Raw genomic sequence first — 144,179 nt, forward strand, 5'->3', positions numbered from 1 at the left:
AAATTCAATTTCTTGACCGGTTTCGGCCACCTGGTGACCTTCTTCACAAGAATGTACAGGAAAATACACCACAAATAAGTATATATCAGATAAGAATATTAAAATTAAGGACAAAAGTTTAAAAAATTGTTAAAAAATTGATGATAAAAATTTTACACACTTACGTCTGTCGCATTAATTGCGAGTGCATGTAGCACAATCCCATGATCCTAAAAATATATGCAGAAGCAGTAAGTGATACAGTACTAAGGCCATTAATTCTCTCTTAGACACCAATATGTATTCATGGTGTCTGCCTGAAACTAGCACAAACAAGCGAAACAAACTTTTTGCCCCTAATTTTATCTGACTTATACTTATTCGTGGTGTGTTTTCCTGTACAGGCTTCTGACGAAGGACACCAAGTGCCCGAAACCGATCAAGAAATAAAACTTCTCATATGCATCTGGCTGCTTTTTATTTCATCATACACATAAATTTTCCATCCTGAGAATCGAGCTTGTCAACGATTTTTGCCTGTTACCGGTGAGATAGTGGAATAACAAGAGCGTATCAAAATTTCTGCAGTAGTTCCTCAGACTAGGCCGGACGTATAAAAAGAAGCGAGCATGGGATTTCAGTTTATATACGTGGAGAGAGGATATTAAGTAAAACGTTTGTTACTTACTTACTAAAACATGACTGAAACTTACATATTATGTTTACATGGAGTAACGTTCGTCTGTTATGCTTTTGACGGAAGACAAATGCAATGTACGAAGGTGGTTTGAAAAGTTCTCGGGACGGAATACAAAAAAGGTACTTCCATCAATGATTTTTTTTTAATTTTTCAATATTGTCTCCTTGTAGAATAATGCACTTGGTCCATCGATGTTCCAGTGTCTTGACCCTATCTCGAAAATGAGTCTCCTCAAGACCTGCAAAATAGTTGTCAACTTCGGCTATCAATTCTTCTTTTGAAGTGAATCTTCGTCCGCCAAGAAAAATTTTCAGTTTTGGGAAGAGATGGAAGTCTGACGGAGCCATATCAGGTGAATAAGGCGGGTGCGGCAATAATTCATACCTTACTTCGTGTAATTTGTCATGCGGACCTCACGTGTGTGCGGGCGCGCTTTGTCTTGATCGATGATGACTTTCTTCCTTCCTAAACCTGCCCCTTTTTCGAGTAACTTTTGTTGCAATTTGTCCAGAAGGTTAGCATAGTGTTCTCCAGTAATTGCTTGGCCAGTAGGGCGATAATCTACAAACAGGATCCCCTTCGCATCCCTGAAAACTGATGCCATAAACTTTCCCGCCGAAGGAGTTGTCTTTGCTTTCTTTGGTAGCAGAGAATCAGCATTTACCCACGGCTTTGACTGTTGTTTTGTCTCTGGCGTATAGTAGTGCACCCAAGTTTCATCAGTGGTCACAAACCGGTGCAAAAAATTTTGTTCGATTCTCCTAAAACGGGCCAAACAGTGTCCATTCTCATGCGTTTTTGATCCAGCGTCATGAATAATAGCACCAATTTTGCAGATAATTTTTTCATTTCTAATTCTGGACTTAAAATATGATATACCCCTTCAGATGACATTTGGCAAGCGTCAGAAATTTCACGCACTTATGTAAGCAGGCTGTTTAGGTTTTTATATTGGTAACGCCACGTAGCGCTCTGTATGAAAATCACTGGCTGTGCTGTGTGCAGTCTGTCGCTGGATGGCATTGTTGTAATATTCGCTATTGTAGTGTTGGGCAGCTGGATGTTAACAGCATGTAGCGTTGCGCAGTTGGAGGAGAGTCGCCAACAGTGCTGGATGTGGGGAGAGAGATGGCGGAATTTTAAGAGCGGACGATCTGGACGTATCTCATTAAGAAAGAGTAAATTTGTAACACTGGATGTCATGAACTGCTATATAAAATATGACTTTTGAACAATATTAAGGTAAATACATTGGGTGTTCTCTATCAAAATCTTTCTTTTGCTAACTGTGCCTATCACTAGTTAGTGCCTTCAGTAGTTTGAATCCTTTATTTAGCTGGCAGTAGTGGCACTCGCTGTATTGCAGTAGTTCGAGTAATGAAGATTTTTGTGAGGTAAGTGATTTGTGAAATGTATAGGTTAATGTTAGTCAGGGCCATTCTTTTATAGGGATATTTGAAAGTCAGATTGCGTTGCACTACAAATATTGTGTGTCAGTTTAAGCTCAGTCTTGTATAATTCACTAATATTTCCAAGGGGACGTTTCATATGGCGACCCTGCCAGGATACCTCACTGGAATCTTCTGATTCTTTATTGTAGTTTGTGTAAGTAGTGTAGCTCTTGTTTATTGCTAGCACGTAATTGTAGAGAGAATCTCCTTTGTAGTTGCAGTCTTTCATTGTTGTACAGTAAAACAGTTGTGGCATGCATGTAGATTTGCACCAAGTATTTCGCAGCTGCGCTTGTGATTAACTAGATATTACTTTCAGTGCTATGTTAATGTGTTTTCTTATTTTTGCTGTTCAAATTGTGCTTTTCTGTGTTATTGTGTGAAATATTGTGACAATAATGGCGTGTGAAAAACGTAATACTAGGCTCCAAAGTAAACTGAGAAATGACAGTGAAGACGAAAGCAGTGTGTTAGTGCCACCGTGTAATGAATTAACTAATGTTTGACATAGTAATTTGGTAATTGTGCACAGGGAATTGGAGTGGGTGGCAAACAATGGTGTAGACAGTGAAACAATTAGTGAACAGGGAAGCATTATCGATCGATCGGTCGGCAACAGCCCGCCTCAGGAATCGGGAATGACAGGACACAATCTTGCAAATACTACAGATTCAGGTTTTGGGTCCTCACCGTTTTCTCAAATAAGTCAAGACACATTTTCTGCTTGTCAAAATGTGAATGTTGCCGGTTCAACTTCACTGCCGAATAGCACTGAGGAACATGTTTCAGATACCAGTGCATTGTTATTACAGTTAATGCAACAAATGGGACAAAGGCTACAAAAATTAGACACAATGGAACAAAATCTTCAAAAGTTAGACACCATGGAACAACACGAGAGACAAGCACAGCAACTGTTAGACGCAATGGAACAAAAGCTTCAAAAGTTAGACTCAGTGGAACATAGGCTTGAACAAACACGTGAAGATTTAACTACTGAATTACATAAAATCGAATCGAAATTTCAAAAAGTCTGTAATGACGTAAAAACACAAATTTGTGAGCATTTCCAACCTATTTTTTGCGGCATGACAATACATTACAGAATCACGAAGCAGCCATAAAAGAACTGCAAACTATTGTTCATGAAAATCATGAGAACTTGCAAGCTAAAATTGACTCAGTTGCATCTACCGATTCGGTTACGCAACTTGCAAAAACTCAGGAAAACTTGAAGGACACAATAGATACGATTTCAACACAAATGGACACTCTGAAACTTGGTTCAGAAAAACACACTGAGGAAATAAGTACACTATCGGAAAAAGTAGCCGAACTTTCGGTTCAGTTCACTAACTTATCTGCAAAGGTAGATGATGACCTGAATGACACAAGACCTGTAGCCATCACTGACACAGAAGAGTATGAACAAATTAAGAAATTCAAACAAAATCAGAATCAAATTAATACGCAACACAAAAGAGAAATCTGGGAAGTACAAGACCAGTTGGCACAAGTAATACAAAAATTACATATTTCAGAGGACACTCGCGCTCCAACATGGGAAGAGGGACTTAGAAATACGGAAAAGCCACAAAATAATAACACAGGGCATTTTTGAAATTATGAAAGAAATTGACAAGGTGCACCAAATTTTGAGATGGAACCGCCGACACGACGTAACAATGACTGATATGCTACTCGCCGACACGATGATTTTGAGTATAAGCTGTTCATTACTAAACGTAAATTCAAAACATTTAAGAATTCTGGCAACGACATTCATCCATAAGCGTGGCTCCATCAATTCTCTCATTGTTTACCTCCCAAATGGTCATTAGAGCACAGATTAGAATTTGTGTATGGCTACTTAGAGAATGAACCAGCTGTAAGAATGCGATCGGTCATTCACGATTGCCACAGTGAAGGAGAGTTTTATCATGCCTTCCTCTCAGCATATGGGTCTCAAACTACACAAGACCGAGTAAAACATAGCATCATAATGATGAAACATTTCGAACAATCTGAATTTTCCAGTCTTGTGAAATATTTTTAAGACATATTGCACAAGAATCAGTACCTGTCAAACCCATACAGCCCCTCAGAACTCATCCGCATTTGCTTAATCAAATTACATGAACATATACGACATATTATTTTGGCTGGACGCTGCAAAGACGACATTGAAGCTTTTCAGGGACTCTTACAAGAATTGTAAATTGACACTGACAATAGCGGAACGCGAAAATAGGAGCACAACAATTACAGGTCACATCCGTCACAATTCCATGATGACAGAAATAATAAGTGGACACAGCAAGGCTATTCTTACAACTTAAATCGTGACCAAAACAGACACCACCGGTATGACAACCGTTGGCAGAGTAGTAAGAATTACAGAGAAAGATCACATCTCCGCGGTAATGACTATCACAGAGATAATCAGAGATACAGACAATATGGAAACCAAAATAATTACTATCACGGGAGACAGAATAACTTCAGACGCAACGGTCCACAGTGCAGTGATAATTCAGGGAGAAATTCTCCACCACGTGTCCGACAAGAAATTAATTACGGAAATTACCGACATGACGACAGACGATATAATCGTAAAGACAGACCAGAATTGCATCAGAACTGGCGGGATTCACACAGGGCAGGACCGTTTCGGCAAGGTGAATTTGTAGAAGTTAGGTCTCCTAATCCCAATAACGACGCGCGCCAACAAAGAGACAGACAACAACTCGCACCGCAGGAAGCCACGTACGCCGGCTGGCTCAGCGAAAAATAACATAGACGCTAAGCTTGAGAAAAATTTTAGCATTCTTTATCGATGTACCATATACCACATGATAATTCCGTTGAAGCTGGAGCTCTGCATAGTAGCAAGAGTAAAGACTTGCACCACATTTCACATGTAAAACCGTTTATTGAAAGATAATCTGTTTTTTAACTTAGTCTTTGCCATAAAATTTTTCACTTCACACTACTAGTACAATTTGTCACACTGCGAAACTGTTAACATGCAACAATGTTTTGTAGTTAACTATCCAGTCTAGAACCTAGGGAACAATTTTAAATAGAAATTACGAATGCATTGTAATAGTGAACAGACGACACAGTGTTGTTATTTGTATATTCCTGCTTGTTAGTTGCACGATTACGTAACGACTATCAGGCTTACATACTTAGAACATATACTGGTACTGCTAATGAGATTTTAGTGCTACATTTTGGTTTACTTGAAAATACATTCTGGATTTAAAGTACTTTCTGTGAGATACCAGATGACACAGTGGTTAGCTTATGTGACAGCCACACGATTTTATCACGACGCTATTAAAGATTGACAATTTACAATGTTGCTTTTGCGGTGTTTCTGTTTCATATCTGCACAGTTTTTCTGAATTCTTCTGGAAGGGAAAACATGTTTTAGTAGTAACTTTTGTGGTATGGCTACAATGAGGCACAACAATACGTTACAGCACAGTACTTTCTTCATGATGGCAAGAAGCGTAATAAGTAAGATATCTATACCCAAAGCATTTCACTTTTGTTTATCATGAGGTAAGTACATTGGCTTCGGCAGAACTTAGTTTTCGGAGGACGATAACTACGACACTTCCACAGAGATTATCTTACAACAAGACGCACAGTTTAGCGCTACAGTACACGTATTTGAGTGATTAATTTTTGTACTTAAAACATTTATTTTTAAAGATTTTTGAATTACAATAATAGAAAGGTTTTCCATGATACATTTCATTCCATTGCTGTAATCTGTAACACCTGAGGGTATAATTACATGAATCCTCAGGGGGTACACGCCTACTTTGTGTACCATGTGTTTGGCAAGCACAAGGAGCCGTAGCTAATATGGTATTTGCTTATACAACTTTACGCACCGGTACCATATTTCTTTAACACATAAATTACACAGCTATCTGATCATTTTACTGGGAGAGACAAACATTTATTTTACTACATCAGTGACAGATGATTACGTAATTGCACAGTTGGATAACTTCACACTTATGAAATTGTATTTTCTCTGTACTTTGTGAACTGTTCATATTTTTTCGGAAACCATTGTGATAATATGAGAGCTTTGAATGATGTATTTGGTAAGGGATCATGATGTTTGAAGTACATTTGAGGTAGATGACTTTATTGAAAGTCTTGCAATTATTGAAAGAAGCTGCGACGATTTTGAGATGTAATTGATCTGCTATGATGTTATTATTACGATTATGCTGTTAAGGTATGTTTATGATCAATAAGCTGATGCTATATGAGGAATCTGATTATGCTACATACTTGTTATGATCAAATATTGATGTGTCGATGCAAGATTGACGTGTCGACAAATATGTATATGTGTAATAAGGTAAGGAATAATGAGTAATGGTTAGGGACTCTGATTTGTGAAAAAGGATGTTGGAAACCAAGAATCGTACTTTAAGAGTTACAAAATGTGTGTAAATGGGTGAATGTATTACAATGTCGACGAAAATTTTTTGGTCACTGTTATATTTGTAGGATTTTGTTTCTACGCATTTGTAACGCAAATTCTCAACCTGTGAAATTTTTGTATATAAGACTGTCACTGCTGCCCAGCTGTGCCACCTGCCTGGAGAAAAAGCCATTAGGTGGAGAAAAAAAAGAGATCATTAACCTCGCTATTGACATTCCTTTGTAGAAAGCATCGCAAACATGACACGCTCGAACTTGAAAACATATGATTACACTGTGGAGCTCTTAATTTATGATATTTAATAAAATGCCTAATGAAATGATGAGAAACATTTTACATCTATTGTCTTTCTAGTTCAGAGATTGCTCATTTTGTTTAATATCTGGTTTCCAGGTGTGTTGCAGCATCGGTTTTATAAAATAAAATTAAATGCATTTTCTAATGTGAACACATTCTGTCAACAGATCTGTTAAATAATACTTTTATGATCCACATTCTTCGAAAAAGGAGCACTTGGAAAGGAAAAAACAATAAGAAGGGACTAATAACAGTAACTGCATACATAATTTTCTTTTCAAGTAGTTGGTAATTTTTTAGAATAAGTTTTTGTGGTGCACCACTTTAATTACATAGACATTAAGATGTGAATAGACATTTCCATTATCTGCATTGTTGTCCTTAGTATAATATTTTTTCTGCTTGAGCTTTGACATGTTTAGGTATAAGTTATAGCATTTGCTGCTGCTGTTTGCCAGGCATAGTTCTACTGAATTTTACCTTGTGTTCAGCCAGTTTTACTACTGATTTATTTTTCTTGTTTGCTGCACATTGCCTTATATTAATTGCAATATTGCAATTGCTTTGCTAATTTATATATACTGCTGCTTGCTTTGCCAATTTGAATTTTTTGTCATTGCTGTTTGTGTTAATTGTTTTGTGCTGCTGCATTGCCTCGTCCCTTAGTTTAATATCTGAGCTCAGTAGATTTAAGTTACCTTGAGAGGGGGTAGGCTATATAAGAAACCAACTATGATGAATTGGAAGACATGCATTGAGAAGCTACAAGAAAATGGTTTGACCAAAAAAGTAGTGTACAGTGGAGAAAAACTATTTTTGAAAGAGGATGTGAACAAAATACAGAAAGCATGCTTGGATAGGATTTTTTTGGTGGAAACAAATGTTGAAATGAGACGAAAGATCTATGGAATGAAGTTTTGGGTTAGTTTGCAGTAACAAATGTTACACTGAAAACAAACTCTGTCCTTTCCTCCTGTGTTATTCTGCTATGTGTGTGTGTACTCTTGTGTATTTGTGTTTCTCCTGTCTTTATGTGTTTAGCTAATAAGATTTATGTTGTAGAATTTTTCTAGTACTAAGCTACATTCACTATGATGAGGAATACTGTTATCCTCAAATATAATTTGCATTTATAATATGTTATTTTCTTTGTAAAGATGTTTAGACGTTATTTATTCTGTTCTGTTTTAATGCTCATGTGTGAAATTAATATTTCGAAAACTATTCTCATTATTTTATATATTTACTTATGTCATAATTCCTGTAACACTGATGTACATGTTTATTTCTATTCCTTTGTAAAGCCTGTTTTACTACAAATGTTATCTGTATTGTTATGTTCCTTAATGATGTATTTTGTACCTTTGTTATTGTATTCTCATGTTATAAAATTGTAATTGTCACCAGTTCATCAGATTAAGTAACTTCATTTCACCGCATATATTTCTGTTGGTCATAGTATATGCACAATATGTGAAAAAACGAGGACTGTTAATGTTTAGACATGTGTTAATAATTCAGCAAGGGACTGATTAACAGCATTGCTGGTTCTAAGGATAATACCAAAAACATTGTGAGTGCACAAGTGGTGGTTTATGGACTTGCTATATCCTCCGCAAGACTCTTCGATGGTGATTGTGCATCTGCACAGACGCAACAGATGGCTGCTGGCCATCTCTACAAGGACTACAGTGGGTCTACACCTTTGATGACTCACCAATACCATTATTTCTACAAGGACTGCAGTGGGTCTGCACCTCTGGGGGCCCAACAATACTTAACCCCAGGACTACAGTGGGTCTGCTCTGTGATGACCTACCTACCAATATTCTTCAAAACTTCGACTGACTCTGCTGTAGGTTTGCTCTGTTGTGGACCATTACCTGTCTGCATGTCAAGAGTCAGCACTGTCTTTCCGTTGGAAGGACAACACTACTTCTCCAAGATTGCATGGAAATCCACTACTTCCATGTGCATTTTCTTTTACTGCTCAGACTTTGAGAAAAAAAAACTGCAATTATACTGTGATGAATGATCAGGACTGTCTTTATGGACTGTGAGAAAATTTTAGCTTTTGACCAACATTGTATCAATAAGTGTTTGCATTTGATATCTTTGTTATTGTAACAATGAAAAATTTTTTCTAATCTGTATTGGCCACTGCCCAAAACAATTTGTAAAATTTTCTGTGGGGAGCATGGGGGCTATGTAAGTAGGCTGTTTAGGTTTTTATATTGGTAGCGCCACGTAGCGCTCTGTATGAAAATCACTGGCTGTGCTGTGTGCAGTCTGTGGCTGGGTGGCATTGTTGTAATATTCGCTATTGTTGTGTTGGGCAGCTGGATGTTAACAGCATGTAGCGTTGCGCAGTTGGAGGTGAGCCGCCAGCAGTGGTGGATGTGCGGAGAGAGATGGCGGAATTTTGAGAGCGGACGATCTGGACGTATCTCATTAAGAAAGAGTAAATTTGTAACACTGGATGTCATGAACTGATATATAAAATATGACTTTTGAACAATATTAAGGTAAATACATTCGTTGTTCTCTATCAAAATCTTTTTTTTTGCTAACTGTGCCTATTAGTAGTTAGTTCCTTCAGTAGTTTGAATCTTTTATTTAGCTGGCAGTAGTGGCGCTCGCTGTGTTGCAGTAGTTCGAGTAACGAAGATTTTTGTGAGGTAAGTGATTTGTGAAACGTATAGGTTAATGTTAGTCAGGGCCATTCTTTTGTAGGGATTTTTGAAAGTCAGATTGCGTTGCGCTAAAAATATTGTGTGACAGTTTAAGCTCAGTCATTTATAATTCACTAATATTTCTAAGGGGACGTTTCAACTTTCAATCGACGATACTCCATGGTAATTTTGTTAACTTTCGCAATGACTTCTGGAGTAGTGACACATCATGGCCGACCACTGCGCGGATTATCATCTAAGCTCTCCCGACCTAATTGAAATTCTTTTGTCCACTTGACATCAACTGAATGTGAAGGAGCAGAGTCCGCTAGTGTAATCTGGAAATCGGCATGAATGTCCTTTGCTTTCATATCTTTCTTTACGAAGTACTTAATCACTGCCCGAATGGCAAATTTTTTCCATCTTCGCAAATCACTACGTGGGAAAAACCACAGAGCCATGTCAATGCCACAGCTTTCTTCCAAGAGCACTGATGTGGCACGTATTTACAGGCAAGAGTCTAATTAATAAATACCAGGTGAATAAATCGTTGCGCTAGCGCTGACTCTCGTGGTGATTCCGAGAACTTCGCTAACCACCTTTCTGCGTTAAAATGGCAAAAGATAATTTTTACGTGATATAAATGCAATTTAACGAGTTTCGTACTTTTTTATTTTAATTGCACTGTGAAACCTTGATTCTTGGTGAATTTCATGATTCTATACTTCTGGCCATTAAAATTTCTATGCTGTGTTATGTAAATGATTAGCTTTTCAGAGCATTCACAAAAGGTTGGCTCTGGTGGCGACACCTACAACGTGCTGACATGAGGAAAGTTTCCAACCAATTGCTCATACACAAACAGCAGTTGACCGACGTTGCCTGGTGAAACGTTGTTGTGATGCCTCGTGTAAGGAGGAAAAATGCGTACCATCATGTTTCCGACTTTGATAAGGGTCGGATTGTACCCTATCGCGATTGCAGTGTGCCGTATCGCGACATTGCTGCTCCCATTGGTCGAGATCCAATGACTGTTAGCAGGATATGGAATCGGTGAGTTCAGGAGGGTAATACGGAACGCCGCCCTGGATCCCAACGGCCACAAATCACTACCAGTCGAGATGACAGGCATCTTATCAGCATGGCTGTAACGGATCGTGCAGCCAGGTCTCGATCCATGAGCCAACAGATGGGGACATTTACAAGACAAAAGCCAGATGCACTAACAGTTCGACGACGTTTGCAGCAGCATGGACTATCAGCTCGGAGACCATGGCTGCGTCTACCCATGACGCTGCACCACAGACAGGTGCGCCTGGGAAGGTGTACTCAACGACGAACCTGGGTGCACGAATGGCAAAACGTCATTTTTTCGGATGAATCCCGGTTCTGTTTACAACATTATGATGGTCGCATCCGTGTTAAGGGACATCGCGGTGAACGCACATTGAAAGCGTGTATTCGTCATCGCCATACTGGCGTATCACCCGCCGTGATGGTATGGGGTGCCATTGGTTACACGTCTCGGGCACCTCTTGTCGCATTGACGGCACTTTGAACAGTGGACGTTACATTTCAGATGTGTTATGACCTGTGGCTCTACCCTTCATTCGATCCCTGCAGAACCCTACATTTCAGCAGGATAATGCATGACCGCATGTTGCAGGTCCTGTACTGGCCTTTCTGTGTACAGAAAATGTTCGAGTGCTGCCCTGACCAGCACATTCTCCAGATCTCTCACCAATTGAAAACGTCTGGCCAATGGTGGCCGAGCAACTGGCTCGTCGCAATACGCCAGTCACTACTCTTGATGAACTGTGGTATCGTGTTGAAGCTGCATGGGCAGCTGTACCTGCACACGCCATCCAAGCTCGGTTGCCGCGCGGGATTAGCCGAGTGGTCTCAGGCGCTGCAGTCATGTACTGTGCGGCTGGTCCCGGCGGTGGTTCGTGTCCTCCCTCGGGCATGGGTGTGTGTGTTTGTCCTTAGGATAATTTGGGTTAAGTAGTGTGTAAGGTTAGGGACTGATGACCTTAGCATTTAAGTCCCATAAGATTTCACACACATTTGAACATTTTTTTGAACAAGCTCTGTTTGACTCAATGCCCTGGCATATCAAGGCCATTATTACGGCCAGAGGTGGTTGTTCTGGGTACTGATTTCTCAGTATCTATGCGCCCAAATCCCGTGAAAATGTAATCACATGTCAGTTCTAGTATAATATATTTGTTCAAATGGTTCAAATGGCTCTGTGCACTATGGGACTTAACTTTCATGGTCATCTGTCCCCTAGAACCTAGAACTACTTAAACCTAACTAACCTAAGGACATCACACAACACCCAGTCATCACGAGGCAGAGAAAATCCCTGTCCCCGCCGGGAATCGAACCCGGGCGTGGGAAGCGAGAACGCTACCGCACGACCACGAACTGCGGACAATATATTTGTTCAATGAATATCCATTTATCATCTGCATTTCTCCTTGGTATTGCAGTTTTAATGGCCTGTAGTTGCGATCAAGGGGAAGTACCCCACGATGAGGGAGTTTTCGAATGTCAAAATATGTGACGTAAATGGCCATATCTTTTGACTGAACTGACAGAAGCTTACAGTCTTTCCGCTGCCTAGAGCCCAAAGATCTCAAAATGTGACATAAATTTCAAATTGATATGTCTACTTTTTTCTGAGGTAGAGGGTTCTTTACACTCGGACAGACGGACAGACGGACAGACAGACAGACTGACGGACAACAGGGCAATACGTATAAGGGATCCGATTTTACAGGTTGAGGGACGGAACCCTAAAAATGTGCCGACAGCGATAATGTATCCAGTAAGCGTTTACTCGTTCGGCGCGGCCTCACTTGAATTCTAGCGATAATACAAAATATACGGTGTGTTCGAAAGTTTCTGTTACATACTTTTAGGACTTATAGAGTGGAGTGAGTACATAACATTTTGAATGGGTACCCATGTCCTGAAACGCATCGTTTCCGTTGTGCAACGGTTTCAACTAAGATGTGTAACGCATCAACAGCTGCTTTGGAAAAAAGAAAAGTCCCGGAGCTGCTTGTCCTGAAATACAACAGGGTAGACAGCATGACGTGTACTAACTGCTATGGACTACTTCTTGTTGGGGTCGTAGAGTTAGAGGAAGATCTGCTGGCACGAGTTCTGGCCACTGCACTAGAAACTGAAGAGACACCAGGTGGGGTGGAGAGTGTGTACCGGAACATGCTTCGCAGGTCAAAGTCTGTGACAACGTTGGTGGTAGCCACGCCGAGCCGCTGTTGCAACACATCAGTACTGTTCTGGACGTACAGTATGCTGGGTTCTTTTTTGTTCCCTTTCCAGTTGTTACATAACAGTTGTACTGCGTCACGTCAAATTTAATTCCTCGAGCAGGAGCGGAAGAGTTAAACACCTGAACTGAAATCGTCATAGAACTAAAATGGTACGTTTCCTCACGTGAGTTCCTATGTAAAATACACTCCTGGAAATTGAAATAAGAACACCGTGAATTCATTGTCCCAGGAAGGGGAAACTTTATTGACACATTCCTGGGGTCAGATACATCACATGATCACACTGACAGAACCACAGGCACATAGACACAGGCAACAGAGCATGCACAATGTCGGCACTAGTACAGTGTATATCCACCTTTCGCAGCAATGCAGGCTGCTATTCTCCCATGGAGGCGATCGTAGAGATGCTGGATGTAGTCCTGTGGAACGGCTTGCCATGCCATTTCCACCTGGCGCCTCAGTTGGACCAGCGTTCGTGCTGGACGTGCAGACCGCGTGAGACGACGCTTCATCCAGTCCCAAACATGCTCAATGGGGGACAGATCCGGAGATCTTGCTGGCCAGGGTAATTGACTTACACCTTCTAGAGCACGTTGGGTGGCACGGGATACATGCGGACGTGCATTGTCCTGTTGGAACAGCAAGTTCCCTTGCCGGTCTAGGAATGGTAGAACGATGGGTTCGATGACGCTTTGGATGTACCGTGCACTATTCAGTGTCCCCTCGACGATCACCAGTGGTGTACGGCCAGTGTAGGAGATCGCTCCCCACACCATGATGCCGGGTGTTAGCCCTGTGTGCCTCGGTCGTATGCAGTCCTGATTGTGGCGCTCACCTGCACGGCGCCAAACACGCATACGACCATCATTGGCACCAAGGCAGAAGCGACTCTCATCGCTGAAGACGACACGTCTCCATTCGTCCCTCCATTCACGCCTGTCGCGACACCACTGGAGGCGGGCTGCACGATGTTGGGGCGTGAGCGGAAGACGGCCTAACGGTGTGCGGGACCGTAGCCCAGCTTCATGGAGACGGTTGCGAATGGTCCTCTCCTATACCCCAGGAGCAACAGTGTCCCTAATTTGCTGGGAAGTGGCGGTGCGGTCCCCTACGGCACTGCGTAGGATCCTACGGTCTTGGCGTGCATCCATGCGTCGCTGCGGTCCGGTCCCAGGTCGACGGGCACGTGCACCTTCCGCCGACCACTGGCGACAACATCGATGTACTGTGGAGACCTCACGCCCCACGTGTTGAGCAATTCGGCGGTACGTCCACCCGGCCTCCCGCATGCCCACTATACGCCCTCGCTCAAAGTCCGTCAACTGCACATACGGTTCACGTCCACGCTGTCGCGGCATGCTACCAGTGTTAAAGACTGCGATGGAGCTCCGTATGCCACCACGGCAAACTGGCTGACACTGACGGCGGCGGTGCACAAATGCTGCGCAGCTAGCGCCATTCGACGGCCAACACCGCGGTTCCTGGTGTGTCCGCTGTGCCGTGCGTGTGATCATTGCTTGTACAGCCCTCTCGCAGTGTCCGGAGCAAGTATGGTGGGTCTGACACACCGGTGTCAATGTGTTCTTTTTTCCATTTCCAGGAGTGTATTATGAACTCACTCCACTCTAAAAATCCTAGATGTCTGTAACGGGAATTTCCGAATGCTCTTTACAAGGACGGGAAAAAATTTTTAAACATGGTATTCTCGGAAAACGGAAACGTATGGCAAATTCAGAGAGGTGCCCAATATGTTTTGTCAATATGAATTAAATTGGTAAGGAGAAGTTACCACGGTTCCCTTGTTAGAAGACAACGGGTGACAATGAAAAACACAGTGTGAAAAGTATTTAAACCGACAAATCTGTGAGGTTGTAGGGGACATCAAAACAAATATTTTTCCCTAATGGCGGGCCGCGGTGGTCTCGCGGTTAAGGCGCTCAGTCCGGAACCGCCCGACTGCTACGGTCGCAGGTTCGAATCCTGCCTCGGGCATGGATGTGCGTGATGTCCTTAGGTTAGTTAGGTTTAAGTAGTTCTAAGTTCTAGGGGACTGATGACCACAGAAGTTAAGTCCCATAGTGCTCAGAGCCATTTGAACCATTTTTTTCCCTAATGTAATTTTTTTCTATGAGGAGTATTTAAACCGGTAGAGGAAGATTTCTCTGGCGGCAAATTAATTAAACCAACAAATACTTTTCCATTTTTTATAACCAGGAGACAACACGTTAACACAACCCAATTTCAGTTACAGTAGATTTTCAAAAATGCCTCCATTGACACGTAAACAAAGGTTACACCGTCGGATCGTGTTCTGTCTGACACGGGCAAAAACCCCAGGAGTACCCTGAATTGTTACTGCTGCTGCTACTATCCGGACAACCAGATCCTCTTCTGATGCAATAGGAGTTGCGTAAGCAAGGTTGCGCATCTCTCCCCACACAAAAAAGTCCAGAAGGGACATATCTGGGGATCGAGCAGGCAATGGTACAGGACCACCTCTGCCAATCCACGTTTCTGGGAACCGTCGGTCCAGGAATCGACGCACATGTCCTCTGAAATGTGCCGGCACCCCTTCGTGTTGGAACCACATGCGTTGTCTTGTAGGGAGCGGGACGTCTTCCAGCAATTCTGGCAATGCTCTGGCGAGAAAATTGTAATGGTGCCTGCCATTTAATGGCCTAGGTAGCAGATACGGCCCAGTTAAACAGTCCTCAACAACACCGACCCATACATTAACGAAGAACCGCACATGATGAGCGCTACTAACTGTGGCATGTGGGTTATCCTCACTCCAAACATGCGAAATGTGCATGTTGAAGACTCCATCAGGCCTGAACGTTGCTTCATCGGTAAACAGCACAGAGAATGGAAATGTAGGATGCATTTCACACTGTTCCAGGTACCACTGCGAAAACTGTGCTCTGGATGGATAATCAACTGGTTCCAGGTTGTGGACACGCTGTAAGTGAAATGGAAGTAAGAATTGCTCTCGAAGGACTGTTCTTACATTCGAGTGATTCGTCCCCATGATGATTGAAGGACCCCGCTCCACATGATGCAAGCCAGCTTCCTCAAATTGCAGCGTTCTTACCCTGCGACGGTGGCCCTGTCCAGGTAATCTGCTAAATGACCTGGTCTCACGCAGACGTTGGTGCACAGCAGCAAAGGTCGTATGATGTGGGATACGGCGAGTAGGATATTGTTGTTGATAAACCCGCTGTGCAGCTCGTCCATTGTGGTGCGCTACGTAGTGCGCTCCAACCGTATCAGTGTACTCACTCCAGGTGTATCGCTCCATTAGCAGACAGAGACAATGCACTTCTACACTGGTGGACAGCACTTGCCTACAACTGAAGAGCGTAATACGGCATCCACCTGGTTTAAATAATCCTCACGGGAAAAAAATGACATTAGGTAAAATATTTGTTTTTATGTCCCCTACAACCTCCCAGAGTTTGTCGGTTTAAATACTTTTCACAGTAGTGGTTGGAGAAGGTTGAAGAGCGGGGTGGGGGGGGGGGGGGAGAAGAGGATGAAGGACGAAGCGAAACATGGTTCGAGTCCTTTTTAGCTGAGAGTACCTCATCCGTTCGCTATTGCTTTCTTTAGAAGGCAATAATCGCTTTCTCTCGTGTGATAACGCATCAGCGCCGAGTAGAAATCCAATGCCACAGCTGAGGCCAATTATGAGCCGGTTGCTTTGTGACAGGCGCGCCCTCCCTCCCCCAGCGCTGACGCTGCTGGGGTGGCTGGGTAAGTGCGGGGGTTAGCGCCGGGTGATGGGCGCCGGCGGGGTGCGCGCCGCAGCGTTAATCCGCCGGTATCTCCTTCCTCCCGGCGCCCTATTAATAGCCTCATAATGGCCGTCGTCGGGGCGAAATTGCGTTTGATTGCCGGGAGATGGCATCTAGCTGAGGGACGGCCGCTGTCGGCATACGTCAGCCGATCACGTCAGGCGCCACACGCAAAGTCCCGATCTGCGCTCACTCAAAGGCCGCCGAATCCGTCGTTAAGCGCCCTAGGCTCGGCGCGGAAACACCTCCGTGAAACATCTCATTTCGGCGTGATGAATTACTGCTCGCTTTACCACTCAATTAAGAGCGGCAGAAAGTATAACGGCAGGGAACAGAACGTTTCTTGTGCGGTAGACGAAACAGAGGTGCCCAACCCCTGGAAATTGTAGGTTAGCAATACGGATAACCGTTTCTTGATGATAGAAACTAATAATTTTTATAATTTGAATAACAGAGTTTGTTTCACAGAACACTTGTGACACATTACGAGGATTTTCAGATCCTCATGTCACTTACAACAAATAGGTATACATCAACTGGAATACTCCTGCTAACGTTCCTTAGTCGTGCAATGACATCATTCAGAAACCATGATTGTACCAATAAATGAATATTTAATCACGATTTGAAAGGTGTGTGCTAAGGTCTAATCAGCGTAGCTCCAGAAAATTGTCGGTAGTTGCCAACCGCAAGGTGGAACGAGTATAATATCTTTCAGTAGGAGGATCTTTGATGGTTAAGAGAGCCGGGCGCGTGCAGTAAAAAAAAAAAAAAAGAAACAACCCGGAGAGTCGCAGGTAGATGCCCGGAGGAAGCAGACGCGTGGTGACAGCGTTAAGCTAGGTCGCTGCCCCTGACCAAAATTTAGCACGTAAATGAGAGAAGATGTATAATCATTTCATATTGGTTTTTGTTAGATAATGTTCAGAGTTAGTATTTGTATGTCCAAGGTTTGACACAGTAAGCGTTTTTCAAAATTTTTTGTAAGAATGATTCGTGCTACGAAAATGTTTGAAATGGTAGGTTTTGTGTATGACTTAAAATTTCAACAAAACAATATTGAGATCAACATTGTGTTTAAATCTAACAGCCTGAACCATAATCCACATCCTTTGCTCGTATTGAATATGAAAATAAGTAGTAAACTAAAGTTACCCACCAATGAAAGAACCAAGTAAGCATCAGGGCCAAAAGTTAATTTTCCAGCATCATCTTAACGCCATTGCTGAAACGGCATTATTTTTTAAACTAGATTGCTAAGTCAAATACATGTTGCATTTATGGAAAAATAGAGGAGTGCAAGAAACAAGTTCACAGACGCAGCCAGATGCAGGTTTGCTGAATAATTAATTTAGGACAATCTTATCACTGATACTTTCACAGAATAAAAGGATACAATTTTGGTTAGATACTTTCGGATATCTTATTACACTTTGACAGTAACTCGCTACTAACGTACCACAATTTATGCTATTGTTCCTTTTCGAAGAAGCATGATTTAATATTTGTTACAAAAAGCTGCCACGAATGGATCACGAACAGGCTTCTAGTCGAGCACCTTATCTGGTTGTGCAAACGCTTCTGATTGACAGCTGATCCTCTCGTATAGTACAAGGGCTATTTGGGAAGTAAGGTCGGATAGGTATCGAAATCGAAACCGCAGTGAAAATCAAAAATATATTTTGTTTGCGACAGTTAACTCTCCTTCCAATTAGTTCTCTTCCTAGTCGCCGCTCCGACTGAAACATTTCCCGTAGCGTTGTACCAACTTTCAAATAAGAAACTTCCTGGCAGATTAAAACTGTGTGCCAAACCGAGACTCGAACTCGTGACCTCTGCCTTTCGCGGGCAAGTGCTCTATCAACTTTTTTTTTTTTTCAATCTCATTTTGTTCGTATTCGTTCGTTGCATCTGCTCGGAGCGGACGTGGCAAGACACCCGTTTTAGTTCGTTGTTAATACGTTAACTCAGCTCCGGCATCTGAGCTACCTAAGCATGGCTCACGCCCCGTCCTCACAGCTTTACTTCCGCCACTACCTCGTCTCCTACGTTCCAAACTTTACAGAAGCTCTCCTGCGAACCTTGCAGGACTTGCACTCCTGAAAGAAAGGATATTGCGGAGACATGGCTTAGCCACAGCCTAGGAGATGTTTCCAGAATGAGAGTTTCACTCTGCAGCGGGGTCTGCACTGGTATGAAACTTCCTGGGTGCTTAAAACTGTGTGCCCGCGAAAGGCAAAGGTCCCGAGTACGAGTCTCGGTCCGGCACACAGTTTTAACCTGCCAGGAAGTTTCATACCAGCGCGCACCCCGCTGCAGAGTGAAAATCTCATTCTAGAAACTTTCAAATACTCTCGTCGTAGAAGGCAGCCTCCAGAGTTTCAAGCATTTTTTTACGCTGGTCTGCAGTTCGTTGTCTAAGCCAGCATGTTGTCTTCATAGGCATCGATTCATGTGAGCATAGGTGAACATCAGATGAAGCCAAATCCGGGCTGTGATCAAAGGTTTTCCATCGAAAACGCTGCATCGGCGTCCTCGTTTCCCTTGCACTATGTGGCCGAGAATTGTCATTAAGAAGGAAACGCATGACAGTCATGTTGTGTGGGCTGCATGACATCATGCGGAACCTCGCAGCTGGTATTCATACTTGGCGGAAGACACTATTGTTCTAGGCGTCTTTACGCGCCCACTGTAGGCTCAGAAGTGAAAAGAGCGACGTCACGCAATAGACGTGCATGCAAGAGATACTGCCCAACGCATCTGTGGAAAACATCATCCAATTTTCACAGTCGTTTCCATTTTGCGACCTTTCGGTCTTTATTTTCCGAATAGCCCTCGTTTGAACGAGAGCAGTATAATTTTGAACCTGATGTTTAGAAGATGATGGAGATACGTATCGTACTGCAGCAGCATCTGTTATATCTGCGAATGTACTGAATGTACCACAACCACGCGGAAGACGATCAAAATTGGTAAGCCGTTCGGTGCATGCTTCCTTTGTGTGTTGCAACAGCGTGTTCTTTCTGCATGACTAGTTTGATTCCTCTTATAAAACTAAAGTTGAAAACTGAAAAGTCGCAGATAATAAGTAAAAAAAGGTTGTCTGAGAGTAAGAATCATCATTGCTGTGCGGAAACAGTATTAAAATTTAGAAGAAGAGTATTTTAGAATAAAACTATAATTTGCTCTGTCGGACGTAGTGAACAGGGAAACAGGAGGAGGGTGTTCCTACCACGTCTTTGGCTATCGAATAATGCGCGTCGGAGGCCACCAAAAACCATAAAATTCATTACTGTCACAAATTTTTGACTTCATATCTAACCTTTAAATAAATATACGGTGGCATATTGTAGGAGGCAGTTGCTTCAGGTACGTTACCTTTAGTAGAAAGAACGCTAACACTTTCGCACACAGGCTCCAACAGTAAGCACTTCCGTCTCTCTGTTCTACATTCTCAGAGAAAATATAGGCCATGCAGTCCACAAAGCCGTGATTCTTCCACTAGAAATCTTCTGCGAAAGACGTCTTGCCTCGAATGAGAAATGAGACCATAAATTCTTAAGAAACGTGCGTGCAGCGCCCGTGGGCGGCTAAAAGCTGGCCTCTGGAGAGACTCCTTCCGCCCGCAGCTGTGGGTGAAGTGACACAGCTTTGCGGCCAGCGAGCACTGCATAGCAGAGAGGCGATTCTTTGCGTTTCTGAGCAGCCACTTCGGCCGAAACTCCAAAGCGTTAAGAGTTATGAATATGTTTGCCGGTTTCACACAACGTGTTAAGAAATGACAAGTTGGTTCCTCACTTTAACCTCGGAAACACAAATAAATGAAACAATAAAATACACAGTGCAGAGTTATATGAGTCATAGTATACAACACTGTTGCCATAAATTAAGATATTCCCGGGATACGAGAAAAAAAAATCCGTCAAGGCCTCACCGCACTGGTTGAATTGTGATGGAAAAACAAGAAAACAGGTAAGAAATGGGCTCAGAACGCTTACCTCACAGTGATCGAACGTCAATACAACCTTCGTCAGAGAAAACAAGTCTGGATAAATGGGAATCACAGTAGCGGATTTGAGGGTAGCTATTGTTATGGGATGCAGAAGCGCTGTACGTTCTAGGTAACTGATAACTCTGACCCACATAATACAGTATTAAGCTGGTATCTGTATAGATACCATTGGTGATCTTGCAGCTCTCGAAGAAAGAAATAATGAAATCCAGACCTTCAGCTGCTTACAGGCGGTGGCTCAGTCGGATAGGTGTCTACCATGTAATCAGGAGGTCCCGGGTTTGATTCCCAGTCGGGGCACACATTTTTCAACTGTCCCCGTTGATATTTATCAACGCCTGTAAGCAGCTAAAAGTCTGGATTTCATTATAATTTCACATATGCAGTGGTGATTTCTGTCTGGTCGACAATGCAGAGCGTAAAGTATCAAGAATGAGTAACCTCCTGGGGGTAGCCAGGGTAGGTGTCCCACTCTAGAAAGAAAGATTCATATATAAAATTCGTGTACTACCTCGCCAGACGGAGAGATGCAGCAATTCAGTATTAACCTGAAGAAAGCCAGAATATGTACTGATGTAATCGATGCAGTATAAAACCAACTGCACCCAGGCTTATTGCGCCTTAATTTTCATTCATTGCGGAACTAACAAGAGCTGCCACAACCCCCTTTACGTCATGTATTGGACGAGCTCTTGTAAATTAACCATTTTTAAGTGTGCATAAATGGTTAAGCTGTATAGAGGCATCGATACACACACATGGCGTTGGTCAAAACTACATGTGTCCAAATCGACGCATCGTATGAGAACAATGAAAACAGTGTTACACGTGAAAAGTTAATATTAGTATAGCGGACATCATCTGTGCTATAGCTGGCTATCTCCCAACCACTCCTCCTGCGTATTTGGGACCAACTTTGTATTTTCAAATAGGAAACCCCCCTTCCATTTTATAGCGTTGTCGAACTTTACGCCAAAAAATACATACGGTTTACTCTAATCATTGTTTTCCATTCGTGGTAGATGACGCTGCAATCGACAAAAAGTATGAATGTTTTTGCAATTAAGAATCGACGATTTCGATTCTGCACTGATAAGCCAAATCATTATGACCACCACCCACCGTGACGATAGATGCAGCCTGCTGGCGTTCCGGGCGGGTGACACGGTGACCAAAATATGTTAGCGAAGTAGACACGGACGGGGGGATCACACTACAAAAGACATGTGCTGCATATGGGGAAATCCACTGAGATAAGCGACTTTGACTAAGGGCAGACTCTGGGTTCGGTGTGTGGCGGCGGTGGGGTGGGTGGACTGCTGTGCCCTGTTAAGTGGTTGTGAACCACTGAGGGCTACGGCAGGGCGAAGCCTCTCCGTCGTTTCTAGGTCCCCAGGTTAATGCCCAATACACAAGGGCAGACTACTATTAAGCAAGGCCTGTGAACACGAGTCTCGATAACGGCAAAGCTGGTCGAATGTTCATGTACTACCGTCGTGAGCATCTACGGTAAGAGATAGATGGACAGTCGAATTACCACTAGGCGATAAGTGCTTCGACGTCCACGACCCTCTATAGAACGTGAGGTTCAGAGGCCTTTCTGCTCTGTAAATTGGGGTAGATGGCAATCTGTAGCATCTTTGCCAAAAGAGCACAATGCTGGTTCATACAGAATTGTTTCGGAACAGACCGTTATTGTGCATTGTTGAATATGGAGTGAATTTGGAGACCACCACCACGTGTTCACATGTTTCCCAGACGACATCGCCAGTTACTATTGTAGTGGGCATGGGACCATTGGAATTCGACCATCGATCAATGGAATTGTGTCGGCTCTTCGGGTGAATCACATTTTTGCTAGACTGGATCGATGGTCGTCTCTACAAACATCGTCATCGAGGTGAACGGCAGCTCGGAATGTGCAGCGCGCCATGGTGACGTTCTATTGTTCTGGCATGGGACCTGTGGTAGTAATCGAAGACACGTTGACAGCTGTCAACCACATACATATCTGCATGCTTGATATTTTCGCCCACTCCGATGTCATTTGTCAGCAGTACAATTGTCCATGTCTCGGAGCCAGAACCGTGCTACAGTGGTTTGAGCAGCATTGTAGTGAACTCAGGTTGATGTCTCGCCTCAAGTACATCCTATGGAACACATCTGGGTCACTATCGGGCACTACCACAGCGTACGCAAATCAGCGGCCCGTTATTTACGCAAATTACATGACCTGTGTGCAGATATCTAACGTCACATACCTCCACAAACGTACCAATAAACTTTCGGATCCATGATACGCAGAATCAGTGATGTATTTCATTCCAAAGTGGACAAATAAGTTATTAAGCACGTGGTCATTTCATTGATGATGTATTTGTAATTCTTTGTGTTTTAACGGTTGGTATTTAGGTCTGAAATTTACTTTGGTGCTCCAAATGTTATTGCACAGCACCAATAATAGGGCTAGACACTGACATTTCTGGAAAATAAGCTACCCGTATGGCACAGTAGTTTTCTGTTCTCTACGGGGTTGACTGCGGTGAGTGCCGAAACCATTATACAGATTGTTTTCTCTGGATGCTCTAGAACACAGCCATCATGTTGACAGATTTCAGTGTGTGGTGCATTCCAACAACCGTAACTCTCGCGCTGGCCGTTACGTGGCTACCAGAGGAATACGAACAACAGCCATTATAATAAGGTAAAACGTCTCTGAAGTTTTAGTGACAGGCGCACCTGCCAAATCAAGCACCCCAATGGTGAGAGAAAAGGAAACCCATCGATAGCGGAACAAACACTGGTAGCAGTTACTTCTGTAAAATATCTGGGAGTATGCGTGCGGAACGATTTGAAGTGGAATGATCATATAAAATTAATTGTTGGTAAGGCGGGTACCAGGTTGAGATTCATTGGGAGAGTGCTTAGAAAATGTAGTCCATCAACAAAGGAGGTAGCTTACAAAACACTCGTTCGACCTATGCTTGAGTATTGCTCATCAGTGTGGGATCCGTACCAGATCGGTTTGACGGAGGAGATAGAGAAGATCCGAAGAAGAGCGGCCGGTTTCGTCACAGGGTTATTTGGTAAGCGTGATAGCGTTACGGAGATGTTTAATAAACTCAAGTGGCAGACTCTGCAAGAGAGGCGCTCTGCACCGCGGTGTAGATTGCTCGCCAGGTTTCGAGAGGGTGCGTTTCTGGATGAGGTATCGAATATATTGCTTCCCCCTACTTATAGCTCCCGAGGAGATCACGAATGTAAAATTAGAAAGATTAAAGCGCGCACGGAGGCTTTCAGACAGTCGTTCTTCATGCGAACCATACGCGACTGGAACAGGAAAGGGAGGTAATGACAGTGGCACGTAAAGTGCCCTCCGCCACACACCGTTGGGCGGCTTGCGGAGTATAAATGTAGATGTAGAAATCAAGCTTCCCAATGGTGAGAGACAACAGGACTTACCGAAATCGAACACCACAAAAACGTAATTTCTAATGAGAGATTGAACCGGATAGCGGTATTGTACTGTACAGTCAAGTTTGCGACTCTAAAGTAAAACGTATTATCAACTGTCAGAACACAAAGGTTTACGTTTAATTTAATGAAACGTAGAATCAAATTCGTCGGTTCTTAGTTGCAAAAACATTTGTCAGTTACAATGGCATCTACTAGTACCACGACGTACTTTTTGACGCAGAGTCCGACTGTGCAGTAAAAGTGGAGTTTCCCAGTTGAAAATGCGAAGCTCACCCCTTCCAAGCAGGAGGGATGGCCAGCAAGTGGCCAGGTGTGGCACAGACATACGTTGGCTTCACTTATACTGACTTTTCACCCACAACACTGTCGTAACACGACGTGTCATTTCCTAGATATTTAGTCAAGTTAAATAAACATCTTGCATTTGAAAGTGACCTAAACTGGACTGCTCTCCCCCTCCCCCTTTAAAAGCCGACCGCCTTGGTACTTGGCTCTACATTCTCCTGACCACTAGTGGAACTGTGTGTAAGTGTAAATAGTAGTTTAAGTTTCTACTATTCTGTAGCGCAATGGACAAGTCACTCTCTTCACTTGCACTTATGAGTTCGCCATTACATATTTGACCAATGGAAAATATTTCTGCACTGGGCTACATTTTCTTTATTTCTCCGTGATATTAGACGGTAAGCCTTTCAACCTACTTGCATCGTTTAACAATATAGGATTTAAAGTTAGTTTTCATGACCAAACCATTTGAATGACACTATGTCGGAAAAAATTTGTGCACTTGGACAGATGAAGTCGATTTTGACCCGATGATGACGTAGCACCGACGTGCACAGCTAGACTGGTGCTGTCGGAGGGTCACTTAGAAGATGGTATGGCGCGCCGTAGTCTTCAGTGATGAAAGCAGATCCTGCCTGCTCGTAAGTGACGGCCTTTTGCGTGTACGACGTAGATATACTATATGTTGAGCGCTGTGTCGTACGGTGCAATCGTCCAAGACACACTGGCCACAACACAGGTCGTCTCGTCTGGGATGCGACAAGCTACGGCTCTTGTTCACCTTTGATGTGTCAGCGAATGATGTACCAGAACGTTGTTAGACCGTTTCTTTCGTTGTTTTTGCAACAGGAGGGTGATTTGTTGTTCGAACAGGATAAAGCTTGCCCAAAAACTGCCCGTGAAACTCAAAGTGCTCCTCAAGAGTTGCACCTACTTCTCTGGCCCGTACGAACACCGGAATTGTCTGTAAATGTAATCATTTCAAGTACTCCACTGGTACTACTGCATCTTGAGTGAATTGAAAACATCTAAAAGATTTTATTAATTTCTTTTCTTCTTCCGACATTTAGTCAAAAAAATTAGGCTGTAGTCGCATAAAGTGGATCTCCCCCTTCAAATGCTTCAACAGAACATCTTACTTATTCATGTTTAAAGTCTGCCTATGTCACTTTTTATTCTCTTAAAATTCTATTGTAGATGATGGGCAACATTGTTGAAAGATAATGGAATCCGACTAAAATGACTGAAGCTATTGGTGCAGTTCAGAAAAAGGAGCTGGGGTGGAAGAAGTCAAGTAAACAGTTTAATTATTCAAAAATAGAACTTATAGATTGTGCAGCATGAAGTCGGCACACCTGAGGAAGTAGAAGAAAAAGGGGCTCTATAACAGTTTTGGGTAAGCAACTTGCAGAAAAGCTGGTTTAGTATTGTCTCGCTGTGAAGGCTTCTTTCTTTGAGTTTAGTTGCAATGATTAGTTAATAAAGGCCGTACCAGTGGTAGAAACAAATCACACTGAGCACCCTTTCAAAGACTAAATTGCTGGGAAAAAGTGGATTAGTCGTTTTCTTAAAATCCACCGAACTGAACAGTCGTAAAGAAAGCCTTGAGGAACATGCTATAGCTGGCCTCTTGCGTACAGCAAAGACAACACCGAAAAATTCTAACAGTTTCTGTAAAATGTTATATTACACTTTCATCATAACTAGATTATCTCTCCTCTAATTTAGTATCTTTTCTAATTTTGTTTAGTGCTATTTTGATTAGTTTTAGTACTTGTCGGATTTTGAGAATTATTTTTCAAGCTCATGAAATGTAAGGCTTCTGAAAATAATTTCTAATCGCAATAGCATTTAGTTATATCTTCTAATAGCACGAGAGACATTGAAAGAAAGTGTCAAATATTGGACCTCCATTTTGTTAAAAGTAGGTAATATTTAACTTATGTTGTTAAGCAACATTATAAGTTTAATATAACATGCTATTAACAAAATGGGGGTCCGGTGCAGGTCACTTTCTTGCACTGCCTCTCTCTCTCTCTCTCTCTCTCTCTCTCTCTCTCTCTCTCTCTCTCTCTCTCCCTCACTCTCTCCCTCTCTCTTTCTCTCTCTCCATTTCTCTGTCTGTCACCAAACTGGGCATTAGAGGTAGACGTACGTATACTGTGATCAGTAATACCTTAATACCTACGCACATCAGTGCTTCGCTTACTTGTGCCTTGTGTCCTTCTACTCAGAAGTATTTACCGACATAATGTGCAGATATGACCCTTAGCCATAAGTAATTTTTTCCTCTTTTTTCTCTCTCATTTCTTTTACTTTCCTGGACTAAGAACTCAGATATCTGTTAGTGCAGCAGAGCTGTGTCTGGTAAGAATGTTAAAATGTAACTGCAAATTATTTTCTTTTCTCTAATGGATAAATACGTTATCTTACAATTACTTGATGGAGAATGACTTCAAATTCTTTTGTTTACTAATAGTAATGGCAAAGTGAATACGTGCTATGTAAATCGTAGACATGAAAGCACAGAGAGCGACATCGAAAGCGCAGCTGAATAGCGATATACGGTGAGGGGGTGTTAGTGAGTGTGTGCGCGACAGAATGGGGGGACGCAGGTTGTTGATTTGAGATGAAAAAACCTCCAGAAACAGTGAATAGTGGAAGTTAACGAGCGACGATTGAGATTAACGTCGTAGTGAACAATGAAAATCGAGTGATCATTACGAACAGAAAGATCGTACTGTTTCAGTAATATTAAACGGACTGTGTCTCTGTCGATGCTAACAAAGTTCACGCAAGTAGGCATTATAGTTATTGCTACCGTGTGAGTGAAACAATTTTTACACTTAACCTCATCGCGAGAACCAAGGCTTTATAAATCTGTGTACTATATTTGTCTTCTTATTGAACAGCTGAGTGTTGGAAGCCGTAACTGATGCGGTTAACGTAATTACAGTTGAGGATCTGGTGCAAAAACTGTTTCACTCTCTGTGAATTTGGTATTGCGGTAGACATTTGCGAACATCACGAACAGTCATATCACGGTCGGAAATTATCACGAACATTTTATAAAGTACTGAAAATAGAATTTCAGGTTAGTGTAACGAGTAATAAACGTGTACATGATAAACTGTGGATTATGACCACCAATTATGTCTATACTGTCAGCGGCCTGTTAAATACCACTATGGATAACTTTGCAGCCTAACTGAGGAGGGACTTCACTAGCATACGTCGCCGCGGAAATACGACAAACTGAGTTGTCACTGAACGTTAATCTGCATCATCAAAAGCCGCTGCCGTCATCTCAACACGCTGCCACGCCTATCCAAGAACGAACAGATAGATAAACTGCATTGATGTTCGCTCTCCCCCTGCTAATGACTACCAGAAATGAGAAGTTCATATTGTAAATCGTTTGTTTCGTTACAAAAATATTTTCTTCCATTTTTTCTTAACTTTTTGTACATAAATAAAATGCTGGAATTGAACTATTAACTTTCAATATAGCTTTGTGACCCGACATTAGTTACAAATATTTTTCTTTTACTCAAACAGTCTCTTTCTTTGAAATTAATACTGGTGCATTTTCGTGAGTGAAGTGTGCCTTTTGGAGGGAACTGTTAGAAACGCTCGTGCTGTTATTTTCAAAGTGAGTTGGCAGACACTACAGCTTGAAAGGTCGTGCGTGTAAATCGCGCGTCCGCCATTAGATTCGGGCACTGACCATTAGAATTCAACTTGCTTGTCCACTAGTGGTCTAAGCTTCGCGGCGAGGGCAAAACGGAATCTGACATCTTTCAAACCACGCGGGCTATGTTTATGTCGTATTTAGAGTCATGCCACTCTTACGATAATTACCTTGTCGTTGATGATTACAGGGATAAGTGAACAGATATATAGCATAACCCTCCAATGTTCGCGGGATCAGGGTAAAAACTGTGTGTGATTTACAAAATTTAGTGACCAGAGGGAATTACAAATCCAATGGTTCAAATGGCTCTGAGCACTATGGGACTTAACATCTGAGGTCATCAGTCCCCTAGAACTTAGAACTACTTAAACCTAACCAACCTAAGGACATCACACACATCCATGCCCGAGGCAGGATTCGAACCTGCGACCGTAGCAGTCGCGCGGTTCCGGACTGACGCGCCCAGAACCGCTCGACCACCACGGCCGGCAGGGAATTACATTCTCCACATCTACGCTGTTCGGAAGCACAGCAGGTTCTTCTAGGCGACAAACAATCGAACATCAACCCAGTTATGTTATTTCTAACAAGACGTCGTGTAAATACCCGGTCTGTAATTTAACGAGATACACGTTTTAGAACAGTTTCCTCTACACTAGAAACATACAACACATAATAGTTCTAATTAGTAGTCTGTAAATGAAGTAAACACTGATGTAATGTTGTTCATCAGGCGGTCATCAGTTGTCGACAACATTATCTGCACTCATACTCCATTACATACGATGGGCGTTCAGTAAGTTCTTGTGACTATGAAACCCTGTTCTTCAACATAAATTCTGTTCAACGCCACGGCCCTACACCACCTTGCAGGGATGGCCTGTACGCACACGTGGTACCACTCAACTGGTGTATGTCGGAGCCAACACCTTGTTGCACCAATAAGGTACCCAACATCTATGTACAGTTTCCGTGGATCGTACATTGGACCAAACAGGTGGCCGACCGGGGTGGCCGAGCGGTTCTACACGCTTCAGTCTGGAACCGCGCGACCGCTACGGCCGCAGGTTCGCATCCTGCCTCGGGCATGGATGTGTGTGATGTCCTTAGGTTAGTTAGGTTTAAGTAGTTCTAAGTTATAGGGAACTGATGACCTCACACGTTAAGTCCCATAGTGCTCAGAGCCATTTGAACCAAACAGATGGAAGTCGGAATGTGCGAGATCTAGGCTATAGAGTGGATAAGAAAGAACAGCTCAATGAAGTTTTAGTGAACTTCTCACTGGGGTCGAAGAACTGTGTGAGGCCTTGCGTTGTCACAGAAAAGGAGAAGTTCCTTTGAATTTTTTTGGCAACGAACACGCTGAAGTTCATTCTTCAATAGGATAGCACAATACCCTTCAGAGTTAATCGCTGCACGATGAGGGAGTACTCAGACAGAATATCCCCTTCAGAGTCCCAGAAGACCGTCGACGTGAATTTGCCAGCTGACGATGCGACTTGGTTTTCTTCTTCTAAGGAGAGGTGGCGTGGCGCCACTCCACTGATTGTCGTTTTGTTTCCGGTTCGAAGTGGTGAACCCATGTTTCATCGCCTGTGACGATGTTCGACCGAAAATTGACACGATCAGCCTCGTACCGCAAAAAACAACTCCACATAGAATATCCATCTGTGATCCCAGAATGAGATTTTCACTCTGCAACGGAGTGTGCGCTGATATGAAACTTCCTGGCAGAATAAAACTGTGTGCCCGACCGAGACTCGAACTCGGGACCGAGTTCGAGTCCCCGTCGGGCACACAGTTTTAATCTGCCAGGAAGATTCATCCTTCTTTGATGTTTATAGTTTTTCGTTAGGCGGCGAAGAATCCAGCGAGCAAACACCTTTGAGTCCCCAGTTACTGGACGTGCACATCAGCACTCTCAACTGAGACGTTTAGTTGTGCAGCGAGGTGTTTGATTGTGATCCATCGATCACTTCAAATGAGAGTGTCCACACGTTTCAACATCGGAGAAGGCGCAGCTATGTGCGACCAACCCTCATCCAGGAGATCAGACTGGTCTGCGAGACCTCGTTGCGATGATGACAGACACCTGGCCCAACGACTCACCGTGCTTTTGTTCACCGACATGTCTCCGTGGATATTCTGCAGGAGCCTATGAATACCTGCGGTGTTCTGTGTTTCTGCTAAAAGAAACTGAATGGCAGCTCTCTCCTTGGAATGTTCCTGATTTACAGACGTCATTTCGAAAGTTATGTACAGTGCCACCACTGATCGGAACATCATGACACTATAGGATAGGGACGAAAGTGGCAATATTCCACGACGTCCCACGGCCAATTCCGCAACTTTTCAACCAGTACTGGCCAAGAAAAAATATATTGCATTATTTATTGACTATCTGTGATACATACATACAAGATGTAATTGGTAATAGTGCAGATATTTTCACTGGTGACTGAGAATGATGTGCATCGGTAATCACTTCATTTTCAGAATAAATATTATAGCTATTAGGTGTAGTATGTTTTTATGTGTGCAGCCTATGACGATGCTGCAGTTCATAAGAGTACAGTAGGACAGTGGGTAAAGAAAGTTACAGCCGCAGAAAATGCAAAAACTAGGCTCCATGATCAGCCCCACCCAGGACGGCCTGTCACAGCCACTGCTCCAGACATGCTGAATCGTGCGGATGCCATTATTCGTGCCGACCCTTGCATCCCAACTCGACAATTGGCTCTACAGTCGTCGGTCAGCATTGGAGGTGCGTCTGAAATGATCGAGTCTCTCCGATATTCAGAGGAGTGTTTACGAAGGGTTCCACGAATGTTCACAGCGGACCACAAGATTCAAATAAAGGCCACTTCATCTGAATTATAGGAGCGTTTTAACACCGACTGAGAGGCCCTTCTAACACGGATTCTTACGGGGGACGAAAGCTGGGTGCATCACTTTGCGCCGGAAACAAAAAGGCATTCCATGGAGTGGCATCATCCTCATTCACCACAAAAGAAGAAATTCAAGACATCTCCCTCTGCCGGAAAATTCATAGCGACAGTCTTCTGGGATTGTGATGGCCTCATTCTCGTGGATGTGATGCCAGGGACGGTCAACCATCAATTCAGAGGCATATGCGAAGTCTCTGAGTAAACTCAAGAACCATTTCCAACGTGTTGGATCGGACAAGAATCCAGCAGAAATCTTGCTCCAACGGGATAACACACGATCACATTTAAGTCTGAGAACTTGGGAACACATCGCCCAATTGGGCTGGACATCATTGCCTCATCTACCCTGCAGTCCAGACCTGGCACCTTCGGACTTACATCTCTTTGGGCCGCTTAAAGGTTCTCCACGGGGAACACAACTGGAAGATGACGAGAATGTGAGTCATGCAGTGGAAACATGGCTACGCCTACAGGACAAGAGCTGTTACCAGCAGGGAATACATGCTCTTCCACAAAGTTGGCGTACGGACATAGAACGTGATGGAGACTACGAAGAATAATAGTTCATGAAGAAGAGATGTTGATGTACATTGACACCAAATTCTGACTCTTGACAATACATATGTTCTGAGAAAGAAAATGTGGGTAATTGCTAATTGAACGGCCCTCGTTCATTCAAACTCCCATTTGACTACCGCCTTAACTTATGCACAATCGATAAATAAACGATATGAAAATTAATAATATGACCTTGCAGATGAGTAGTAAAAGGGATTTCTCACACACTATAATTTAATAGAGTTACAAATCAAGCTCTATGCTTGTTGCTGTTGCGGTCTTCAGTCCTCAGACTGGTTTGATGCAACTCTCCATGCTACTCTATCCTGTGCAAGCCTCTTCATCTCCCAGTACCTAGTGCAACCTACATCCTTCTGAATCTGCTTAGTGTATTGATCTCTTGGTCTCCCTTTATGATTTTTACTCTCCACGCTGCCCTCCTATACTAAATTGGTGATCGCTTGATGCCTCTGAACATGTCCTACCAACCGATCCCTTCTTCTAGTCATGTTGCACGACAAACTCCTCTTCTCCCCAATTCAATTCAATATCTCCTCATTAGTTATGTGATTTACTCATCCAATCTTCAGCATTCTTCTGTAGCACCACATTTCGAAAGCGTCTATTCTCTTCTTGTCCATACTATTTATCGTCCATGTTTCAGTTCCATACATGGCTACACTCCATACAAATACTTTCAGAAACGACTTCCTGACACTTAAGCCTATGCTCGATGTTAACAAACTTCTCTTCTTCAGAAACTCTTTCCTTGCTATTGCCAGTCTACATTTTTATATTGTCTCTACTTCGACGATCATCAGTTATTTTGCTCCCCAAATAGGAAAACTGGTCTACTACTTTAAGTGTCTTATTTCCTAATCTAATTCCCTCAGCATCACCTGACTTAAATCGACTACATTCCATTATCCTAGTTTTTCTTTTGTTCATGTTCATGTTATATCCTCCTTTCAAGATACTGTCCATTCCGTTCAACTGCTCTTCCAAGTCCTTTGCTGTCTCTGACATAATTACAATATCATCAGATAACCTCAAAGTTTTTATTTCTTCTCCATGGAATTTAATACCTATTCCGAAGCTCTGTGCTTAATAGCTATAAAAATGGGCAGACTTGAAATTTATCATCTGCCTGGTAAATGATAAACTAATCAAGAATCACAAAGAGATATATTTTATCTAATAAAGATGTAAGTATGTGACTGACAAAATAGCGCTGTAATAGAATGAGGGCACTATATAATGAGGTTGAGAGTAAGTAGTTGGCAGTTTTTCTTAAGGGGTATCTACTCTGAAATACTAAATATGGTTATCTGTTATGAGTGGGTCAATGAGCAGGGATGATAATAAACCCCGACTGTGCCACAGAATGCCGATCAGAAATGAGAACTCTATGAAAAATCTACATGCAAAATCGTGAGTACTGTGCCACCATTTGAGAGGTGTCAGAGAATAATTACCTGTCCTTATTATGCGGATGCTTCAGATGCCTTACTACGAAGATCTCAGGCAGTGTGTTGACAGCAGACAGCAATCAGATTGTGCAACTTTTTACCTCTGTACTGCTGGGCTCTCTAATGACCGATTACAGCGGACAAATCTGTCTGGTTCATCGTGTATCCCAAATTTAACGGATTTATTTTTGTACTCACGTGGATGAATTGACACTTTTGATTATTTAGAGACAGTTGTCTCTTTTCGTACCATACAGATACCTTGTCTAAGTTATTTTGCAATTAATTTGGAATTTTCTGATGACTTTAATAGATGGTAAATGGCGGCATGATCTGCTAACTATGTAAGAGAGCTGCTGAGATTGCCTCCTACATTGTTCATGCAGGTTAGGAGCGGGAGAAGGACTATAACACTTCCTTGGGGGGGGGGGGGTTAGCAGATATTACTTCTGTTTTACTCGATGATTTTTCGTCGATAACTACGTACTCTGACATTTCTAACAGGAAATGAGGAACCCTTCTTAGGTATCCATGGAATACACGTCTTGTCATTCTCTTTGTGCCTAACAATCTTTTTATTATTTCATAAACTTCTTTATTACTTCTTGATTTGCAAGATTTTCCTCATGATTTTTCTCATTCTCTGTTTCACTTAAAGGCACGAGTGAATTTAACGAAAGGCGACAGTGTTGCAGTGCCGAAATTTTGCATTTGTTATTATTTGCCTGCCGTCCCTCTTTGGTGATCCGGTCCTCCTCTGCGCTCCCCGGTAGAGGAGCGGAGGCCTTCATCTGCATTGCAGACGCCGCGCGGCGCCGTTCCCATGCGAGGGCAGAAAGCGCGCCGCAATGTCCGCTAAGTGGGTCAGGACGCGGCGGCCGGCCGCTGGCTGTGATCGCGGGGCCGGCGGGCGGCAGGCAATAAGCGCCTCTGTGCTCTGTGCTCTGTGCTCTGCCGCTTAGCGTCCGGGCCGCGGCCGACTATCGATTTATGTGGCGGCGGCGCCGCTGAAAAATAAACAGCGCGCCGAATAAAACATAGCGGAATCGCGGCGCAGCGCGGCGTGCTTTCTATGTAGCGCGGGTTGCGGCTGCGGCTGGCGCTGCCGAATACGTCACCCACCCACTGCCGACCGCCGCGCCGACCGCGCTCGACAGCGCGGCTTTGCGGCCGAGAGGGCAGGTCCGCCGACGTCCGCCGTAAGCCTCTCCCGAAAGGTCTTTCCAACGCGTATTTTACTAAAACGACTGCCTATACTGCTGAAAAGTTTACCACATTCATTTACATCTACCAGGGACGTTCACTAAGCAACGAAGCACACTTCGGGTAATTTCGGATGCAAACGTGCAGATTTTTATTGTGGAACATCATGGAATATTCCCGCTTCATCCCCTATAGTTTCTTGAACTTTCTACGTATGGCGGCGCTATATGTAGACTTCAGACTGGACTATGCAGCGGAGGTGCAGTCCAGGCAGAGAGCTGTCATTCAGCTTCTTTTAGTGGAAAACCAGAGCATCGTAGATATTCACAGGCACTTGCTGAATGTGTGCGAACACCTGGCAGTGAACAAAAGCACGATGAGTCGTTGGACGAGGCGTCTGTCGTCATCGCAACAAGGTCGCTCAAAAAAAATGGCTCTGAGCACTATGGGACTTAACGTCTGTGGTCATCAGTCCCCTAGAACTTAGAACTACTTAAACCTAACTAACCTAAGGACATCACACACATCCATGCCCGAGGCAGGATTCGAACCTACGACCGTAGCAGTCGGGCGGTTCCGGACTGAGCGCCTTAACCGCGAGACCACCGCGGCCGGCAAGGTCGCTCAACCTGTCTGCAGTGTTGCAACGTGCGGACACTCTCAGTCGAGGTGACGCAGTCACAATCCAACACCTCGCGACACGACTGGACGTCTCTGTTGGTAGTGCCGAACCACTCTTCCGCCAGGTGGGGTATTCGAAGGTGTGTGGCCGCTGGATTCCTCGCCGCCTAACAGAATACTGTAAAGGGCACCGAGGGACTATCTGTGTGCTAGTGCTTGCATGTTACGATGCTGATCGTGACAATTTTAGTCGAACGTCGTCACTAGCGATGAAACATCGACTCATCATTTTGAACCGGTAACAAAACGGCTCTCCATGGAGTGGCGTCACGCTATCTCTCCTCCGAAGAAAAAGTTTAAAGCCAGACATACGGCTGGAAACTTTATGGTGACGGCCTATTAGGACTCGTAACGTGTTATTTTGTCTGATGTCTTCCATAACGGCGCAATGATCAACTCTGGGGTGTAATGAGGTATCCTCAGGAAACTGAAGAAACGTCTTGTGCGTGTTCATCGCCACAAAAATGCAAAGGAAGTCTCCTTCTCCATAAAAACACAAGGCCACACAAGTCTGCACACCCGAGAGAAGGTCACAAAACTTCGTTGAGCTATTCTTCCTCATCCACTCTACAGCATGGATCTCGCACCTTCCGATTTCTATCGTTCGGTCTGATGAATAATGCACTCGCTGGGAAGCAGTACGTAGACGATGTGGAGATTGTTGATGCCGAAAGACGTTTGCTCCGCCTTCAAGCAGCAGATTGGTACTCAGCGGACATGCAGGCCTCTGACTGAACTCCGAGGCCAAACCTTGAAGTACTGCAGCACATCGAAGTACCTCGGAATAACACTCGATAGGTCCCTAAGTTTCCGACAACATCTCTCCAACGTGGCTGCAAAAGTGAAGACCCGTAATATTATCATTCTTGGGGTTGCAGCGTTCAAACCCAAAGATCAACTGCTTTGGCAGTATCATACTCTGTCTGGATCAACAGATTGGACTTAGAAATCTAACTTGTGTCATATGTAGATATTTTAGCATAATACTTTGGACATTTGATTCTGTACATGTATTTTGCTTGTCATTTCTTACACTGTATACACTTAAAATTATATATTTGATCTAAGCTCTGTATCATCATACGATATTTAAATAAATAACGTGGGGTAAGGCCGTCGCATAGAACGGAGATCATTTTAAAAAATAGGGTTTTGTACCAAAAAGAGTGTGGAATAATATGGTGTATTGGAATCCTGAATAAAACCAACCTCTTTTAGAAAACAACGACTTGCATTACTTATTGAATGCCTGAATCCAACGAAAATTGCTACATCGTTCCTACCAAAAAATCTTTAAACCAGTCACAAATTTCGCTTTATACCACACACGATTGTATTTTTTATAATATGCCTAAATATGGTACTGACTTAATCGCTTTTCGGAAACAGAAATATTCCATCTAAATGACCGCCTTTATCCATAGCTTTCAGGTTGGCATGTGAGAAAAGGCTAGTTGGGCTTCACATGATAGACGTTTTAGGAATCGATGCTGGTTGGCAAGGAAGAGATCATTCTGTTGGAGACACTTCAAAATGTTTGAGCTTAGAACATGCACTCAGAACCTAATATTAGTCTTGACCCCTGTATTTATTAATCTTATACTGCCTTACGCTTTTCGGCCTTGCGCTGTTCTTAGAGGCTTAAAATATCCGTAACTCATCTTAGGTAACGCGAAACTGAATTTGTCAAATATGGATACAAAGTCTCTGGTCTAAATTACTTGACATCTGAGTGCATTCAAATTTGTGGATCACTTTTCCCACCCTTCTTGTAGACGAGTGTGATCTGTGCTTTTTTCTGAGCATGGTTTTCTGTTTGAGTGATCTATGATAGATTACAGTTAACGGAGGCGCTAACTAAGCAGTAAACTCGGCATCAAAATTTGAGAGGATTCCATTGGACCCTGGTACTTTGGTCAGTTATAACGATTTTATCATTTTCCTCAACGCCACTGATGCTAATATAAATTTTTCTCTTCTTTTGACTAGTATGAGGGTTAAATTGGGGTAATTGTCCTGGATGTCCATGTGTCAAGGAACATTTGAAAACATGCTTAAACATTTCTGCATTTTCTTAGTTACTCTCAGTTTCAGTTCCTGCATCGTTTTGTTTCATACCGGTTACGCAGTAGTCTCTGTCTCTTCAGTGACTGTATTTCATGGAGGGTCTCTCCAGTCCTGCTTGGTACATATCTGTCGAATAGATGATCAACCAGTCTATTGAACCTAAATCATAGTTCTTCTACATGCTCCTGTCCTGAGTTAAAAGATTCTAGTTCCTCATTGATATATGATACTAATTCGTCTTTGTTCATAAAAAGAAGCACTCGAACTCAATTTATGGAAATTTTAAAAGGCCTCATGCAATGGCCTACACAACGTAGGTCAACCTACTACATTGGCTGCAGAAACGGAGACGTTCGATTGCGAATCCAGGTTGGTGCTGGATACTATCGATCTTATATGAAGAACCCACGGCAAAAACGGGGTTTTCCCATTTAAGTAGGAAATTAGTTCATGGCACATTCTGAAGGCTAGTCGTCTTTACTGCAAGGCAGTTGAAATGTCTATGGCAGCATTTCACTTTTAGTGTAGCAGAAAGAAGTTCTAAGACGGTCTTTTCAAGGAAAAAATGGGGCAAGTCCAAGGTTTTCTTCCACTATTCACGTTACGCCTGTTAGGTTGGGTTGCGACTACAAACTTCATCGATTGAGTTTCTCCCTCTGTTTTGTTTCCTTATAGTAAAAGTGTTTGGTTTGAAGTGTGAAAATAGTGCGATCCTCTTAGAAATTTCGAAATGTGTGGCTCATCACAAGATGGTGAGAAACCATTTGTTAATCACTCATCTATAAAGATAAATTGTTATGGCAGTATGAGTAGTGTTTTTAGGGACCTTAGGGCAATGTCTCAAAGTTAGACACTGACTCTGAATCCTCACCTCACTGTTTAAGTGTTCCAGACAAATCAAACCCCACGAAAAAGAACGGCTTATGAGGAATTTTAATTTATTGGGTAACTTAAATAGTCATTGTTCCAATTTAACGATTTTAATTTCTGTGACATTAGTTGCTCGCAGAAGGCCTTGGTATTACAATTCCAAAGCCGAAGACTGCTTTTTACGACACTTCGTAACAATCAAACGAATTGATACGATGACAATTCCTGTTTGCCGAAAGGCCTTCGTTGTTTTACTTGGATTAGCAAAGTGCAGACTGCATATTGTATAGTCGAGTATGAAAGACATTGAAATATCTCCCAAAGGGAAAAGAAGTATACATACTAACCGGCCAGAGAAACTATGTGGTGGCCTAAATATACACGTCTAGCCTGATTTATCTCGCAGAGATCTGACGAATTCTTATGGCCTGGTCGAGCATATGATGATATGTGTTCCGTAATACGAAACTTTTTGTAGGGTGAATAAAGACTGTTTTCCAGACATCTAAACTAGGGATATACCGGGTGATCAAAAAGTCTGTATAAATCTGAAAACTGAATAAATCGCGGAATAATGTAGATAGAGAGGTTCAAATTGACACACGTGCTTGGAATGACATGTGGTTTTATTAGAACCAAAAAAATACAAACGTTCAAAAAATGTCCGACAGATGGTGCTTCATCTGATCAGAATAGCAATAATTAGCATAACAAAGTAAGACAAAGCAAAGATGATGTTCTTTACAGGAAATGCTCAATATGTCCACCATCATTCCTCAACAATAGCTGTAGTCGAGGAATAATGTTGTGAACAGCACTGTAAAGCATGTCCGGAGTTATTGTGAGGCATTGACGTCGGATGTTGTCTTTCAGCATCCCTAGAGATGTCGGTCGATCACGATACACTTGCGACTCCAGGTAACCCCAAAGCCAATAATCGCACGGAATGTGGTCTAGGGACCTGGGAGGCCAAGCTCGACGAAAGTGGCGACTGAGCACACGATCATCACCAAACAACGCGCGCAAGAGATGTTTCACGCGTCTAGCAATATGGGGTGGAACGCCATCCAGCATAAACATCGTACGTTCCAGCAGGTGTTTATCAGCAGGGCTGGGGATGATGTGATTCTGTAACATATCGGCGTACCTCTCACCCATCACGGTAGCAGTTTTGCTGTCCAGTGCCATCTGTCCGATATTTTGTGAATTTTTTTTTTTTGTTCTAATAAAACCCCATGTCATTCCAGACATGAGTGTCAATTTTTACCTGTCTATCTACATTATTCCGTGGTTTATTAAGTTTTCAAATTTATACTGACTTTTTGATCACCCTGTACTTTCGGAGCTCCTGCCAATGTCTTACGACAAAACATGCATACCCTCAAGTTTTGTGGTAAATGGAAATGAGCTTTGACGTCATTGGCCGGGAGGCCCCTAACGGGGCAGGTCCGGCCGCCTAGGTGCACGTCTTATTACATTGGGCGACCTGCGCGCCTGACGGGAATGAAACGATGATGAAGGCAACACAACACCCAGTCCCTGAGCGGAGAAAATACCCGACCCAACCGGAAATCGAACCAGGTCCCGTAGAACGGCAATCCGTCTACATCTACATCCATACTGCGCAAGCCACCTGACGGTGTGTGGCGGAGGGTACTTTGAGTACATTTATCGGTTCTCCCTTTTATTCCAGTCTCGTATTGTTCGTGGAAAGAAGGATTGTCGGTACGCCTCTATGTGAGCTCTAATCTCTCTGATTTTATCCTCATGGTCTCTTCGCGAGATATCCGTAGGAGGGAGCAATATACTGCTTGAGTCCTCGGTGAAGGTATGTTCTCGAGACTTCAACAAAAGCCCGTACCGAGCTACTGAGCGTCTCTCCTGCAAAGTCTTCCACTGGAGTTTATCTATCATCTCCGTAACGCTTTCGCGATTACTAAATGATCCTGTAACAAAGCGCGCTGCTCTCCGTTGGATCTTCTCTTTCTCTTCTATTAACTCTATCTGGTACGGATCCCACACTGGCGAGCAATATTCAAGTAGTGGGCGAAAAAGTGTACTGTAACCTACTTCCTTTGCTTTCGGATTGCATTTCCTTAGGATTCTTCCAATCTCAGTCTGGCATCTGCTTTACAGACGATCAACTTTACATGATCATTCCATTTTAAATCACTCCTAATGCCTACTCCACTTGCTGACCTGCTATATTGTAGCTAAATGGTAAAGGATCTTTCTTTCTGTGTATTCGCAGCACATTACACTTGTCTACATTGAGATTTAGTTGCCATTCCCTGCATCATGCGTCAATTCGCTGCAGATCCTCCCGCATTTTAGTACAATTTTCCATTGTTACAACCTCTCGATATACCACAGCATCATCCGCACAAAGCCTCAGTGAACTTCCGATGTTACCCATAAGGACATTTATGTATATTGTGAATAGCAACGGTCCTACGTCGCTCCCCTGCGGCACACCTGAAATCACTCTTATTTCGGAAGACTTCTCTCCATTGAGAATGACATGCTGCGTTCTGTTATCTAGGAACTCTTCAATCCAGTCACACAATTGGTCTGGTAGTCCATTGCTCTTACTTTGTTCATTAAACGACTGTGGGGAACTGTATCAAACGCCTTGCGGAAGTCAAGAAATACGGCATCTACCTGGGAACCCGTGTCTATGGCCTTCTGAGTCTCGTGGACGAATAGCGCGAGCTGAGTTTCACACGATCGTCTCTTTCGAAACCCATGCTGATTCCTACAGAGTAGATTTCTAGTCTCCAGGGTACGGTCGCATGTTCGAATCCTGCCTCGGGCATGGGTGTGTGTGATGTCCTTAGGTTAGTTAGGTTTAAGTAGTTCTACGTTCTAGGAGACTGATGACCTCAGAAGTTAAGTCCCTTAGTGCTCAGAGCCATTTGAACCACTCTAGTCTCCAGAAAAGTCATTATACTCGAACCACTCAGCTATCGGTGCCGACAAGTTTTGTGGTCAAGACGCAAGAACCCTCTATTCCAGTCTACCACATAACGAACCAAAAATCAAGACCAGCAAAAAGAAACTTCCGAAGTCAAACAACACAAAATAGGAACGAACGCCTTCCAAGAAGGGATGGAGTTATGACGTTATTTTCGTGGCAAGGAAGTGCTTTCTTTGCATGTACTCTGTGTGTTATTATGTAATCTCAGGTTTTATTTTTTCTAAGTTACTCTTCTACAATCAGTATATTTGGCATATAATAATCCTGGTTACACTCGACTGGAGTTTTAAGTGTTTTTTGTGATCTTGAATGATCAGATATCCTCTCCTGAATAACGTGCTCCATGTGACTTACATCGTTTTATCCGTGGGTTCTTCATGTCGTTATCAGATCTTCAAAATTTTCTATCAAAATTGAAACTCTCAGCAACAACTTAGCTGCGTGTATTTGAAATCGCAATTATTCTGCTAAGATATACTCTGTACCGAGCACTCGATCTCAGAAAACATGGAAGACTTTGATCAAGCTTATTAGGATGTTAGTTGGAAGCTGTTCGATGTGCCGGTTGCGACGGACCTATGAAAAGTGAGCAGGGTGCATGGGTAGCTGGGAAACGATCGGTTCAGCAGACAAAAATAGTCGAGTTTTGGTTACTGAGGGGAGCGATGCGCTGGTGTGGTATGACACTGCACAAATCAGTAAGATCTCAGTACGTATGCAATCGAAGTCTGTTGTCCATTCACTAATATCATGTTATAAATGCGTGCTTATTCGTTGGAGTGTATTATAAAGCTTACAGCTTACATTGAAGGTAGTTACAGTACTTTCAGGACTTTGACGTGTTCATATTCGTTTGAAGTTGTTTGGTAAGAAATTTGAAGATATTGTTAACTACCGAAGCAAGTACCGGATTCAGGTTTGTATTAATACATCTGAATACGGCAGCATTGGAAGTTGTCAGATTCCCACCCACTGAGCTTCTTTCTTTATTTCCTAATGCACATAGTACTTTTGTTTAAACACTTTACATGCAGCGGTTCCCTGCACCACAGGTTTTACGCGAGAATGTTGTGTGGATCATGGTGACCTTGGGCGTGTCTTAATTGCAATTATACTGAGTGTCCCAAACTTCACCGACAAACCTTAGGGACAGATTTCTGATACAGAAACAAGTAGGAAATGTCTAGTAAACATGGGCCCTAGAATGCAGACCTTAAGAGGTACGAGTACTTACTTCTCTTTGCTAGTGTGAAACACACGACTTCTACTGAACTAGTGCTCACAGCGCATAAAGTATGTTTTCTTGTTTTGGTCCATACTGCCTCCTCCCAAATATCAAAAGCAAAGAGCTTGCAGTAGAAGAGATTTGTTTCATAGTATCAAAGGGGAATAAGTGCTCATATCTCTTAAGGTATGCGCTTCAGAGCTCTTTTTTTATCAGATATTTTGCTCTTGTTTTGTCCTGTTTCTCTTACCTAAATATTCTAAAATTTACTCATGATCCCTGGCTAGTCAGCCGTGGCTGTTACGGAGAGAACTGGCAGTTCAACGCTACATACAAAACGTCCTTGTGTTCTCGTAGTCGTAAACAGAAAGGTCAAGTGCTAGGCCAAGCATGCTCCACACACGTATCGTGGCTATGAGGTCGATAACAGAAGCTTTATCTTGGTGATTTTATGTGCTTACTACAACTTAGTATGTTCACATATGAATGAACAATATCAGTATGTTGCCCAAAGTAAATTACTCCTGTTTTCCTTTTGCCGCAGTCAGGTAGCGCTATCATATGATTTCATAATCTAAATTTCGTGTATGAGGACATTTCATATTGGGCACATTTCAGGATACATAGTCGCATGCAATCCGAATCACAGGAAATAACTGGCAGCCTGCAATCTCTCGGGGAAAACTGTAATGTCAAACAAAGGGTGTGTGAGAGAGACATGATTTTGAGATGAATTCCTCACACAGGACATTGCCTAATCGTAAACTAATAACAAATATTCTCAGAGTTGCCTCTATACCCGTATGCACTCCTCGAATCGTGGAATACTGCGCCCTCACAAAATCCTTTGTTGTGTTGGATGTTTTCTCCGGCTGATGGATTGGGTTTTTTGCTAGGAACGTCTGCTGCGAAAATTAGTCTCACATGGCCTCGCGAATAGTAATTCAAACACCAAACGGAACCAAACTTTCTCTGGCATTGAAAAAAGGTGAAGACTGTTTAAAGCGAACAAGGTGCCTAATCGAGTTAGATTTCACACGAACGGGATTAGCTCCAGTTCCATCTTTTATTTATCGATGATTTGTTGTACAGAGAACATTCGCGTGTAACTGGAAAAGATCATAGGCCTCTCCTGTTTCCAAAAAGAGAAATAGATCGCATACACACAATTATCGACTAATTTCGCTGGCGTTCGTCTGCAGCAATATGTTAGAGCATATTCTAAGCTCAAAATCTATTGCGTCCTGGAGGAAAACATGCTTCTCTCACACAAACAGTACCGAGTCAGAGAAAAGCAGCTCATTTTATTCGTATTCGAAAACCAGCTTACTTCACTAGTATACGAAATTTAGCAAATAATAGATGTAGGTGAACAACTAAATTCTTTCTTCCTATATTTTCGAAATGCGTTCGACGCTGTACCACAACGCGCTCTAGGTACGATCTTATGTAGTACCATTGCATGTACAGTCTATTAAGTAATACCATATTTGTGGGTTAGTCAGCAGAAAAATGAATTTCATACCAAACTAAAACATATACATACATCATATATGAACAAAAGAAAAATGCAGTTAAAATTAATAATACGTCCAGTCACCAACACCACCGATAATTGTTCGGAATCCCCGAGACATTTCCCTCGTATTCCCGTGGAAGAGTCCTCCAAATGAGTCTACTTCGCGTTAACATCTGTTTCAAAATGAGCACCTTTTCTGCTTGCAACTCGTTTTTGATGTAAGACCACACATTTTACCTAAGATTAACGTCAAGCAGTTGTGAGGGCCAATCCAGTATCTGCACACCTTTCTCCTTCAGGCCTACTGCGGTGGTTCAGATCATTGTCCTCCTGCAGTATCCAATCTCCATTTTTGTCGATGAACCAACGGATGGCAGTCGGGATCAAACAATTTTAATTAACACGACCCGTAATCTGCACTCACGGCTCTTCTTGTGAATTTCAGTCAAGACTTCAAAATAAACAAATGCTTCACGGAAATTGTATGAAGGATAAATGTTCCCTCTGTTGGACTGTGACATAAATAAGACTGTATCTTTTACCATCTTTGAGTAATGCCGACCACGCTGTTATTCATCACTGTATGTGACTGTATTCTGTTGTACTGCATGGAGCGGGGGACCTAGAAACGACGGAGTGGCTTCGTCGCCGCCGTAGCCCTCAGTGATCACAACCCTACAACAGGCCACAGCAGTCCACCTACCTCACTGGGGCCCCGCACCGAAACTAAACCAGGGTTATTGTGCGCTTCGGCCCCCAGTGGACCCCCCCCCCCACCCACCACCTGGAATTTCTTATACCAGACGAGTGTAACCCGAAATGTTTGCGTGGAAGAGTGATTATGGTGTATGTACACGTACGTGGAAAATGTGTTGGCGCAGTAATCGCCGACATAGTGTAACTGAGGCGGAATAAGGGGAACCAGCCCGCATTCGCCGAGGCCTTAAAAACCATCCATAGACTGGCCGGCAGATCGGACCTGGGCACTAATTCACCGGGAGGATTCGTATAGTGGACGGTTCCACTGAAAGGAAAGGAACATCTTTTGTGCCTCAAGGTAGCATAATAAGACTCACACTTTTTTCCAAAACACAATAATGATTTATCTAATGATTTATCAGATTGTTTTAGCAGAATTATAAGAACGTACACTATATTTGGGTACATGAAAGTACACTACTGGCCATTAAAATTTGCTACACCAAGAGGAAACGCAGATGATAAACGGGTATTCATTGGACAAATATATCATACTAGAACTGACATGTGATTACATTTTCACGCAATTTGGGTGCATAGATGCTGAGAAATCAGTACCCAGAACAACCTCCTCTGGCCGTAATAACGGCCTTGATACGCCTGGGCATTGAGTCAAACAGAGCTTGGATGGCGTGTACAGGTACAACTGCCCATGCAGCTTCAACACGATACCACAGTTCATCAAGAGTAGTGACTGGCGTATTGTGACAAGCCAGTTGCTCGGCCACCATTGACCAGTCGTTTTAAATTGGTGACAGATCTGGAGAATGTGCTGGCTAAGTCAGCAGTTGAACATTTTCTGTACCGAGAAAAGCCCGTACAGGACCTGCAACACGCGGTCGTGCATTATCCTGCTGAAACGTAGGGTTTCGCAGGGATCGAATGAAGGGTAGAGCCACGGGTCGGAACACATCTGAAATGTAACGTCCACTGTTCAAAGTGCCGTCAATGCGAACAAGAGGTGACCGAGACGTGTAACCAATGGCACCCCATACCATCACGCTGAGTGATACGCCAGTATGGCGATGACGAATACACGCTTCCAACATGCGTTCACCGCGAAGGCGACAAACGCGGATGCGACCATCATGATGCTGTAAACAGAACCTGGATTCATCCGAAAAACTGATGTTTTGTCATTCGTGCACCCAGGTTCGTCGTTGAGTACACCATCGCAGGCGCTCCTCTGTGTGATGCAGCGTCAAGGGTAACCGCAGCCATGGTCTCCGAGCTGGCAGCCCATGCTGCTGCAAACGTCGTCGAACTGTTCGTGCAGACGGTTGTTGTCTTGCAAATGTCCCCATCTGTTGCCTCAGTGATCCAGACGTGGCTGCACGATCCTTTACATCCATGCGGGTAAGATGCCTCTCACCTCGACTGCTAGTGATACGAGGCCGTTGGGATCCAGCACGGCGTTCCATATTACCCTCCTGAACCCACTGATTCCATATTCTGCTAACAGTCATTGGATATCGACCAACGCGAGCAACAATGTCGCGATACGATAAACCGCAATCGCGATAGGCTAAAATACGACCTTTATCAAAGTCGGAAAGGTGATGGTGCGCATTTCTCCTACTTGCACGATGCATCACAACAACGTTTCACGAGACCACGCCGGTCAACTGCTGTTTGTGTATGAGAAATCGGTTGGAAACTTTACTCATGTCAGCACGTTGTAGGTGTCGCCACCGGCGCCAACCTCGTGTGAATGCTGTGAAAAGCTAATCATTTGCATATCAGAGCATCTTCTTCCTGTCGGTTAAATTTAGCGTCTCTAGCACGTCATCTTCGTGTTGTAGCAATTTTAAAGTCCAATAGTGTTTCTTCTTTGAACGATATTAAGGAACTGGATAAAGTCTTTGGCAAAATTTCCACGCCATCTAAAGAATAGCAGTCCTGTTTAAACGTGTATAAAAGTAAAATAGTGCCTATAACAAAAAGAAAGATCGGCAGCCTATAGTGCCTACGTGCAAAATTAGTGGTGGACATCTTCAGCAACTTTTGTCATATATTTAGATGTTCTGCTAAGAAGCGATATGAAATGCGACGATCAAGTAAAATAGTATTAGGGAAGTAGAATGAAAGACAGATTCGTTGTAATGGTTCTGGGAGAGTGCGGTGTATGTGTAAAGGACACACAAGACACTGGTGCGGCCAGTTTCAGATTATTGTTTCAGTGCTTGGAGTCATTATCAAGTAGGCGTGACAACAGATACCGAATGAGTTGAGAAACGTCCTGAAATATTAACACGTCGGTGTAGCTCCTAAAATGTACCAAAAATGCTCGAGGAAGTTAAACGGGAAAGACTGGAAGAAAGGAAACGTTGCACTTGCGAACCCTTTTGGTTAAATTTAGAGAATCTGTACTCTAAGACGACTGCTCGACCTTTATGCTGCGACCACGCCCGTGACGCCCGTGAAGTACCGTCAGAGTTTCCCCACTCACTACCAACTATGACCCGAAGTCACACGCGTTGGCTTCCTTCACCATGACTCCATGAACAGTTCGAAAACAACTTAAATGTGGGCTCCTCTTTTTTGTTTTGGCACCCAAAATCCTAAGGTAAGTCAAAGTCTGTCCACGCTTTATGCGGGAATACCTGTTTGGTTGTTTCATCTGATTTGCTCCAAAGCCAAGGTAAACACCTTCCTAACATAGCCTGATTAACATAAAGTGAGGTAAATAAGCTGTCAGCGTACCTGACCATCCTGCAAGGGTGGAAAGCCGCAGGGTTGTCCTGGCTGGAGAAGCGAGGCAGCGACCCCTGCAGCAAGGCGAGCCGCAGCACCAGCAGCGCGCTCATCTGGAACACCAGCGAACACAAACGTTATCAGAAAAACAAACTCTAAGGAAAGTGGCCTGATACATATCAGAACGTTACTATCAGTACTTTGTGGGTCCGTGAAACCTTTACTTTGGATAGTGCTTACATTTTAAAAGCACTGAGAAATACACGAAATAGTTAGTTGGCTCTTCTTGGTGAATGCACTTGTGTGCCTACTCTTTAAGCGATATTGTGATGAGATGCTAATTCGCATTTGTATTTACTAGAAAAGAAGGTGGCCAAACGAATAATCCACTGGAAGACACAGTACGAGAGCCAGATTTCTTTGGAAAGAAGAATATTTTTGTTGAGTTTGAGGGCCATAGTGATTGAATTTTCTGAAAGTAACTTAATTGCCCTGCACAATCACATTTATTTCTAACCAAAAGGCCGATTTTGGACAGGAGCGGCCATTTTCAGATCTGCAAAACAAGTCAGTTTAAAATTTCAAATAGAAATTGCTCAGACTGCATCAAAAATAAAATACAATCAATACAAAATCTTAAACATGCATGCGAAACACCAGCTGTGCTTATATTAATATATTTACTGTGAAGAGGTTGAAAAATCCGCCAACCAACTGAAAATAAAGGCTTATTAGTCCTTTACCTTGGTTTCGATATGTGTAAAAATATCTTCTTCAGAATTAGTGGCGTTGGTACATCACAAGATGGCTTCATCTAATCTACTGCACCATCATGTGATGTAACAAAACCACTAATTGTGAAGAAGATATTGTTATAAATATCGAAACCTAGGTCGAAGACTGATAAGCCTTTATTTGCAACTGGTTGGTGGATTTTTCAACCTTTCACAGTAAACGCATTAATATAGACTCATGCACCATAAAATACTGGTCTTGGCTGAAGCCCATCAGTGGGGAAAACACATCACTTAATACCAGTATACTTCTAGGCAGTACTTTATATAAAACCGATCCCCTGATGGGTACTACTATTGCTATTGGCATTTTTCAATAAGAGTATTTCAATAAAAAATATTTCGCAGAGTGAACAGAACCACTTTAGTCTTTTTCCTTCTTCTCTATCAGTCTTCTGACTAGTTTGATGAAGCCTGCACGAATGCCTATCTTGTACGGAACTATTCTTCTGAGACTAGCACTTTCTCACATTGTTCTCAGCCTTTGACTTCTGCTCAGTTTTTATCCTCTACTATCACGGACGTTATTTCCCAATATCTTAAAACGTCTCCTACGATCTTGTCTCTTTTTCTTATTAGTCGATGTTTTCCATGTGTTCTGTCAGTCACAGATTCTGTGAACAACTTGCTCATTCGTTATCCAGGCAGTCCACCTGATTTTGAAAACACACCTACAGCATCACGTCTCAGACGCTTCGTTTCTCTTCTTTTCCGGTTTTCTCATACTTCATGATTCACTACCACACAGAGCTGTGCTCCAAACGTAAATTTTCTGAATATTTTTCGTCAAAACTATGCCTATCTTTGATACTAGTAGACTTTTATTTGGCCAAGAATGACCTCTTTTCCTGTTGTAGAGATGCGATATGCATTGAGGCTTGTAAAGCCGTAAAATGGCCTGGGTCGCCAACAGAAAGAATTCCCACGCTCTGAAGCGTTCTGTACATCGTGTCTGCATGTCTGTGCTCGCATTCTGGTTGCAGGTAGTCATGCGTGTACGCTTTGCAGATCGTTTAACTTGCACATCAACCTGTGAATTAATAAAGTCTTTTGCTACTCACCAATGGACAAGAAATTTTATAGAACTTTTTACGATAAAAATAGTTAACTGTTGTGCGGTTCTTAGTTTCTTACTTTAAATAATTTGAGAGATACTTAGAAATACCTAAAAACTCACATTCATTTCTTCAGATTACAATCAACATTCAGACTAATATAGGACGACAAACTCAATACTTAGTTACACTATGTCAACTAAAAAATAGTTTATTTACTGGAGTAAAATAAGTAATGTTCTCAACTTTCAAATAGTAAATGTATTGTTTAGTTTCCTTAACATTATTATTTTATCTGTTCCGCTCTCAGGGTGAGTGGGTGTACGCAACATGTATGTGATGCAAGAATGCGTTATAGATTACGCCAAATGCGCAGGTGAATCATTTCGTGTAAACGAGTAGTAAGTTGCACACGTGGTACCATGACCTTAATGGAAAGTGAGGATCATATTAGCAATAATTTTCGTTCCATAAAGCAACTACAAATGAAATTTCAAGTATTAACAGTATGTTTAATGTGGTATCACGTATTGATACCACCCTATCGGCGTATCACATTTAGCAATGGTACTAAAAATTTCCATCCATCGCCGATAGTGGCTGCGTGGATTCTGGTGGATCCAATGGTGCGCATCCACTGAGGCACTCCACCAGCATCTCTGTACCACGAGCGCCATCTGTCGCCGTAACGGAGGAGCGCTGGGGGCACGGAGACGCCCCACTTGCGAACGGAGCCATATCGCCGCATTACGCCGCCTAGACGCCATCTAGTCGCGGCTCCAACACCATAGTTCGTACTTTGTTGGAAGCCTCATCCTAGTTGACACTGCGATAGTTTTTCTTGCTGCATTGTTTGCATGAGTCTTCGTACACTTGGAGAAATACAAGTAAATCTTATGTTTACAGTGATTAACTCGATCGCTAATCATTTCTGCTCCTGCCCAGCTTTTCTACGAGGACAGTTGCCGCACCGTTCTAAAGCCCACCTCTCGTTACCGTTGTCGGAAGTCGGACACAACATTTAACTTTTGAGAAACCACCTATACTGGAAACTCATTAAAATAAATGTGGGATCGGAGAATGGTTAAGTTGTAAATTACAGTGTTATATGTGAAACCAATGAAAGTGTTTGGCTACAATATGTTCCAGCTAATCTGGAAAGAGAACATTCGCGCATTGTGAAGGAGAGAGGAATTTGCGCGTGCACATCTAGGGGGATCATAAGTCAGCTATTGTAGCTTGTGCAACTATGCTTACGTGTGCTAGTAAAAATGTAGAATTTAATTTCGCTAAGTAGCATAGTGGTTTAGAAAACGAGTGACATCTGGCATAAACAACGATTCCAGATGTTTCGAGAATTTCTGAGAATTTCGCGACTTTTTTCGATGAGCTGAAAAATTCCATTTGTCGCGCTACTTAGTAATTCCCAACTTCAGAATATTGAATGTGTTTGAACTATGTGGTATTGAGAGAGCACACTAAAACTGATAAACATCGTCGAACTTTCAACGTATTTGTTGTTATAAGTTGTGGATTTATAGAGAACTAGTCTCGAGTTCTAAATTTATGTTGGCTTTCACTGAGACATTGTCCTATGTATGGAAATGTGATAGGTCGAGCTACGAGAAAATAATTGCTTTTAAATCAAGAACTGTGTCTGGGAATGTACTTCGTTGCTTTCAAATGGGAATTCACCACAAGTATTTTCGATCAAAACTTTTTATCATTTAGTGTCTTCTGTTGAACCAATGATAAAAATCCCTCTCTGCAGCAGGAAGCAGAAATTTTTAGTCACACTGCTGATTACCATACTGCATATTGTCTTTAAAAACAGCTTTTCCAGGTTGAACATAATTTTATGTCACTTCAGGGCAGACTGTAATTGTTGCTTCACGACAGACCGTGGTTCTAAGGAAACACAGGCAGGCAAGTGAATAAAACAACAAGAGAGTGAAAACCTGCTACTTCTCACGATGCAACCCTGCTTTTTGTGACTTCCTTGCTTCGTCCATAACTTTTTATTTTGCTTCCAAAATACCACAATTCCTAAACTTCGTCTATTTGGCTGTCCAAAATTTCGATGTTAAGTTAATCACTACTTTCATTTCTTATACTCCTTTTTACTTATGTCTTTCTAGGATTATTCTCAATCCATATTGTATACTCAATAGAGTGTTGATTTCATTCAACATGTCCAGTAATTCTTCTTCACATCAATTAAAGATAGTTGATGTGTGTGTGAATTCCTAAGGGACCAAACTGCTGACGTCATCAGTCCCTAGACTTACACACTACTTCTAACTTACGCTAAGAACAACTCATACATCCGTGCCCGAGGGAGGACTCGAACCTCCGGCGGGAGAGAGATAGTTGGTAAGTCACTCTTTTTACCGTGGTCATTTCCACCTTTCCAAGTCCCCTCCAGAAGATCCGAACGGGGAATTGCCTCAATTGCAAGCTACACATTTTATTTCTTTTAATGAAGTGGTTTCCATTATCTTCTGCATTCTTAGGCCGTTGATAATTGCTAGCTCTTCTGGCGTTTATGGACAGTTTCGTACCCAAAGGTGCCACGAAACCGCTGTACGTTCATGTTGCCTCCATGAAAAGGCTGTTGCCAGAACGCACGCGACTCCTTATACAGGAAATCTTCGGCCGCCATTGCTAGTGACGTTTTATTCAACATTTAAGCAGTGTCAGGATTTGATCCCGGTATTTGTGACGTTTCGCATTATTAGTCAGCATAACAAAATTTGGAGTTACCGTATTGTATGACACGAATACGACGCATCTGTACCAAGCAAGTTCAAATGGTTCAAATGGCTCTGAGTACTATGGGACTCAACTGCTGAGGTCATTAGTCCCCTAGAACTTAGAACTAGTTAAACCTAATTAACCTAAGGACATCACAAACATCCATGCCCGAGGCAGGATTCGAACCGGCGACCGTAGCGGTCTTGCGGTTCCAGACTGCAGCGCCTTTAACCGCACGGCCACTTCGGCCAGCTTACCAAGCAGGTTCATTACATAAAATAAGGTGACATTACGTTGACAAATTTACACCACAAGTTGTAATTTTTTAAATTTATTTTAAAATTTATTATTGAATAGAAAGAATCTTACTCCACCATTACCGCTGAAAGGAAACAATGGGCATATTCAGGGACTTTTATAGTGCAGAATACTCAGCTTGTGACCACCAGAGAGCACCTAAGTCTGGCGTCTTTATGTCGTCATGCGCTTGTTGACATCCTTGATACCACACAGCTGTGCTCTCGCTTAGACCACGTGGGAAGGTATCAGGGGAACTTGTCGTCACGACCAATCATGTACTAGTGGCGTCTACTTTGTAGAAAATCAGTCACTATGTGTAACACAAGCATATCGTCTAATCAAGTACAGTAGTATCAACAAAGAAACTAGTAAATGACTTTTTATCTTCTGATTCTGTCTTCTAGTCCAAACAAAATGGCAAATCATTGACAAAGAGCAATGGATCCATGATCCAAAACTGTGGACGACCTGTTGTGATTTCCCACCGTGCACCATGATGCTCCATATCTATTTTTGTATTACTCTTGCACTGTACTGTAGCTGTTTGCATCCGTTTTTTTTTTTAATACAGAAACTAAATAAGACACGTGCAGGGCCGTGACTAGGATAGAAATTTTCTCTAATACAATGTTATGATTGAGACACACAAAAATATTCGATGAGTTGAAATTTATCCCACTTTTATCATGAAAATTTTATTACATGCCCCATGAAGGACTCAGTAGAGCAGTCCAAACTCTGATTGACTAAGTAAACCCAGCACTACACAAGTAGGTGATAACTCTGGAGCAGCGCGGTACTAGCCGAGCGGTCTCAGGCGCTGCAGTCATGGACTGTGCGGGTGGTCCCGGCGGAGGTTCGAGTCCTCCCTCTGGCATGGGTGTTTGTGTTTGTCCTTAGAATAATTTAGGTTAAGAAGTGTGTAAGCTTAGGAACTGATGACATTAGTAGTTAACTCCCATAAGATTTCACACACATTTGAACAATTCTGGAGCGCATTATTTACTCAAAAAATGAAGCCAGGAGTACGACTAGTCGGTATTTTTTGACATTTGTGGGGTCACATTTCTTGTAGAGAGACCTAATAATGGTGTATTATAGTCTTCCAGGAAAAAAAAATGGTTCTGAGTGCTATAGGACTTAAGGGCTGAGGTCATCAGTCCGCTAGAACTTAGAACTACTTAAACCTAACTAACCAATAGACATCACACACATCCATGCCCGAGGCAGGATTCGAACCTGTGACCGTAGCGGTCGCGCGGTTGCAGACTGTAGCGCCTAGAACCGCTCGGCCACTCCGGCCGGTCATCCAGGAAAATACCGAACATTAGTTGTGTATTATGCGTGTTACTTGGAATATTAAATATTATATGATCGTTACTTTTTAGTGCCCTGTTGGAGATATCTTCAACTTACAACCAGGTATTGCTAAGCGAATTGTTATGGGGGTTGTCGCCGGCGCGTAACTTCCTCTCTACGCGAGTTTGAATGTGGAAAGTGTTCCCTGTCATCAGGTGACTGGAGGGCCTCTGCTTTTCAAAAATGGGCGACAGGTTGTCCTTTTCTTGGGAATTGCGTGTTTGTTGAAGTACGTGGATTACTGTTGCTCTAATAGCTGAGGCCGGCCGGTGTGGCCGAGTAGTTCTAGGTGCTTCAGTCTGGAAACGCGTGACCACAACGGTCACAGGTTCGAATCCTGCCTCTGGCATGGATGAGTGTGATATCCTTAGGTTAGTTAGGTTTAAGTAGTTCTAAGTTCTAGGGGACTCATGACCTCAGCTGTTAAGTCCCATTGTGCTCAGAGCCATTTGAACCATAATAGCTGACACCCGATGTTCAGCTTTCTGGCCTTGAAGCGTTTGCAGACAGTGGGATAATAGACATAACTGGGCTGTTTCAAAAGAAGGTTATGGCATTATCTATACTGACAACGCTCGCTTCTCCCGAGTAAGGTAGCAAAGGAAAATACAAGAGGTGAACAGGGTTTTCTTTAGTCAACAGTTGGTAACAATAATGTTAAAGAAGCTACATCCACTTCTGATGATGTGTTACCTGGAGACAGCAGGCATGATATCACACACTGTTAGGATGGTTTAACCCCATGCGTCAGCACATGATATATTTTTACATACCAGCAGGCCCTATATGTTCAACCTTATTGTGTGCCGTTGAAAGTGGTGATGTGGAAAAGCAGGCAGACTGACTCACCGCTACCAGAAGAGTGGCAGCACGACGTGAGAACTGGCGGACCTCGGGGCCCCAGTGAGACTTCCTCGCGCACCTGCAACACACCAACACACGCGTTACTCACTCAAGTCTCCTGTCACCAGTTCCTCCAACAAACATAAAGTGCATACAGGAAGACAGCTTGTTTGCATAGAATGGGAAGTACCTGTTCCATGTCCTGAACATTGGTTTTCAGAGTACAGAAATAAATGTAGATGCGGTGTAATACAATCAACTGTTTCCTGCATTTGTTATTTGCACTGGATCTTGAAAAAAGGTATTCCAAATTTTGAGAGCTGTTAAAAATGACAAGACTTACCTTAAGAGCTATGAACACTTGTTCATCTTCGTTACTGTGAGACACACCTCTTCTGCTGCAAGCTCTCTGCTCATACTAACGACCTACTGAATGCAGTAAACAAATGAGGACGCATTCCTCTTCTACCTTCGCCGGCTGGTTTGGCCGAGCGGTTCAAGGCGCTTCAGTCTGGAACTGCGTGACCGCTACGGTCGCGGGTTCGAATCCTGCTTCGGGCATGGATGTGTGTGATGTCCTTAGGTTAGTTAGGTTTAAGTAGTTCTAAGTTCTAGGGGACTGATGACCTCAGATGTTAAGTCCCATAGTGCTCAGAGCCATTTTGCTGTCTTCCATGGATACAGCCGTTAGTGTTGCGACTGCAAACAATGACTGGAGATGAGGTTCGAACACGATGAATCACTAGTCTATTTTCTCCGAAATGTCCGAGTACAACTCACATCGACATTTAATGTGCAACAGGGCGCTCCAGGAGGTTCATTACGTTGGCCAGCTTTCCCCCCCCCCCCCCCCCCCCCCCCCCCGATTTTCATCACCTGGATATTTTTGTAGTTGATGATACTTGTAATCTATGGTGTAGGCAAGCGCCATTAATGATGTAAAACACTGTAGTAACGCGGCATCAGTGCCTGCCAAGGCATCTGTGACCAACATCAAGTTTTTCAGAAAGTGCGTGAGTTCATAAGACATCAGACAGATGTATGCCTTCGTATGAATTGGTCCCTTATTGAGCACCTACTTTGGCGACGGCTTGCAAGTCCACGTCGTATGTAATAGGAAGTCGGCATCATTAAAAACTCTGCTGTGGTTTATTGCATTACAAAATTCGTTCGTAATATGAAAGAGCTTGCAGTAGAAGAAGTGTTTGACAATAGCGAAGATGAACGAGTGCTCAAAGCTCTTAAGATATGCAATTTAGAGCCAATGAATACTGAGTACATGCTTCTTGTAGCTTAAAGCTCTGGAACTGTGTTCTCATACTGACTGCAATAGTCTGCAATGACAGTATTTAGCAACGATGAAATCGACTGTATCGATGACACACAGAAGTAACAAGAATTTCAGAAAGGTTATTATAGAGATGGTCCTTCTCAGGAACTGTACTTATTTGTAATACAAAATATGAAACTAAACTAGTGCGTCTGTACAGTCAAGAAGCTACAAGACGGTTCTTAAATGTTCAGTGTCTACTAAGAATTCGAACCCTGAACCAATATATTGCACATAAAAAATAAAGTACGGTACCTGTATTAGTTGGAGAACATCGCTATATATACATAATACGTTCCATGAGTCAAAGTTTGCACAGTTTATACCACAGAACAAGAAGAACAAATACAGGTCTCAAGAATTGCGATATTATCCAAAACAATTATTCGCAGTAAGTTGCCACCTGCAGCCCACAGATGAGATGCTGCGTTGTGAGGATTATGATGGCACAAAGCAACCCCCCTCTGCGGTAATTACAAGCATAAAATAAAATAAAATAAAATGAAAAGCGAAAATGTAAAATTAAAAAATTAAATATTAGGTAGTGGCAAAAAAATTCTCTGATATTCATGAAATTCCCGTATATATCCACAATACCTTCCGGTTGCATGCAATTCCGTGATAATTCCCGATACTGACTGTTTTCCCGGTCTGTTGCCACCCAGTGTACGCAAACAAAGTAAACATTGTTAACATCATAAGCTCGACAAAGGCAGCTCACCATTCAACCATACATCTAGCAATGTATTTAGCTTAGTAATATGACCAAAATGTCTAGTACAACAACAGTTCAAAATCTCAACTTCGACTATTGCACTGAATTGTTTTCATTCCGTGAGTAATAGATCATTGTTGTTCTCTCTTTAAAGTAAGCTTTACACCCTTTCATTTCCTGTGCAATATAAAAGATGAATCACATAAAACTTGACTTAAAATATTTCGGAAATACAAATTGCTATTGATGAGCGGTTTTCACAGAATGGATTAGCAATCAGGGATCCTAATGTTACCTAGTCAACCTATTGCAATAATACTTACAAAGTGTACTTTTTGTGCAAACATAGACTTTTTTTAAATGGAACAACGCCTATTGAAATTAAGAGTCCAAATGTAGGGAAAATTAGAGTGTCAGTGCAGGATTCTCGTGCGAATCGTTTACGAAGTATCGTATCTTGAAAAGTTCCCACACCAACACTTGTACAACGCTTGTGGTAACGCACACCAAAGAAAAACACAAGTGCGTTCATTAGTTATTTGGATTCTGACCAGCAACGAGACAGCTGACCAACACAGGTTTGTGTTCAAAACGACTACAGCAGCGGCAGTACACGGTTCCAGTCTGGTATGGATCGACTGCCTCACACATGGAAGCATTTCAGCGGAGATGTCCGAGCAGGCTTTAGTAATTCGTCGTTGCATCTCCTCGGGTGTAATTGGTACGTCCCTACAGACAGTATCTTTCGGCTTTCCCCGCTGAAGTAGCCTACAATCATCAAATCTGGAAATGGTCTGCCCATGGTACAGGTCCTCTACAGCCAATCTAATGATTTGGAAACAATTCGTGAATACCTGCTGTAGCCCCTCACGCATTATTGGCTCGACATCCATCGTGTTGGTACCACAGGTTCCTTCTAGTCTGCAGAGGACCTTCTACTGGCATCCGTGGAAGATGGTGAGTTAGGAGGCTGTGATATTTGCGCGCTTTCAGTGTTCGACCTGTGGAAAACAGGCCTATGAACTGATGGTTCACTATCCCACGCCACATGTTTACACTCCATGGATGCTGACGTTCCAGCTGACAAAGCCAATGGGGATTGTCAGTAGACCAATAGTGAATGTTTCGGCCATTTACCATGATTGGTAAATGTGGCTTCATCACTAAACAAGGTACACGATACATCTGAAATATCCTTCTTAATTCCTATGTTCAGAAATCACGACGATTATCATAATCGTTTCCATGCAGCTTTTGATGTAGAAGATGTTACAGGTAAGGAACCTGTATCCATAGAGAATATATAGGACACCTGCCTGACTCATGACACTTCCTTGTGCAGTTTTCGCTAGAGCGGATCAGCTGCAACAGCAACAAGAACGTTTATTTTCCCCTCTTCTGTTGTCTCTTGTTTCCTTCTGTTACTTTATGTGTTATAGTACTTCTTTCGCGTATTGGTTGAAGAGGTTAATAAATTACTGTCGAGATGGTCGTAGTCTATTGGATGCGTGTCACATACGCCATACAAGAACGAACTGCATTCTTCTTCCACTCTCCATACATCATTAATATGGTGGCGTTTTCTGCGTGGATAAATGCCATGGTCCACTCACGACCTGCTGCTTGGACTGTCACACACTAACTGACAAGCAAGTTGCAAAGCACTTGAGGAACCCACAAACAGGCTGTAAGCAAACATAACAACATTTTACCTAGTAACTATGCTGGTTGAATGGCATAAACAAGTGCCATTGTGGTAACTTTTCAAAATAGAATATGTCATAAACGACTCGCACTAGAATGCTGCAACAAACCACACTGACATTCAAAATTACCTTACTTTTAGTTTTTTAATGCCAATGGGCAATGTTCCACTAAAAAGTGTATGTTTACAAAAAATAAACTTCCTAAGAATTATTACAATCTGTTGATTGTCTTACAACACGATTCCCTGACTACAAATCCATTCTGTGAAATCAGCAGCACTTTCTATTTCTGCAATATTTGTGGTGTAAGTTTCAGCTGATTCACTCTGTATGTTATTAATTTGTTCCTGCAGTAAAGTAAGCGTAACAGACATAGAGAAAATTTGCACAGGTGTATAAATCAGAGAGATGATATCAGCTACTGGGAGGTTGTCAGTTATGAAGGGGATATCTCGTACTGGATTATAAAGCTGTATTGTATTATCTGATTCTGATAGCCTCCAGTACCTTCCATTCTCAGTACCTGACATCCCACAGTAGCTAACATCCCCTGTATCATTACAGAGTGATAGAGTTGTTTCACTTATCATCTTCATCTTTTTATAATCTCTCACATACGTAATAAAGCTCACTACTGCTGTAGCTTAAAGGTTATCCTCACTCACTTCACTCCAGGAGTATCCAGGTTGGATACCCAATATGTTGTCAGTTTTTTCTGAGGAGGGGGATGGGGAGTCTGATACAAGATTTACATTAAGCCTCAAAAGGCCTAATGAGCAGAATACACTAGTGACCCCAGCCCAACGTATTTCTTCAGGACTATCAAGTGCTTATCAGCCCATGCAGACAAACTCAGTTTGTGTTGACCAATACACTAGTATTATTTCTTTGATTGTTTCTTAGATATAAATAAGTGCTTCACAGTCGTTTCTGCTTCCAAATACAGTACACTGTCAGTAATCATCGATGCTTAACCCTTTCGAAGATATTTTGAGCTTGCAGCTGGTCGTCGTCAGCTATACTCCGTGGTATTTCCATTGGGCACCTGCAGTCATCCTCAAGTGAGCCAATGAAAACTCACGTGAAGACATTCTCCATTCCACAATATACAGTACACTGAGCATTCTATTCGTGGGTCAAAATCATGTTAGCATAAGGAACAAATTACTCAATGGCAGCATCCTCGTGGTACAACTACAGAACTCAGCTGTCCTCTATATTACCAGTAACCATAGTGGACAGCCCCCTTCAGTCGTCTTAAATTTAGTTAAATTGTGGAGGTGATTTCTTGCTGCTAGCCCTAGCACGGTTCATGAGATTTTCCACCATACATACTTCCAAGGATTCATTAATAATGAGATCCCAGAAAGATGTTCCAGTGGCCTTAATTACTGTTTTACTCTGCTCCATTGACGATGCAGCTATGATGCAATGTTTAGTAATACCAGACTTGATTGGTTGCAAAGGGTAAATTCAGTATCAATCCTCAGTACAACATTGTTCCACGGTACATGTGGTCTGAGCTATAAAAGCCATACACACCAGAAAGGTATTTCGTCAAGTCCAACCATCTGCAGCAACAGATTGTTCTTCACTGATCCCAGCAGGACAGCAGCTTTAGTTGCTGGTCAGAAGACCACTTTCACCTAAAAGTTACAGAGGATTCTTGGTGTTTTAAACAAAATATTGCCAACAACGAAAAGAAAAGATAGAGCTTTTGCCAGTGTACTGTCCTATTTATCCACTTCCTGGTTCTTGGTTTTAACTGTGACGTCCTGTTAACTTGCTGGGTGGAATATCCATTTCCCCTGAACACTATCTTAGGTGGGCAAGTTCTTTAGGCAAACTGTCTGTGTGACCTTTATGTACAAATATTTAAAGCACACTAATTGTTTGTGACACATGATGACAACTTGATGATTATATTACAAGTTGTATGTGTGGGCTTACAATAACTGACAGCCATCGTTCTTCTAAGTAACCAAAATCTCCAATCCCATAGTGACCCTTATGTTTTTATGAATGGAATTTAAGTGGTGTAAAAACTCCATGATTTATCTTCTCGACGAGTCCAGCGCATTAAAAGTAACATCCACATAATTTCAAAATAGAGTTGCTGATTTAAGTACCATCTGTCAAAATCCTCCATAAAAAGGTTTTCCACCAGCGGAGACAGAATGCTACCAGTGACGACGCCGTCAGGCTACTCAAAATATTTATGGTTGAAAATAAAATAGGTTGAGGAAAGAGTGTGCTAAAAGAAAGCAGCAATGTCCTCTTGAAACATATAACTAACTAATGCCAAGGAATATGCAAGATGGACCTTTATAAAAAGAAATAAGTACTGCATCAAATCTGACTAAATGGTCTGAACTACTGTGCTTAAACACCTTGTTCATAAAGTAGTTCTCCAATTCTGTAACAGGTTTATCACTGAAATGTAACAGATGGCTGTATAGCTTAAAGCGAAATTGTAACAAATTGCCCATGTTACAGAACATTTGTAACAAATTTCCAGCTATTTTGCTACAATATTGTTATAAATTATCTTAGATATTAAAATAATATTGTAACAGGTGCCTTGTACTAGCAAACTGCCCCACACAACAACAAAACTATAACAAATTGCTCTCTGTGTTACAGCTAAGTTGTAACAAATTGCCACCCATGCCACAAAAATTGTAATATATTGATCTTCATGTAACAAATAGCACTCTACAGTATTGAAAAACGGTAGTAAATTTCACTCCATAGCACTGAGAAACTGTAACAAATTGCCCTCCATGTTAGAGGGAAGTTGTAACAAATTACTCTCCATGGAACAAATTTTCCTCCATGTTGCAGTGATATTATAAGAAAAACTTCCTCCATGTTACACCAAAACTGTAATCAATTGCCTTCCACATTACAGCAAAACTGAAAGAGAAAAGTCTAATGACAATATTTTTAACTGCAAGATGACGTCAATACGCTATCATGGGGTAAGTATTATGTTCGACTGACTTTGATATCGGATGAGTTTTTGGATGTGGGAATAACTTGGTTTACTTTGCGAATTCCCAGTGCACTTTAGGCTGCAGTAGTACGCATGTGTACTTGCAAGCAATTTTTATGTATTCAGAGGAATTTAAAGTTGAGTTTTTATCTGTGCTGCTAATGTGCAAGATGTAAGTACTTTAATAAGTAATACTGACCATTTGGAGGTGAAAATATTAAATTTTCAGGCTCACTGTACTTGAAAAAGCGTTTTGCGTATAATACAATTTTATTTTTGTGCAAAAATTTTATTTCTAATGCGTCTAATGTTACAAGCTTACAATAATCTTAATTTCGAAATAGTGGCTCTGTCCTCATCTTTTACTAGTTTTTCACTGGTCGTCTTATATGTAAACCAAACAGACATTCTTGTGTATTGCCATTTAAGAGTTTATCATGATAATAACCTCTTCTTCGTTCCTTCCTAAAATGGTGTTTGGCTATATTGTGTGGCATTTTTACATCACATCTTTTTATTCCATTTTGGAGTTATTTAGTAGTCTGTTGTAGGAATACACATTTTAGAGGACTTTTACACCATAGTTGCAATTTTAAACGTTTTTGAGAGCGATAACAAAATAGTGGTGATGGGTATATATTACAGGACTTCGTTTCGTACTTAACCTTGACCAGGCCCAGTGATTTGTAATAAAAGTCAATAATTGACAACCATTATCACTGATTGCAGGAAAACTCATGTGTCGCCACTGTCAGTTATTGCAGACCGAGCGCCGCCACACGGCAGTTCTAGAGAGACTTCCTAGCACTGGCCCCAGTTGTACAGCCGACTTTGCTAGCAATGGGCTAAATCATTTGCTACGACCTAGCAAGGCGCCATTATCATTTGCTATTTATCTTGTGATGCATGTACCGTCAGACCGATGTTCACCAATTGTGGATTAAAGTTAAGTATTCCAGCATCTACGTACGTTATTGGCTATATTAATTACCTTGTCCAGTTCCAGACCTCAAGCCAGCCTGCGTGAGCTTAAACGCGTGCCTTTCGGCTTCCTCTCCTAGTGGCTTGGCTGTCTTGCCAAGTCACAACAGATACCATTGTAATACTTGACAATAATCACAGAACTGTTTGCATGTGGAAATATTTAATTTGAGGTTGTATTGTGACTTACTCCAGGAATAGGTCTAAATAATTAAATACTCCCAATTATTCAAGCTCCCTGCTTGTGATATTGCCTAGTATTTTAGCTAATATGTATTTCCTGAGTGGTCTAGTTCGTGTCTATCTACTAGGTTATACTTTCCTGTTTGACATGTTATGTGTAGCTATGGAAATAGCACACTCGGTACTTCACAATCATGTACAAACAGCAGTTTGAAGGATGTGTGTGTGTTCACAGGCAAATATTGTATGCTAATTTCCACAAATAGCAATTTTAATAGTACGCTTTTTAAATACAGATGTATGTGTATATGTAATTCAGAGGTGAATATCTTATTGTATTTCACGAAAATATGTGATGTTCATATGAAAGTACTAGACATACTGCATTTCTATACATCTATCAACTTGGTACCAGTTTTACATAATGGACTGTATTATTTTAATATTGTTCTGATTACGTGCAGTGGCACACACACAACTCGGAGATAAACACCACTGCCGTGTTGTAATACGATACTGTGTTGCGGTGGACAGGAACAGGTTTGGGTACAAAGCACAACTTGCCCAGTTCCGCCATCATAATGTTCAAATTTCCTGTCTATTATTAAATTTCCCATTATCTTGAATTTTTTAAAATGCCCCCATCCACCATCCATCTTTAATATCCCACCTTCTATAGTCTTGATGACGTCATGTGTTCAAAGTCGGTGCCCCTGCCACTGGTCACACTTACAACTGTTATTTTCAAGGGCAGTTCAAGCTCAAAGCGGCCAGCATAGTACCTTGATATATAACTAATCTAAACTACAATGGCCAGATGGGGATCAGAATAAGATTCCTTTGTGTAACACCAGTGAATTATCGTGACATTGAGAGTCGTGGAGCAGTGGAGTAGGTCTGTGGATCATATTCAGAAATGCGTGCTTTCATTCTCCGTTAGGTCATTGCAACGAGTATTTCATGAGTTCTGGTCACATCTGTCGCTCCAGTCTGCCTTGCCGTTTTGTAACAAATTCTGCCTGTAAGGTTCTAGTGTACAATTCAATACTGCTCGCAGAGACAATAGACATAAATTTAGTGCAACATTTAAATGGAGTGTAGATGTGTACTACAACGAAAAAGATATTTTTCTTAACAATGTGTAACGTGTATGGTTGCTTAGCGATATCATGTTAACACCCAGAACCAAATTCACAGCAAACATTTTCATTTAAGAAGCTGGAGAGTTATACCTATTTTGGATCTACTGTAAGATTGTGATTTGTCGTACTGCTTATCACAGCAGTGGATGAAACTGATAACTCACTCGTAAGTGTTCACTATTAGCGTCATAAATCAGATCCAATCGAACTTTGAGAGGAAAACATCGCACTTTGTTGTTGTTGTTGTGGTCTTCAGTCAGAGACTGGTTTGATGCAGCTCTCCATGCTACTCTATCCTGTGCAAGTTTCTTCATCTGCCAGAACCTACTGAAACCTACATCCTTCTGAATCTGCTTAGTGTATTCATCTCTTGGTCTCCCTCTACGATTTCTACCCTCCACGCTGACCTCCAATACTGAATTGGTGATCCCACGATGTCTCAGAATATGTCCTACCAACCGATTCCTTCTTCTAGTCGTGTCACAAATTTGTCCTCTCTCCAATTATGTGATCTATCACCATTCTTCTGTAGCACCAAATTTCGACAGCTTCTATTTTCTTCTTGTCTAAACTATTTATCGTCCATTTTTCACTTCCATACAAGACTACACTCCATACAAATACATTCAGAAACGTCTTCCTGACACTTACATCTATACTCGATGTTAACAAAATTCTCTTCTTCAGAAACGCCTTCCTTGCCATTGCCAGTCTACATTTTATATCCTCTCTACTTCGACCATCAACAGTTATTTTTCTCCCCAAATAGCAAAACTCCTCTACTACTTTAAGTGTCATCATGTCCTAATCTAATTCCCTCAGCATCACCCTTTTCTCTGCCTCGTGATGACTGGGTGTTGTGTGCTGTCCTTAGGTTAGTTAGGGTTAAGTAGTTCTAAGTTCTAGGGGACTGATGACCATAGACGTTAAGTCCCATAGTGCTGAGAGCCATTTTCAGCATCACCCGACTTAATTCGACTACATTCCATTATCCTCGTTTTGCTTTTGTTGATGTTCGCCTTATATCCTCCTTTCAAGACACTGTCCATTCCGTTCAGCTGCTCTTCCAGGTACTTTGCTGTCTCTGGCCACCTTCAGAATTTGAAAGAGAGTATTCCAGTCAACATAGCGAAAAGCTTTCTCTAGGTCTTCCAATGCTAGAAACGTAGGTTTGCCTTTCCTTAATCTATTTTCTAAGATAAGTCGTAGGGTCTGTATTGCCTCACATGTTCCAACATTTCTACGGAATCCAAACTGATGTTCCCCGAGGTCGGCTTCTATCAGTTTTTCCATTCGTCTGTAAAGAATTCGTGTTAGTATTTTGCAGCCGTGGCTTATCAAATAGATAGTTCGGTAATTTTCACATCGCACTTTACTAATCTTATATGGATGAGTTTATAATACCTAAAGGGAAAACCCTGTCACATGAGCGTCTTTATCTAGCACCCCAAAAATCACCCACTTTTATGTTTGCTGTATATTAAAATATTATTGTATACATGGGGATTCAACAATTTTTAATACAGCTTTTCATGTAGGTTTGTTACAAGTGAGCTCAGGAAGTGACTGGAGAAACATGACTGACGCTCCAGAAAGAGGTGGTCGCTATGAGCAGTTATTATTATTGAGTGAAGCAAGTCGTCACGTCCTCATAATTTGTACTCAGCGACAGTTTTAAACATTTTGCCCATCTGTGACTTAAGAAATGTTTTGGGGTACAGAGCCATCAGTTCGAATTCTAAACGTAGTCCTAGTAACACAGATATTACAACTTTTTATCGATCCTGATTACGTGACCGTGAGTCAAGGAGGAAGATATATGTACGCACTAGCTACTGTGCGAAGGGACATCTTTAGAAGACAGAAGGCGAATTAATTTACGGTTTCAGTGATACGTAGCAGATAACCCTTGGAAACTGCCAAGTTGTTATCCGCAAATGAACTATCATAAGCAGCCATATCGGGTGGAGGCAGTAGAAGTGTGTCGCTCTGATTTGTGGAAGTGCTTAATGCTATTATTAGAGAAACTTTGAGAGATGTACTTGGGTTTTGCAGAGTACAGGTTAGACTGGACTAAATTACTCAAGTGACGCATGCCACATAGCTGAACGTGTGACAAATGGAGTCCCTCCAGTTTGGAAATGCAGACGGGAGATGATAATCCAGTATTACGAATGTCACTTTGCGACGCAATATGTGGACGCGGCCTCCAGACGAGTTCGTAGCTGACGGGAAGAGCGAAATTACGACCGCAGCCACGAATCAACTAGCGGAGAGGCAAGTTGGTGAAACGAGGTGTGGACGGGCCGGCCCGTTCCGTTCTGTTTTGTCGTGTTCTCGCGGCGGAGGCGGAGGAGTGGGAGGGCACCGTTCAGATTTCTGCAGCCAGTGGCAAGGCGGCAGGAGGAATGGGGAATGGATGGGGGAGGGGTGTCCGGTAATTCGGCTTCCGGCGCTGAGTGTTGGAAGCCGCGTCACGGGCAGCGCGGGCCGACAGCCACGGCTGGGGATTACGTCGGCCAGTGGCAGTCTGCTGCTGCTGAAAGCTCCACTGGCCAGCACAGGATCGCGTGATGCACCGTGCCGTGTGGCTGCTGCAGACTGCTCCTCAATTTCTGTCTCTTTTCACGAACATCTACAAATCACTGTGATCGTTGTGTTTGTCAGAATAAAGGTCCATTCACACTACACGGACTCTAGTGAAACGTCGAAACTTCTACGGGGGATTGCAAACGCCGGCTTTCACACAGGCTGTCAATGGAACCAGCACCGGTACGAGAGCATTTTTCCGCACAAGCAACATAGCATTTGGCTGCCCTCCTCCCTTTTTTTACACAAGCCAGAAAGTCTAAACTGTTACTCTATTAATCATTTTTAGAGTTCTATACCTCAGAACCATTATAGGGTTGCTTCTTTTTCTCCGTCTCTCGGTCCATCCGTCTCTTGAAACCTCTTTTTCTTAGGAATAGGTAAAGGTTGTTGTTGTTGTGGTCTTCAGTCCTGAGACTGGTTTGATGCAGCTTCCCATGCTACTCTATCCTGTGCAAGCTTCTCCATCTTCCAGTACCTACTGCAGCCTACATCCTTCTGAATCTGCTTAGTGTATTCATCTCTTGGTTTCCCTCTACGATTTTTACCCTCCACGCTGCCCTCCGATACTAAATTGGTGAACCCTCGATGTCTCAGAACATGTCCTACCAACCGATCCCTTCTTCTAGTCAAGTTCTGCCACAAGCTCCTCTTCTCACCAATTCTATTCAGTATCTCCACATTAGTTATGCGATCTACCCATCTAATCTTCAGCGTTCTTCTGTAGCACCACATTTTTAAAACTTCTATTCTCTTCTTGTCTAAAGTATTTATCGTCCATGTCTCACTTCCATACATGGCTACACTCCATACAAATACTTTCAGAAACGACTTCCTGACATTTTAATCTATACTCTATGTTAACAACTTTTCTTCTTCAGAAACGCTTTCCTTGCCATTCCCAGTCTACATTTTATATCCTCACTACTTCAACCATCGTCAGTTATTTTCCTCCCCAAATAACAAAACTCCTTCACTATTTTAAGTGTCTCATTTCCTAATCTAATTCCCTCAGCATCACCCGCCTTAGTTCTACTACATTCCATTATCCTCGTTTTGCTTTTGTTGATGTTCATCTTATATCCTCCTTTCAAGAAAGTGTCCATTTCGTTCAACTGCTCTTCCAAGTCCTTCGCTGTCTCTGACAGAATTACAATGTCATCGGTGAACCTCAAAGTTTTTATTTCTTCTCCATGGATTTTAATACCTACTCCGAACTTTTCTTTTGTTTCCTTTATTGCTTGCTCAATATACAGATTGAATAACATCGGGGAGAGGCTACAAACCTGTCTCATTCCCTTCCCAACCACTGCTTCCCTTTCATGTGCCTCGACTCTTATAACTGCCATCTGGTTTCTGTACAAATTATAAATAGCTTTTCGCTCTCTGTATTTTACCCCTGCCACCTTCACAATTTGAAAGAGAGTATTCCAATCAACATTGTCAAAAGCTTTCTCTAAGTCTACAAATGATAGAAACGTAGGTTTGCCTTTCCTTAATCTTTCTTCTAAAATAAGTCGTAGGCTCAGTATTGCCTCACGTGTTCCAACATTTCTACGGAATCCAAACAGATCTTCCCCGAGGTCGGCTTCTATCAGTTTTTCCATTCGACTGTAAAGAATTCGCGTTAGTATTTTGCAGCTGTGACTTATTAAACTGATAGTTCGGTAAGTTTCACATCTGTCAACACCTGCTTTCTTTGGGATTGGAATTAGTATACTCTTCTTGAAGTCTGAGGGAATTTCGCCTGTCTCATACATCTTGCTCACCAGATGGTAGTGTTTGGCTTTCCCAAGGCTGTCAGTAGTTCTAATGGAATATTGTCTAATCCGGGGGATTGTTTCGACTCAGGTCTTTCAGTGCTCTGTGAAACTCTTTACGCAGTATCGTACGTCCCATTTCATCTTCATGTACATCCTCTCCCATTTCCATAATATTGTCCTCAAGAACATCCCCCCTGTATAGACCCTCTATATACTCCTTCCAACTTTTTGCTTTTCCTTCTTTGCTTAGAACTGGGTTTCCATCAAAGCTCTTGATATTCATTCAAGTGGTTCTCTTTTCTCCAAAGGTCTCTTTAATTTTCCTATAGGCAGTATCTATCTTATCCCTAGTGAGATAAGCCTCTGCATCCTTACATTTGTCCTCTAGCCTTCCCTGCTTAGCCATTTTGCACTTCCTGTCGATCTCATTTTCTAGACGTTTGTATTCCTTTTTGCCTGCTTCATTTACTGCATTTTTATATTTTCTCCTTTCATCAATTAAATTCAATATTTCTTCTGTTACCCAAGGATTTCTACTAGCCCTCATCTTTTTACCTATTTGATCATCTGCTGCCTTCACTGTTTCATCCCTCAAAGCTACCCATTCTTCTTCTACTGTATTTCTTGCCCCCATTCCTGTCAATTGTTCCCTTATGCTCTCCCTGAAACTCTGTACAACCTTTGGTTCTTTCAGTTTATGCAGGTCCCATCTCCTTAAATTTCCCCTTTTTTGCTGTTTCTTCAGTTTCTTCAGGTAAAGGTATCAAGTTAAATTTTTGTACTCCGCGGGATTAGCCGAGCGGTCTTTCGGGCTGCAGTCGTAGACTGTGCGGCTGGTCCCGGTGGAGGTTCGAGTCCTACCATGGATGTGTGTGTTTGTCATTGGGATACTTAAGGTTAAGTAGTGTGTAAGCTTAGGGAGTGATGGCCTTAGCAGTTAAGTCCCATAAGATATCACACACATTTGAACATTTTTTAAATTTTTGACAAATACTAGGGTCTACGGCCCCTTGACGGTGTAAAAAAGTAGGCCTTCAAGCCAATGCAATCAAAATATACGGTCGTTTATGTCACATATTTTGATACTCGCAAACTCTCACGAAATCCTGTAGGTACTCTATCTATATACATAATTAAGTTCGCATGGAACTCCCAAAGCGTGAGACCTACTCGCGGCTGAAGGGATCGTATTAGTTTTACCTTTTTAATTTTCAACCTATATGATGACTGCATTAGTATGTAATTAAACTAATAGAATTTAATTTTTTCATATAAAACTCATATTTTTTAGAAACAAGAAACTGATTTTGGTAACAGGTCAATAAAACAAATGTTTACCTGCACAAGCAGTTTCTAAGCTCTTGAAAGGACTACTGTAGCCGTAGGGAGGCCATCAAGTATTTCTATTTGGCGAAACCTCTTCCGCTATTTGAAGAAGGGGAAGTAGAAAACAAGTTTCGTAGCTTATTTTACATGTTTCTTCTGTGCTTTCCTTTTTCGGTAATATGCCCCAGAGATGGTCTTTCTTTGGCGTGCATGCAGGTATACTGCATATCTACATATCTGTGATCTTGCGAACAGTTCTGTATAACTGATTAAACAGGCTGTATTATTTTAATATTTTTCTGATTAAATACAGTGGTGTGAATGGGATTCGGAGCTATATAATACTGTCTTGTTTTAAAATAGTACTGTGTTTTGGTGGGAGTGGCCGTGCGTTTCTAGGCGCTACAGTCTGGAACCGCGTGACTGCTACGGTCGCGAGTTCGAATCCTGCCTCGGGCATGGATGTGTGTTATGTCCTTAGATTAGTTGGGTTTAAGTAGTTCTAAGTTCTAGGGGACTGATGACCACAGCAGTTAAGTCCCATAGTGCTCAGAGCCATTTGAACCATATTTTGTTTTGGTGGATAGGAGATGATTTCGGAAAAATCTACAACTGGACTGGTTCTGTCATCATGCATTTTTAAGTTTCCTGCTGATTATTAAATTTCTCATCATTTTGCTTTTTTTTTGTCTCCTACCATCCCCAACCTGAATTTTAAATCTCCTTCTACAGTCCTGAAGACATGATTGGTTCAATGTCGTTGCCCCTGTCCCTACTCAAACTAACAACTGCAATTTTCAAGGCCCTTTTAAGTGCAAAGTGTCCTGAATAGTACCTTGACATACCACTAACCTAAATCACACTGACCAGGTGGGGATTAGAATGTGATTCTTTCGTGTAATTCCGAGGCCTGAACGTGACACTGAAGGACGTAAAACAGTAGTTCTTCCTTATGGATATGGAATAAAACGTAAACCGACCGCGATATCATCCTCCGACAGTGGCATCACTCGATGCGGTACGGAGAGCCGTGGGATCGGCACACCATCCTCCTGGCCGTTGTGTTTTCGTGACCTGGAGCCGCTAATACCAGGCCCAGTACCTCCTCAGCTGGCACCCCCTTTCAGGCTCCCGCCAAGAAAAAAATCCATGGCAATGCGGACAATCGACCCCGAATCCTCCTCATGCCAATCGGCCGCGTGGACAACTTTTTTTCCAATTGTAAGTAGGCTGTTTAGGTTTTTTTAATTGGTAACGCCGCGTTGCGCTCTGTATGAAAATCACTACCGGTGCTGCTCAGACTTTTTTATTTTATTTTATTTTTTTTATTTATTTATTGTTCTGTGGGACCAAATTAAGGAGAAGTCTCCATGGTCATGGATCGAGTCAATACATGAAATTATAACACGATATTAGAAACAGATAAAATGAAATATAAAAAAAAACATATTCAGGTGACAAGTCGTAAATTTAAATAAAGAAAATCAACAATGTAACACTGGAATTTGCTTAATTTTTTAGCTCTTCCAGGAGCTCCTCGACAGAATAGAAGGAGTGAGCCATGAGGAAACTCTTCAGTTTGGACTTAAAAGAGTTTGGGCTACTGCTAAGATTTTTGAGTTCTTGTGGTAGCTTATTGAAAATGGATGCAGCAGAATACTGCACTCCTTTCTGCACAAGAGTCAAGGAAGTGCATTCCACATACAGATTTGATTTCTGCCTAGTATTAACTGAGTGAAAGCTGCTAACTCTTGGGAATAGGCCAATATTGCTAACAACAAACGACATTAAAGAAAATATATACTGTGAGGGCAATGTCAGAATTCCCAGACTATTGAATAGGGGTCGACAAGAGGTTCTCGAACTTACACCACATATAGCTCGAACTTTGAGACAAACACTGCAATTTTACTGTGAAGAATGATCAGGACTGTCTTTATGGACTGTGAGAAAATATTAGCTTTTGACCAACATTGCATAAATAAGTGTGTACATTTCATTTCTTTGTTATTGTAATTGTGAAAAAATTTTAACAAATATGTATTGGCCAGTGCCCAAAACAATTTGTAAAATTTTTGTGGGGAGCATGGGGGCTGTGTAAGCAGGCTGTTTAGGTTTCATTATTGGTAACGCCACGTAGCGCTCTGTATGAAAATCACTGGCTGTGTGCTGTGTGCAGTCTGTGGCTGGTTTGCATTGTTGTTTGCCATTGTCGTGTTGGGCAGTTGGCTGTTAACAGCGCGTAGTGTTGCGCAGTTGGAGGTGAGCCGCCAGCAGTGGTGGATGTGGGGAGAGAAATGGCGGAGTCTTGAGAGCGGATGATCTGGATGTGTGTCCATCAGAGACAGTAAATTTGTGAGACTGGATCTCATGAACTGATATATATATATTATGACTTTTGAACACTATTAAGGTAAATACATTGTTTGTTCTTTATCAAAATCTTTCATTTTCTAACTATGCCTATCAGTGGTTAGTCACTTCAGTAGTTAGACTCTTTTATTTAGCTGGCAGTATTGCCGCTCGCTGTATTGCAGTAGTTTCCGTAACGAGGATTTTTGTGAGGTAAGTGATTCATGAAAGGTATAGGTTACTGTTAGTCAGGGCCATTCTTTTGTAGGGATTATTAAAAGTCAGATTGCGTTGTGCTAAAAATATTGTGTTTCAGTTTAGCGTTGATCAGAATAAGTAAAGAGAGTAATGTCTGGGTACGTTCAGTTTTGCTCAGCTGTTTGAAAAGCAAATAATGCAAGAGGTTTATCAGCACAGTAATTCATTAATTTTTCTAAGGAGACGTTTCGAAATGTCAGACTTACAACCTTTGCTGACATACATTTTGTTGTACTACCGCATAAATAGTGCCTACAATGTACAAATGTTGACAAATAGTGCCTAATTAGAAGATTAATTTAGTAAGGAAATGAATAAAACGTAAAATGTCCTAATGAAAGACATGAAGACTTCGCGGATAGTACAAATGCAAAAGAAACATGCTCCTGTAGCAATGAAATGAAATTCGTGTGGGGGGCGACACCTGCTCACAACCCGACGTTCGATAGAGCAAGAGAGGCATCTATCGACTCGTTCTCCAGACGTTGGAGTAAGACTGGTTCGTCTTCTCGAAATTAACTAAGGTTCCGTAATTGTGATCGATGTCTATCTCGGCTTCTTCGTCTATCTCATATCTCATCCCTTACACCCCATCTGGCCGGCGGGTCGGTAAATGTAAGTCGCAAGTAATGAGCGAAGTCTTGCCTATATTTCTTATGCCGTTGCAGCTTCGTGTGTCCATCCAGGAGAAAATGCCAAAAATCCATTTTGTACTTTTCCGATTCGTTATAGACGTAGCCCACAACCATTCCCCGTACCCACGGCACTGCATTAGTTTTTTGGACCGAAAAATAAGATTCTTGGGGGAAAAAAGTGTGTCTGATGAAATTGTGTGAGAGGCGGAGCGTAACAGGAACGCCAATATCTGTTGTGCCAAGTGCCACAACGGAGCCGTCCCACTACATGCTAAACGATGTTCAACAGTGTCCACTGTTGCGCAGCCGAAACATAGTGGAGTGTCTGCCAAATGAATCGCGTGCCGTCGTTGTCTCGTTGCGAACTTCCTATTTACCACCACATACCATGTTGAGCGGAGCGACTTTGGGGGGTAAACGTTCCGTATAACGCGCTATATCTGTCGCCAGTTCTTGTCTGGGTACTTCTTTTCCGGGGTATTCCTGGGGCACCGGCGAAATATGGCCCACATTGGCTGGGTGCAGCATACGACTCGGCTATGGTGGAGGACAAAAATCCAATCCAACTTCACAAAAGTACTGGAGCACAGAACACTGTACTAGCATAGAATAAGGGTACAGCAGTTACTGGTGACAACAGGAGTGAACAAAAACCTTCTTACAGCCTGCCTGCCCGTATCTCTGCCGCAACCATTACAGCAGCTCAACCTGTCGAGACAGAAACGCAAGATTACCAATGTACTGCAGCACTGTGGTTAAATCAGGCCTACTTGTGTTTCTGCATGCGTGATAGGGTTTCGTGGGATTGCTGCATCTGGTGACAGGTAAGCGCTACCAGTCCAACCTGACTGCACATTAGTCCCGTACATTTCTGCGTAGGTAGTTTCACAGCAGCTCAGTTATCGTAACGGTGGGAGCAGCAGAATGAACGAACCAAAGGAAGGGGAGAGTGAAGAGAAATTAAGTATTGGGAAACATGTGCTAGTCGCGAAACAGAGCTCAACTTCAGAATGGGAGACAAAGCTCGGTATGTGTCTCGCAAAGCAAATTGTGTAAAATGTTACTAAGAACTCATTCTGGAACCTCCCCTAAGTTATGACTTGTTTGTAAATTTGACCACCACTTTCCTGACTCCATTAAGATTTTGGAAGAAGACAAAGACTTAATGGATGACAGGTGTGAAATTCTATACACAACTCAAATTTGTTTGAGTTTTTCAGTCCTCTCAGATGACTTTTATTATTATTTATAAACCAATTTCAGATACTAATGTTTGCTAAATTAGTGAAGTAATTTTAGGAGGACCTGGTTTTGCTTAAATATTCCTCTTACTGGAAGTGAAGGATATTTTTTTAAGCTTTTAAAGCTGTTCTGCAAAATAAAATACTCATTTGCTATCGATAACCGCAACACAGTACAAAGCGGCTCAAACAATAATTTGTGATGTCCCACATATATTTCATTCTTGCATTTGTATTTGAGTCTCGCAAATAGGGTTCAGAAACTGAAAGTATATACACTGCCTCAAAATGCTTATAAAAATAACATCCAACACTTCTATAAATACCGAAACCCTGGAAAATCGGGCGGAAAATATAAACCAAACTCAAAATATAAAATTATGGAAGTAGGCAATGTACTACGAAGAAAGCATAATATTAACGAAAAGCTTCTTCTTTCAGACAGGCATGCTTTTTGATTATCGTAATATTAAACAGAAACTTCAGTTTGATAAAATACATTTGGGAAATCCAGAATGAACTGTTTGACCACATATAATGAATACATGGACTCCGTAATACATGTCCTGGAAAAAGTAGTTAGAATTGGTATAACTTGTATCACATTTTGCTGAAACACATTAAGATGCATAAATTTGACTTCCATTACCGCACTGTAGTTGGCGTTTTAATATAACATTTGTCTTCAGGTTTTTATCTGCGAAGGATATACACACATCAAAATAGTTTTGCATCACCCTGGTTCCCACAGGTCCTGAAGGTAGACGTTGACTGTGCTTCTTGTATCACAGACACAGACCCTTTGACTGTTCAGTGACGTCACTAAACCCGCCCAAAGATGTACACAACCATGTATGAGTGGCTGGAGAACATGCTGACCACTCTAGTCGAGAGATGTCGTTATCCTGAGGGAAGTCATTAACAAGATGTGGATCATGAGGTAGTGAATTGTCATTCATGAAGACGAATACCTCTTCAATATGCTACCGCAGTGGTTGCACTGACGGGCGGAGGATAACATTCGCCGCGCGGAATGAGCCGAGCGGTCTGCGGCGCTGCAGTCACGGACTGTGCGGCTGGTCGCGGCGGAGGTTCGAGCCCTCCCTCGGGCAGGGGTGTGTGTGTTTGTGCTTAGGATAATTTAGTTTAAGTAGTGTGTAAGCTTAGGGACTGATGACCTTAGTAGTTAAGTCCCATAAGATTTCACACACATTTGAACATTTGATAACATTCACCTATCGTACAGCCGTCCCGGTGCCTTCCATGACCGGCAGCGGCGTACGTCGGCCTCACATAATGCCACCCCATAACAGCAGGGAACCTCCACCTTGCTACACTTGCTGGACGGTGTGGCTAAGGCGCACGACCTTACCGGGTTACCTCGAAACACGTCTCCGACGATTGTCTGGTTGAAGGCATATTCGACACTCATTGGTGAAGAGAACGTGACTCCAAGCCTCAGCAGTCCATTCGCATGTTGTTGGGCCCATCTGTAGCACGCTGCATGGTGTCGTGGTTGCAAAGATGGACCTCACCATGGACGTCGGGAGTCAAGTTGCGCATCATGCAGCCTACTGCGGATAGTTTGAATTGTAACACAAGGTCCACAAGGAAATCGTTATTCAACATGGTGGCGTTGCTGTCAGGGTTCCTCCGAGCCATAATCCGTAGGTAGCGGTCATCCACTGCAGTAGTAGCCCTTGGACGGCCTGAGCGAAGTATGTCATCGTCAGTTCCTTTCTCTCTGTATCTCCTCCGTGTCCGAACATCATCGCTTTGGCTCACTCCTGGCACAAAGTAACAATGCGGACGCGATACAGCCGCGGTGTTGGCCGTCTAGGTATTGACTGAAACTGAACGACTGTCGGAGGTCCGCAAGGAAATCGTTATTCAACATGGTGGCGTTGCTGTCAGGGTTCCTCCGAGCCATAATCCGTAGGTAGCGGTCATCCACTGCAGTAGTAGCCCTTGGACGGCCTGAGCGATGTATGTCATCGTCAGTTCCTTTCTCTCTGTATCTCCTCCGTGTCCGAACATCATCGCTTTGGCTCACTCCGGGAGGACTGGACACTTCGCATGTTGAGAGCCCTTCCTGGCACAAAGTAACAATGCGGACGCGATACAGCCGCGGTGTTGGCCGTCTAGGTATTGACTGAAACTGAACGACTGTCGGAGGGGGTCCGACAGTCGTTCAGTTTCAGTCAATACCTAGACGGCCAACACCGCGGCTGTATCGCGTCCGCATTGTTACTTTGTGCCAGGAAGGGCTCTCAACATGCGAAGTGTCCAGTCCTCCCGGAGTGAGCCAAAGCGATGATGTTCGGACACGGAGGAGATACAGAGAGAAAGGAACTGACGATGACATACTTCGCTCAGGCCGTCCAAGGGCTACTACTGCAGTGGATGACCGCTACCTACGGATTATGGCTCGGAGGAACCCTGACAGCAACGCCACCATGTTGAATAACGATTTCCTTGTGGACCTTGTGTTACAATTCAAACTATCCGCAGTAGGCTGCATGATGCGCAACTTGACTCCCGACGTCCATGGTGAGGTCCATCTTTGCAACCACGACACCATGCAGCGTGCTACAGATGGGCCAAACAACATGCGAATGGACTGCTGAGGCTTGGAGTCACGTTCTCTTCACCAATGAGTGTCGAATATGCCTTCAACCAGACAATCGTCGGAGACGTGTTTCGAGGTAACCCGGTAAGGTCGTGCGCCTTAGCCACACCGTCCAGCAAGTGTAGCAAGGTGGAGGTTCCCTGCTGTTATGGGGTGGCATTATGTGAGGCCGACGTACGCCGCTGCCGGTCATGGAAGGCACCGGGACGGCTGTACGATAGGTGAATGTTATCAAATGTTCAAATGTGTGTGAAATCTTATGGGACTTAACTACTAAGGTCATCAGTCCCTAAGCTTACACACTACTTAAACTAAATTATCCTAAGCACAAACACACACACCCCTGCCCGAGGGAGGGCTCGAACCTCCGCCGCGACCAGCCGCACAGTCCGTGACTGCAGCGCCGCAGACCGCTCGGCTCATTCAGCGTGGCGAATGTTATCCTCCGCCCGTCAGTGCAACCACTGCGGTAGCATATTGAAGAGGTATTCGTCTTCATGAATGACAATTCACTACCTCATGATCCACATCTTGTTAATGACTTCCCTCAGGATAACGACATCTCTCGACTAGAGTGGTCAGCATGTTCTCCACCCACGAACCCTATCGAAAATGCCTGGAATAGATTGAAATGGGGTTTATGGGCGACGTGACCCACCAACCATTCTGAAAGATCTACGCCGAATCGCCGTTGAGGAGTGGGACAATCTGGACCAACTGTGCCTTGTATGCCACGACAAATACAGGCGTACATCAACGCAAGAGGACATGCTACTAGGTATTAGAGGCACCAAAGTTTGCTGCCATCTGGACCACCACCTCTGAATGTCTCGCTGTATGGTGGTGCAATATGGTTCAAATGGCTCTGAGCAATATGGGACTTAACATCTGAGGTCATCAGTCCCCTAGAACTTGGAACTACTTAAACCTAACTAACCTAAGGACATCACACACATCCATGCCCGAGGCAGGATTCGAACCTGCGACCGCAGCGGTCGCGCGGTTCCAGACTGAAGCGTCTAGAACCGTTCGGCCACTCTGGCCGGCGGTACAATATGCAATATGTGGTTTTCATTAGCAATAAAAAGAGTGGAAGTGATATTTATGTTGACCTCTATTCCAATTTTCTGTACGGGTTCCAGTACTCTCTGTACCGAGGTGACGCAAAACTTTTTTTGATGTGTGTAGATTTTCAGAGATGGTGCTGCTTAGTACAGAAAGCATGTATTAGAGTGACCTGATGATGATTCGTGTAGATGATAGCCTCTATTAGGAGAAAGAAGGTGAAGCTGCAGAGAAAATCGTCCACATCTAAAAATAATATATAAATAACACCGAAAAGCGGTCAAAAGGAGAAAAGGGACAAATAAAATCGACAATTTGTCTGGTCTGTAACAACCAAAAATGGATTCATAGAATGTTGGACCACGTCTTGCTGCACTCGAGTAAGAAAAGAGACTTTTCTTAAACTTGCGAACCCTACTCTTAATACTACAGTGAAAGCGTACAGAGTAAACTGCTGCGTAACAGCACAGGAGGAAGACGGGCGGGCAGGCAAGATTCCTGTAGTGTGCTTGGGTTGGGCACACCTTGGCTTGGATGGTAGTAAAGCAACCTGCCCTTTTTGCTGATAATGTTCGGCAGCTTGCCCTGCTGGGCAGGTTAAAAAGCAGAATCCGTACACATCTGGGCGACATCACCATTTTAAACTGGCACGCGTGTCACTGAAATAGCGTCAGATGCCAAGCTGTCAGCCACATCAGAATTACTATTTACCTTGCCAGAACTTTTTGATTATTATTATCACAATTAATACCGAAAATTAATACATGTTCACCTTATCTCCTGCAACGATACGGAACATGCGACGTACATGATCGAGCACAGGCACATTTTTCTGCTAAGACATCTATCTCGCGAGTATCAGTCAATATGGGTAGGTCGAGCACACATTGAAGGTCAGCTATGCGTGGAAGAAGTACTTCTAAAAATAGATGACGAAAAAAGCTCTTGTCGTTGTTAATAGGGATGAAGACATTTGGCTGGTATATATTTTGCGAAGAATTTGGTTGCGACGGTGAGAAGGAAGAAAGTTTGGAACGCTGGATGACATTTAAAATGCACAAAGTTACCAGCAAATTAAGGAAGAGCAGAGGATATAGAAAAGAAGCGACCATCCATTCGAGGCCAAAGAATGAAGTGAACATAATAAAACAGTTTTCAGACATGGCATTCCAACCTTTGTGAAGCTGGGAAGTGGAGGGAGATATTGTAACTAGTGGTACTTTTCAAAATGCAATGTGCAATCCTCGACGCGAGATATACAGTCTGATCAAAGGTATCTGGATAGTTTTGTATGTTGTAGAGTTGATCACTAGACCTCACTAGAGGCTCACCTGCCAGCATTAAACCAATCGAGGAGTATTGTGCTTCCAGTAAAGAACAACAGTACCGATCGGCCAGGGGACCTCAGTTGAAAAATGGTTCAAATGGCTCTCAGCACTGTGGGACTTAACATCTGGGGTCGTCAGTCCCTACTTAAACATAACTAACCTAAGTACATTACACACATCCATGCCCGAGGCAGGATTCGAACCCGCGACCGTAGCAGTCGCGCGGTTCCCGACTAAAGCGCCTAGATCTGCTCGGCCACAGCGGCCGGCTGGGACCTCAGTGACTTCGAGCGTGTACTAATCGTTGTATGCAAATGGCCTCGCCACAGTGGTAACACCGGTTCCCATCAGACCACCGAAGTTCAGTGCTTTTGGGCTTCTGACTTTTGAACTTGGATTAATGACCGTCTAGTCTACCGAGCGCTATTGGCAAGCGCGGTGCACTTAGCCCTTGTGAGGCAAATCGAGGAGCTACTTGACTGAGAAGTAGTTGCTGCGGTCTCGTAAACTGACAACGGCCATGAGAGCGGTGTGCTGACCGCATCCCCTCCATGTTCGCGTCTGGTGACACATACAGTTTGAGGATGGCACGGCTGTCGGTCGGTACCGTCGGGCCTTCCGTGGCCTCTTCAGATGGAGTATAGATCTTTTAGTCATCGTATGATACCTGAGTAACAGGACCATCAGTGACATTTCAACCCTTCTAAAGCTGTTCAAGTCGACTGCTGATGGTGTAAATGAGAAGCGGAAAAGCGAAGATCAACCACAGTGAAAGCAAGACATCATGTACATGTGTGTAAAATGTCTCCACGCAACCAGCGAAAGGAATCACACGTTAATTCCACACTTCTGTCAGCAGTCCATCCAGCACAGTAACTGCGCAGTGAGGTACAACGATCGAGCAGCTACTCATTAGCTAAACTTTCCTGCAACCACTGCTAAGTCACGCCTGATATGGTGTGCAAAATGACGCCACTGCTCACTGGATGACTGGAAACGTGATGAACCGTGCTATACCCTGTGACAGTCCCGTCGATGGGTTTTGGTTTGGCTAATTTCTGGAGCAAGTTGTCTCCCATCATGTTTAGTTTCAACGGTGAAGTACACAGGAGGTGATCTTACAGTAGGGATTTGTCTTTCACGGTTAGGACGTGGTCCCCTTATTGAGCTCATGAAAACGCTAAATGACAGGATATGAATACATTTTACAGCATTGTGTACTGCCTACAGCAGAGAAACAGTTCGGGCATAGTAATTGTATCAGCAAGACAGTGCGATCGTCATCAAGCAACATGTCTCAGGCAATGGTTTGTGGACAATAAAATTCCTGTAGTGGACTTGACTGCTCAAAATCCCGACATGAATCCTACTGATCACTTCTGGGGTAAGTTGAAACGTCGACTTCGCGCAGATCCCAGTGTCCAACACCACTGTGTTTTGGTTTCTGTTCTTGGGAGGAAAGGAATACCATTCCTTCACAGACATTCAGACACACTGAAAGTGTCCCCGTAGAGTTCAAGGCATCATATAGCTGAAGCGTAGACACACCTCATATTAATGTCGATTAGTAGGTGTCTGGATTCTGTTAGATAGTGTGTAAAGGGATCCAAGGTCAACATTCTTCATCAGGTATAATGAACACAAAAACGCCTTGAACCTAAGTCGTTACAAAAAATTAGCAGTGGGCAACCTCGAAACTGTATGAGACAAATCACCAACTAAATGGATTCAGTAGTAGCGCATGCAGACAAGGAAAAAATACGTCAGGAAGTCAAAATAACAGCTCACAAGGTCAGACTGGATAATATGTAACTTAACCATCGTACACAGTCTGTCCTTGTGAACTGTTATTCCGACTTCCTGAAGTACTTGAAATAACAGTTCACAAAGATAGACTGGATAAGATACTTCAGTTACAATCTTGAGCATCTTATACAGTCTGTCCTTGCGAACTGTTATTTCAACTGCTTCACAAGGACAGACTGGATAACGTGCTCGAGTTACAGGAAGAATCAGAACGGATTCCTTAACGGTTTCGTGGACGTATTTCGATATCAACATATTTTGGATAAATGGCAACATCGATAGTAAATAATGAAATCCTTTATTTTAGAGGCTGTTTTCGGCCACTGTGCAACCATCTACAGTGCTGAATATAATCGGTCGTAAGTATTCAAATCCTTTATGTTACAGACCGTTTTCGGCCACTGTGCAACCATCTTCAGTGCTAAAGACACCTAAGAACCATCAGACGTGAGAACCTTAACAAAAATATGGCCCTATTTATAACCACCATCAAAAAATACAGAAACAGAAAAATCTATACAATTATACAGTTTCTCGTAAATACCACATTACTCGAACCTCGTAGGCCCATATCACAACAGCACATCTTTCTCTGTGAGGTATAACATGTAGTGTGATGATGACTTCCAACAGGTATTTTAACTTTTAGAGCATACAAGAATTATCAGAATTTACAGAAGAACCTGTCTTGTAGTCTTAGCAGCTGCTGATCGGGCTTACATTGAGCCTGGGTGGTGCACTGCAACGAATGTTCATCCAAAGTTCATGGACTTCTATAATGTCGTTACATAAAACAACGGTGAAGGGAATAGTCTCAAGACTCTTCCTGAAACTGCCATCCGACATAAGGCATTGAGGAAGTGCACAGTCTGGTATCAGTCGAACGGAGGATGAATGAGTGTAAAATAGCTTAAGCCACCGCCATAACAGAGCAGTACGTCTCATATGCTGAATTAAATATGAGAAAGTTTTATGCAAAATTGGAATTGTACTGGCTTAACCATCGCCGGAAGTAAGCAAGACAGTGAATACCGTAGTAGTTTGCAGACGGTTTGAAACAAAATCGAAATTATTTATTCCATCGATTTAGTGTGCCAGAAATGTATTCGTTATCAAAGGAGTGGGGCAAAACCGGTGACCCTGCTCCAACAATGACAGATTAATTTTATCAGGAGGAAAGGTGCAAGAGATTGCAAATGCGAGTTCGTGACTCATATGAAGCTATCCTGAAAGCTCCAGGGTAGGAAACTAGCATCTACTTCTCCATCACAGGACTCCAAACATTAACCGGGGTTACTACTTTCAAGTTAATATATCAGTATTTGTGACCCTTTGGCTCACTGATGTCTAGCGGCAGGCACACATCCTCACATTATCGCGGCAAGAAAAAGTAAGTCAATATAAGCTCACAAAAGCGAATCTGGTTTATTTAACAAAGAAATTGAAAAGTTTTGTTGTGCCTGAAAGGAACCCGCTTCAAGTATTAAATGACCACTGGATCCAAAAGTCTTCAGTCTCAGAATATTTATTATGGTTCGTTCCTCCGTGATCTACAGGATTTCGTCATAGAATATCCATTTTATTGTTTCTAATCTATTGTACAAACAATGCATCTCACTTACTACTTCTTTTCTCCAACAAATTGAAAGTTAGCTAAGGTCTGCATATTGCTACAGTATAGGGAAGTAACAAGAACAGTATACCAAATCTGAGTTCGTGTATTGTTTTTCGAATATAATATGTAAGTTCACTGTGATTCATCAATTGCTACATGAATCCGAACTCTTAATTGCAACTGCAATATATCACCAAAGCTGCACACACATAAGAAATAAAACATATCCTGTAAGATCTACACTGAAAGTGTTACAATGAACTTAGCATCTATAAGTTGTAATATACTTGCCAACGCCCACTTAATTTTCTTGTACAACTTCCTATAGCCTCTCCAAGAAGTTAAGATGAAAAGCAGTGACCCATACCAATCGTTAAGGCCAATAAGCCAGCCAGTATGGCCGAGTGGTTCTAGGCGCAACAGTCTGAAACCGCGCGACCGCTACGGTCGCAGGTTCGAATCCTGCCTCGGGCATGGATGTGTGTGACGTCCTTAGGTTGGTTAGGTTTAAGTAGTTCTAAGTTCTAGGGGACTGATGACCTCAGATGTTAAGTCCCATAGTGCTCAAAGCCATTTGAACCGTTTTTTTAAGGCCAGTATATGACTAGAACACTTGCCTACGAAATTCACTCACAGTTTTGACCGTCTGTCTACAATGATTTTGCGTGGTTCTCTGATTGTGGTGGCTTTAGGTAATCAAAACCAACATAGATATCGTTTCAGCGTAAAGGTTTCGTTTAAAGGGGAGAAATACACTTGTTCTGATCAAAATAATTACGAGCTACTAAAGCTGATCTCAGTATTGTTTGACGCACATACCGCAGCGATGTACTTTTGTCTCGGTCGCATCTGTAATTGGCTGAATTTGACTGAAGTTAGTTACAAATATTAAGTAATTGTTTCGGGTTGCTTATAATTAAAAAATAATTAAGTTGTATCTGTTAATTTTACATCTGGGCGAATATATAAAACTTACGTACGTTGTGATCTTCACCGGTGAAATAATTTCGGAAGACAGAATATACAACTACAGTTAACTGCCCTGCGTTTCGGAGATGTCGTGATAAGCTTTACATCGACAGAGGAGTTGATACACTTGCTACACTACCTTTGCATGTAGGCACCTATATAAATGCTGAATTGTCAAGAAATGTATACTCATTTGAAAGATGAAATTATGCAAATGGCTTAATATGGAGTATGTACCAAGAAACCTACTATCGGCTGCTAAATATAAAGCATATGAGTGCTTTTGAATTGTTGAAGTGGATATTATAGTTTTTCTCTAGGCGAGCTATTGAGACTGTTACAGGCCATGTTCCGATCGAGGCCGAGGTATGCAGTAGCACTCGTCGTAATGTGTAATGAGCGTATGGAAGGGGCTCTTTGATGTATGAAATCTTTTGGAACCAGTATAAAAGGGCGTCTGTACGATGTGAATGATCTTGTGCTTGCTCTTTTCAGTGACTGGAAGAAGCCAACAGCTGCCACACCATTACGACTGCAAAAGAGCAACACGTTGGCGTTCGTCCGGCTGCTTCATTTAGGGTCTACTTAGTATAGCTCAATTCAGATACTTGAGGGTATATGTATGATGTTTAAAGCCAATGTTAATTCTTGTATTCTAGAACCTCATTTTGCACCACTGCAGAAAATTCGTTCCTCCTCAGCGCTGAGAACTTGTAGTGAGGCAGAACAATGGTAGTAAATAAAGTTCAATGTACTTAATTTAATTTCTATAGTAGAATATTCATTAGCGCCATCATTGTTCTAAAGCGTAGGAAAGTATCTGATAAACCAGGCGAATGAATAGCTTAATTAACATTAACCTGAAACAGCTGCAATGCACAAGCGAAGCCGACCTGCCGTAATTTGATAACTGTTATTACTACCTTGCGAGTATGTATGCATGTGACTGCTGGATATGTGTAAACACACGGTTGTATTTCTTCATTCCGCATGTTCTTTAGAAATGAAGCTGCTTTGTGAGTCACCATTTATCATTCGTATCCGAAAATTAATTTGCTCTACTATTAGCTCTGCTTCTGTAGCCTTCAATAACATATCCATGCTTCCCTGGTTCCCATTTCACATTTTACACCTGGGGATAGAAATTTTGGGGCAGGTCCATGTACCTTCGGATAGATGTGTTTGATGTAGGATTATGCGTGTGGGAAGACAGACGTTAGCGGTATAGAAACATGCACCTCGAGACATAGGTGCATGGAGTAAGGGCACACACCTTGAGAAAGAGGTGTTTCACATAGGAACATGTACCCAGGTAGGCACCTACGCCTGGAGGCAGAACTGCGAGGGGAAAGTACACACACGACAGGACATAGGTGTACTGGTAATGCGTATCTGAGAAATAAGGTGTGATAAGAAATACACTCCTGGCACAGAGGTGCATGGGGTAATACACATATGAGAACAGGGTGAGTATGGTAATACACACATGGGAACAAAAATGTGTGAACCAATATGCACCATGGAACAGACGTGTGTTTCATAATGTGCACGTCGTAACAGAGGTGAGTGAGGTAATACACACTTGGGGACAGAGATGTGTTGCTGTTGTTGTGATCTTCAGTCCTGAGACTGGTTTGATGCAGCTCTCCATGCTCCTCTATCCTGTGCAAGCTTCATATCCCAGTACCTACAGCAACCTACATCGTTCTGAATCTGCTTAGTGTATTCATCTCTTGGTCTCCCACTATGATTTTTAACCTCCGCGCTGGCCTCCAACACTAAATTGGTGAACCCTTGATGCATCAGAACATGTCCTACCAACCAATCCCGTCTTCTAGTCAAGTTGTGCCACAAACTCCTCTTCTCCCTGATTCTATTCAATACCTCCTCATTAGTTAGTTATGTGATCTACCCATCTAATCTTCAGCATTCTTCTGTAGCACCACATTTCGAAAGCTTCTATTCTCTTCTTGTCCAAACTATTTATCGTCCATGTTTCACTTCCATGCATAACTACACTCCACACAAATACTTTCAGAAAGGTCTTCCTGACACTTAAATTTATATCCGCTAATAACAAATTTCTCTCCTTCAGAAACGCTCTTCTTCCCATTGGAAGTCTACATTTTATATCCTCCCTACTTCGACCATCATCAGTTATTTTGCTCCCCAAATAGCAAAGCTCCTTTACTACTTTAAGTGTCTCATTTCCTAATCTAATACCTTCAGCATCACCCGACTTAATTCGACTACACTCCATTATCCTAGTTTTGCTTTTGTTGATGTTCATCTTACATCCTCCTTTCAAGAGACTGTCCATTCCGTTCAACTGCTCTTCCAAGTCCTTTTCTGTCTCTGACAGAATTACAATGTCATCGGCGAACCTCAAGGTTTTTATTTCTTCTCCATGCATTTTAATTCCTACTCCGAATTTTTCTTTTGATTCTTTTACTGCTTGCTCAATGTACAAACTGTATAATATCGGGGAGAGGCTACAACCCTGTCGCACTCCCTTCCCAACCACCGCTTCCCTTTCATGTCCCTCCACTCTTATAACTGCCATCTGGTTTCTGTTCAAATTGTAAATAGCCTTTCGCTCCCTGTATTTTACTCCTGCCACCTTCAGAATTTGAAAGAGAGTATTCCAGTCAACATTGTCAAAAGGTTTCTCTAAGTCTTCAAATGCTAGAAACGTAGGTTTGCCTTTCCTTAATCTGTCTTCTAAGTTAAGTCGTAGGGTCAGTATTGCCTCACGGGTGCCAATATTTCTAAGGAATTTAAACTGATCTTCCCCGAGGTCGGCTTTTACCAGTTTTTCCATTCGTATGTAAAAAATTCGCGTTCGTTTTTTGCAGCTGTAACTTATTAAACTGATAGTTCGGTAATTTTCACATCTGTCAACACCTTCTTTCTTTGAGATTGGAATTATTAAATTCTTCTAGAAGTACGAGGGTATTTCGCCTGTCTCATACATCTTGCTCACCAGATGGTATAGTTTTGTCAGGACTGGCTCTCCCAAGGCTGTCAGTAGTTCTAATGGGATGCTGTCTACTCCCGGGGCCTTGCTTCGACTTAGGTCTTTCAGTTCTCTGTCAGACTCTTTAGGCAGTATCATATCTCCCATTTCATCTTCATCTACATCCTCTTCCGTTTCCATATTCTTGTCGTCAAGTACATTGCCCTTGTATAGACCCTCTATATACTCCTTCCACTTTTCTGCTTTCTCTTCTTTGCTTAGAACTGGGTTTCCATCTGAGATCTTGATATTCATATAAGTGGTTCTCTTTTCTCCGTATGTCTCTTTAATTTTCCTGTAGACAGTGTCTATCTTTTACCAAGTGATATACGCCTCTACATCCTTACATTTGTCCTCTAGCCATCCCTGCTTAGCCATTTTGCTTTTCCCGTCGATCTCATTTTTGAGACGTTTGTATTCCGTTTTGCCTGCTTCATTTACTGCATTTTTATATTTTCTCCTTTCATCAATTAAATTCAATATTTGTTCTTTCACGCAAGGATTTCTACTAGCCCTCGTCTTTTTACCTACTTGATCCTCTGCTGCCTTCACTACTTCATCCCTCAAAGCTACCCTTTCTTCAGAGATGTTGTTGTTGTTGTGGTCTTCAGTCCTGAGACTGGTTTGATGCCGCTCTCCATGCTACTCACAGTTGTATGATGCAAGAAATAAAGATGAGTGGGGTAACTCACACCTGAATCTAGAGGTGAATAAGCAATGTGCTTTTGGAAATAGTGGTGGGTAGGGTAATACACACCTGCAGATAAATAAGTGTGGGAAAATGTGCGCGTGGGGACAGATTTGTGTTAGGTAATATGCATCTGAGCAGATAGGTATGTGGAATTAAATACTTGTGGGGTAATCTGCAACTGAAGGCAGAGATGTGTGTGCTAATACAGACGAAGAAGCAAAGGTGTGTGGTGTAATACATATATGGTATTAAGTGGGGTAAAATACTCCTCGGGACTAAGCTGAGGATTGTAATATGTATCTGGCCCCAAAGGAGTGTGAGGTAATACACAACTGGGAATGAAGGAGAATGCGGTCATATGCATATGGGAAGCAAAGAATGTAGGGTAATTTGCAGCTGGGACAGAATGTGGAGTAACGCACAACTTGTATATCTACATCCGCAAGTAAGCCTCTGACAAGGGGTTCAACAAACAACCTTCAAACTATTTCTCTACTGTTCCAGGCTCGTACATTGTGCGGAAAAAACGAACACTTAAATATTTCTGTGCTAGCACTGATTTCTCTTATTTATTCATGACAATCATTTCTCCCCATATAGATGGGCGCCAACAAAATATTTTCACTCTCAGAGGAGAAAGATGATGATTGAAATTTCATGGAAGATCCTGCCGCAGTGAAAAACGCCTTTGTTTTAATGATTTCCACCCCAATTCAAGTGTCATAACTGTGGCGCTCTCTTCCTTATTTCGGGGTAGTACAAAACGAGCTATTCGGGAGGACGACGGTTCAATCCCGCGTCCGGCCATCCTGATTTAGGTTTTCCGTGATTTCCCTAAATCACTCCAGGCAAATGCCGGGATGGTTCCTCTGAAAGGGCACGGCCGACTTCCTTCCCAATCCTCCCCTAATCCGATGAGACCGATGACCACGCTGTCTGGTCTCCTTCCCCAAACCAACCAACCAACAAAACGAGCTGACCTTCTTTGTACTTTTTAGGTGACCTCTGGAGACCCGGTTGATGCAGATCCCACACTGCACAACAATACTCCAGAGGAGGACGTACAAGCGTAGTATAGGCAGTGTCTTGAGTAGGCCTGTAGCATCTTCTCTGTGTTCTGCCAATAAGTCGTAGTCTTTAATTTGCCTTGCCAACAACATTATCTACGTGATTGTTCCAACTTCAGTTATTTGTAACTGTAATCGCTAAATATTTAGTTGAATTTACAGCCTTTAGAGTTGTGTCATTTATGTTGTCGAAATTTAGTGGATTTATTTTGGTATTCATTGGATTAATTCACACTTTCACTATTTACAGTCAAACTGTCACCTTCCGCACCACACAGATATCTTGTCTAAGTCGGTTTGCAATTTGTTTTCATCATCTGATGACTTTATACGAAGGTAAATAACAGAACCACCTGCAAACAATCCAAGAGTGCTACTCAGATTGTCTCCTAAACCGTTTATGTAGAACAGAAACAGCAGAGGGCCTGTAAGACTTCCTTTGGGGACGCCAGATATTACTTCTGTTTTACTCGATGACTTTCCGTGAGTTACTTGGGAATGGACCTTTCTGACAGTAAATCACGACTCCACTCGTACAACTAATATGGTAGTCATAGGCACCCGGTTTGGTTGCAAGTTGCTTACGAGGTACGGTATCGAAATCCTTTCTGGAAATCTGGAAGAGTGGAATGAATCTGATATTCCCCTGACGATAGCACTCATTACTTCGTGAGAATAAAGAGCTAGTTATGTTTCACAAGAGCAGTATTTTCTGAATCCTTCTTTGCTGTCTGTCAATAAATCGGTTTCTTCGAGGTAACTGATAGTGTTAATACACAGTACATGTTTCACAATGCTACTACAAATCGACGTAGGACATTTTCCTATTTCATTTCTTAAGCATTTGCGTGACTTATGCCACTTTTCAGTCTTTAGGTGTGGATCTTTCTGCGAGCAAGAGGTTGAATATGGTTGCCAAATACGGAGCTATTTTATCAGCATAATCTGAAAGGAACCTAAGTGGTATAGAATCTGGACCAGAGGCCTTGGCCTTAAGTGTTACAAGCTACTTTGCTACACCGAGGATATCTGCTTCTCATTTTGGTAGTTGTTCATGGTCCACATTCTGCAATATTTACTTCGTCTTCTCTGGTGAAGAAATTTCGGAAAACCGTATTTAGTAACTCTGTTTCAATTGGAGTGTCATCAGTAACATCAACGTTGTTACGCGGAATGAAGGTACTTATTGTGTCTTTCCGCTGGTGTACTTTTCATACGACCAGAATCTCTTTGGAGTTTCGGCCAGATTTGGAGACACAGAGTTTCTTGGTGGAAAGTATTAAAGGCATCTCTTATCGGCGTTCACGCTACATTTCAAGATTTTGTAAAACGTCGACAATCTTGAAAGTTGTGCGTTCTTTTAAATTTGGCATTTTTTTTGTTGTAGCTTCTGCAGCAGTATTATGACGTATTTAGTGTACCATCGAGGGCCCATTACCACCTCTTATTAATTTATCTGATATATGTCCCTTAAAAGACGTCGATACCATTTCTTTGAATTTGAACAACAACTGGTAGACGCTTACACAGTCAGATTCGAAGGAGTGGAGACTGTCTCGTAGAAAGGCGTCAAGCGAATTTTTATGTGCTTTTTTAAATGTGCTTGCATTTATTTTTGTTGGGTTCGGATGTTACTCTCTTTCAAAGTCTAAAAGTGGCGGGGGTAAAATACAGGGAGCGAAAGGCTATTTACAATTTGTACGGAAACAAGAAGGGAGTTATAAGAGTCGAGGGACACGAAAGGGAAGCAGTGGTCGGGAAGGGAGTGAGACAGTGTTGTGGCCTCTCCCCGATGTTATTCAATCTGTATATTGAGCAAGCAGTAAAGCAAACAAAAGAAAAATTCGGAGTAGGTATTAAAATCCATGGAGAAGAAATATAAACTTTGAGGTTCGCCGATGACATTGTAATTCTGTTAGAGTCAGCAAAGGACTTGGAAGAGCAGTTGAACGGAATGCACAATGTCTTGAAAGGAGGGTATAAGATGAACATCAACAAAAGCAAAACGAAGATAATGGAATGTAGTCGAATTAAGTCGGGTGATGCTGAGGGAATTAGATTAGGAAATGAGACACTTACAGTAGTAAAGGAGTTTTGCTATTTGGGGAGCAAAATAACTGATAATGGTGGAAGTAGAGACGATATAAAATGTAGATTGGCAATGGCAAGGAAAGCGTTTCTGAAGAAGAGAAATTTGTTAACATTGAGTATAGATTTAAGTGTCAGGAAGTCGTTTCTGAAAGTATTTGTTTGGAGTGTAGCCATGTATGGAAGTGAAACATGGACGATAAATAGTTTGGACAAGAAGAGAATAGAAGCTTTCGAAATGTGGGGCTACAGGAGAATGCTGAAGATTAGATGGGTAGATCACATAACTAGTGAGGAAGTATTGAATAGAATTAGGGAGAAGAGAAATTTGTGGCACGCCTTGACTAGAAGAAGGGATCAGTTGGTAGGACATGTTCTGAGACATCGAGGGATCACCAATTTAGTATTGGAGGGCAGCGCGGTGGGGAAGAATCGTAGAGGGAGACCAAGAGATGAATAGACTAAGCAGATTCAGAAGGATGTAGGTTGCAGTAACTACTGGGAGATGAAGAAGCTTGCACAGGATAGAGAAGCATGGAAGGCTTCATCAAACCAGTCACAGGACTGAAGACCACAACAACAACAACAACAACATTGGATGTTACAATATTCAGTATCTCTACAACACTAATCCCTGTGTCTGGTCATGACCGTGGTGTGTTTGGTGATGTGCGCCTGGGGACTGTGGTGTGCGGGGTGACGCGCACGCTTAGACACAGGTGAACGGGCCGGACGTACGCACCTCGCGAGCGCGGGCCAGCAGCGGGCCGCGTCCAGCGCCAGGTTGAGCAGCGGCGCCGCGACGCCCGTCTCCTTGGCCAGCATCGCCAGCGCTGACAGCACCAGCGACGTCCACACGCGCGGCTGCTCCACCCTGCAACAGGCCGCACGCGGTTGTCAACACACAGCGGCTACTCGCGACCAGCGTATATGACCTATTCGTAGTATTAAATACTTCTCATACGAAATCGCGCGGAATCGAACTGTCTTTACGAAACATAGTTGAAAGAAAATCTGTTAATTACGTATGTCTTTCCTTCCTATTAATTTTGCTTAAATAGATACACTTTAATTGCATATAATAACGTTAGTTGTTTGCTGCTGAGTGGAAGTCCCGCGCCAGCCGTCAGGACGAAAGGGAACGCCTTTTTGGAAGCGTGTAGCGGCCGCCCCTTCTCTGCCGCCTAGCGGACACTGGCACAAAAAATCTTAACGGTGTCTACACGGCCGCGTGCCACTGCTCAAGCCACAATACAGACGTTCACTCACCCCCGCTAACGTAAATTATACACTGAAAAATGTTACTGCAAATACTGTTAATAAACATTCTATGTTCAACAAAACCTATGGGCGGTGTAACCTAATAGACTTTACACTGCAAGGCGATCATTTAACGTGGTTTTCTACCCAAAGCACACTGTAGATGAAGGGGCTCGATACGCAAATTCGGTGAGACACACAGGATTGTACAATGTCTGACCTACCTGCTATCAGATCCTTCCACACCGCAGTAGCACACCACAGCAGATTCGAAGCCTTACCTTAGTTTGGACCACTGTAAGAAAAACTATTCCTAAAGATTTATTTTCGGTCGCCAGCTCTGAAGGAGTAATTTTGAAATCTTTAAATGTTTTTCTTTTAATTACTTTTAGTGATGACAGTGCCTTTCAATGGGTGTAATATATATATCGTGGATCTACTTCGAAAGAACATGGAAGCAAACTGGGACTGGCCAAGTGGCAGCCATCTTCACTTTTGAAAAACTTGTTACGTAAATCATGAATTAGCAAGTAAAGCAAATTTAAATTTGTAGCAACATTAATGTTATTCAATAGACAGTAGTTTATTTCTTTGAACACAGTGACCACATTTAAAGATGATGTTTTATAAAGCAAAGCAATTTCTTAGATTGAATGTCTCTCTCTCTACTATGAAACAGTTCGTGATTATAATGAATTTACTTATAGTACCTTTCACACAGTTATTAAACAAACAATCCATTTAACTTTCAAACCCTCATTTCACAGCAAACATCACCAGGAAACAGGACTCCTGATGACTTGGGGCAGAAATTTTCGGAGAATAAGTTTGCTCATCTTCTAGTTTTTTCGTTTCAAAGTAAGCTGAGTGTAACCCCTTGCTCTGAGATCAAACAAACAAGTCTATGAAATTAGTGCTTGCCTTGCTTTGCGTGCTGGAGGGCTCCTAGTACTGTTGGTACAACAATTTCGGTCGGCTCTTCATGTCCCCAGTGATGGACTTTCTTATTGATAGCCACGTTACAAGCAGAAGCCACCTTTACTCGTTGGTACGTCGGCCGGATTCCATCATAAAATTATTCGGATAATCTTGCTTTCCGTATTGATATATACTAGAGACGACTTTGGGGCACAAAAGCCGCTGCTGCCTTAATATTTTTAACAACTTTAGCACCATATAAGCCTTACTTTAGCGAACCTATCACAGTCCGATACACACGCTGTGAAGGCTCCCACGCAACTGCCTTTCTTTCTACCATGTTTTGCCTCGGCGCTCCTCTCGCCAAGGTCACCCTCACGACTGGTCACGTAAAACACTTTGTCCTTCCCCTCATCTTATTCTGTACATCTGTTTAACATATTAACCATAAAAATTTGACCTGAGGTGGTCACAGTCATTACAACTTTTTCATTGAATGGCAAGAACATTTTACTTATAGTTTATTAACAATTGGGTATGAAGTAGTTCTTTTATGTGAAAGAGTTTTTCATACAAACATAACACTTTTACACATTCATTTGCTAATATCGATCTTTCAACATACCAATACCCTAAAAGCAAGTTAAAAATTGTTTTAAAAAGTTTGTTTGGTTTTTAACGGTGGCATCACAACAGGTTTGTTTATTAAGCGCCAAAGTGTCGTAGAGATACTGATTTTAACTCGAGTTTCAGATGCTACGAGTGACGCATTGTACATCATGGGGTAGCCTGCTCTTGAAATTGCAGGAGTGCACGTTTCTAGAAGAGCCAAACAATGTATTGCGCCTTCCTACATATAAAGACCATTGTGGCGGTCCAATTACATACACTTTAATGCTTTTTCTTTTATTACCCTATTAAAAGAGAATTGAAAATGTAAAAGGAAAATAATGAATTTTGGGAAAATCCGCTTCATGTATACAGCCACTGCTATGTATCGTGACATTCCGGGGAATGTAGTAACTTGGATAGTAGTGCGGGTGCAGAACAACCGCCATGGAAGAAGGGGCATCACATAATTCCCCTCCGGGAGTTTTTTAAGGGCAGCACTCGATAGTAAATTGTAGTACTGCCGTTCTTTGTACTCCGAGTATATCCATTCTGTACTTTTCTCTTTATAGCTGCACCAGGCCAGGGCGATTCAATTCACGTTGGACTATTGTTAAGATTCTTAGCCCTGCCACTGATACGAGGTTCTGTGCCTGCAATATTACTTGAAGAAAATATTTTGTTTCCAAATCAATGATCGATTTTTTTATTTTTTACTAAATTAAGAAAAATTTTGTTGCAACTTATTTAATTCTAAACAATTTTTCCTAGTTTTTAAGTTATGAATGGAAACGCCCTTGCCGCAGTGGATACACCGGTTCCCGTGAGATCACCGAAGTTAAGCGCTGTCGGGCATGGCCGGCACTTTGATGGGTGACCATCCAGCCGCCATGCGCTGTTGCCATTTTTCTGGGTGCACTCAGCCTCGTGATGCCAATTGAGGAGCTACTCGACTGACTAGTAGCGGCTCCGGTCAAAGGAGACCGACATGACGACCGGGAGAGCGGTGTGCTGACCACACACCCCTCCTATCCGCATCCTCAACTGAGGCTGACTCGGCGGTCGGATGGTCCCGATGGGCCACTTGTAGCCTGAGGACGGAGTGCTTTAAGTTTTGAATGGTGTGTTGAGCTACAGCTATTTCTTCTTGGGATTAACGTTTTGTGTTGATATCTTTTGTTAGTGGAGCTCCTAGCATTGGAACATTTTATACGGTGTAGAAAAATTTCCGCTACCAGTCACAATAAAAGATTATTTATTCGTCATACGATCGGTTTCGGGCTTGTGCCCATCCTCAGGTGTTTATACAGCCATGTTCTGAATGCGTTGACAGTTCGTAATAGTTGGCTAGGTAACACTGATCTGTAGCGAAAATTTTTCTACACCCTATAAAGGAACAGTCACGTAGTGCAACAACATTCACTATGAATAAAATTCACTTAATGTTACCTAGCCAGGTATTACGAACTCTCAATCCACTCAGAACATGAATGTATATACCGAGCGAGGTGGCGCAGTGGTAGGACACTGGACTCGCATTCGGGAGGACGACGGTTCAATCCCGAGTCCGGCCATCCTGATTTAGGTTTTCCGTCATTTCCCTAGATCACTCCAGGCAAATGCCGGGATGGTTCCTTTGAAAGGGCACGGCCGAATTCCTTCCCTAGTCCGAGCTTGTGCTCTGTCTCTAATGACCTCGTTGTCGACGGGACGTTAAACACCAATATCCTCCTCTTCCATGAATGTATAAACACCTGAGGATGGGCACAAGCCGGCCGTTGTGGCCGAGCGGTCCTAGGCGCTTCAGTCTGGAACCGCGCAACCACTACGGTCGCAGGTTCGAATCCTGCCTCGGGCATGGATGTGTGTGATGTCCTTAGGTTAGTTAGGTTTAAGTAGTTCTCAGTTCTAGGGGACTGATGACCTTAGATGTTACGTCCCTTACTGCTCAGAGCCATTTGAACCATTTTTTTGATGGGCACAAGCCCGAAACCCGTCGTGTGACGAATAAGTAAACGTTTATTTTGACTGGTGGCGAATATTTCTCTACCTCCTATAAAGGAACAATCACGGAGTTCAACAGCATCCACTATGGATAAAATTCAATTGAAACATTTTCTTGAAGGTATAACACCCCCCTGCTTCCCGGGATTTTCCAAATTACAAGTTGACAATGACCGTGAATTATGAATTTTGACAAGCTTCGGGATAAGGCATCCGAATCCGAAGTAATTAATGATTATTACGCGTGAAACAGGAGACATTATAACTTGATCGTTATTCAATGAGTAATTTCATTCAATAACGATCGGTAAATGAAATAATGGAAATAATTTGGAAATAAATTTTGCCAGTGGAAATTTTGCCGAAAGAAATGATTAGGTTGTAAAAGCAATTAAAAAATCGGTCGCCAGCCCAACTGATGAGCGACAGTACTGTTAAGTACGTGAATAATTGTATCAAAAATAAAGTTTACCTGTTTGTAGCGCAGCAGGTGGAACGGGAACTTTTACGTAAGTGCTGAGTCAGGCTCAGTAGCCATATAAAACAATGTCATAACAATCTAACTACACTTAAACATTTATTTTGATAGTTATTTTGTTCATAAATTGTTAGCTAAGTGCAATGCTGACAACACAGATAATTATCTATCGAGATTTTGAATAATGGACTGTCATTCTCTCTTTAAAATTACGTACTTTGCGCAATTCAATCTACTGATAATGAAATATATTGCCAATAATTGATTAACTATGTTTTGAGTGTTAATAATTCATTAATTGGGGAATTGTCAGGTGGAATAAGCTTTATAGTTTCATGAAATATCCCTGATCTACCTTCAGCTGAATATGCAATGAAATAAATCTTAATAATCAAGTTTATTACTTCGGTCTATTATTACGTTACTACGGTTGGCTTATTAAGTGCAGCAATTAACTACGATAACCAGTCTGAAATTTACTCTTCACCGTCTATGCAAATAATTTGATAATTAACATATTTTCTCTTCATAATGGCGTGACACACTCGGTTCAATAAGGTAAGGATTGGAATGAACCTACTTGATGTTATTGTCGGGTGGAATGTAACTGCAACACTTCGATTATAAAGTGCTTGTTATTAATTGTTCGACTTCAGAGGAAAGCACAGTCAGTGGCAAGCCCCCTACAATTTTATCCTACGAAAATTACGTAGATCTTACTTCCCTCGTTGTCGGTGGATCGACGGAAACCCACGGCAGCGACACAATGTGGCAGCGGACTTTTACTGTTGTGACTTGGGCCCACAGTGCGCTTCAAATTTAAGTCCTCGTTTCTTCAGCACTATGCCCATTAATCCATAATAACTTTCCCGGCCATGCTTTCAGATACGCCGACCATTACTTTCCCGTCGTACTTAGATCCACACGCTAGCCGTTAGATGTAACACAGCTAGGACTAGCAGCACTCGACTGTACTTCTTATCCCGAGCACGGCGTTACTGCTACTACTACCCGCTGGCGCGCTCCCGCGCCCAGAGGCGCGACAAAACAATCTCTCTGACTTCAACGTTAACTAAATGTGCCCTGACTTGCCAGTGTTAAATATTACATAATTTAAACATAGTATTTGCAATACATATTTACACTATACAATACATCGTATACAAACAGTTTCATGTGTTAAGTAAGCGAAAAAATTCATAGCAAGGACTGCGTTGTAGCGTCACAAAGTCAGATGGTAAAACTAGCTATAATTTTTATGCTGGTAACTTAATTTTCGTGGGGTTTTTATTTAGGCCGATTATTGTGATGGTTCCCCTCAAAGTTGTTCTGTTACATTTTCTATCTTCCCTGTTAACCCATGTCTAAACTGAGTTGACAAGGTTCATGGACAGCGATATGTACATGCACAGTTTGCAGCAGGATCGTGTACACAAGGCACGAAAGGGCACTGCATTGGTGGAGCTGTCATTTGCCCTCAGTTAATTCCTGTGAAAGGATTTCCGACGTTGTCACGGCCCCACGACGAGAATTAGTCGACTGTGAAGGCGGAATGATAGTCGGAGCTAGACGCATGGGAAATTCCATTTCGGGACTTGTTAGGGAATTCATTATTTCGAGATACATATTGTCAAGAGTGTGCCGAGAATACCAAATTCCAGACATTACCTCTCACCACAGACAACACCCTTCAATCAACGAATGAGTGCAGCGGCGTTTGCGTAGAATTTTCGGCGGTAACAGACAAGTAACTCCGAGTGAAATAACTGTAGAAATCAATGCGGAAAGTAGACGAATGTATCCGTTGCGACAGTGAAGTGAAATCTGACGTTAATGGACTATGGCAGCCGATGGCAGACGCGAGTGCCTTTGCTAACAACACTAGATTCACCGCAGCGCCTCTCCTGAGAACGTTACCACATCGGTTGGATCCTAGAGGACAGAAAAACCGTGGTCTGGTCAAATGAGTCTCGATTCCAGTTGGTAAGACGTGATGGTACAGTTCGAAAGTGGCGCAGGCCCTACGAAGCCATGGACCCAAGCTGTCAACGAAACACTGTGCAAACTGGTGCTGGCTACATAATGGTGTGGGCAATCCTCTGGTCCAAGTGAACAGATCATTGACTTGATATGATTATGTTCGGCTAATTGGAGGCTTTTGCAGTCATTCATGGAGTTCGTGTTCCCAAACAACGATTGAAATTTTATGGATGACAATGCGCCTTGTCACCAAGCCACAATTGTTCGTGATTGGTCTGAAGAACATTCGAGACAATTCGAGCTAACGTGTTGCCCATACAGATCGTCCGACATGAAACCCAAAGAACATTTATGAGACATAATCGAGAGGTCAGTTCGTGCACAAAATCCTACGCCGGCGACACTTTTGCATGGCTCAATATTTTATAATGCATACGTGCATTCCCTTCACGTGCTTATGCTAATTATTACGCACATTTATGAACCTCTGCGAGATCTAAAAGGAAATGCTCTGTAGCAGCCAGGATACATGTTCATCTGACAATTATGCGTCGGCAAGGAGCATTGACGATAACATCATAAGAGGCAATTTTGTGCAACCCAAGTAGGGACAAGATGTGACTATTCGAGAGTAGGATCTTACAGTCTGAGAAATTGTTCCGAGACAAACTTCCGTCACACTGTCCGCAAACGTGACGTCAGATCCGCCTGGCAACAGCGATCTGAACGCCAGTTGGCTGAGAGTTTTGATATCTATATGCGTAGGAGCCGAGTGGAGTTTCCCTGTTGGCTGAGGGAGAAAGATGGGGTCTCTCTTGTGCGTCGGGAAGATGCTGCGTAGGTAGTAGCAAGGTGCCACTCAAAACGCACGGTCGAGTAACCGGAGGTGGCTCCAAAAGAACGGTCGCGAGTACGCAATGGCAGTTGCAGAATGCACCACTGACCTCAAATGTAGAAGTGATAAACAAGATATAAAGCTAAAGTGAACGGTAATTATTATCAGTGAACGCCACGTGTCGTTGGCAGTATCTATAACGAGGATCAGAAGTGATGACGGTGTTGTAAAGTGTTGAGGCCGGCCGCTGTGGCCGAGCGGTTCTAGGCGCTTCAGTCCGGAACCGCGCGACTGTTACTGTCGCAGGTTCGAATCCTGCCTCGGGCATGGATGTGTGTGATGTCCTTAGGTTAGTTAGGTTTAGGTAGTTCTAAGTTCTAGGGGACTGATGATCTCAGATGTTGAGGCCCGTAGTACCCATAGCACCTTCCAAGTTCTGTAAGTCCCTCTACATCCTGAGATGGTACGATCGTTGCCTGGCTTTCCGCATCTGCGCATCTGCTTACCTTCCCAAAACCTTTACCAGCTCATTAAAATCCCACCACTCCTCTATCACATTGAACGCCTCTGAATAACCTAACCGTCTGTAAACTTGACTTCAACAATCCTATTGCATCCCCTCTCCTTTCCAGTCCTAGTGTGCTGACATGTCTCTACCTACACATCACACCAATCCTACACCTGCGTACACTCCATGTCCTCCTCGAGAGTAATTTCAATTGCCTCCCTCTGCCAGACCATGAGCTCCACTCCAACATATATGTGTCCTACCAGCTCTGAATCAACACTACCATCTCCGCCCCAGACTCCAATTAAAGGCTGCACATCTCCCCTTACCACACCCCCCTCCCTTCCCCTTCTCTGTCGCCCAACCCCACCCCCTTTCGCTTGTAAATCTATAGGTCCCAATACCAGCAATCCCTCTCTTCCCGTCCTCCACAGTCACCCCTGTCTTAGCAACACTTCCTATTAGTCCCCATTTGTAATTAACATACCTCTCCAGAAGCGGATTTGATGGTCAATCTGCATAGTGTGCAAAGAATGTGATGTTGATAGTTCATTCAAAACTTCTACGTGTAAAAACTGGCATTACCTAGTTAATCTCATGTTTTTCTATGCCTTGATATGCATTGGAGTCGGAAGAGAAGGGGTAAAATTATTGTGTAGTATAATGAATATGCCAGCGCCATGTCTAAGATTTACAAAAATCAGCTGTGAACTGTAAAAGATAATTACTGAAGTCTGTGAGAACGGCATGACAGCAGCTAAAATAGAAGCTATTGCAGAAAGTGAACCCTTGGAAGAGAACGATTCTAATCATGTTAGAACAGACATTGTTGTGTCACGTGATGGTACATTCACGAAAAGTGGGCAAACATGTTTATATTCTATGTCAAGCGTCATAAATACAGAACAGATAAGGTCCAAGTTATGAGCTAGTTTTGCCATCTACATCTACATGGATACTCTGCAAATCACATTTAAGGGCCTGGCAGAGGGTTCATCGAACCACCTTCACAATTCTCTATTTTTCCAATCTCGTATAGCACGCGGAAAGAACCAACGCCTATATCTTTCCGTACGAGCTCTGATTTCCCTTATTTTATCGTAGTGATCGTTTCTCCCTGTGTAGGTCGGTGTCAACAAAATATTTTAGCATTCGGAGGAGAAAGTTAGTGATTGGAATTTCGTGAGAAGATTCCGTGGCAACGAGACACTCCTTTTTTTTTAATAACGTCCAGCCCAAATCCTGTATCATTTCAGTGACACATTTCTCCATATTTCGCGATAATACAAAACGTGCTGTCCTTCTCTGAACTTTGTAGATGTACTCCATCAGTCCTGTCTCAAAAGGATCCCACATCGCGCAGCAGTATTCTAAAAGAGGATGGAGAAGCGTAGTGTAAGCTGTCTGTCTCCTTAGTAGATCTGTCACATTTTCTAAGCGTCTGCCAATAAAACGCAGCCTTTGGTTAGTCTTCCCCACAAAATTTTCTATGGGTTCCTTCCAATTTAAGTTGTTCATAATTGTAATTCCTAGGTATTTAGTTGAATTTACGGCCTTTATTTGACTGATTTATCGTGTAACCAAAGTTTAACGGATTCCTTTTAGCAATCATGTGGATGACCTCACCATTTTCGTTATTCAGGGTCATCTGACACTTTTCGGACCATTCAGATATCTTTCCTAAATCGTTTTGCAGTTTGTTTTGATCTTCCGATGACTTTATTAGTCGATAAACGACAGCGACATCTGCAAACAACCTAAGACGGCTGCTCAGATTGTCTCACAAATTGTTTATGTAAATAAGGAACAGCAAAAGCCCTATAACACTACCTTGGGGAACGGCAGAAGTCACTTCAGTTTTACTCGATGACTGCGTCAGTTACCACGAACTAAGACCACTATGACAGGGAGTCACAAATCCAGACACATAACTGCGACGATATTCCACAAGCACGCAATTTCACTATAAACCGCTTGTGTGGTACAGGGTGAAACGTCGCGACCTAATGCCCAATAATATTCGTTATTGTACAGCCCACAGTATCGGAGCTGGAGGCTGTGAGGGAAACCGCCACTTGTGTCTTAACCAATGAGTCGTGTACACCTGTTACTACGGCAGCGTGAGAACGGCTCCTGGCTCTGGCTCTGAGCACTATGGGACTTAACATCTATGGTCATCAGTCCCCTAGAACTTTGAACTACTTAAACCTAACTAATCTAAGGACATCACACAACACCCAGCCATCACGAGGCAGAGAAAATCCCTGACCCCGCCGGGAATCGAACCCGGGAACCCGGGCGTGGGAAGCGAGAACGCTACCGCACGACCACGAGATGCGGACGGCTCCTGTGCCACTTCATAGTGACTGTACATTCACCACATATAAGAACCTAAATAAATTATATTAAATATTATTCAATCCTTTTCGAAATCGGTACACCACCTTTTGACATTCAGGAGAAGATTGTATCCAGATTTCAGCTTTAAAACTGTCATAGTTACAGAGAGAGAAAAAATTGCTAAAAAGTCAAAAACCGACACTTAGGGAACTAAATTCAGTTTGGGAGTATAATAGTTGATCTTTTGGTATAATCGGAAAATATAAGCAGAACTCTCAATGTGCAGAATTAATTGATTGAGGTTTTCATATTAAAACTTCAATAATTCTTTGCTGTCGTAATATAAAAATCAGACAAAATTATTATTTGTGTCTAATATTGTTGTGTGAGTAAATGTGAGTGAATGAGAGTGTGTACGTGGGACATTTGTTAAATTGTAATGTTGTATTATATACCGACTTAAGTAACCTGCAAGAGTTACGCAAGCCTGTTACGGGAAAATGTTCATAGGGAATTTACCCACTTTGCTGATGACGTAGGTCTAGGTGTGATTGATATTGTAACAGACCAGCCAGAAAGTCAGCTGGAGTATTATCTGTATCTAAAGAATATTTCCAGAAATATTGCTTTTTCGTTTTCGTTTATTAAACTTTACTTTAACATTTGTATATCAGAATGACATGGCTGCGTTTGTATGTAAGGATTGGTGCAGGCCCATTTTGGCGCGAGTATGATCATGAGCGAGAATTCTGATTGGCAGCAAGTATGGTCAGCCAATCAGAATTGAGACGGTTCCCGCTCGTTACCTGATAGGTGTACTGGGAGTGAGGCTGCAAGAAGTGTCTCACTCGCCAGCTCCGGTCGCAGAAGGACATGGTAAATGTGATGTTTCTCATTATGTGTAAAATGAAGGAATATTGAGTTCCTCACATTTGATATGTTTCGTGACTAACGCTGATGTAGCTACAGACAGTTTTGTGAAGTTTGGAAATTTTAGAAATGTTTAGTTGGACAGATATTCACATGTGAAATTTGGCCTTCATAGTATCCACGGGACAATGTTGCAGTATTCAACCACTCAGCATTTTCAGCTAGCAGTTTCTTTTTTGAGAAATCCACAAGAAGGACTCAATGTAATAACTCATGTTAGTCGTGATATTAATGACTGAGATAACGTTGTTTGATTCTGGTCGGGTTTGTACAGATTTCTGGCTGCTGGGATTGCGAAATAAGTGTATGTATTGTGAACTTGACGAAAATAACCAATAGTTTAAATGTGAACTGAATAGTACCGTTTCTTTGGTTATAAAAAAAATAAACCTTTCGGTGTGGAATTTTCGGACATTATTTTCCAGAAGCCAATCCATTATCTTACCGCCCGATAACTTTTTTATGGACGGTTTTTCTACAGAACTTTATTTCATTACTACAGTTGCGCTGCCTCAGTAATCGTAGATATTAGAGGGTGTTTTTTGTCAACGCTGCTTTTACATCATCTTGTAACTATCTACATTGCCGAATAAAGGGACATCTAGCAGACGCCGTTCTGAGGTAGGTGAATTTATAATTTGCAGCCAGCACAGCACACGGAATATCAGACCCCGCCACGCAGTAAGGGGAAATCCAGAAATACGGAATCGATTTGAAATCCCTTGTCAATAGCACTAAACACTTCATGCGAATAAAGAGCTAGTTGCGTTTCACAAGAAGGGTGTTTTCTAAACCCATGTTGACTGTGTGTCAGCAAATCGTTTTCTTCGAGGTAATTCATAATGTTCGAACACAATATATGCTCCAGAATCCTGCTGCATATGATATATGATATAGGACCTTTCTTGAATATTGGTGTGACCTGTGCAACTTTCCAGTCTTTGGTTACGGATATTTCGTCGAGCGAACGGTTTTATATGGTTGTGAAGTATGGAGCTAATGCATCAGCATACTCTGAAAGGTACCTAATTGGAGTACAGTCTGGACCAGAAAACTTGCTTTTATTAAGTGATTTAAGTTGCTTCACTACTCCGACGATATTTACTTCTACGTTACTCATGTTGGCAGCTGCTCTTCATCCGAATTGTGGAATATTTGCTTTGTCTTCTTTTGTGACGGCATTTCGGAAAGCTGTGTTTAGTAACACTGCTGTGGCAGCACTGTCTTCGATAGTATCTCCATTGCTATCGCACAGAAAAGGCATTGCTTGTTTCTTGCCACTAACATACTTCACAAACGACCAGAATCTCTTTGGATTTTCTGCCAGGTTACGGAACAAAGTTTCGTTGTGCAAACTGTAATGAGCATCACGCATTGAAGTCCGCGCTAAATTTCGAGTTTCTGTAAAACATCGCCAACCTTGGGGATTTTGCGTCTGTTTAAATTTGGCATGTTAGTTTAGTTGTTTCTGCAACATTGTTCTTTGCTGTTTTGTGTACCAAGGAGAATCAGCTCCGTCGTTTGTTAATATATTTGGTATAAATCCTTCAATTGCTGCCGATATTGTTTCTCTGAATTCAAGCCAGATTTGGTCTACGCTTATATCATTAATTTGGAAGGAGTGGAGATTGTCTCTCAGGAAGGCGTCAAGTGAATTTATATCAGCTTTTTTGAATAGGCATAATTTTCGTTAATTTTTGGAGGATTTGCGGGTTACACTATTCAACTTCCCTACGACAACCCTGAGTTCACTATTCCCTGTATCCGTTTTGATGTTCGTTATTAACTCAGGATTATTTGCTGCTAAGAGGTCAAGTGTGTTTTCACAACCGTTTACTATTCGCGTGGACTCATAAACTAACTGCTCGAAATAATTTTCAGAGAATGCATTAACTGTACACTAGCAAAGTGAGTGACGAAAAGTGCTTGGAATTTTGCATGAATTTTATATTACACTTTATTTTGTGTCATCAGTCTTCTGAATGGTTTGATGCGGATCTTCACGAATCCCTCTCATATGCCAACTTCATCTCAGAGTAGCGCTTGCAACCTATTTCCTCAATTTTTTGCTGGATGTATTCCAATCTCTGTCTTCCTCTACAGTTCTTACTCTCAAAAACTACGTCTAGTTCACTGTAAACTACTCCCTATGACTTGACTGATGTTCTGTGATCCTGTCCCTTCCTCTTGTCAGTGTTTTCCATATACTCCTTTCATCTCCAACTCTGTGCAGAACGTTCTCATTCCTTACATTATCACTCCACCTGTTTTCAAAATTCGTCTGTAGCAAAGCTTCGATTCTCTTCTGTTCCGATTTCCCCACAGTCGAAGTTTGACTACGATACAGCGCTGTTCCTGTCTTTGATGTAAGTAGACTTTCTAGGCCAGTAATGCCGCTTTTCCCAGTGCTAGTATGTTTCTTATGTCCTTCTTGCTCTGTCCGTCATGTGTTACACTTGCAGAATTCTAAGTAAAAAATTATTAAAATCATGTTATTCATTGTATTCAAAAAAATCTCATGACGGTAGCTTACTATAAACGTTACTGGCCATTAAAGGTGCTACCCAACGAAGATGACGTGTTACAGACGCGAAATATAACCGACAGGAAGAAGATGCTGTGATATGCAAATGAGTAGCTTTTCAGAGCATTCAAACAAGATTGGCGACGGTGGCGACACGTACAACGTGCTGACATGAGCAATGTTTCCAACCGATTTCTCATACACAAACAGCAGTTGACCGACGTTGCCTGGTGAAACGTTGTTGTGATGCCTCGTGTAAGGAGGAGAAATGCGTACCATCACGTTTCCGACTTTGATAAAATCGGATTGTAGCCTATCGCGATTGCGGTTTATCGTATGGCGAAATTTCTGCTCGCGTTGGTCGAGATCCAATGACTGTTAGCAGAATATGGAATCGGTGGATTCAGGAGGGTAATACGGAACGCCGTGCTGGATCCCAACCGCCTCATATCACTAGCAGTCGAGATGACAGACTTCTTATCCCCATGACTGTAACGGATCGTGCAGCCCCGTCTCGATCCCTGAGTCAACAGTTGGGGACGTTTGCAAGACAACAAACATCAGCAAAAACAGTTCGACGACGTTTGCAGCAGCATGGACTATCAGCTCGGAGTCCATGGCTGCGGTTACCCTTGACGCTGCGTCACAGACAGGAGCGTCTGGGATGTTGTACTCAACGACGAACCTGAGCGCATGAATGGCAAAACGTCATTTTTTCGGATGAATCCAGGATCTGTTTACAGCATCATGATGGTCGCATCCGTGTTAAGGGACATGGCGGTGAACGCACATTGAAAGCGTGTATTCGTCATCGCCATACTGGCGTATCACTTGGGGGGGATTGTATGGGGTGCCATTGGTTACACGTCCCGTTCGCTCTTGTTCGCATTGATGGCCAGTAGTGTAGAAACAGATTAAACAGAGAAAATTTTGTAGGAATCTAATATTTTCTGAGGAAAAGATAAATATATTATTTTTTGACATTAAAATTTTGTAAGTCTATAATAAAGTTAAAGACTTGTGATCCCGGGAACTTCACAGTAAATGTCTTAATTTCGTATAAAGCCTCGTACGTAGATTCATGGCCGTTTCCTTAAAATTTTTTGCTTCTTTTACATAGTTTGTGTTCTTTGTATGTTCCACCTTAAGCGTCTAAGGATCTGTGAGCTGTGCCTGCGGTAACGTAGAGAAGCAGGCCGAGAGGCGACATCAGCGAAGCCTGTTTGCACCGCGCCAGCAGCGGCGGCGGAAGCGCCTACACGACAACAGCCGCCGCCGCCGCCGCTGCCGCCCCTGGTGGATTACGCGCCCCCAGGAAGCCAGCCGGCTCCATTAGCGCGACTGTTAAGGGGCAATTACTGCTGTCGCTGCGTCAATAGGCAGTCGTGGGCACTGTTCGCGTGGAGAGGGGCGGGGGGCGGAGAGGCCGCGCCAGCAGCCAGTGTGCATTAACAAGCGTGTCAGCGGTCCCGCACACGGCCGCGCGACACACGTCGCCAGTAATGACGCCGCCTGCACAGTAAACTGAAACGCTACGGTCCACGACGAGTTAATGAGCTGAGGAGACCCTCGGCGGTACACGGCACCGCCGGAAAGCGAAAATGGGTGTGAATTGACGACTGCCACAGAAGGAACTGGCGTGCCAAATAAAAGAGGTATATAAGGACATCTGATCAGGCCAAACTTTATAGCTCACCCTTTTAGGACCATTCGTTAAATATTAACTGCGAAAAAAGGTGACACGTCGCACGTATGCAACGGATAAGAGAAGAATTCTCACAGGGTACAAGAGGACATATTTTCAAGAGTACTGAAGACTACACCTGACTGTAAAGATGGAACTGGCGAAGATTGGGATTTTAAGTTCTGTCGACAACGATCTCATTTGTTGTGATCGTAGAAAATTTTAATTTTTATTCTTGCGTTTGTGATCGGGAGGGAGGATAAATTTCCTTTCCTTGACGTCTTGGTCAAGAGAAGGGCTGACGGCACCCTAGGTGATGGGGTGTATTGGAAGACAACGCACACTGATCTGTATTTTCACGCAGACAGCTGCCACCACCATTCACAGAGGAATGGGGTACTTAAAACTCTAGTACATAGGGCGCCCACTATCTCTGACGCAGAGAGTCTACCCCAGGAAATGGAACATCTGAGAACTACATTTCGAAAAAATGGGTACTCAGAGTGGCAGATCAACGTGCTCCCCGCCCAACCACTACAGCACAACCTGTGGAGATGGATGAAATCACGAGGGAGGAGGTAGGCACTGCGTTTATTCCATACACAGGCGCACTCTCGGGGAAAATCGCCCGCATTTTGAAGATACACCGGGTCGGAACTGTGTTTTGTCCTCCAAATAAAACTCGTGCACAGGTGGGGAGCGCCAAAGATGACCTCGGTTTGAGGAAGGCCGGCGTGTACAAGATTCCGTGTCAATGTAGGAAGTCGTATATTGGTCAGACGATGCGTACCGTCGAGGATCGATGCCGTGAAAACCAGAGGCACACTCGACTGATGTATCCGAGCAAGTCGGCGGTCGCTGAACATTGTTTGTCAGAAAATCACGCTATGGAGTATGAACGCACGAGGATTCTGGTACAGACGTCCAGATACTGGGACAGCGTTGTTAGAGAGGCCACCGAAATTCGCACCAATGACGACTTCATAAACCGTGACTGTGGCTATAATCTTAGCAAGGCTTGAGAACCAGCGATTGGGTTAATCAAGAGTAAATCGAGCAAACGTATAGTTGTGACGACCACGGCGGACAGAGCCATCACTCCGACGTCATCTCAGACGCCGTCGCAATCTGTTTCACCAGGCGACCCTGTGCGCGGGGCGCGGACAGCGGAGGGAGCGCGCCGCGGGCGGAGGGTATTTAAATCGGCCGCCGCCGCGACCGAACCCAGTTCCCTCTGAGCAGCCACAGCGTACGGATCTCCGTGCCGGTACGTTAACAGGAGCTCAGTCCGTCAGTTCACCTGATGACGGCGACATGTATGATCGCCGAAATATTCTGCCCGTTGGACACTGTAGACCGGCAGTACACCCGTGGATATCTTGATTAAATAACTTAGTATTTGACTTCCTGCCAGAGGAAGGCAATGGAAGATGCAAACACCAGGGAAATAATACAGCAAGAGAGAGTGTCAGTCACGTGCGGAAAAGACTAGTGTGGAACCAAATCAAGTTGTGTGCAGCTAGAAACTTAAGTGTCATGTGGAACCATAGGCATTCTTGTGGAATCTGATCACTTAGAAATGAAAGGGTCGTGTGAAACAAATTAACTCGTGTGCAGCCAAGTACATGATAAACGAAATAAAAGGCCAGGTAGCGGAATAGCTAGAAGCAGAGATTCAGATGCAGATTCAGAGCCAGTGCCAGCAGTTTGGAGATTCCGCAGCGAGACGCCAGCGGGGCCGAGTAGGCCCATAGCAGCCAATACAGCTGATAAAGACTTCAACTACAAGGAAACGGTCATAGACTCTGGTGGACACTCAGGAACTGCAGGTCAACTAGGATTTTTAGAGTTTCATTGGAATAGTGTTGAATAGAGGCTGTCAGTCTTTGTCTCAATTACTTAGAGAGATTTCAGTGCTAAGCAAGAACAAGTGATTGCTTTGTACTTGTTTCTTATATGTACCGGCAATTAGCTTTGAAGTAACAAGTCCGAATAAATAGACTGAATCTTACTAAGGGGGTTTATGGTCCAACACCTCACATAAGTATATGTGAGAATAAATTCTGTAACATATTTTAAGGAAACTTACGTGCTTCAAACCAAGGAGATTCCCTCCCTCTCATCTCCGATGTAATGGTTGACACCAATTTATAACTAACTCATTGCCGTTAACGGCCTGATTGCGCTACGTAGTTCGCACTTACTTCATTCTAGTACAGTGAGGCTGTACCGGGATGCGACACATTACAGAAAGAGAATAAGCTCGGCTTGGTAAGGGATGGGTAAAGAAACTGGCTATTCGTTATCAAAGGAATCATTCCGGAATTTCCTTAATTTTATTACGCTCTCATCCACTGATACCATATCCACTCTTTCTAAGATTTGGTATATTCAATTTCAGGTTGTGACCATATGGCGCTTATGTGGCCATGGTCGTTAGTTAGTCTAAAGGCGTCCTCCGACGGAACGGGTTACCGTTGGGGGCTAGCAGAACCTGACGTCACAACGTTAAATTTCACGTTCCAACACATTTAGAAGCGTGAAAGGAGCCGGCCGTCGTGGCCGAGCGGTTGTAGGCGCTCCAGTCTGGCTCCGCGCGACCGCTGCGATCGAAGGTTCGAATCCTGCCGCGGGCATGGATGTGTGTGATGTCCTTAGTTTGGTTAGGTTTAAGCACGGTAGTTCTAAGTTCTAGGGTACTAATGACCTCAGATGCTTAGTCCCATAGTGATCAGAGCCACCAAGCGTGAAAGGAAAGGAAGAATCTGCCAGGTCAGATTCTTCCCTCACGGAGAGGCATGTGGCCGAAGAAATGGAGGATTGGTGTTATGTCACAACCAGAACTTGGAGTGCGCCATATTGTATTAGGTTATAGACAGTTGAACTCTGTATTTGGTGGTTTTTATGCTACAGCGTGCGTGGTGTACCGAAACACCGGCACACTGAGGATCTCTCAACAACGCATCTTTTTTGGTATGATATGTTTTGATAAAATGACATGAAACTGCATATCGGTAATTAACAACTTGTATTTTATACTTCTCATATTATAACTCATGAAGGATGAGAGTGTACCATTTAATTGACGTCTTATGAAAGCGCTTCACTTTTCGCAAACTTTTTTGTAGTTAAATATTGAGTTATGATATGTATAGGGTGTTCGGAAATTCCCGTTACAGTCTCCAAGTACTGGTAGAGATGTTGAAGCAGAGTGTCACTGAGAAACTGACGTACGTCGTTATGCCAGTGTGGTGGAACTCCGTCCTGTTGGAAAATAAAGCCATTGGAGTCCTTTAGAAGTTGTGGAAAAAGCCAATTTTGCAACATTTGAAGAGGTAGGGCGCTCGAGACCCCAACACTCTGCCCTGCTCTGCATCCCTAGCCGCCAAAATCGCCAGACATGATCCGATGAGTTTTTTCCTTGAAGGGATATGCGAACGTAAATGTATTCGTCTCCCCTTTACCTCGTGACATATTAGAAGTGACGAACAGAATAACAGCTGTCATACCTTCTGTAAAAGCAGATACACTGTGTAACGTTTCTGACGAATTTACCCATCGTCTAGATGTTCTTAATGCTGTGGTGGACATGCAGATCATTTGCAACAGCATAGCTAAAAATTTAAGATATTGTGATTAGTTTGCAATTAATAACATGTTTATAGTATGTTTTTATCAATAAATATGAAGTTTTGAAAGGAGATAATTCTTTTCGAAACACACTCTATTTTACTACCTGACAAACCAGGGTATTCATTTTGCCGATTAGAAACGAAAACATGAAGCCAACTGTATTGGTAGTGTAATATAGATGTAATTTCATTGCCATTTATTCACCTTTGAAATTATGAAACAGTCGTAAAAAGAAATACGCGTAATGTCAAAGTGCATAAGTGTAGTACCCCGATCCGTTTCTGTACGCTGGAAGCAGCTGAATAGGGTGCGTACGACGCGATTTTGTAGACGTCTCTACGGAACGCCCCTTCAAAGCTCTATAAGACGGCTATCGTCTTCGCCTACCGCCGTTTGCGCTTCGCAGTTTAAATCTGTCAAAAGCGGTACCAGTTTCCAAGGATACGATTTCGTTAAGCTGATTCGACTGTATGAGTGTCTTTCTAGTTAAGAATAAAGGTGTCCAAATCTCATCCACGATGCGGTATTTTTTCACGCATCTCAGTATTTATGATGTCATATCTCTTTAACTATATGTCGCACAGTAATGTAATTTTGTAAGTTCGTTCATTCGTATATGTGGATACTGTCAGCGAAACATCTTGTGGATAGAGTTAGTACCAAAGAAGTAATAAGTTTAAACGTCATGCATGATGCGGCAGATTTTCAGTCTCCTCAGTTTTTATGTCATATTTCCTGAAATATGTGTGATACCATGAAATAATTTTGTAGGAGCGTCTGCGAAATTTAAAAAAAAAAGGTTCAAATGGCTCTGAGCACTATGGGACTTAACGTCTGTGGTCATCAGTCCCCTATAACTTAGAACTACTTAAACGTAACTAACCTAAGGACATCACACACATCCATGCCCGAGGCAGGATTCGAACGTTCGACCGTAGCGGTCATGCGGTTCGAGACTGAAGCGCCTGGAACCGCACGGCCACACCGCCGGCTGCGAAATTTATTTCGAATAGAGTTAGTAGCACTGAAGTAATAAATTTAAACGTTTTGCATGATGCGGGAGTTTCTAGCGCATCTCATTCTTCGTTACGTCATATGTTTTCAACTATGGTCTCAATGCTTCTTACCCCGATAGCGAATGCTGCGTGATATGCGTACCAGAAGTTGAGTCCCATAGTGCTCAGAGCCATTTGAACCATTTTTTGAACCTTGTCCGGCCTGCCCTGTCGTGTGTGTCGACGAAGTGCTCTCACCTCACAGAAGCGCTACCCATCCCAGCTGGAACACTGACTGTTGTACGCGTTCTTCTGTCACAGTTAACTCAAGTGGTTACACAAGATATCGCTAGTTTGCAACAGTGGGCGTATAAAATTTCCATTCTCAATTTAAACAGGGACACATCGATGTTTTTCATCTACAGTAGAAGTTTCATGAACCACATGATTAGCTTTATTTATAGGGGCTTACTCCATCTAAATAAAGCAAAAACTAAACTACAAATATCTACTAAAACCCCAGAGAAAATTCGCATGACTCTTTTTAGGAGACACTCTGGCTGTATCCTAATTCGGAATGTATACATCCGAAACACGTGAGCATTAACCAGGAAAGTTTCTCGTAATGAAGAGAATGGCGATGCGTAGTCACACATCAGTACTAATCTCAGAAACTACTCGTTTGCAGATCCAACTTCGCTGCAAACATCTGTCGTCTATTATCGTATACTTTCGCCCAATTGGCGCTATTAATTGTGATACACACTGTACACATGGTGAATGATTTAAACCATGAACCGCAAATATTGTGGAATTGGAAAGTGCTACTGATGTGCGGTTTTCGCGGAATGGTTTGGAACTCAGCGGCTAGTACTCTTAGCCTCTCAACAGATAGAAATAAAATAATGCGTATTTCTTGTGAATATATACACTTTATTAAATGGAATAATGTCCGTTGACATTAACAAACTAAGAGCAGCGTAAATTACACTGAAGAGCCAAAGAAACTGGTACACCTGCCTAATAACGTCTGGGGTATCCGCGAGCACGCTGAAGTGCCGCAACACGACGTGGTATGGATTTTTGGACAACATGGTTGTGGAGAGAAGCAGCGATTAGTATGATTAAACAATAATTCAAGAACAGTCTTAATCGCATTTATTATTGTTATAATACCGCCAACCGGCTTCAACCCGACGTAGGGGTCATCTTCTGGGCGTTTACATCATTGCTCGACTGCTGGTGGTGTCACTCCTAACGGCAGGAAACTGGTGTAAACGCCCAGAAGATGACCCCTACGTCGGGTTGAAACCGGTTGGCGGTATTATAACAATAATAAATGCGATTAAGACTGTTCTTGAATGATTGACGACGTGGTATGGACTCGACTAAAGCCTTAAGTAGTTTTGGAGGGAACTGACACCATCACTCCTGCAGGGCTGTCCATAAAGCCGTAAGAGTATGAGGGGGTGGAGATCTCTTCTGAACAGCACGGTGCAAGGCACCCCAGATTTGCTCAAAAATATTCACGTCTGGAGAGTTTGGTTGCCAGCGGAAGTTTTTATGCTCAGAAGAGTGTTCCTGAAGTCACTCTGTAGCAATTCTCGACGTATGAGGTGTCGCATTGTCCTGGTGAAATTTCCCAATTCCGTCGGAATACACAATGGACATGAATGAATGATTACGTACCTGTCACTTATCAGAGTCGTATCTAGACGTATTAGGGCTCCTATATCACTCAAATTGCACACGCCCCATACTATTACAGAGCCTACACCAACTTGAACAGCCGTCTGTTGACATGCATTGCCTGTGGATTCATGAGGTTGTCTCCATACCCGTACAAGTCCATCCTCCCGACACAATTTGACACGAGACTCGTCCGACCAGGCAACATCTTTCTAGTCTGCAATATCGGTCTTAAGGGTCCCAGGCGAGTCCGAAAGCCCATTTCGACGATGTTTAGTTGAATGGTTTGCACGTTGACACTTGTTGATGGTCCCGCATTTCAATCCACTGCGATTTGCGGAAGGGTTGCACTTCGGTCACGTTGAACGAATCTTTTCAGTCCTCGGCGCCCCGTTCTTGCAGGATCTTTTTCCGGCCGCAACGATGTCGGAGGTTTGATGTTATACCGGATTCTTGCTATTCACTGTATACTCACGAAATGGGAAAATGCCCACTTCATAGCTACCACAGACATGCTGTGCGCCATTGCTCGCGCGCCAACTGTAACGCCGTGTTCAAAGTCACTTAAATCTTGATAACCTGTTTTTGTAGCAGCAGTAACCGATCTAACAACTGTGCCAGACAATTGTTGTGTTACATATGTGATGCCGACCGCAGCGCGGTATTCTGCCTGTTTACATATATCTGCATTTGAATACGCATACTTACACCAGCTTTGTTGGCGCTTCATTGTAGAATGGAAGTGGAGATTGTTGGTGGATTCTACTGCCAGTCGTTTACAAGATATCATATTTTGAAAGGTTCGCACACCGTTACTTGTACAGTATCTGTCGTAGAACACACCAAGGAACAACACAATGTAGCGACACCACCATTTAAGATAGGTAAAGTTAGTTTTGTGCGATATTCAGAGTCAAGCTACAGCCAGGTGCAGGCCGGATTGCAGTAAGTTACGCATACCAGCACTTTCGAAGGCAAATAGAGGCCACAGAGGCATAGAACTGCCGGAGAGGGCGCACACAGCAGTTACCATGGCACAAGTCACAGGTAGAAGAGGGCCACTGACCATTGTCATGCATATGTGACACAAAGCGGTGTGCTTGGGAAAACAGAGGCGCACAGCCGAGTATAAACAGATGCCGTTTTCTAACGAGATTCATTCAATTGTGGCAGCTCCCCTGGATGACAGGGCACGTCACATCACCGAGCTACACGCAGCAAAAGATGGGGTGACAGTGTCTCAGTCCACGGCGGGTCGTTGGTTCGACCCTCTGAGGCTGACATAGTGTCCGCAGCCAGCCAGCAGCGGGCCACTCTTCGGCTCGCAACCGTGGGCAGTCGTCTTGGCTCCCGACACATGCTGGAGACTTCCCGAGGCGAGGGCCGCAGATTCAGATGCCAGATTGCGGGCGGTCGTTGCAGTCGCATTCTCAGCTACGTCAGCGAAGAAGCAGCAGCAGCGAGGAAATGGAGTCAATGGGGACGGTGCCCACTGAGTTGGCTGCTGGTGCAGCCATCCTGACATCATCGGAACACAGCGGGCCGGCAAACAGCACGACACAGCATTGTGTTGCACCGGCCGCTGGGGTGCTTCCTCAGCATTGCGGGGCCCTGTGACACAGACTGAGGTGAACAGAGCACTGTAGTGGAAACAAATAAATCATTTGGGAAGTTCTCACCGAATTTTAATAAGGCACCTCCTGGCGCCACCCACTACATTTGGTGTCTTCCCGCTACACTTGGTCATCCTGATGCATTCGGTGGCAGAAGCCACCACAACAACGAGTTCACACACTAGTTATATGGATTCTGGCCAGTAATGAGGCAACTAACTCACAGGTTGTGTTGAAAATGAACACTGGTAGCGGCAGTATACACTTCCAGTTAGGTCCGGGTCGACTGTGGCACGCGTCCTAGCATTTCAGTGGAGATGTCGTTGTGTTTTATCGGGTGTAGTTGGAACGTCCTTGCAGACAGCGTCTTTCAACTTTCCCCAGAGAAAAAGCGTCAAATCCAGGGAATGGGCCAGCCAACGTACAGCTCCTCAGCGTCCAATCCAAAAACTTCATGAAAACATGCTGTAGTATTTCGTACACTATGTGCTCAACAGCCGTCATGTTGGTACGAAAGGTTCCCTCTAGTCTTCAGAGCAACATAATGTAACATGCATGGAAGGTGGGCTGTTGGGTGGCTGCAATACTTGTGTGCGCTCCGTATTCTGTGTGTGAAAAACAGGATTACGGGCTGTCGGTTCAGTATCCTACATCGCACGTTTAGACTGCTTTGACGCAGATGTTCTACCTGGCGAACCCAATGGGGATTTTCAAAAGACCAATAGTGCATGTTTCGGAACCTATGTCGATGGCGTATGCGTAGGATACTTGCATCACTCGCGCCACTTCCTGGTGCTATTAGGCGGGAACTAACGCGCGGATCAAATGCAACAACAGCAGGAACATTAATTTTGCCCTCCTCTGTCGTCACTTGTTTCCTTTTGTTACGTTGTCTAGGTGTTACACTAACACCTTCATGTAACTGGTTGAAGAGGCTGATACGTAATTGCCGAGATGTCACGTTGAACGAACAGGTTTCTGCCGGTTACTCACGTCTTTCTTGCACGATATTTCAGCTGCGTGAATCGCCGTCTACTCCAGGTGCTGCCTGACACTGATTCCAGTGTGGTAAGAGTCTGGTATTCCCGCCTGTGATGTGTTAGAATCTCCGCCTGCGGTCCGCGACGCCTCAGCCGTTCTGACCGTGGCGTGCGCCGACAAGAGCAACGACTGTAGTGTTTCCTACCAGCCGTTGCTGTGCGCGTACTTGGCTGTTATTATTCGTTGCCAATCTTGTTGTATGAGGTTCTGTATGACGTCCAAGTCGTGCTAGACCCTTTACCTTCCGATTGTCGTCATTTAAGTCCTCCGCTGATGTAGGACGGTCTGTTACCGTGGCGTGCTGTGTCAGACTCTCAGAATGAAACCATATATCGATATGAACGATTGCAAAAAACAATATCATGAATAAAAGTGTTTTTAACAAAACTATGCAGAATGTGCGAAAAACGAGTGAAGTGAAGGTAGTAACACTTTGGGAAGGATCACAGCTTCTGCTCTGATTGAATGGTCCAATTCCAATGTCAGTGTCTTATTTAAGGAAAATTTGGCTGCTTTTGAAATAAGTCGACATGCACCGTATTTCAGAAAACCATAAAAATAGGAAGAGCTATTTTAAACATTTCTAATATTTCCAGAATGAGATCTTCACTCTGCAGCGGAGTGTGCGCTGATATGAAACTTCCTGGCAGATTAAAACTGTGTGCCCGACCGAGAAGGTTTGGAAGGTAGGAGACGAGATACTGGCACAAGTAAAGCTGTGAGTACCGGGCGTGAGTCGTGCTTCGGTAGCTCAGATGGTAGAGCACTGGCCCGCGAAAGGCAAAGGTCCCGAGTTCGAGTCTCGATCGGGCACACAGTTTTAATCTGCCAGGAAGTTTATTTCTAATATGGCTCTTGCAGATTTCCGTTGCTGGCCGCTGTGGCGGAGCGGTTCTAGGCGCTTCAGTCTGGAACCGCGCGACCGCTACGGTCGCAGGTTTCAAAAAATGGTTCAAATGGCTCTGAGCACTATGGGACTCAACTGCTGAGGTCATAAGTCCCCTAGGACTTAGAACTACTTAAACCTAACTAACCTAAGGACAACACACACATCCATACCCGAGGCAGGATTCGAACCTGCGACCGTAGCGGTCGCGCGGTTCCAGACTGTAGCGTCAGAACCGCTCGGCCACCAGCGGCCGGCTCGCACGTTCCAATCCTGCCTCAGACATGGATGTCTGTGATGTTCTTAGGTTAGTTAGGTTTAGGTAGTTCTAAGTTCTAGGGGACTGATGACCTCAGATGTTAAGTCCCATAGTGCTCAGAGCCATTTGAACCATTTTTAGATTTCCGTTATGGGGGAAACCTGCTGAAATTTAAGCCGAAAATATTAAAATGTGTTACGCAGACAGATTACTATATCAAGAACCTCCATCAAATAAAGTGCAGAGATGGATTCACGCTTCGGATTACCCAGAAAATATCACTGATAACGTCCCGTGCATCAATATAGAGAACGCGAGTTTGTTCGAAATGAATTATTGGACGACATTATTACAGAATTCACAGAATGAACGTACGCTCTCGAAGCTGAATCACGACACAGAACGCATAGAGCAAAAAGTGAAACACTCATCAGCAAAGGAACCAAGCACTGATTATTGCCAGACTGCGTATTCTTATAATGTTCTCAAATCGACTGTTCAGTATATAACTCTATCCAAGTTGCACATAGTTTCCACTATACACCGATATAAATTTACGTTATTGGCAGAATATAATAAACGCTCCATATTCGATGATAAAGTGAGCACTATAGTGAGGGTCATTTTGGAGAAGACTTGGCTATCCATCACCTGTGTGCACAAGATAGATTTTTTTAAACTGATTTAGCAGAAAAAAATACTGGTTGTCAGCGCGATCTACCGAAATTGCAACCTACACATGATGTTAATATAATGTACTGATAATCTATGTATTGTACACATGGCACATACCTGGAGACACCAGAAGGTTTCAGATTGATTATGTAATGTTAAGACAGAGATTTCGGAACCAGGTTTTAAGTTGTAAGGCATTTTCAGGGACAAATGTGTACTCTGACTACAATTTATTGGTTATGAACTGCAGATTAAATCTGTAGAAAATGCAAAGAGGCTTAAATTGAAGGAGATGTGACCTGGATAAACTGAAAGAACCGGAGGTTGTAAAGAGTTTTAGAGGAAGCTGTACGGATCGACTGACAAGAACAGGGGAACGGAATACAGAAGAAGAAGAGTGGGAAGCTTTGAGAAATGAAATAGTGAAGGCTGCAGAGGACCAGGGCTAGTAGAAAACCTCCGGTAACACAAGGGATACTGAATTTAATCGATGAAAGGAGAAAATATAAAAATGCAAGAAATGTGGTAAGTGAAAGGGAATGCAGAAATGGGATCGACAGGAAGAGCAGAATGACAAAGCAGGAGTGGCTAGAGGACCAATGTAACAATGTACAAGCACACATCACTAGTGGTAAGATAGATGTTGCGTACAGGAATATTTAAGAGACCTTTGGAGAAAAGCGAACCACCTGAATGAATATCAAGAGCTCAGATGGAAAAACAGTCGTAAGGAGAGAAGGGAAAGCAGAAAGGTGGTAGGAGTATATAGAGGGTCCATACAAGGCAGATGTTCTTCAGGGCAACATTATGGAAAGGTAAGAGGACGTTGATAAACATGAGAAAGGAGATATGATACTGCGTGAAAAATTTGACAAAGCACTGAAAGACATAAGTCGAAACAAAGCGCCGGGAGTAGACAACATCCGTTACAGCTACTGATAGCATTGGGAGAGCCAGCCACGACAGAACTCTTCCATCTGGTGAGCAAGATGTATCAGATAGGTGAAACATCATCAGACTTCAAGAAGTCCAATTTCAATTCCAAAGAAAGCAGTTGTTGAGCAGGTGATAAAATCACCGAACTATCAATTTAATAAGTCACGGTTGTAAAATACTAACACGGAACGTTTACAGAAGAATGGAAAAGCTGCTAGAAGCCGACCTCAGGGAAGATCAGTTTGGATTCCGGAGAAATGTAGGAACACGCGAGGCAATACTGACCCTACGACTTCTCAAAGAAGATTTAGGAAAGATAAATCTACGTTTACAGCATTTGTAGACTTAAAGAAAGCTCTTGACAATGCTGACTTGAAAACCCACTTTCAAATTCTGAAGACGGTAGGGGCAAAATACAGGGAGCGAAAGGCTATTTATGATTTGTACAGATAAAAGATGGCAGTTACAAGACTCGAGGAATACCAAAGGGAAGCAGTGGTTAGAAATGGAGTGAGACAGGGTTGTAGCCTATCCCCGATGTTATTCCATCTGCATAGTGAGCAAGCAATAAAGGAAACAAAAGAAAAATTTTGGTTAGGAATTAAAATCCATGGAGAAAAAATAATAAAAAACTTTGAGGTTTGCTGATGACACTGTAATTCTGTCAGAGACAGCAAAAGACTGGGATGAGCAGATGAACGGAGTGAACAGTGCCTTAAAAGGAGGATAAAAGGTGAACATCAACAAAAGCAAAACGAGGATAATGAAATGTAGTCGAATTAAATCTGGTGATGCTGAGGGAATAGATTAGGAAATGAGACAGTTAAGTAGTAGATGAAGTTTCTTATTTGAGAAGCAAAATAACTGATGATGGTCGAGATAGGCAGGATATACGAGGCCTGTTCAGAAAGTAAGCTCCGATTGATTGCCAAATTAAAACCACAGTGAACATCAGAAATGTTTTACTTGTAACAATTAGCTACACCTTTCAGCTACTTCTCTACGTAGTCGCCGTTCTGACTTAGACTTTTGCCATAGCGTTGTACCAACTTTTGAATAGCCTCATCATAGAAGGCAGCCGCCAGTGCTTTCCGCCAATTCTCCACGCTGGCCTACACCTCGTTGTCTGTGTCAAAATGTTGTCTTCAAAGACAGCGGTTCATGTGACCAGAGATGAAACTCAGGGGGAGACAATTGCGGACTGTATTGTGGGTAATCTCACATTTCCATTTGAAAACGATGCAGGAGCATCTTCATTGCCCCTGCAGAATGCGGCTGAGAATTGTCTTGAAGGAGAAACAGCACGACAGTTATGTAATGTTAGCTGCATAACTTCAGGCGAAATTTCTCACCAGGCCCTCGTACTTGGCGGCAGACACTATTTTCTAGACATCTTTACGCACTCACTGCGAGCTCAGAGATGAGAAGAGCGACGTGGTGCTAACTTGGGTTATACTAGAGACACTACCCAACACATCTGTGCAAAGCTTTATCGGATTTTCATAGTCGTTTCCATTTCGCGACCGATCGGAGCTTACTTTCTGAACGCCCCTCGTAAATGTAGACAGGCAATGGCAAGAAAGGCGTTCCTGAATAAGAGAAACTTGTTAACATCAGGTATAGATTTAAGTGTCATAAAGTCCTTTCTGAAAGTATTTGTATGTAGGGTAGCCATGTATGGAAGTGAAACATGGACGACAAACAATTTAGACAAAAAGGGAATAGAAGTTTTCGAGATGTGGTGCTAAAGAAGAATGCTGAAGATTAGATGGGTAGATCATGTACGTAATGAGGAAGTACTGAATAGAACTAGGCAGATGAGAAATTTGGGGTACAATCTGATTAAAAGAAGGGATCGGTTAGTAGGACACATTCCGAGGAATGAAGTGATCACCTATTTAGCACTGGATGGAAGCGTGGAGGGTAAAAATCGGAGACCAAGAGATGAGTACAGTAAGCACATTGAGAAGAATGTAGGTTGCAGTAGTTATTCGGAGATGAAGAGGCTTGCAAAGGATAGGGTAGCATAGAGAGCTGCATCAAAGCAGCCTTTGGACTGAAGATCACAACAACAACAACAACAACCTAAATGTTATACGTATAGAACGATAAAGAAAATGTAAAACACTGGTTCTAGACTATTATGAAAATTTATTTATAATTTACATATTGTAGATGCAGAAAAGATATAACTGATGTATTATGTAACGAAAACTTACATAATACACTGTGATCTTCGTACTTAAGGGGTTTTTGTTGTGATCTAAGCCCATCGTGCCTATTTTAACAAGCATGTCAGAGAGATAAGCGACGTATACACTTGTTCCAACTAGGAAGACGGACTATTAGGCAGTTGTCATTACCAAAGAATGAGAATGATGTCGTGTCTCCTTGCTCATTCTTGTCATAGGATGCTATCTGATTGGCTGTTTCATTTTTATGGCAATAAAATTTTGAGCTGAGTTTGAGATATCTGAGTATATGTAACACAACTGGCTTCGAAGCCCTCTGATTGGATTATTTCCAAGAAAGGGGAAAGGGTTATAGCTTAGGAAGGGGAGAGAAGGGAAGGGGTACGACTTAGGAATGGGGAGGAGAGGGGGAAGGGGGTGTGCCCTCTCGGGCGCTAGTCATGTGGATTCGGTCTTAAGAGAACATTATTCTCCTACTCATACATAATTTTATCTATGTATTTTCTTTTGAACGGTTTTACCAGGCATGGAAGACGACACATAATGAACATACCTCCAATGCTTTCTAAATCTTATACATTACTGACTTATGGACATTGTGAAAAAACAAGAATCCGAGAAGGTGCTCTGTTTTACGTATCACGGGTTTGTTTCCGATTACTTAGGCAAGATCAGACTCGGCACATATTTTATTAATTTTAACCCACTGGAAGGTATTCAGTAATGAACTAAATGTAAGATCATTGCAAAAGTAATTGCAACTGTAGACTTCGTTATTAGAGATTACGAAAATAATCTCAACAGAAGTGTCAGTAACGTTCTGAAGCACGCGCACCTACAGTTACGGACCGCAACGCTAGCAACGGGAAACAAAAGTGTTCAGTTTGGCAGTTATCTGCATATCCAGTTCCACTGAGTTCTGGTGTATTCTGGTTGCAAAGAGAGTCCGTTATCTGTGTCACTGCAGCTGTCCATCGGAGAGCCCGCCAAATATTGTTTCCAATATTGCGCACTAGAAACGACAGACACCCATTCAGAGCGAAACAAATGCCGTTCCGACGCGGAATGATCGATAAATAATACATACACATCCTCGCAGAGAAAACAATCATCGTTCAGTACAGAAATAAAGTGACAAAAGGAAAACAGAAAATATCTGGAATTGAAAAATGCTATCGCAATCCAACAGAAGCCAATAAATACCTTCGTATGTAGCCAACCGTAAATGAAAGATTTTTAAATTATGGAACACACGGTATTTGTAGCTTTCGCGATCTGACTCACTTTTCACAGAGAGACACACTATCTAAATTTGAAAGCTGGTTCATTTAGGAAAGGGGACAGTGACCTATACGAGTATTAAGCGAAAGCTTTTGCAGGTATGGAAAACTTCGCTTCTGTTTAGGTTTTGTGTGCGTCATCTACTACTATGAATCATTCTAACTGCTTACATCACACAGTAAAATCTTTTTTAGACAAAAATATGGAATATAGGAAAGCACGCTCGCCGCGCGGCCCCTCCCGCCGGAAGTTCGAGTCCTCCCTCGGGCATTGGTGTGTGTGTTGTTCTTAGGGTAAGTTAGTTTAAGTTAGTTTAAGCAGTGACATAAGCAGTTTGGTCCCTTAGGAATTCACACACATTTGAACATTCTGAAAGCGCGTTCATTAGGGCTGCGCTTGCACAAAATAACATAAAAAGATTTTGGCAATTATAGAATTTGAGCAATCATTTACTTCATTTCCTCTTATATTATCAGAGGAAAATTTCCATAATAATTTCGTACTGATTCATCAATTAAAAGGGACTTAAAATATAAGTTACACGTTATTGTGGCAGGGTAAGTAACTTTTATTGAATGATGCAATACACGTCAAAACTCTGTAAATAACGAAAGATACATTCTACAAATTGTTTAATTCCTCGGCAATAGAAACCGCTCCTTGTTCAATGAGACAGTCACCGCTGTGTGAACGTCTTCGTTTACCCCGCAGATGTTCTTTCAGCTTTCTGAAATGATTGAAGTCATGTGGTTCAAGTGTGGACTGTACGGCGGATCAACATGACCATCGCTTGCGCGGGCTTGGTTAAATTTTTAGCACTACTTTACTACGGCTGGACACGATATTCCATCTATTCCATACATCGCTAGAATTTTGCGGTGAATATGTGGGCAATTTATATGTTTTAACCAAGAGAATCGAACCGCCCCTCGTACTTCAAATCTGCAGCACGCGCACCATTTCACTCGCACCCTGCGATTCGCATGATATCCGCACCGCAGCACAACTGTCTTCAGAAACCCGGCAATATGTACTCTCGTCTGAGAATGTGCCATTATTTGCCGCAATGCTCTTAGCCGAAAATACGAACATTGTCTAAAAATATTAACATTTAATAACGAGGTGCACATCAAATAATAAATAGATATATTTAACTGACACGTTCAGTATCAATGTTCACCGTGTGTGTCATATTTTAATACGCTGAAGAGCCAAAGAAACTGGTATAGGCTTGGGTATTCAAATACAGAGAAACGTAAATACACTCCTGGAAATGGAAAAAAGAACACATTGACACCGGTGTGTCAGACCCACCATACTTGCTCCGGACACTGCGAGAGAGCTGTACAAGCAATGATCACACGCACGGCACAGCGGACACACCAGGAACCGCGGTGTTGGCCGTCGAATGGCGCTAGCTGCGCACCATTTGTGCACCGCCGCCGTCAGTGTCAGCCAGTTTGCCGTGGCATACGGAGCTCCATCGCAGTCTTTAACACTGGTAGCATGCCGCGACAGCGTGGACGTGAACCGTATGTGCAGTTGACGGACTTTGAGCGAGGGCGTATAGTGGGCATGCCGGAGGCCGGGTGGACGTACCGCCGAATTGCTCAACACGTGGGGCGTGAGGTCTCCACAGTACATCGATGTTGTCGCCAGTGGTCGGCGGAAGGTGCACGTGCCCGTCGACCTGGGACCGGACCGCAGCGACGCACGGATGCACGCCAAGACCGTAGGATCCTACGCAGTGCCGTAGGGGACCGCACCGCCACTTCCCAGCAAATTAGGGACACTGTTGCTCCTGGGGTATCGGCGAGGACCATTCGCAACCGTCTCCATGAAGCTGGGCTACGGTCCCGCACACCGTTAGGCCGTCTTCCGCTCACGCCCCAACATCGTGCAGCCCGCCTCCAATGGTGTCGCGACAGGCGTGAATGGAGGGACGAATGGAGACGTGTCGTCTTCAGCGATGAGAGTCGCTTCTGCCTTGGTGCCAATGATGGTCGTATGCGTGTTTGGCGCCGTGCAGGTGAGCGCCACAATCAGGACTGCATACGACCGAGGCACACAGGGCCAACACCCGGCATCATGGTGTGGGGAGCGATCTCCTACACTGGCCGTACACCACTGGTGATCGTCGAGGGGACACTGAATAGTGCACGGTACATCCAAACCGTCATCGAACCCATCGTTCTACCATTCCTAGACCGGCAAGGGAACTTGCTGTTCCAACGGGACAATGCAAGTCCGCATGTATCCCGTGCCACCCAACGTGCTCTAGAAGGTGTAAGTCAACTACCCTGGCCAGCAAGATCTCCGGATCTGTCCCCCATTGAGTATGTTTGGGACTGGATGAAGCGTCGTCTCACGCGGTCTGCACGTCCAGCACGAACGCTGGTCCAACTGAGGCGCCAGGTGGAAATGGCATGGCAAGCCGTTCCACAGGACTACATCCAGCATCTCTACGATCGTCTCCATGGGAGAATAGCAGCCTGCATTGCTGCGAAAGGTGGATATACACTGTACTAGTGCCGACATTGTGCATGCTCTGTTGCCTGTGTCTATGTGCCTGTGGTTCTGTCAGTGTGATCATGTGATGTATCTGACCCCAGGAATGTGTCAATAAAGTTTCCCCTTCCTGGGACAATGAATTCACGGTGTTCTTATTTCAATTTCCAGGAGTGTAGGAAGAATACGGCGCTGCCGTCGGCAACGCCCATATAAGACAACAATTGGTGCAATTGTTACATCGGTTACTCCTGCTGCAATGGCAAATTATCAAGATTTAAGTGAGTTTGAACGTGGTGTTATAGTTGGCACACGAGTGATGGGACACAGCATCCCCAAGGTACAGATGAAGAGCGGATTTTCCCGTACGACTATTTCATGTGTGTACCGTGAATATCAGGAATGCGGTAAAACATCAAATCTCCCACATCGCTGCGGACGGAGAAAAGGAATCTGAAAAAGCAGGACCAACGATGACTGAAGATAATCGTTCAGCGGGACAGAAGTGCAACCCTTCCGCCAATTGCTGCAGATTTCAATGCTAGGGCATCAAAAAGTGCCAGCGTGCGAACCATTTAACGAAACATCATCGATATGGGCGTTTGGAGCCGAAGGCGCACTCGTGTACCCTTGATGACTGCACGACAGAAAGCCTTGCGACTCGCCTGGGCCCGTCAACACCGACACTGGACTGTTGATGACTGGAGACATGTTGCCTGGTCGGACGAGTCTCGTTTCAACTTGTCTCGTGTGGGTGAACGTGTACGGGTGTGGAGAGAACCTCATGAATGCATGGACCCTGTATGTCAGCAGGGGACTGTTCATGCTGGTGGTGGCTCTGTAATGGTGTAGGGCGTGTGCAGTTGGAGTGATATGGGACCCCTGAGATGTCTAGATATGACTCTGACAGGTGAGACTAAGTAAGCATCCTGTTTGAGCACCTGCATCCATTCATGTCAATTGTGCATTCTGACGGACTTGGGCAATTCCAGCAGGACAATACGAACACCTCACGATTCCAGAACTGGTACAAAGTGGCTCCAGGAACACTGTTCTGAGTTTAAAAACTTCAGCTGACCACCAAAATTACCAGACATGAACATTTTTTTAGCATATCTGGGATGCCATGCAACGTGCTGTTCACAACTCGTACTCTTACATATTTATGGACAGTCCCACATCATTCATGGCGTCAGTCCCCTCCAGCACTATGTCAGACATTAGTCGAGTCCACGCCACGTCGTGTTGGGGCGTTTCTGCGTGCTGGAGGGGGCCCTACATGATATTAGGCAGCTACCAGTTCTTTGACTCTTCAGTGTATATTTATGATACTCTCGGTACTGACGGAATATTCCATAAAGCTTCATAGCATATTAAGTAGCTCTCTGAACCGCAGACCAATGTGAAACCCTTGATCTTTACCAAAAAATTATCTACTAGACTACTTCCGTCTGAAATAACTCCTTCTCCATCCAGGTTAGAGAGCAGTTCGAAACTGGTCCTTCTCTGTAGAATGAGGTGGCTTCACTTGTCACACGAAGCTGTACTTCTGTCTTTACTTTCTTGATTATTACGATATTTGTGTATAAATTAATGTACTTGTGATTACTTCAGAGTTCAACATGAGCGAACCACACTGCATTTTTCCTCCATTGTTGTTTCCTATTTTACTAACCATGACCTCTGCTCCAACCTGACAGAACTGAATCTGCACTTCTTTCAATTTGCGATGCAATATTTTATCCTTTTATTACTTGATAAGTCACAACACGCAAGTGATTAGTTTGGTATATGTACTTTCTTTACCAAAGCCACACGAGGTGGGATTGTGGGTCAAGCACTGACGTCGCATTCGGCAGCAGCTGACTTCAAATACCCATCTGATCCTTCAGATACAGATTTCCCGTCATTATCAATATACTGATAAAGGCGAATGTCGAAATGGTTTCTTCGAAACTTATTAACGTACCTCTGCAATGTCTAGGCGATGTTATTACCGTCGCCGTTTGATTTACATTGTTCCTATGTATAAGTCTTTGAAAGCAACAGACATTGACCTTGCTGGCTAACTCAATAAGCAGCAGCTTATTGTGGTCAAAATGTCTTTCGCGGACTCAGAATACAGTTCACCTTTGATGTTACTGCTGTCTTTTGGGGCAGTACATGATTGACTTTGGATGTTATATGGGGAATCATGCAGATTACGGTGGCCTTGAAGGTTTCCCTGATGCAAATATTCTTTCTTGGAAGACCTGGAGTATAACATAGACTTTTATACTATCTAAGGTCCCATATAGTACTTTGGTTCCAGATAATACCTTTGTTTTGTCAACAAGAAGAAAGACGGAGCCGAATGCTGAAGAGAATTTGTTTATTTGGGCCAAAGTAGGTAATAACAATTGTAAAATAAAGATTGCTGTTGACTGTATGCTGTATTACAGACAAAAAATGTAAATTCCTTATCTCCATTCCTAATTGTTTATATTGCGATTTCACCCTCTGCGCTCAGTATGCTTCAGTAAAAACCGAGCAAACCATCGCCTTGCTCTTAGTTCTAAGCACACAGAGATTTACATGTGACCGTAGCACCTTCTTAGAATTTTTTACCGTGTCATGCGTACAGATAGGGTATACCTAGATTTAACAATGTTTTCCAGCAGACACAAGATGAGTAAATTCTAAGAGACTCAAGAGTCTACATTTGTTTCATTCCCTGAATTATGTAACGTTAGCTACATACCTTCAGGAGCAAATCTCTGCTCGTGAAAGTTATTTATACTTAGCGCTTAATTTCTTTGCTTTTGAAACCGTCAAGAGAAATGCTTTTGTGTTTAATCAGACACTAAAGAGGAGAGCATTTTACTAACATACGAGTCGACTGGCGTCATTCTGCTGTCGACACAGAGCCCAGTACAGCTGTAAGCTAGCAAATTCATGCGAATTTAGCGATTTTTAAGTACACTTTTCATACTCCTCTCCTGCAGACAGAACATGCTGTTCGGCTACCGACTCCTTGTAAATACAGGTAATTTTCAGTCAAAAACAGGTAACGTCATAATGATGCAGATGGAGTCCTGCTACATTTGGGAGCAGATTTCTATTTTCAGCACTTTCCTTACAACCGAAGTGGAGCAATGCCGCCTATAATCGCCACCCACACTTTAATGCTGAATCGGCACCTCCATAACTCACAGGTGAGTGTTTTGAAGGTTGACGATAGGGCCACTCTTAAAGCATCATCTTATGTAAATAGGATGGCTGACAGAAATCCCACCACTTGGTGGCAGTGCAACGAATCATCGACAAATCCGGTGGAGTGACAAGTAGGTAGAAATGCCTCCATTCGTTGTAGATTTGTGGAGAATTTTCCCACGTTCGTCTACATTACACCATGCTGATTGGCCACCTGCCTGGTGCTTATATCGGAGTCACTCTGAAAGATATTTTACGTCCACCTATAAGTGAGTAGACCTTCTTGTAGACATACTTCAGGTCATACGTCCTTATGGCCTTTATTACTCCCTATACCCTCAGAAGCAGTGTCCTGCAGCTTGCCCTCTTCAAGAAATGTCATTCTGTATAATATAAATGAAACAATTTTATCAAAACTAGATAATACGCTGTTGTGTTACAGTTGCCGTTTGTGCTAAAGAGGGAACTCTCAGTGAGGCAACAAGGCCCATCGTGACCACCTGACCATAGTAACAAGTCAGATGGACGTCGCCGCCGGCTGAATCCCAGAAAAATTCGCAGCCAGTACGTAATGCAGCCGCCGTAAGCTTGTCTACGTCCCATAGCACAAGTATCAAGGAACTGTTCACTTGGAAGACGACGGAATGGCGCCCTCCCGTCGGCATGATGAAGATGGTATCGTGATTCGTCAGACAATGCACCGCTCTGCCACTGCGCCAACGTCCAGTGACGAAGGGTCACGTGCCCATTTCAATCTTAGTTGCCGATGTCGCGGTGCTAACATTCGTACATGCATGGGTCTTCAGTTGAGGAGGCGCTTCGGTGGGAGAGTTTGGTGCACTGTGTGTTCAGACACACTTTTGCTCTGCCCAGAATTAAAATCAGATGTTAGTTCCACCAGACTTCGCCGCCTGTCTGTTTTACCAGCCTACAACTTCCGGTCGGTTAGACCGTCAGAGTACCTCGATTTCCTGCTGTTAATAAGACGAATACACTGTTTGTTTGTTACATATTTTAACGAGCTTCAGACAGGAGTGACTTCAGTAATGGATTGGAACTGTGATTGCTGTGTACAGAGGCGAGCTGAGTTGGTGACCCTTCGCTCACAACTCCTGGCTGTGATGGCTTGCGTCACACAGCTTGAGGCTGCTGCGAAGGGGAAACACTGTGGTCGGACGCGAGGATGCGAGGGACGTCGAGCACGTTCCACGTGTCCCCAGGTCGGTCCACTGCTGTGGCCGCCCCGGGTACTGCCAGCACTGAGGTTGACCCCTCGCCCGTGGTCGAGTGGAAGATCATTCCAAAGTCTGTGCAGGCAGCGAAAGACTTTCCGAGGGGCCGATCGTAGGGCCTTCCCGGTTCGTTTGACGAACAGGTTACGGGCGCTATATGTGGCTGACGATGTCTCTAAACCGGGTGCAGTAGTGAACCCCCCTTCCAGAGGAAGCATCTCGGCCCGCAAGGTCTGGGAACTCACAGAGGGTGGGTTTGCTGGAGTTGGGAACTCCAACGTTAGGCACATAATGGGGCCCCATAGGAACATGGCTGCCAAGGAGGGGTAGGAAGCAAGTGTGCATTCCGTGTGCATCCCGGGGAGAGTCATTCCGGATGTGGAAAGGGTGCTTCCGGATGCCATGAAGAGTACAGGGTGGAGCCAACTGCAGGTGGTGGCTCATGTTACTACCAATGACGTGTGTCGCTTTGGATCAGAGGAGATTCTCTCTGGTTTCGGGCGGCTAGCGGAAATGATAAGGACTGCCAGTCTTGCTTGCGAGATTAAGGTGGAGCTCACTATCTCCCGCATCGTCGGTAGAACCGACTGTGGTCCTTTGGTGCAGAGCCGAGTCGAGGGTCTGAATTAGAGGTCCAGGCAGTTCTGTGTCCGTATAGGCTACAGATTCCTTGACTTGCACCATCGGGTGGTTGGTTTCCAGGTTCCGCTTAATAGTTCAGGAGTCCATTACACATAGGAAGCGGCTACAGGGGTAGTAGGGGCTGTGTGGAAGGGACTGGGTGGTTTTTAGGGTAGAGAGTCTCAGGAAACCACAGAAAGGGAGTCCGTCGGAAAGGGGGCAGGTAAAACAAGGTAAGGTAGTTGTAGAAACGATCGATATTGCAGTTGTAAATTGTCGTAGCTGTGTTGGGAACGAAACAGAGATCCAAGTCCTAATAAAAGCACTGAATCTCAATAGTTACAGGTACGGAAAGCTGGCTAAAGTCGGAGATAAGTTCAGCCGATTTTTTTTCAAACGACCTAATAGTATTCAGAAAGAATATATTAAATACAGTTGGTGGTGGAATATTTATTGCTGTCAGAAGTAGTTTACCTTGTACTGAAATTGAAGTACATAGTTCCTCCGAAATAGTATGGGTAGAGGCTATACTTAACAATCGGGCTAAACTAGTATTTGGATCGTTTTAGCGACTTCCCGACTCAGAAGATATAGTTGCTGAACAGTTCAAAGAAAACGTGAGTCTCATTTCAAACAGGTACCCCACTCATACAATTTTAATCGGTGGTGACCTCAATCTACCCTCAATTTGCTGGAAAAATTGTGCATTGAAAGATGGCAGTAGGCATAAAAGGTCATCCGAATTTGTGCTGAATGCTTTCTCAGAAAATTACGAGGGTTGGAACTTCACAACCGATACAAAAGCGTTACGTTTGCACCTGTTCCTGTCCTTCAAAGTACTCACCAGCGTTGTGTAGAACCCGTTTCCAGCGATGTGGAAGGCGTAGTATACCGTTAGCAGAGCCTGTTCTATTGATGGTGTTATAGTGATTCTCCTGTACGACTGTGATGGTGTTATCCTAACGCATTACGTTCCGCCATGGCAGACCGTCAGTGCACAGTACTACTGTTCGTTTTTGGAGCATCACCTGCGACCAGCTTTGCGAAAGAAGCGGTGACACTTTCTGGGCAACACACCCATCTTTCTCCACGACAATGCGCGGGCACATACAGCGCAAGCTGTGGCTGCTCTGTCCTGTCGATGAGACTCGGAAGTACTGTACCATCCACCATACTCCCCGGACTTAAGTCCTTGTGACTTTGATTTGATTCCGAAGATGAAGGAACCACTTCGTGGCATTCGCTTCAGAACCGGTAGAGGTACTCAAGGTATCCTCCGCCACACACCGTCAGGTGGCTTGCGGAGTATGTATGTAGATGTAGATGTGGAACTGTTGCAGAGATTCGACAGGCAGTAGACCGCTCCATTCGCGCCATCAACAAAACAGGCTCTGCTAACGGTATGTTACGCCTTCCATATTCCTGGGAACGGGTTCTACGCAACGCTGGTGACTACTTTGAAGGACAGTAACAAGTGCAAACATGTAGCTCTTTTGTATCGGTTGTGAGTAAGTAGTTGCCAGTATTTAAGTTCCAACCCTTGTATTTTGAACAATTAGTTCATTAGCCCTCTTGAAGCGTCAATGGTTGCGAAAGTATACTTGACCTCTTAGCAACAAATAATCCTGGACAGATAGGGAGTATCGTGACGAATACAGGGATTAGCGACCACAAAGTAGTTGCTACTAGAATGAATACCGTAACACCCATGACCATCAGAAAGATATATCTATTCAAAAAATATGAAAAAGTGCTCTTAACGCCTTTTTAAGAGAAGTTCTTTACTCCTTCCGATCTGATCGTGTAAGCGTAGAGAAGATGTGGAACGATTTCAAAGAGATAGTATCAATGGCAATTGAGAGATATGTACCACAAAAATTAATAGGTGATGGTACTGATCCCTCATGGTACACAAAACAGGTCAGGTCGCCGTTGCAGAAGCAACGAAAAAGCACACCATATTTAAAAGAACGCAAAGATTTGCAAAGCTTTGCGGAAGTTCGAAATATAGAGCGTACTTCAATGCGAGATGCTTTTAAAAATTTCCAAAACGAGATTCTGTCTCGAAATTTGGCAAATAAACCCAAAGAGATTCTGGTCATACATAAAGCACACCAGCGGCAAGACGCAGTCAATACGTCCACTGGTCTATAACAACGGGGGAGTTACTGATTATAGTACCACTAAACCTGAGTTATTAAACACGGTTTTTAGAAACTCCTTCACAAAAGAAGACGAAGTAAATATTCCTGAATTCCAATCAAGAGCAACTGTGAAGAAAAGAAAGATAGAAGAAGATATCCTCGGTGTAGCAAAGCAGCTTAAATCACTTAATAAAGGCAAGGCCTCCGGTCCCGATTGTATATCAGTCAGGTTCCTCTCAGAGTATGCTGATACAATAGCTTCATATTTAGCAATTATATACAACCTCACGCTCACAGAGAGATCCGTACCTAAAGACTGGAAAATTGCTCAGGTCACACCAATACCCAAAAAGGGAAGTAAGAGTAATCCACTAAATTACAGACCCGTATCCCTAATGTCGATTCGCAGTAGGGTTTTGGGACATATACTGTGCTCTGACACTATGTATTACCTAAAAGAAAACCATTTATTGAGACATAGTCAACAAAGATTCAGAAAATATCGTTGTTGTGAAACACAACTAGCTCTTTATACTCATGGAATAATGAGTGTCATCTATAGGGGATGTCAAATTGATTGCTTATTTTTAGATTTCCAGAAGGCTTTCGACAGCGTTCCTCACGAGCACCTTCCAACCAAACTGCATGCCTATGGGATATCGGCTCAATTATGCGACTGGATTTTTGATTTCCTGTCAGAAAGTTCACAGTTCGTGGTAATAGGCAGAAAATGATCGAGTAAAACAGATGTAATATCCGGCGTTTCTCAAGGAAGTGTTATAGGGCCTCTGTTGTTCTGATCCATATTAACGACGTAGGAGACAATCTGAGTAGCCCTTTTAGATTGTTTGTAGATAATACTGTCATTAACCGTCTTCTAAAGTCATCAGGTGACCAAAACGAATTTGATTTAGAAACGATATCTGTATGGTGCGAAAAGTGTCAACTGACCCTGAATAAAGAAAAGTGTGTGGTCCCGGTGCGGTCGAGGTTCGAGTCCTCCCTCAGGCATGAGTGTTTGTGTTTGTCCTTAGGATAATTTAGGTTAAGTAGTGTGTAAGCTTAGGGACTGATAACCTTAGCAGTTAAGTCCCATAAGATTTCACACATATTTGAACATTTTGAAAGAAAAGTGTGAAGTTATTTACATCAATACCAAAAGAAATCCGCTAAATTTCACTTACGCGTCACGTCACACTAATCTGAAGGCTTTAAATGCAACTAAATACTTAGGGATTACAATTGTAAATAACGGAATTTGAAACAACCACACAGTATCGTGAGTAGAGCAAACCAAATACTGCGATTTATTGGCAGAGCACTTAGAAGGTCAACAGGTCTACTAAAGTGACTGCTTACATCACGCTTGTCCGTCCTATTCTGGAATATTGCTGTGCGGTGTGAGATCCGCGTCAGGTGGGACTGGCGGATGACATCGAAAAAGTTCAAAGAAGGGCAGCTCGTTCTGTATTATTGCGAAATAAGGGAGATAGTGCCAGAGACATGACACGTGAATTGGAGTGGCAATCATTAAAACAAAGGCGTTTTTCGTCGCGACGGGATCTTCTCATGAAACTTCAAACACCATTTTTCTCCTACAATTGAGAAAACATTCTGTTGGCACCCACCTACACATGGAGAAATAATCATCACGTTAAAATAAGAGAAATCAGGGCTCGCCCAGAAAATTGTAAGTGCTCGTTTTTCCCGCGCGCCGTTCGAGAATGGAACGGTAGAGAGACAGCTTGGAGGTGGTTCATTGAACCCTCTGCCAGGAACTTAATTTTGGTTAGCAGAGTAATCACGTAGATGTAGATTGTAAAGACATTGCTTTCCCCGAAAGTCGATACTATCTTTTTTTTTGTGCATTACCTTGTCATAATACGTATGTATCATTTATTTCAAATATTCTTTATTTGTTAATACGTCACATTGTTTCTTCATTCAGTTTGTTACTGTTTTATATTTTATATTGTACGAATATGAATGTTCTGGTTTTATGTGCTTTGTAAATCTTTGGTTAGGCTAGGAGAAGTACTGTGTCAGAGAGAGAGCGAACGACTATCGATAGAGAGCGTGCGAGTTGTGCTATCGTGGCCGGTTCGTGGGTGGAGAAACGTTGCAAAAAGTTCGGCGCGAAATACGGTGATACGCGGAGGAACAATTAATTACAGTGCGTCCGCTGTGTTAATAGGAGATCGTGCATTATTAAGTGAACAGTAAAATCTGAAAAGTATATCGAGTGTTTGCGGTGACGATTTTACATACTGTGTGAACTTGTGACAATTAGCCGTGAACCAGACACAGTTGACGTGTGGAGACACTAACTGCTAAAATTACGTGAAAGCGGAACAAACCAAAATGCTAAGTAAAAGAACAGTGCTGTGATTTGATGAAGAAAAATGTATTATACCATCCTAACTGTCTTAAAGACGATGACGTAAATACAACTGATGTTTAATAGACTGTTATAGTGATAAACACATGTGACTGTTTTCCTGTGGCAACACGGTGAAAGAGCTGTGCGAAGTATTGGCATTAACCGGATATATATCGGGGCTAAAGACACTGCATAATTCCGACCTACCCGCACCGCGTGATTAATAAACTTTTAATAATAATACGTCGCACGCGTAACGACAACGCACACACTGGAACTATTATTATTGCGCCAGTGCTGCCAGCTGATTCGACTACACCGGAGACGTGGTCCACCACCGTAACTGGAATATTAATGAAACAGGAGGATCCATCATTATCTTCACGCCACGAACCACCATTAACTTCACACATCGTCCGCGCGGACCACCGCTGACGTTATCGCACTGCCTGCAGCAACAGTTAAGACATTAAAAGAAAATTATTACGCTCTCTCTCATTTCAAAATTAAAGACAATTGCAGTTAAATTATCTATTTTAAAAATACTGACACAATATCAAGGTTCAATTTTGATTAGTTCCAATAAATATTTCGTCTTGTTGACAGTGTTGAAAACCCGCCAAATTAAAGTTCAATTAATAATTTTATTTCAAAATTCTTCTCAGACATTTTGCTGCTAATCATAATTTTATTCTAATTTTTGTGTGTAACTTCTTTTGGAGGGAGTACATATTTTATTTTTGTGCAGTAAAATTAGCTACCATAAAATTACATATATTACCAACTGATACTGTCCGCCATTACTGCTTGAAAATTGACCAATACTATTTTTGGACCTATTTTCTCATTGGCTGTCAGCTTCAAAACAAAATTATGTATTTCGTGGGCATCTAGCGGATGCGCGATGTCTATACAGGCCCCTACAATATATATATATATATATATATATATATATATATATATATATATATATATATATATTTTACTTTTGCACGTTTACTGGAATTATATTGACTTTAATCGTTCATTTGGCTATTAAAGTGATTTATCGCATCTATATAATAATTGTTCTGAATTACCTAATCTATTTTTTCTATTATGTAAACATTGGCATACCATTTTTAGATTGAAATTGACGTCTTATTAGCCCCACATAAGATTCTGCACGTTCTGACAAAGACTATGCATTTTTTTTTCGTCCATGACTAACAAGGGTAGTCAGATTCTTTGTATAGGTCATGTTTTATTATTTAAAAGGTTTTTTTCAGAAGTAGAGTACCAGTTTCTTTACAAGATGCAGATGTTCTACAATGAGGAGTGCCGCACAACCCCACGACATCTGGACGTGATTTCACCTTGTTTTCTCCACATGTTGAAGACACTCACCACAGCACACCTCGAAAGCCCGGCATTTCGTGCAGTTTCCGAAATGCCCATGTGGAACCTTGTGGCCATCACAGTTTTCCCTCGATCAAACACAGATAGATCGCACGTCTCTCCCATTCTACATACGAACGATAAGCTCATTGATACTTCATGCATCGTGCGTTTCTCTGACTAGCAGTCATTCCTCGTCAAGTGCCTCCGCTCTTCTGGACAGGTTTTTCTTTGTTTATTTACTTATTGTTCCGTGGGACCAAATTAAGGAGAAGCCTGCATGGTCATGCAACGAGTCAATACATAAAATCATAACACGATAGTAGAAACAGATAAAATGAAATATAAGAAACATATTCAGGCGACAAGTCGTAAGTTTAAATAAAGAAAATCAACAACGTAACACTGAAATTTGCTTAATTTTCCAGCTCTTCCAGGAGCTCCTCGACAGAATAGAAGGAGTGAGCCGTGAGGAAACTCTTCGGTTTAGACTTAAAACTGTTTGGGCTACTGCTAAGATTTCTGAGCTCTTGTGGTAGCTTATTGAAAACGGATGCAGCAGAACACTGCACTCGTTGCTGCACAAGAGTCAAGGAAGTGAATTCCACACGCAGATTTGATTTCTGCCTAGTATTAACAGAGTGAAAGCTGATAACTTTTGGCAATAGGCTAATGTTGCTAACAAAAAACGACACTAAAGAAAATATATAGTGTGAGGGCAATGTCATACTTCCCAGACTATTGAATAGCGGTCGACAAGAGGTTCTTGAACGTACACTACATGTAGCTCGAACAGCTCGTTTTTGAGCCAAAAATACCCTTTTTGAATCAGAAGAATTACCCCAAAAAATAATACCATACGACAAAAAAATGGTTCAAATGGCTCTGAGCACTGTGGGACTCAACTGCTGAGGTCATTAGTCCGCTAGAACTTAGAACTAGTTAAACCTAACTAACCTAAGGACATCACAAACATCCATGCCCGAGGCAGGATTCGAACCTGCGACCGTAGCGGTCTTGCGGTTCCAGACTGCAGCGCCTTTAACCGCACGGCCACTTCGGCCGGCACCATACGACATAAGCGTATGAAAATATGCGAAGTAGACTACTTTTCGTGTTGAACTGTCACTTATTTCAGATACTGTTCTAATTGTAAATAAAGCTACTGTCTATCCGAACGCATAGGAACTTAAACTGTTCCGTCTTCACTTATAATATGCCCATTCTTTCTGATCAAAATATCGGTTCTTGTTGAATTGTGAGTCAGAAACTGTAAAAAATGAGTCTTAATGTGATTTAGCATCAAATTATTTTCTACAAGCCACGAACTTATTTCATGAACTACATTATTTGATACTGTTTCAATATTATACACAAGATCCTTCACTACCAAGCTGGTGTCATCAGCAAACCGAAATATTTTTGAATCACCTGTAATACTAGAAGGAATATCATTTATATAAATAAGAAACAGCAGTGGCCCCAACACCTGCACCGTTGAAGATACTCACCACAGCACACCTAGAAAACCCGGCATTTCGTGCATTTTCCGAATGCGCGTGCCGAGCCTTCGTGCCATCACAGTCTTCCCTCGATGAAACACAGATAGATCGCACGTCTTCCCCATTCTACACACGAACAGTACGCTCATTGATACTACACGCATCGTGCGATCGAAAGTAGGTCGGTAGTCATAATGTTATGACTGATCAGTGTAACTTGTCTAGTTCCAGGTGACTTAAGGCTCTTTTTCATAGCTGGATGTACAGAGCACATTGTGTGAATGACACAGACAGTGAGACCTGTGGTGCAGGCAGCGGTGTGCGCAGACTCACCCGTGGTAGGAGAGCAGGGACAGCAGCAGCAGCACGCAGGCCAGCACGTCCGCCCGGCCCACCACGCCAGTCACCTGCAACAGAGACGCGTCACGTTCAGGCTGCCAAACAACGCACGGTGGCGAGCAGCCGTATTACAGTCAGCCGTAATGTCAAACTGCTACCATCAGGCAGTTCAGCAGTTCGCTTTCAGATATGCTGCTGCTGTCAGCTCACCATCTCACAAAGGTACTACAGCCCGAGTTCTGGGTCCAGCTGCACTTTAGTCACCAAGGTGAGTAGAAACGGTATGGTCGCCGCAGCGTAGAGTGTAGTACCTAATAGACATGCCACGTTGTAGCAAAATACTTGGCAATACTGAGCTACACATGTTGTTGTTGTTGTTGGGGTCTTCAGTCCTGATGCAGCTCTCCATGCCACCCTATCCTGTGCAAGCTTCTTCATCTCCCAGTACTTACTGCAACCTGCATCCATCTGAATCTGCTTAGTGTATTCATCTCTTGGTCTCCCTCTACGTTTTTTACCCACCACGCAGCCCTCAAATGCTAAATTTGTGATCCCTTGATGCCTCAGAACATGTCATACCAACTTGTCCCTTCCTCTTGTCAAGTTTTGCCACAAACTCCTCCCCAATTCTATTCAATACCTCCTCATTAGTTACGTGATCTACCCACCTATACTTCAGCATTCTTTTGTAGCACCACATTTCGAAAGCTTCTATTCTCTTCTTGTCAAAACTATTTATCGTCCATGTTTCACTTCCATACATGGCTACACTCCAAACAAATACATTCAGAAACGACTTCCTGGCACTTAAATCTATACACGATGTTAACAAATTTCTCTTCTTCAGAAACGCTTTCCTTGCCATTGCCAGTCTACATTTTATATCATCTCTACTTCGACCATCATCAGTTATTTTGCTCCCCAAATAGCAAAACTCCTTTACTACTTTAAGTGTCTCATTTCCTAATCTACTTCCCTCAGCATTACCCAACTTAATTCGACTACATTCCATTATCCTCGTTTGGCTTTTGTTGATGTTCATCTTATACCCTCCTTTCAAGGCACTGTCCATTCCGTTCAACTGCTCTTGCAAGTCCTTTGCTGTCTCTGACAGAATTACAATGTCATCGGCGAACCTCAAAGTTTTTATCTCTTCTCCCTGGATTTTAATACCTACTCCAAATTTTTCTTTTGTTTCCTTTACTGCCTGCTCAATATACAGATTGAATAACACCGGGGAGAGGCTACAACCCTGTCTCACTCCCTTCCCAACCACTGCTTCCCTTTCATGTCTCTCGCCTCTTATAACTGCCATCTGGTTTCTGTACAAATTGTAAATAGCCTTTCGCTCCCTGTATTTGGCCCCTGCCACCTTTAGAATTTGAAAGAGAGTATTCCAGTTAACATTGTCAAAAGCTTTCTCTAAGTCTACAAATGCTAGAAACGTAGGTCTGCCTTTCCTTAATCTTTCTTCTAAGACATATAGACATGTAGAGTCGAATACGTCGCAATTCACGTCAAAGCAAACTGACATTTCAGCAACAGTCTGGAACCGACGAGTATACTTCTACATATACGCTCTGATGACTTTAGAAGACGGTAAATGACAGTATTATCTGCAAATAGCTCTACAGCATTTTAAAAAATCCAACTATCAGCTGTGTATTTTCATACCTATATGTACACCGGTTTCGGTCAGGAACCATCTACAGAGGACGTCTGTCAACATCCGGATAGAAAAATTATAATGTATCCAAAAATAGTATAACCTAACAAAAATTTGAGTGTAACATATGTATATGTACTTACAAGTTAAGCACATCTTTTAGTAAATAACTAGCTGTCAGACTTGAATTTCTACGTGTGTCAAAACAATAAAAACGTATTATAATATACGCGCTACATCAAATTATTGAACAACTTTTAAAACCATACAGAAAACAGTATATTACATTCAGCAGCTACTGACAGCAATAACAGTTTACTCAAAGTTTACATATCTCCATCTACAGCGTAAGGACATGTAATGATGAAGCCAATAAAGCTAAAATAAGCTTATATACTAAAATAAGATACCAAGCAGCATAGGGTCTACTAATTCTCTGCATTTTTCATCTCATTGACATAATCACTCTGAGGTGGGTTCGTCACTAATGTTAATGTTGCATTTAAGTATTGATTGTTTATTCCACTATGACGGCTTTGGGGTTGTACCGGCCTAAAGGGAACTAGAAATAAGCTTTTACCTGGTATTTTTTATTTTCACCTTGTGAGTACATGTACGTATGTTATAGGCACATTCTTGTAGGGTTATCTTATTTTTGTGTGCATTGTATGTTTTCAGTTTCGATGTTTACAAACGTCCTGTGAAGCGGTTCATGACCGAAAGCGATAGATATATAGTTTTCAAAGTAAACAGCTAATGTTAAAAAATGCTTTTTACAATTACGTGGCGTCTATTGGTTGTCGTTTAACCAATAAATTAACTCAGCAGCACTTTATACGGAGAGCGTCGTATTAGTAGTTTTTTTTGCCCCATTCACGTAGTGAAGATGGGAAGAATGAATATCTATAACATTACGCACAGATAATTAAGTAAAAATGTGGACTACCATTCATCATCATCATCATCAGCAGCAGCAGCAGCAGAAGCAGCAGCAGCCAGTTCTGTCACTTAATGATGTGGCCTCTTTGAGTCGGCGTGTAATAAAGAATCCCAGTACGATCTTCCATTTCTTCCGATCCTGAGCTTCCCGTTGCCAATTGAACCCGATTGTCTTATATCTCTGTCCCATCCGTCTGGTGGTCTTCCTCTATGTCTTTTTTGGTAAATTGGGCCCAAGTCTAGGATTTGTTTAGACCATCTACCATCTTTTGTTCGAGCAACATGACCAGCCCACTGCGATTTCAATGTATTCACTCTTTCCATTATGACGGTGGTCTTCGTTGTTCGGCTTATATCAACTGCTCTCTTCTTGTCTTTTTTCGTGTAACCTGACATTGATCTTTCCATTCCTCTTTGGGCTGCTGTTAGCTTCCCAACAATGTACTCATTTAATGTCCATGTTTCACATCCATAAGTTATTACTTGAGGACAACATATGGAAATGGAAGAGGATGTAGATAAAGATGAAATGGGAGATATTATACTGCGTGAAGAGTTTGGCAGAGCACTGAAAGATCTGAGTCGAAACAAGGCCACGGGAGTAGACAACATTCCATTAGAACTACTGACAGCCTTGGGAGGGCCAGTCCTGACAAAACTCTACCATCTGGAGAGCAAAATGTATGAGACAGGCGAAATACCCTCAGACTTCAAGAAGAATATAATAATTCCAATCCCAAAGAAAGCAGGTGTTTACAGATGTGAAAACTACCAAAGTATCGGTTTAATAAGTCACAGATGCAATATACTAACGCTAATTCTTTACAGACGAATGGAAAAACTGGTAGCAGTCGACCTCGAGGAAGATCAATTTGGATTCCGTAGAAATATTGGAACACGTGAGGCAATACTGACCCTACGACTTATCTTAGAAGCTAGATTAAGGAAAGTCAAACCTACGTTTCTATCATTTGTAGACTTAGTGAAAGCTTTTGACAATGTTGACTGGAATACTCTCTTTCAAATTGTGAAGGTGGCAGGGATAAAATACAGGGAGCGAAAGGCTATTTACAATTTATACAGAAACCAGATGGCAGTTATAAGAGTCGAGGGACATGAAAGGGAAGCAGTGGTTGGGAAGGGAGTAAGACAGAGTTGTAGCCCCTCCCCGCTGTTATTCAATCTGTATATTGAGCAAGCAGTGAAGGAAACAAAAGAAAAATTCGGAGTAGGTATTAAAGTCCATCGAGAGGAAATAAAAACTTTGAGAACGCCAGTGACATTGTAATTCTGTCAGAGACAGCAAAGGACTTGGAAGAGCAGTTGAACGTAATGGATAGTGTCTTGAAAGGAGGATATAAGATGAACATCAACAAAAGCCAAACGAGGATAATGGAATGTAGTCGAATTAAGTCGGGTGATGCAGAGGGAAGTAGATTAGGAAATGAGACACTTAAAGTAGTAAAGGAGTTTTGCTATTTGGGGAGAAAAATAACTGATAATGGTCGAAGTAGAGAGGATATAAAATGTAGACTGGCAATGGCAAGGAAAGCGTTTCTGAAGAAGAGAAATTTGTTAACATCGAGTATAAATAGTTTGGGCAGGAAGAGAATAGAAGCTTTCGAAATGTGGTGCTACAGAAGAATGCTGAAGATTAGATGGGTAAATCACATAACTAATGAGGAGGTATTGAATAGAATTGGGGAGAAGAGGAGTTTGTGGCTCAAAGTGACTAGAAGAAGGGATCGGTTGGCACATTCTGAGGCATCAAGGGATCACCAATTTAGTATTGGAGGGCAGCGTGGAGGGTAAAAATCGTAGAGAGAGACCAAGAGATGAATATACTAAGTAGATTCAGAAGGATGTAGGTTGCAGTAGGTACTGGGAGATGAAGAAGTTTGCACAGGATAGAGTAGCATGGAGAGCTGCATCAAACCAGTCTCAGGACTGAAGACCACAACAACAACAAGTTATTATTGGCAATACACATTGGTCAAAAGTAGATTTCTTCAGCTCAGCCGACATCTTAGATTTTAAAATTGAAAAATGCCTCCCATAAGCTTGCCAGCCCAATGTAATTCATCGTAATATTTCTGATTTTAAATCTTCTTTCATGTTGACCCGGATAAATATATTCTGTGACTATTTGGAGTGGTGTAATTCCAACTGATACACTTCCCTCAGGTATTCATTCATTGATCGATTCCTTGGTGTTATCAATGTTGATTTTTAGTCCAACTTCAAAGCGCCCTAATGCAAGTTCGTTAACTAATACTTGAAGTTCTTCTATGTCATTTGCAAATAGGTCAATATCATCCCGAAACCACAAGTTGTTCAGTCTTATTGAGAACTCGAATTTCCTTTTCTACCCAATTCAATTTAGACATAGCTTTTTCTAAGACTGCTGAAAATAGTTTGGGAGATATAGAATCACCTTGCTTTTCACCCTTTTCAATGGGAAATTCATCAGGATCTTCGGCAACGCTCACAAAGGCTGTGGAGGCTTTGTAAATGTTACGTAGGATTTTGATATGCCCTGTTCTACTCCTTGTTCCTTTAGAGCCGAAAACATAGCTGGGTGACTGATCGAATCAAAGGCCTTTTCAAACTCTATAAAAGCAAGGCAAAGGGGTAGACGGCATTCATTTGTTCTACTAATTATTTCCGGTAGCGCGAAGTTATGGTAAACTGTGCTAAATCCTGATCGGAAACTGGTTTGCTCAGTGGGTTGAGCCTCATCGACTGTAGTGCTCAATCTGATACTCAAGATCCTAGTGAAAACTTAGTACACTATGGAGAAGTACACTATGGAGAGTAAGCTGATAAAGCGATAGTTCTTTATATCTTTGGTACTACCTTTCTTATGAATAAGAATTATTTGGTCTTTATTCCAGTCTCTCGGTAATGTTCCACCGTGCAAACAACCTGAAAATAGCTTAGCGAAATGCTTTGTGGACGCCTTGTCCATCAGCTTTAGAACATCGACTGGGACGTCATCACTACCTGGAGCAGTACTTTTTTTCATATTGTCTATTGCATGTTTGACTTCTGTTGGGAGTACTTCTGGCGTTTGGGAGACAAATGCATCCATTTCGTCTAGGATCAAGGTATCGTCATTGATTTTTCTGTATAGGTTAGTGTAGAAATTTCCAAAATGTTAAATATTTTTTCATTGTCTGTAATTCATGACCAAAACCGATAGATATATAGTTTTTAAAATAAGCAGCTAATGTTAGAAAATGCATTTTACAATTACGTAGCATCTGTTGGTTATCGTTTAACGAATACGTTAACTCTACAGCACTTTGTAGGGAGAACGCCGTATTAGTGGGTTTTTGTCCCATTCACATACTGAAGAAGGGAAGAATGAATATCTATAACATTCGCCACAAATTATTAAGTACAAATGTGGACTACTATTAAGATACAGAAAATGACAGAACTATTACTAACCAGAAAGTGAAGTGTCTAGTATGGGAAACAAAAAACTATACCAACAAATATGTATATATTATATTTCAGGCCACTGGTAATACCTTAAAAAAGCAAAGTGGAAATGCTTACAGCATGAAACAACTGGTTTCATTCGGTTACCTGATGCGAAAATTATCATCCTAGTAAAAAGGGGTGGGAAATTGCCCACAAAAATGGGAAGAATAAGCAAATGGTTAACGGCATAAGGACGCAGAAAGCAATAGACATTACTCCGTTAATGCCACCTAGTGTGTATCACCAGGACATAGGTCTCGCAAATCTCTCCACTGCCATATATTGTGGATTAATTCGGATCTCCGGGAGGGAAATGCCAAGAGGTGCGAAGAGGGAGGTAACCAAGAGAAAGGACTGAAAAACCAACTAAGGCGTAACATTCTAAGAGTCGGAGCGTACCTAGGTAAAACACTCTCTCCTAATATCAACACAGCAGAAAAATTTGTAATAAGAATAATATTCGTTGTGATTAGGAAGGTAGGGCAAAAAGTTATTTACTGTGAACATTTCGGATGGTGATGTCTCATCAGAAGTAACAGCAAACCAATGCCAACAACAGTAGTTCAAGTGTGTATGACGTAACAAGCAGAAGATACAGAAATAAAGTATACGATGATATTCAACAGGTAATACAATATGTAAAGACCATGATAATGGTCAGCCATGGGAGACTGGAATGCCGAAGTAGGTGAAGGAATAGAAGCCAGAGTTACGGTGTAATACTAACTTCATGGTAGGAATGAGAAAGATTGAGTTCTCCAGTTAATTTCAATAAGGAATAGGGAAAACATTGTTCAAATTTCACAAGAAGAGCTATAGTAGGTATCAGTTTTGAGACAAACGTTCCTTAATTAGATACTCGATTGCAATTCCTACACAGGACCAGATATAGACTCATATCGCGATTTAGTGACGATGAAGAGTAGCCTGAAGTTTAATATAACCGTCTGGAAGTATCAACGTTGAAAAATATGGGATGCTGAAGTACTGAGGAATGAGACAGTGAGTTTGAAATTCCATAAAGCTGTAGATTCTGAGGAAACCCTACAGTGTTTACACGGCGCTACTACACGTAGCATCTCGCTAGTGATACTTGTAGGGCCAAATAGCCGAGTAATCAGCAACAGAGAGGAGCAGGTGCAGCACAGTACCATTGTCGGGGAGATTCTCCAAGGAGATCCACTGCCGGCGATCAATGGAAACCGATCCGAAGAGGAATTCAACGTTCTTCAGCCGAGATACAGGAATACCTACTTAACAAATCTTGCGTAACTATTCATAATCAGTTCTCAGTAGCTGACCCAACATCAATCGGCATCATATAATTTCTAGTCAACCAGCAATTTTTGAACCATTCCCAGATACTATTTCGTCTATAGCTCTCATGAGCGCAGTGGAGCATCTAAGCAGACCGATACAGTGCCTAGCCGACAGACGACAATTCTCTCCTCAACAAAGATCGTGTGTCTACGCACCTACGTTATCCAGAATTTTCATTCGTGGTACAGACGAGACGGTCCCACACTAGTTACTGCGCTAACCACAAGTCCTTAAGACACGGGAAAGTGCTACAAACGAAACATTGTTGCTCCCTAAACCCGCGGTAAAATGAAGGTTCCGTATGGCACATTGCAATAAATTTACAAAAAACTGGAAAAACTCCTTTGTTTCTTAAAGTAAACAACAAAACAATTTCTTAGTAATTTGTCCTTAATTGTTTTAGATACTCTTGGCATAAAATGCTATACTGTAAATAATCGCCGGCCGGAGTGGCCGTGCGGTTCTAGGCGCTACAGTCTGGAGCCGAGG

Source organism: Schistocerca americana, chromosome 7 (assembly GCF_021461395.2).
Source record: "Schistocerca americana isolate TAMUIC-IGC-003095 chromosome 7, iqSchAmer2.1, whole genome shotgun sequence".
In the NCBI taxonomy this organism is placed as follows: Eukaryota; Metazoa; Arthropoda; class Insecta; order Orthoptera; family Acrididae; genus Schistocerca; species Schistocerca americana.